The following is a 144,179-nucleotide window of genomic DNA, read 5'->3' on the forward strand; positions in this document are numbered from 1 at the left end:
GAATCCAAAATGGATCGAACAGAGTACGCCGGAACCCCCTCGATGTCTAGAGGAGGCGGAGGAACATCACGCACTTCAGCCTCCTGGAGCGGGCCAGCCACCATCGGCCTTAGGAGAGACACATGGAACGAGGGGTTAATACGGTAATTAGTGGGCAGTTGTAACCTATAACATACCTCGTTCACTCTCCTCAGGACTTTAAACGGCCCCACAAACCACGGACCCAGCTTCCGGCAGAGCAGGCGGAGGGGCAGGTTTCGGGTCGAGAGCCAGACACTGTCCCCTGGTGCGAACACTGGGGCCTCACTGCGGCGACGGTCTGCGCCAATTTTCTGGCGCCTTATGGCACACTGAAGGTGGACGTGGGCTGCCTCCCAGGTTTCCTCAGCATGCCGAAACCAATTGTCAACCGCAGGGGCCTCGGTCTGGCTCTGATGCCAAGGAGCCAGAACCGGCTGATACCCTAATACGCATTGAAAAGGAGTAAGGTTAGTGGAGGAGTGATGTAGCGAGTTCTGAGCCATCTCTGCCCAGGGCACGAACTTCGCCCACTCCCCCGGCCGATCCTGGCAATAAGACCGCAGAAACCTACCCACATCCTGGTTAACTCTCTCCACCTGCCCATTACTCTCGGGGTGAAAACCTGAGGTAAGACTAACCTAGATCCCCAGACGTTCCATGAACGCCTTCCAGACCCTTGATGTGAACTGGGGACCTCGATCAGACACTATATCCTCAGGCACCCCATAGTGCCGGAAAACGTGTGTAAATAGGGCCTCTGCAGTTTGTAAGGCCGTGGGGAGACCGGGCAAAGGGAGGAGACGACAGGACTTTGAAAACCAATCCACAACGACCAGGATCGTGGTGTAACCCTGTGAAGGTGGAAGATCAAATCAAATTTTATTTGTCACATACACATGGTTAGCAGATGTTAATGCGAGTGTAGCAAAATGCTTGTGCTTCTAGTTCCGACAATGCAGTAATAACCAACAAGTAATCTAACTAACAATTCCAAAACTACTGTCTTATACACAGTGTAACGGGATAAAGAATATGTACATAAGGATATATGAATGAGTGATGGTACAGAGCAGCATAGGCAAGATATCAGTAGATGGTATCGAGTACAGTATATACATATGAGATGAGTATGTAAACAAAGTGGCATAGTCGATGATATAGAGTACAGTATATACGTATACATATGAGATGAATAATGTAGGGTAAGTACATTATATAAGGTAGCATTGTTTAAAGTGGCTAGGGATATATTTACATCATTTCCCATCAATTCCCATTATTAAAGTGGCTGGAGTTGAGTCAGTGTCAGTGTGTTGGCAGCAGCCACTCAATGTTAGTGGTGGCTGTTTAACAGTCTGATGGCCTTGAGATAGAAGCTGTTTTTCAGTCTCTCGGTCCCAGCTTTGATGCACCTGTACTGACCTCGCCTTCTGGATGATAGCGGTGTGAACAGGCAGTGGCTCGGGTGGTTGATGTCCTTGATGATGTTTATGGACTTCCTGTAACATCGGGTGGTGTAGGTGTCCTGGAGGGCAAGTAGTTTGACCCGGTGATGCGTTGTGCAGACCTCACTACCCTCTGGAGAGCCTTACGGATGAGGGCGGAGCAGTTGCCGTACCAGGCGATGATACAGCCCGCCAGGATGCTCTCGATTGCGCATCTGTAGAAGTTTGTGAGTGCTTTTGGTGACAAGCCAAATTTCTTCAGCCTCCTGAGGTTGAAGAGGTGCTGCTGCGCCTTCTTCACGATGCTGTCTGTGTGAGTGGACCAATTCAGTTTGTCTGTGATGTGTATGCCGAGGAACTTAAAACTTGCTACCCTCTCCACTACTGTTCCATTGATGTGGATAGGGGGGTGTTCCCTCTGCTGTTTCCTGAAGTCCACAATCATCTCCTTAGTTTTGTTGACGTTGAGTGTGAGGTTATTTTCCTGACACCACACTCCGAGGGCCCTCACTTCCTCCCTGTAGGCCGTCTCGTCGTTGTTGGTAATCAAGCTGACCACTGTTGTGTCGTCCGCAAACTTGATGATTGAGTTGGAGGCATGCGTGGCCACGCAGTCGTGGGTGAACAGGGAGTACAGGAGAGGGCTCAAAACGCACCCTTGTGGGGCCCCAGTGTTGAGGATCAGCGGGGAGGAGATGTTGTTGCCTACCCTCACCACCTGGGGGCGGCCCGTCAGGAAGTCCAGTACCCAGTTGCACAGGGCGGGGTGGAGACCCAGGGTCTCGAGCTTGATGACGAGCTTGGAGGGTACTATGGTGTTGAATGCCGAGCTGTAGTCGATGAACAGCATTCTCACATAGGTATTCCTCTTGTCCAGATGGGGTAGGGCAGTGTGCAGTGTGGTTGAGATTGCATCGTCTGTGGACCTATTTGGGCGGTAAGCAAATTGGAGTGGGTCTAGGGTGTCAGGTAGGGTGGAGGTGTTATGGTCCTTGACTAGTCTCTCAAAGCACTTCATGATGACGGAAGTGAGTGCTACGGGGCGGTAGTCGTTTAGCTCAGTTACCTTAGCTTTCTTGGGAACAGGAACAATGGTGGCCCTCTTGAAGCATGTGGGAACAGCAGACTGGTATAGGGATTGATTGAATATGTCCGTAAACACACCGGCCAGCTGGTCTGCGCATGCTCTGAGGGCGCGGCTGGGGATGCCGTCTGGGCCTGCAGCCTTGCGAGGGTTAACACGTTTAAATGTCTTACTCACCTCGGCTGCAGTGAAGGAGAGACCGCATGTTTCCGTTGCAGGCGTGTCAGTGGCACTGTATTGTCCTCAAAGCGGGCAAAAAAGTTATTTAGTCTGCCTGGGAGCAAGACATCCTGGTCCGTGACTGGGCTGGATTTCTTCCTGTAGTCCGTGATTGACTGTAGACCCTGCCACATGCCTCTTGTGTCTGAGCCGTTGAATTGAGATTCTACTTTGTCTCTGTACTGACGCTTAGCTTGTTTGATAGCCTTGCGGAGGGAATAGCTGCACTGTTTGTATTCGGTCATGTTACCAGACACCTTGCCCTGATTAAAAGCAGTGGTTCGCGGTTTCAGTTTCACGCGAATGCTGCCATCAATCCACGGTTTCTGGTTAGGGAATGTTTTAATCGTTGCTATGAGAACGACATCAATGCACGTTCTAATGAACTCGCACACCGAATCAGCGTATTCGTCAATATTGTTATCTGACGCAATACGAAACATATCCCAGTCCACGTGATGGAAGCAGTCTTGGAGTGTGGAGTCAGCTTGGTCGGACCAGCGTTGGACAGACCTTAGCGTGGGAGCCTCTTGTTTTAGTTTCTGTCTGTAGGCAGGGATCAATAAAATGGAGTCGTGGTCAGCTTTTCCGAATGGGGGGCGGGGCAGGACCTTATATGCGTCGCGGAAGTTAGAGTAACAATGATCCAAGGTTTTTCCACCCCTGGTTGCGCAATCGATATGCTGATAACATTTAGGGAGTCTTGTTTTCAGATTAGCCTTGTTAAAATCCCCAGCTACAATGAATGCAGCCTCCGGATAAATAGTTTCCAGTTTGCAAAGAGTTAAATAAAGTTCGTTCAGAGCCATCGATGTGTCTGCTTGGGGGGGGATATATACGGCTGTGATTATAATCGAAGATAATTCTCTTGGTAGATAATGCGGTCTACATTTGATTGTGAGGAATTCTAAATCAGGTGAACAGAAGGATTTGAGTTCCTGTATGAGTACCTTGTCAGTCAAAAATTCCACTGACAGGTGCGACCACGGCCTTTGAGGACCGGGTAGAGGTTGTAGCTTACCTCTGGGCAGGTGTCTAGGAGCCTTGCACTGGGCACACACCGAGCAGGAAGAAACATAAATCCTCACGTCCTTAGCTAAAGTGGGCCACCAGTACCTCCCTTCAAGATAGCGCATCGTCCGACCTATCCCAGGATGACCAGAGGAGGGTGACGTGAGAGCCCAATAGATCAATTGGTCGAGGACAGCAGACGGAACGTACAGACGACCAGCTAGACACTCAGGGGGAGAGTGCTCTGCACGTGATGCCCGCTCAATGTCCGCGTCCAGCTCCCACACTACAGGCGCCACCAGACATGAAGCTGGGAGTATGGGAGTGGGATCCATGGATCGCTCCTTTGTGTCATACAGCTGAGACAATGCATCTGCCTTAACGTTCTGGGAGCCTGGTCTGTAAGAAAGAGTAAACACAAAACGAGTGAAAAACATGACCCACCTTGCCTGGCGAGGATTCAATCTCTTCGCCTGCCGGATGTACTCCAGATTGCGGTAGTCAGTCCAGATGAGAAAAGGGTGTTTGCCCCCTCAAGCCAATGCCTCCACACCTTCAAGGCTTCTATGACAGCTAACAGCTCTCGGTTCCCCACATCATAGTTTCGCTCCGCCGGGCTGAGCTTCTTCGAAAAGAAAGCACAGGGGCGAAGCTTCAGTGGCGTACCCGAACGCTGAGAGAGCACTGCTCCTATCCCAGCTTCGGATGCGTCCACCTCCACTATGAATGGCAAAGAGGGATCCGGATGAGCCAGCACAGGTACCGAGGTAAACAGAGTCTTCAGGTGCTCAAAAGCCCTATTCGCCTCAGCCGACCACTGCAAGAGCACCGGGCCCCCCTTTAGCAGTGAGGTAATGGGAGCTGCCACCTGACCAAAACCCAGGATAAACCTCCGGTAGTAATTGACAAACCCCAAAAAACGCTGCAACTCCTTTACCGCGGTTGGAGTCGGCCAATTACGCACGGCTGTAATGCGGTCGCTCTCCATCTCCACTCCTGAAGTGGAAATCCGATGCCCTAGGAAGGAGATGGATTGTTGGAAGAACAAGCATTTCTCAGCCTTGACATATAGATCATGCTCCAGCAGGCGACCAAGCACCCTGCGCACCAGTGGCACATGCTCGGCGCGAGTAGCAGAGTATATCAGAATATCATCGATATACACCACTACACCCTGCCCGTGCAGGTCCCTGAAGATCTCATCTACAAATGATTGGAAAACTGATGGAGCGTTCATCAACCCATATGGCATGACAAGGTACTCATAATGACCTGAGGTGGTGCTAAATGCCGTCTTCCACTCATCATCCTTCAGTAGCCAAATCGGCATATTCAGGGGGAATGCGCACGGTGGAGACCTGGTCTGGACTTTCCACCGTAGTAGCACCAACGGAAACCCCTAAACACCTACCTGTGCATTCTTGCGACCACCCCGTGAGAGCCCTCTGTGGCCAAGAAACAGTGGGGTTATGGCAAGCTAACCAGGGTAGGCCTAGCACCACAGAATACGCAGGAGAATCAATAAGGAAAAGACTAATCTTCTCCTTGTGACCCTCCTGCGTTATCATACACAAAGGTGCCGTTACCTCCCTGATAAGCCCTGACCCTAATGGTCGACTATCTAAGGTATGAATAGGGAAAAGCATATCCACAGGAACAATAGGGATCCCTAAACTATGAGCTAGACTTTTATTGATGAAATTCCCAGCCGCACCTGAATCTACTAGCGCCTTATACTGGGAATGCAGTGAAAAATCAGGAACAGAGACAAACATTAGTGCAGCAGAGGGCTCTGGGTGAGAATGGTGCCTACTCACCTGGGGTGATGCCAGAATTCCCTGCCTGCCTTCTCTATTCCCAGAGGAACCAACCCGGCACCCACCAGCAGTGTGCCCTCTGCGATCATGAATGGTGCTCCAGCGAGAACCCCCTCCGGTCTCCCTGCGCACCATCCCTCCCAATTCCATAGGTTCGGGAGAGAGGGTGCGGGAGGATGGAACAACCAGACCCCGATCTAGACGTCCACGAGTAGCCAGCATGTTGTCCAGCTTGATGGACATGTCCACCAGCTGGTCGAAGGTGAGGGTGGTGTCTCTACAGGCCAGCTCCCGACGGACGTCGCGTAGACTACAACGGTAATGGTCGATCAGGGCCCTGTCGCTCCATCCAGCGCCGGCAGCCAAGGTCCTAAACTCCAAAGCAAACTCCTGTGCACTCCTTGTCTCCTGCCTCAGATGATAGAGGAGCTGCTTTGCCTTCAGGTGGATGATCGAATACTATCCGGAATTGGCGGGTGAACTCCTCAAAATGGTCCAACGCCGCATCCTCCCTTCTACAGACAGCGCTGGCCCATTCCAGGGCTTTCCTGGTGAGGCATGAGACGAGGGCGTAACTCTTCTCACGGTCAGATGGTACTGGGGAGGCCGTGGCTAGATATAAGTTCAGCATTAGGAGGAAACCCTGGCAGCCGGCAGTATCTCCGTTGTATCCCGTGGGTAGGGAGAAATGGATCTTCAATTCCGAAGAGGACAAAATGTTCAAGGGAGATTCCGGTTGTGGTGGTGGTGGCGCTGGAGAAACTCCCTGTCTCTCCCAGCGATCCATATTCTGGACAATGCGATCCATGACGGAGCTTATACAGTCAAGCTCCTTCGCGCGTTCCTCCAGCTCCATGAGCATAGTGTCCTCTCCTGCTGACTTCATATTGTATGGTCAGAGATTCTGTCAGGCATATGTGTATAGGTGGCAGGGAAGTCAGGCGCAGGAGAGTCAAACGGAGTGTAAAATGGAGTCTTTTAATAAAGTCCGAGTAACATGCTCCATAACACTAAACAGGAAAAAGAACATAAACAAAATATGGGTACGAAGACCCGTCGCGCAACTATACAACAAACAACACTACACTGACAATAAACAATCTCTGACAAAGACATGAGGGGAAACAGAGGGTTAAATACACAACAGGTAATGAATGGGATTGAAAACAGGTGTGTGGGAAGACAAGACAAAACCAATGGAAAATGAAAAATGGATCAATGATGGTCATATTTTGTTCTATTGCTATTGTACCACTCATAATATAAATTCAACCAAATATGAAAAATAAAACCAGAACTCAACACTGGCTAGCCGCATGTATGGCTGTTCTAGATCTTGCCTTAGCAATTCCAATTCCAAGCGATTCCAAATCCCAATAGGATTAGTCTATACTCCAGTCACTGTTGGTTACCCTTAATCAAGGAACATTTTAATAAATGTCTACTTCATATTCATCATCTCCAACACCACTCCAACATCAACATGTGAAAATAGCGAATTCAAATTTCTCTTCAAGGGTAAGTATAGGTCTATCAAAAACATGGCTTTTCCTGAACCCTCTTTTCAGAGTGACACTGATTATTCTATATTCTACAATTCTTCCATCCACACCACAGTCCTTTATCATATGGGGATTGTTTCCACTTTCCAGCATTACCAGAACTTCCATTCAGCATAACTATATATTTCAGTCCAATATGTGTCACCTGGCCTCCATCTGCCCTGTGATAATAGGCCTGTATTACTAAATATGATTAATAAAAGCTATAACACTAATACAGTGCTAATGAGGAGTGTGTCTTATGGCAACGGCCTGGGTTCTCACACAAAGACTAACGTCATGACTCTATGACCCAGATCAATCAGGAAGAAACAGCCTGGGTTCTCACACAAAGACTAACGTAATGACTCTATGACCCAGATCAATCAGGAAGAAACAGCCTGGGTTCTCACACAAAGACTAACGTCATGACTCTATGACCCAGATCAATCAGGAAGAAACAGCCTGGGTCACATTTGGGAGGAAAAGTTATTATTTCTTAGTCACATCAGGAAGTAGGCGGAAGTGGAACCTCTTCACTCAGTGGTTAAAGATGTCAAAATTTGCCTCAAATTAACCAATGTCATCCTGTTACCATGGCAACTAATGATGTTATTAACACAGAACTTGGGCTTACAGCAGGCTTCCCATGTCTTGTCTCTGTCTTGGCTTGAATGGATCTCTGAAATCTCCAGATGAATAGGAGTGTTTCTGCTCTTGTTCTGCTCATACTGGAAAAGGGAGAAATACACACGGGCTGTTTCAGACACTTAAAAATAAAACATGTTGATAACAGAGTTGCCAAGAGATTATTGAACTGCAGGTAGCAGAGGGGTTGGAGAGCTCCAACACTTGGATGATGGCTGAAGGGGTCCACTAGGAAATTGATTCCCATAATTAAAAAAATCCCTGTTCACTCATAGCTGGGCCTTGCATGATGTTACTGTATTAGCATCAGGAAGCTGCCATAGAGTCAATGTGAACTTGTTAAGGTGTTCGGAGTGTAATGATCCACAGGAGACCATTGCATAATGGACATTACATGAGCCCTGCAATGGATGAGGAATTGCTCAGAACCCCCCCAAGTCTCTCATCATGTTGTGGAGAGCCTTGGAATCAAAGACCTTTCACTAGTAAAACGCATAGCGGGTCGTTGATAGCCCTTAGAGGTTGTGCAAGAAGATGATCGTCGAATGTGGCACTGTATCCCTGCTAGGGGCTGCATTATGTCATACCTTTGACCAAATACATTATGTATGAATGGCCATTATATGTCAAAACATCAACATTGTGAGGGCAGGAAAACAAAAGGCCTTCAACTAGCATTTAAACATGTTGTAAACGTACAGTCCTTTATAGCACTGGTTCTCAATCCTGGTCCTGGGGACCCAAAGGAGTGCACATTTTTATTTTTTGCCCTAGCACTACACACCTTATTCAAATCATCAAAGCCTTATAATGCGTTGATCATTTCAATCAGCTTTCTAGAGTTAGGGCAAAAACTAAAGTGTGCACTCCTTTGGGTTCCCAGCACCAAGTGTGGGAACCAGTCCTTTATGGGGCGATGCTTAGCCTACAACTTGGAAGTGGGGACATTTAAAAATATTTTTTTAAATCAAGTTCTCATTTACAACTGCGACATGACCTTGATGAGCTCTTCTATGCGGTGAAAATTATTATTTGGGTGAAAAATTATTCTTTACAAATGATTAATCTACATTCAGTGTCATTAATTGTAATGTTGTTATGCCAGTCTAAATGCAGATTATAATGTATGAAATACCTTGGGTCATACAGAAGAATACTCATGCCAAACATGATTTGACTTGTTTTTATTAGCATTTTAGGGGCATGAATCTGCTTCCATAGGTCCATAGGTTCAATGTACATGAAATGAGTCAACAAAGGTGTCTCAAACTGTTTTCCTAAACAGAGGACTAAAATGTGTTTGCTTAGAAGTGGCGATTAGTGAAATGGGGAGCAGACCCTTCTAGTTGGGGCAATCTGCCAATGCCCCATCTGTGCCCCAGCCCACTGAGGGCACTAAGGGCACAGTCTCAGGGCACCATGGAGGGGGAATGGCTCACACGCAGGGGCAGGAATGAGTAAACAAAGACAACATAAACATTCAGAGTGCCTGTCCCTAAAGAAACACCTTTTGTTTCTCACAGGGGTGTTGTTTTGAATATTTTACAGACACTCTTATCCAGAGCAACTTAACTTAACAAACATACAATACATTTCTGTACTTTTTTTGTATTGGCCCTCCATAGGAATTGAACCCACAACCTTGACATTGCAAGCACCATGCTTTACCAAATGAGCCACACAGGACTGATGGTGGCTTCTTGTACCAAACCAACCCAGTCTGTGACATATACAGTGCATTCGGAAAGTCTTCAGACCCCTTGACTTTTTCCAAAAAAAAATTCCATGACAGCCTTATTCTAAAATGGGTCAAATAGTTTTTCCCCCCTCATCACCCTACCCCATACCCCATAATGACAAAGCAAAAACAGTTTTTTGCATATTCATGATTGGTGGAGTGCTGCAAAGATCATTGTCCTCCTGCAAGGTTCTCCCATCTCCACAGAGGAACTCTGGAGCTCTGTCAGAGTGATCATTGAGTTCTTCCTGACCAAGGCCCTTCTCCCCCGACTACTCAGTTTGGCAGGGCGGCCAGTCCTAGGAAGAGTCTTGGTGGTTCCAAACTTCTTCCATTTAAGAATGATGGAGGCCACTGTTCTTGGGGACCTTCAATGCTGCAGAATTTCTTTGGTACCCTTCCCCAGATCTGTGCCTCAACATTCCAAATTCCTTCGACCTCGTGGCTTGGTTTTTGCTCTGACATGCACTGTCAACTGTGGGACCTTATATAGACAGGTGTGAACCTTTCCAAATCATGTCCAATCAATTGAATTTACCACAGGTGAAGTCCAATATAGTTGTAGAAACATCTCAAGGATGATCAATGGAAACAGGATGCACCGAGTCTGAATACTTATGTAAATAAGGTATTTCTGTTTTTTAATATTTATACATTTGCACAAAAAAACTGTTTTTGCTTTGTCATTATGGGGTATTGTTGAGGAAAAACTCAAATGTTTATTTACTTACCACAGGAGGTTGGTGGCACATTAATTGGGCAGGATGGGCTCGTGGGAATGACTGGAGTAGAATAAGTGGAATAGTATCAAATATAGCAAACACATGGTTTCCATGTGTTTGATGCCATTCCATTTGCTCCGTTCCATTTCAGCCATACTCCCCTCAGAAGCCTCCACTGTCATTTACTCTGATGTGGTTACCCTGATGAGTCCTTATTTAGAATTCTTTCTCTCAGAGATTTGTCCCAAATAGCACGATGTAGTGGACTACTTTTGACCAGGGCCCATATAGCTCTGGTGTACAGCCGTGGCCAAAAGTTTTGAGAATGACACAAATATTAATTTTCACAAAGTTTGCTGCTTCAGTTTGTATGATGGAAATTTGCATATACTCCAGAATGTTATGAAGAGTGATTAGATGAATTGCAATTAATTGCAAAGTCCCCCTTTGCCATGCAAATGAACTGAATCCAAAAAAACATTTCCACTGCATTTCAGCCCTGCCACAAAAGGACCAGCTGACATCATGTCAGTGATTCTCTTGTTAACACAGGTGTGAGTGTTGACGAGGACAAGGCTGGCGATCACTCTGTCATGCTGATTGGAAGCTTCAAAAGGAGGGTGGTGCTTGGAATCATTGTTCTTCCTCTGTCAACCATGGTTACCTGCAAGGAAACACGTCGTCATTGCTTTGCACAAAAGGGCTACACAGGCAAGGATATTGCTGCCAGTAAGATTGTACCTAAATCAACCATTTATCAGATCATCAAGAACTTCAAGGAGAGCGGTTCAATTGTTGTGAAGAAGTGCCATTTCGGACACAGACGCTGTTGTGACCTGGAGATAATTATAAAGTTTAAAACTAACCGACGTTGCTGTTAAAACAAATTGCTCCGATCAATCAACGTGTTCCATTTCTCTGAGGATAAATCTCAAGACTTTTAAGAGGGACAGGCACAATGAACTGTGTTGCACTGATCCTTATAATGAGAAGAGATTCAAGTATCCCCTGGTTGTGTACTGCAGTAAAGTAAGAAACACCTGTATTATTGGAAATGACCTATATCAATCATTGTATTTCCTATTTCCTTTGAAGACCAGTATCCATAGCCGCGGGAATCCTTTTTTTGCCCGTGCTACAGACGACTATTGCGGTCCGCTAATACAGGACTAGTACAGGCCCATTGCAACATTTTCATATTTGTTTCATTCAGATTTTTCAGGGGGTGTTGCAGCACCCTCAGCACCCCTACTTCTCACAGCTATGCCAGTATCGATGACCAGTAATCATGATTGACTTTTACCATCACTCGTTCATTGGTGCCATCATTCACGGTGTGTAATCGAATCAAATCAAAATATTGGTCACATACACATGGTTAGCAGATGTTAATGTGAGTGTAGCGAAATACTTGTGCATCTAGTTCCGACAATGCAGCAATATCTAACAAGTATTCTCACAAATTCACAACAACTACCTTATACACACAAATGGGTGAATAAGAATATGTACAGTGGGGCAAAAAAGTATTTAGTCAGCCACCAATTGTGCAAGTTCTCCCACTTAAAAAGATGAGAGAGGCCTGTAATTTTCATCATAGATACACTTCAACTATGATAGACAAAATGAGAGAAAAAAATCCAGAAAATCACATTGTAGAATTTTTTAATGAATTTATTTGCAAATTATGGTGGAAAATAAGTATTTGGTCACCTACAAACAAGCAAGATTTCTGGCTCTCACAAACATTTACTTTGACATTTACTTTCTTTGCTTTGGTTCTGTTCAGACCCTTTTCCCCAAATTTACCGTGTGAAGGAATAAATTCCCTGTAAACTGTAAATTCTCTGCCTTTTGTCATCCTTACTCGCACCTACAGTCCAAGTCATCTTTCACTCCACTGGGAGTTGAGTTGTAGCAGGGTGTTGCGTTCCCTCTTCCTAGAGGCGTTCGTAACAGTCGCAAATGGGTCTTCCAAATGGACAATGACCCCAAGCATACTTCCAAAGTTGTGGCAAAATGGCTTAAGGACAGCGAAGTCAAGGTATTGGAGTGGCCATCACAAAGCCCTGACCTCAAGCCTATAGAAAATATGTGGGCAGAACTGAAAAAGTGTGTGCAAGTGTAACCGGTGTAACTAGATCAGGTTGTTTTAATTAAGCAGAACCCACTCTCTGCATCCTGCATCTACATCCAAAAGAAAAGAAAACATTTGTAGAGCACATATGTTCCGCGAATCGTCGCCTCTTTCTACAACAGATGCACAATACAAGGGACTGGGATCATTCGAGGAGCTAGCCATCATTCACACATACCCTAATAACCTAGCTAGCTATTAACCACATGTTGAATTCAGAATTTTGATATCATCCTAAAAGGTACAATTACAAGTGCATCTTAACAATACCATCCACTTATGAGTAACCTTTAAATATACAAAATGATGCATGAACAAAACACTATGTGTATGACTTTGTGCTTAAAATAATGAAACTTTTCTGAAGACGACAGAAAAAGTGTGCCTACCTCTCATAGTGCATCAAAATGATTTGCACGCAGGGCAAAACGTAAGTACACACTCCCCTTCTCCCAGGATGCAGGCATGCATAATAACAAATCAACACGACATATTAATATATGAACCTGGTGAAATTCACACGGTACTTTAACAACTGTTACACGGGCAAGGAGGCCTACAAACCTGACTCAGTTACATCAGCTCTGTCAGGAGGAATGGGCCAAAATTCACCCAATTTATTGTGGGAAGCTTGTGGAAGGCTACCGATACATTTGACCCAAGGTAAACAATTTAAAGGCAATGGTACCAAATACTAATTGAGTGTATGTAAACTTCTGACCCACTGGGAATGTGATGAAAGAAATAAAAGCTTAAATAAATCATTCTCTCTACTAATTATTCTGAAATTTCACGTCCTTAAAATGAAGTGGGTATCCTACCTGACCTAAGACAGGGAACTTTTACTTGGATTAAATGTCAAGAATTGTGAAAAACTGTGTGTGTGTGTGTGTGTGTGTGTGTGTGTGTGTGTGTGTGTGTGTGTGTGTGTGTGTGTGTGTGTGTGTGTGTGTGTGTGTGTGTGTGTGTGTGTGTGTGTGTGTGTGTGTGTGTGTGTGTGTGTGTGTGTGTGTGTGTGTGTGTGTGAATGTAGTGAATGTGGGTGGGTTTTGTGTGGGTTTTTGTGTGTGTGGGTTTTGTGTGGGAGTGTCAATGTAGTGTGTGTTAGTGAGTCTGTAATGAGTGCGTGTAGGGTCAGTGCAGATTGAATGGTACATTTACTATTTAGCAGTCTGGCTATTTAACAGTCTTATGACTTGGGGGTAGAAGCTGTCTCGGAGCCTGTTGGTCGAGAGCCGACGCTTCGGTACCGTTTGCAAAATGGCTTGGGTGGTTGGGTGTCTTTAGCAATTCTTTGGGCCTTCCTCTGACACCGCCTGATATAGAGGTCATGGATGGCAGGGAGCTTGGCTCCAGTGATGTACTGGGCTGTCCGCATCACCCTCTGTAGTGCTTTGCGGTCAAAGGCAGTTCATTTGCCATTCCAAGCGGTGATGCTGCCAGACAAGATGCTTTCGATGGTGCAGCTGTAAAACTTTTTGAGGATCGATGGGCGGCAGGTAGCCTAGCGGTTAAGAGTGTTGGGTCAATAACCGAAAGGTTGCTGGTTTGAATGCCCGAGCCGACTAGCTGATAAATATGTTGTTGTGCCCTTGAGAAAGGCACTTAACCCTAATTGCTCATGTATGTCGATCTGGATAAGAGCGTCTATTAAATGACAAAAAAATATAAATGTCAAATCTTTTCCACCTCCTGAGGGGAAAAGGCCGCTGCAGAGCCCTCTTCGCGACTGTGCGGGTGTGTGGACCAAGTCCTTAGTGATGTAGACGCCAAGGAACTTGAAGCTGTGTATTTGTGACATGTCTGTAGACTTCACACATTGCATTCCATTTGAACATGCACAGACTGGGCAGTCTAGTTATCTACGGTATCCATTTTAGGACATCGTCAACTGAAGATGTCCTAAATGTAATGCCTTCATTTCATAGGAAATGAGGTCACTTGAATGACCAAACACATGAGCATGGTCCAAACCTTTGATGACATGGGCTGGATGATGCTCAATTACCTTTTATTGCAATTGATTGAAGCTTTTTAGAGAGAAAATGTTAGCATGGCACTTATTCCAGCAGATGTGCTTAAACACAGCTGAGGTGCGTTCTTGTCACGCAATGAACATTACAATTGTGTTACACACTAGAGAGAATGATGTCCCATTTGTTTATTTCACAGAAATGAACAGAGCTGAAGGAAAGCTTGCATGAAAAAAAATATATGTTGTTTTTATATTGTCGATAAGTGAAAGGTAGGCCTATACTTATATCATTTGCTTTCACCTATGTTTGAACATGTGACACGAGAACATTATGCAGCAGAACATTGCTCCCGTAGGACCTAGTCAAAGACAGGGTTTGATCTCCATGTGTGATGAATTCTTTACTGTGACAGTGACATAATTAACAGGGTGTAAATGGTTCTTGTTAAACTCACACTGGGCTTATGAAGCAACTGGGACTTGAAATATGTCCCAAATGGCACCCTATTCCCTAAATAGTGCACTACTTTTGACCAGAGCGCTATAGGCCCTGGTCAAAAGTAGTGAACTTTAAAGGGAATAGGGTGACATTTGGGAAGTCGCCTTGATCTTCACACAGAGCCACAGAGGAGCAGAGATGGAGACATGCTTTGCTTGCACTGAGACATTTTGATATGTCCTATGCACATCTTGAGGTTAAGAGGCAGACAGTGAAACAGCAGCAAACTTAACTTATCCCCATAATTAACATAGACGGGACTGCACTTCAAAGACACATGGGCGGCGTCCCAAATGGTACCCTATTTTATACTTTTAAAAGTAGTTCAGTATAAGGAATAGGGTGCCATTTGGGATACAACCATACTAATAGGCATTCCTAACCAGCAACAGGGATTACTACTGCTGTGTATAAGTTAAATCTGTACTCAATAATCAAACAGACAATAAATAATAATTACATTTCTTACTGCTTGTTAGCTGTTTGTTATTCTTCTCCTGCCCATCTCTGACAGGTCCAGATTTCAGACTTCTTAACATAAATGCTGTTCTATGTACATTCAATTATCAGATGAGGACCATTACATTGTTAGTTTCCATAAGAAATATATGAACAATGTAGTTAAGTAAAGAAGCACGTCTCTATATGTGATTGAAAGGAGGTAGGTCTCTCTTTAATCCAATGTCTGTGGATGTGATAGCAAGTTTTTTTTTAATATTTTTAAAAAAAGCAATGAATATCAGGATTTTAATATAGATGATTTGAAATCTGTTCGGACTTCTGAGTCTTTCCAGTTGAATTCATCCTATCAGAGACATCCTCACTGCATCCATCACACAGCTTAACTTTGAGTTAATCACTGTTCTCATGGCTAAAATGAACAACTTTTCTCAGTAGCAACAGTCCTTGTCTAATAACCCATGATATAAGTATACTGCCAATGGAATGTTTGCTAATGATCTCAGTGACCATTGTCCCATTGCCTGCATAAGAGATGCTCAGCGACTTAAATCCTGCCCACGCATTTTTACAAAGAGACATTTTGGAAATGTTAAAAAGCAACAGTTCATGTCTGATCTGGGGATGTGTGACTGGGAGATTGTGTCATCTATATCTGACTCTGATCATTCCATAAATTGTTTTACTTCTCTGTTTAACACTGTTGCAGATAAACATGCGCCGTATAAAAACTAAGAGTAAATAATCAAACCCTTGGTTCACACATGAATTGTCTGAAAAATTACTGTAAAGAAATTCAGCTTGGGCTAAATTTACTGATATTCCATCGGACTTGCAGTCCTTCAGACATTTCAGAAATAGAAAAGCAAAGTCAACATACTTCTTGAACCGTGTATCTGAGAATGATGGGAATCGAGTGATTTTCTAGAAAGTGATCAAATATCTGAAACAAAACTCTGATGGCGTCAAGTCTAGTTTACTGGATATTGCAGAATGTGTACCACAAGGGTCCATCTTGGGACCTGTTCTCTTTACTATTTATATAATTCATATTGGTCTATCTGTTAAAATGTTCATCTGTATGCAGAAGACACTGTTATCTTCTTAAATTGTTATATTTTTTTATTTAACTTGGCAAGTCAGTTAAGAACAAATTCTTATTTACAATGAAGGCCTAGCCTTGCCAAACCCAGATGACGCTGGGTCACTTGTGCGCCGCCCTATGAGACTCCCAATCCTGGCCAGATGTGATGTAGCCTCTATTCAAATCAGGTACTGCAGTGACGCCTCTTGCACTGAGATAAAGTGTCTTGGACCACTGCGCCACTCGGGACACCCTCTATGCCATTTCCCCAACTGTTGACCAGGCTATGTTAGAGATGCAATCTAACCTTGTTGCCTTATAGAAAGCACTTGTTGGTTGAAAATGTGTACTTAATGCAGCCAAGACTAAATATATGTTATTCTCTAATTCTCATAAATGTTTTTTAGATGGACTACATATTTATTCATTGAACAGTTCTCCCATCGATTGGGTTCCCGCCTATAAATATCTGGGCATTTGGATTGATTTGGATAGATCTTGCCTCTCAACTTTCCTGCCAGTTCATGACTATGGTGACTACGGTGACACCATCCAGTATCAAAAAGTTGTCTGGTTCTCATTAAAGTCCTGCAGATCACTTCATTATTCCCTTTTTGTTCACATAGCTCTACTACACAAGCTTCCACCTTACCTTACTTTGCCGTTAAAATGTAAAAACATGACATGCCAAGCCCTTTCACAAGGTTGGTTAACACGGGTCTCCACCGAACTAGATAAATCCGCTTTTAGTTTTAAAATACCTTATTGCCGGAACCAACTACAAAATACATGACAAATTAGATTTTTAATTTTTTCTTATTAAATTGCATATGCAGGACTCCGTTATGAAAGAGACCCTGGTCTCAATGGTGGCCTATCCTGCATCCTGCGCATGCCTTTCCTGCGCACTTGCATCCTGCTGGCCATTTTCTTGCCTTTCCAGTTATCGCACTTCTTCAGTAAATGTTGGTACTCAGACTTAAATACCTTATGGAGGTAGATTTAAAAATACTCTAGTCATAGGCTTTGAAAGTTGTCATATTCAATTGTTGAAATATGAAATATTGGAAGGTGAGAAAAGTGTACAATAGGGGTTAAACAGTAGTCCTATAAATCTACCCTAATAATCCTCACTAATCATGGATCTGTGATGACAATAGCCCAGTCATTGTAAACCATGTGCCAGGCTCCAGGTTTAAACTGCTACATATGCTCTGTGTTCCATTTGGATTCAAATAGGCTACATGTCCCTTGTAATATGTTAGCATAATATGATCCACTATTGAGAGTGGACTACTAAATAAACGTGACAGAGGAAATAACAGTAAACTAACGATGCAATGGAAGGATACAAAATGTAAGGAATCTAACGCTAAAGTCAGTGACAGTTATAAATGTATTTGGTTATAACTGATGGTGTCTACCAATAGTGGCTAATATTTAACACAATACACATTTTTGGGCATATAATTAAAGCGTTCTAGAAAAAATCAACTCGGTAGGTTTGGCGCTATTGTGTCATTTTCACATTTCTACAGAAGCCTATAACTTGGGTCTCCAAATTTCATCCCAAGTTATAAGGCTAGAATTTAATCAACTTCACTGTGAAAAAGGTGATACAATATATTGATATGCTTCAGTTTGTGTTGAAGTAAGAATGTTTATTACAGCAACAGGGGCAGGCAAACAACAGGTCAAGGCAGGCAGGGGTCGATAATCCAGAGTGGTGGGGCAAAGGTACAGGACGGCAGGCAGGCTCAGGGGCAGGCAGAGTGGTCAGGCATTCACCAATATATATATTCACCAATATATAGAGTCCAGACAGGCAAGGGTCAAAACCAGGAGGGCGAGAAAAGAGAGACTGGAGAAAAGCAGGAGCTAAAAAAAAAGCAGGTTGACTTGACATACAAGACAAACTGGTAACAGACAAACAGGGAACACAGGTATAAATACACAGGGGATAATGGGGAAGATGGGCGACACCTGGGGGGGGGGGTGGAGACAATCACAAGGACAGGTAAAACAAATCAGGGCGTGACACAATCCCCTTGTCCAAACGGCTTACTCATTTACTTAGCTCTTATCAATAGCTTTTATCAATTTTCAAATGACAGACCATATTCATTGTGACATCGCGTGTAAGGGTGGTGGAGTTATGAGGGAATAAATTGAAGGTCCGAATACGGTAGATCTGTAGACACCTCCGCCACACCTTCATTTATTTGATCTCCACTCCAACGAATAGCTGGTGAATAGCATGCTATTCTTATGCTTAAGTGCAATGTCAGAATACGCATAGAGAGAAAAGAGCATAAAAATGGAATTACGTTCCATTTACGCTTAACTCAGGTAGGAATTCACCCCAACCTGCATACTAAAATATTTTTTCGCCTGGTTGCCAATGGTAACAGAGTAGCTCAGCATATGTCTCCTACATTGATGACCAGTAATTGTTGCTATTTGTACTAACAGCTTCTTCTCAGTGACTCATCATGAACAAAATAGCTATTTATTTGACATACATAAGTGATTGTCATGCACTTATAACACGTATTCAATCATACTTTTCAACTCAAGAAAACTACCAACAAGACAATCATAGGTGAGCAACAGCTTAATATTTGCATATTTGGACATGTGTGGTAGGGGCACGGCATTTTCCCAGATATAGAAGAAATCTGTGTTTGGAGCATCACAAAAATACATGTTTTAGAGAACTGGTCATCATTTGTTAATTAATAAATGTGACTGTTTATTGCTTCGCTCCTAAAGAACATTGACATGCACTGAGTGTACAAAACATTAGGAACACCTTCCTAATATTGAGTTGCACACCCTTTTGCCCTTAGAACAGTCTAAATTTGTCCGGGCATGGACTCCATAAGGTGTCGAAAGCATTCCACAGAGATGCTGGTCCATGTTGACTCAATGCTTCCCACAGTTGGGTCAAGTTTTCTGGATGTCCTTTGGGTGGAGGACCATTCTTGATAAACACGGGAAACTGTTGAGCGTGAAAAACCCAGCAGCGCTACAGTGCTTGATACACTCAAACCGGTGCGCCCGGCACCTACTACCATACACCGTTCAAAGGCACTTAAATATTTTGTCTTGCCCATTTTCCCTCTGAACTGCACACATATACAGTCCATGTCTCAATTGTCTAAAGGCTTAAAAATCCATCTTTAATCTCTCCTCCCTTCATCTACATTGACACACATGCACAATATTTAAGTGCCTGTGAACGGGGTATGGTAGTAGGTGCCAGGCACACCAGTTTGAGAAGCATCGCTGGTGGAATGCTTTCTACACCTTGTAGAGTGTGGGCCCTGACTAAATGAGGCTGTTCTGAGGGAATATGTTCCTAATGTTTTGTACACTCGGTATACATTGCCCTATAAAGTTCTGGCTATAATACTTCTATTTGAAAAGTGGGATTGTTATTGACTTTTTCTCTCTTTCAAAGCAAAACTCACACACAATCCCTTCTTTGAGGAACATGATAAATGTAACCATGTAGTAATGGAACAATGATCTCATCGACCTAGTGAGACACTAGAGATGATCTCCGGGTGTAACGCCAGACAAGGGGCTGTATAAATATCATGCCTAACTAGAACGTCTTAATTGAAGCCCTCTCTCTTCTTGAATATTTGCATTCTGTTGTAATGTTGACTGAATGCTAAACGACTGAGCCTTACTAAGCATCTACTGTAAAACTGTGAGAAAATTTGACTGCTTAGCCATATAATTCTGTACTTTATTTGTCAACAAGAAGCATCTAGAGACTTTTTATTGTAGAGGAGAAATGTGCAGTCAGCCAGGAGATTGTTACGAGTCCTTTTCATTCATCCCACTGAGAACATGTGCCATAAAATGTCATATTTAAAACCAATTTTGGAGTCTTACTGTAAGCTTTTGGCGCTCCAACAGTGCATGAACAGTTATGTCATCATCATCATATGTGGAGACCGTGAATACATGAGGTATTTAAACTACGATGACGGCATGCCTGTTTATATATAATCACAATGACCCTGAGAGGGACTATTAAAGTAAACACATAAAGGTTAAGAATAGTTTCTCTCAGATTCTCTTTTCCAAGTATACATTATCTAGCATGTGTACCCTGAATACGCTAAAACATCCCCTCGTCCATAAACAGTGTTTAAAGCTTAATTGAGACTTAACTTTGATCTAGACTTGTTCATGGTGTATAATCAATACAACGACACAGTATATCATAATTTACCATCTTGACTTACTCTGCCATTTTACCATGTAATTTAGTATTCTCCCATACTATGATGGTCTAAAGACCAGTTGGATGGCACTGCACGGTGTATTGCTGTGTAAACATATGATTTACTGTATGGGGTAATTGCACAATTGACATACATTTTCACTTGACTTTCTCTGGAAAACAACTATGGCTGCATGTTTTGAATATCACATCTTAAACCCTCATATTTGCTCTCTCTCTCTCTCTCTCTCTCTCTCTCTCTCTCTCTCTCTCTCTCTCTCTCTCTCTCTCTCTCTCTCTTTATGTGATGATGTCATCTGTGTATGGATTCTGTCAGCAATTCCAATTGAACTGAGGTGACACCATGTCATTTGGAGAAAGAGCCAATGCTCCAGAACCAAGTTGAGTTATTCTGTTACTTTGAACTCCAGGTGCTCATCCGCTCTCTGATTCTGCATGAGGACTCCTCTATTGAAATGGGAGCAAACAGAGGAGAAGGAAACCTCGTCATAACAGGTATATGATCATCTCTTTGCTATCAGGAAATGGAGTTGCTGCTCAAGGAACACCTCATGTTGTGCAGACGAGCCCCTCTGCCAGACTCACATCTCCTAGCTGCTGCTGCCTCTTTCCATGAGGTCATTCTTGGCCAGGGAAATTCTGTGAGTTTATAGTTCTGCTAAGTGCCTCCAAAAGCCAGACAGAAGATGAGTTTTTATTCCACTTCACAGTAACGTATAAACAATGGTCTGCACCATGTTGAAAGCTGCTCTCCTTTGACTCTTTATGGTTTGTCCCAAAATGTTAGCTTCTTTGCTAAAAGAAGTTCAAATCGTATGGATACAATATTGTTTTTCACACATGACCAGGTGAAGGAAGATAACGCAATGCTTTTGTTCATTCCTCCGTCCACACACTCGGGCCATGTGATACGAAAGTATTCATCACTTTGAAACGGATTCATCTGCTCGAGCCCTGTGTATGCACCACTAAAGTGCCCAAGTGCCATTAATCAGAGAAGTCCACACTGACAAATGAGGCTTCACATTAAAGTGTTTGATTATATTCTGCAGATGTGAGAGGTATGTGCGCCAACTCAAATGTGAGCCCCAGTTGCAGACCCCACAGTCCACCAGACACTGGACTGCATCCCAAAAGCACCATATTCCCTATATAGTGCACTACTTTCCACCAGAGCCATATGGGCCCTGTTTAAAGGTAATGCACCAGAAAGGAAATAGGGTGCCATTTGGGATGCATACAGTGCACCAGGAATGGTTTGCAAATGTGCAAAAGCCTGCTCTTTCATCTGGCCTGGCGTCTATGAGACAACGTGCTGCGCTCAGCCAGTGCACCTGTGCCAATAGTATCGGCTCTGACCCCAAGAGGTGAGTCACCCCTGGCTTTGAGAGGTGGACTACTTTTTATAGGAAGTAATCTTATGCCTCTATAACATAACATGCATCAAAACACGACAATGATGACACCTTCTTTTCCAATCATGTAGAATTTACAGTGTAATGACAGAACGGCCATCATTCACAACTACTTCAGGGATCAAGGATACTGATACTGTTTAAACTATTTGGATTTGACGTCCAGTCGTCCCTCTGATTAACTTTTTGTTGGGCGGGTTCAAGAAGAGTTCACATGATATTGGTGTTATACTCAGAGAAAATGGCGACTTGAGACTATTTCTGCTGGAAATCTGTTTTTAATTTTACCACCATCAAAGAGCAGCATCTTAATCTCCATGCCTCTCTAGGGAAAATCATGGATTCACTTCAAAGGCTCATTATTGATAAGAGTGGTACGCTGAGGAGCAAGGACATTCCTCCTCCCTCCCTGCTCATCCCTTTTCAATTAAATACCAGAACTGTGCTGATGAAAAACGCCAGATCTGCATATAGACGTAGTGAACTTCCTTAAATCTGTTTTTTAGTTTAAAAAAAATGGTTCCATCTGTTTGAACTGAATCTAATTCAATGTCATTTATTTGGGTAAAAGACATACAACAAAATGTACAATGTAGATCCAGAGGATAGCGCTTAAAATAATTAATGAAAACACTTGGTCCTCAATGGGAAAACAATAACACATAGGACTAATGGATTTGTACACCTCTGTGTATTCTCTCAAATCTGAACTCTTCATTGTCAGCTCTCATCCATGTTGCCTAACCATCAGATATACAGTTGAAGTTGGAAGTTTACATACACCTTAGCCAAATACATTTAAACTCAGTTTTCACAATTCCTGACATTTAATCCTAGTAAAAATTCCCTGTCTTAGGTCAGTTAGGATCACCACTTTATTTTAAGAATGTGAAATGTCAGAATAATAGTACAGAGAATGATTTAATCAGCTTTTATTACTTTCGTCACATTCCAAGTGGGTCAGAAGTTGCATACACTCAATTAGTATTTGGTAGCATTGTCTTTAAATTGTTTAACCTGGGTCAAACAAGATCTCACAATAAGTTGGGTGAATTTTGGCCCATTCCTCCTGACAGAGCTGGTGTAACTCAGGTTTGTAGGCCTCCTTGCCCACACAGGCTTTTTCAGTTCTGCCCTCACATTTTCTATGGGATTGAGGTCAGGGCTTTGTCACTCCAATACCTTGACTTTCTTGTCCTTAAGCCATTTTGCCACAACTTTGGAAGTATGCTTGCGGTCATTGTCCATTTGGAGGACCCATTTGCGACCAAGCTTTAACTTCCCGCCTGATGTCTTGAGATGTTGGTTCAATATATCAACATAATTTTCCTGCCTCGTGATGCCATCTATTTTGTGAAGTGCACCAGTCCCTCCTGCAGCATGATGCTGCCACTGTAACAGTATAGCTTCCATCCCTCTCCTCACCCCTACCTGGGCTCGAACCAGGGACCCTCTGCACACATCAACAACAGTCACCCACGAAGCATCGTTACCCATCGTTCCACAAAAGCAGCGGCCCTTGCAGAGCAAGGGGAACAACTACTTCAAGGTCTCTGAGCGAGTGACGTCACCGACTGAAACGCTATTAGCGTGCACCACCGCTAAATAGCTAGCCATTTCACATTGGTTACACCACCCCCGTGCTTCACTGTTGGGATGGTGTTCTCCGGCTTGCAAGCCCTCCCCCTTTTTCCTTCAAACATAACAATTGTCATTATGGCCAAACAGTTTTATTTTTGTTTCATCAGACCAGTGGACATTTCTCCGAAAAGTACGATCTTTGTCCCCATGTGCAGTTGCAAACCGTAGTCTGTCTTTTTTATGGCAGTTTTGGAACAGTGGCTTCTTTCTTGATTTGATTGTTGTGAATGTGTTAAATCATACCCCTGAAAAACAATCCATTTCCAAATCCTATATTAAGCTGCAGTGAAATAATCATTGACACGAGAGCACATTTTCAGTAGTTTTATTGAAAAATGCCTCTTCTGTTTCAGAAATAAATAAGAAAATAAGGCTGTGGAATTCACAATGTGCAGTTAAAACATGAATACCATATTCATAGTCTTGCACACAAATTCCAACTGCATTCGATATTAATAAAACAACAATGATAACAACTATATTCTGATTAAAAAACATACTAAATATACACCACAGACATGCAACCTTTGGTAAAATCAGCTGTGATTTGATATAAGAAAACTGATAAACATTTAGTCTAAAGATACAAAATGGAAGCCATGTTAAACTGCAGTACTGAAGATGAAAACTTTAGGTAGATGGTGAACAGACGGCCATCTTTCAAGTGAAAAACAGAGCAAAAGTATAAAATAGGAATAAAACATAATTTGATAATCAGACATTTTGAATGAACCGTGATTGGAAAGAGAAGTGTTTTTCATTGGATGCCCAACGCTGTGTGAACAAACATTTGCATTGTCCAACACTGCAATTCGATGAACACTTAATGCAGATATGTTACAAGCAAAAGATACAATAGGAAAAAACAGCAAGCTCACAGATTGTCATGGGAAAAAGTATAGGATTTTGTTTTTGTTTCTGAATTCACATATGATTTAAGGTCCTTCCAAAAATAGATGAGGTATCAAACCTCTTTTTAGTGAAATGTGCATAGCCCTTAATGACACCATATGTGAACAAAACAACAACAAACACAAGAAGAACAAAAAAGAACCTATTTTATGACGCTATCCTTTTGGATTCCTTTCTTGATAGTGACCTCTCTCAACGCTCGTTTTGTGAGTCATCTTCTTCTTCAGGTGTTGGGACTACGTAGGTTTCAGGCTCAGGTGAATATGGCTCTGGTTGGAAATAGTGTTTTATGCCGATTGAACATGAGTGTAATTTGCAGAGTATGTCTCAACATGCACAAACTGTTGTGTTACAGTGTGTTTTATTTTCAGGCTTGGACATGCAGTATACTGGTGAAATGACACAATTGAGTGGGTGTGGCCATATACAGATAGGTTGTGATTTTGAAGGGCACTGATAGAAAGGGTTTGTAAACAATTCAGTGCATTTTCTAAATCTGTGTGATGTTAGCATTTCCATGTTAGTCCAGCTTGAGTGGTTGTGGGTGGGTTCAGTCATTTAACAGAATCATCATTGCCATTTTCTGCAGCTCATTCATTTACAAAATATCAAAAATCAAGTCATTCTAGCACCAGCCTAATCATACATTTTGTGATGTTATTCCTCATAACATAACAGAGGTAACCAGCTGGTAGTGGTAGAATATCCATTAATACTACAGCAAAATAAAGAAATGAGAACCAGATAAATACGTAGAGAGAAACACTACCTCCAGGGGAACATGGTACAATATGAGCCTGAGCAGTCGGTGTGTGTGTAGGCTACAGAAACATCACTTGTGGGGACGTGGTACAATATGAGCATGAGCAGTCGGTGTGTGTGTGTAGGCTACAGAAACATCACCCGTGGGGACGTGGTACAATATGAGCCTGAGCAGTCGGTATGTGTGTGTGTGTGTATGTGTGTGTGTAGGCTACAGAAACATCACCCGTGGGGATTTGGTACAATATGAGCCTGAGCAGTCGGTGTGTGTGTGTAGGCTACAGAAACATCACCTGTGGGGACTTGGTACAATATGAGCCTGAGCAGTCGGTGTGTGTGTGTGTGTGTGTAGGCTACAAAAACATCACCCGTGGGGACGTGGTACAATATGAGCCTGAGCAGTCGGTGTGTGTGTGTAGGCTACAGAAACATCACCCGTGGGGACGTGGTACAATATGAGCCTGAGCAGTCGGTGTGTGTGTGTAGGCTACAGAAACATCACCCGTGGGGACGTGGTACAATATGAGCCTGAGCAGTCGGTGTGTGTGTGTGTGTGTGTGTGTGTGTGTGTGTGTGTGTGTGTGTGTGTGTGTGTGTGTGTGTGTGTGTGTGTGTGTGTGTGTGTGTGTGTGTGTGTGTGTGTGTGTGTGTGTGTGTGTGTGTGTGTGTGTGTGTGTGTGTGTGTGTGTGTGTGTGTGTGTGTGTGTGTGTGTGTGTGTGTGTGTAGGCTACAGAAACATCACCCGTGGGGACGTGGTACAATATGAGCCTGAGCAGTCAGTGTGTGTGTGTGTGTGTGTGTAGGCTACAGAAACATCACCCGTGGGGACGTGGTACAATATGAGCCTGAGCAGTCGGTGTGTGTGTGTGTGTGTAGGCTACAGAAACATCACCCGTGGGGACGTGGTAGAAAAAGAGGCATTCATGTTGGCATTCAGCAAGCAGCAGGTTACAAGGCAAAAGTGTAACTACAGGTGTTAAAACTACATTTTGTGGATGTGATTCAAACATCATTTAGTTTATTTACAGATAACACCTCAAGAGTAACAATATTAATATTGTTGAAGTTGTTGATTCTCTCTGTTACAAAATACAACCTGGTTAGTGTTTTTGTTTGTTTTTGTGTTTGTTTGTTTGTTTGTGTATGGTCCTCCACCCGATAGGTTTCTCTGTTCGTTCTTTGGCTTCAAGATGCAAACAGACCACTACGTTGTTGCCATCACCGATGCTTGTTTGTTCTAGTTGCTCTACAATGTTGTTAGTACCAGTCCACGTTGTTGTTCTTGTCTTTCTCAACATAGTTTGTTAATGTTATCCTTTGGTGGTTATCCTCAAACAGCTCTAGAGCGCGTGAGCAAGTATCTCAGTAAGAGGAATTTTTTCAGGAATTCAAAGTGAAAGCAGCACAGGCGATTTAGAAAGTTTACTATGGTGAACCTGAAATAAGGTCAAACAGGGTGTTAGTCTTCAGTTGGTATGGGAATATTTACTTTCTCTCCTAATGTTAACAAATCAATTATCACAATTTATATATAGTTGTTTCTGGAATATATCCATTTGTCATCAGTCTGTACTGTACTTATATTTTGTAGCAACTATGTAGTAACTATGTAGTAACTATGAAGCAACTATGTAGTAACTATGAAGCAACTATGAAGCAACTATGTAGTAACTATGTAGTAACTATGAAGTAACTATGTAGTAACTATGTAGTAACTATGAAGCAACTATGTAGTAACTATGTAGTAACTATGAAGCAACTATGAAACAACTATGTAGTAACTATGAAGCAACTATGAAGCAACTATGTAGTAACTATGAAGCAACTATGAAGCAACTATGTAGTAACTATGTAGTAACTTCTCATGCTTGTAACTCATGTTTCATGCTGCGGCTTCATGCAATCATTGAGGATGTCATGCCATCTACCTTTCCAGTTTACATACCTCGGTATCCTTGTCCATTGTAAGGAATGCCGACACACTGGGAAGAGTCACAGTAGCCAGGAGTGCCAGGTTGGCCCCTAATACCTGCGAACCCTTGGCGCCCAGGAGGACCGCGGGGCCCGGTGGAGCCTGCGGGGCCTGGAGGGCCGGTCCGTGTCTCGCCTGCTGGGCCTGAAAGAATGAAAATCACAACCAACCAATCAGAACCCATCTGAGTGTCGTCACCCTGTGACATCAGTGGGAACTATAAGAGTAGTAACTGTTCTACCACAACAGCTTGGAACATTCAATTTAAAAAAGGACAAACTGAAGCTGAAGGAAAAACCTGGATTTCTTCGTTGAACCTTTTTCCTTCCTCTGTTTCGTCTAGACGTTTATAAAAGCATAAGCTTGGAATTTTCACCTTAACTCCTTCAGCCTTTCATTCATGCTCCTCCAAGTCCTTTAAACATGTGTTGTGAATGAGGCCACAAGAAGACCTCAGCATGTCCATCTGATTAGCCCATGAACAATCACTCACCATCAGCTAGCTTCCCCAGTAATCTGGGAAATTCCTTTCCCCCCGATTCAAGACCACTTTCCACAAGTCTTGACCTTGTAGACCTTAAGTAAATTGCATGTTTTTTCTCCAAGCTCCTCTTGTTGAAGACCAGGCTTCTGGAAGCCCAGTGCTTTATAGTTAAACGTGCTGTATGGAAGTGGAAGACTGGATGGCTGTATTAGCTACACCTGTATTGTTACTCTACAGCCCCTGGCAGGATGAGCTCATGTTATTGTTGGATATCATGGTAGGCAGTTTGTCTGGAATCTAATGATTCTGCATTAACAGGGTTAAACCAAAGGGAATCCTTGGTTTCAGTACACAAACGGTGACCTCTGTCAGCACACTGGGCCTATCAGTAACAGTGTGTAATGACTGTGGTACTGCTCAAGCCATTTGAACGGATTCTGAAATCAACTCAGGTGACTATCTCCAGACAGTTTGATGTCACACACATAAACCTCTCTCACTCTTTTGGTTTTCACATTTGCAACTGTAACTGCTTCCCCATTGCTTTCACTCTGAACGGGCAGTTTTCGAAACCATGAGGTGTCATAGAGTTCGGATGGGTCCTATCTTCAGGTGCGGTAATTAGGCAGTTTTCGAACCATGAGGTGTCATAGAGTTCAGATGGGTCCCATCTTCAGGTGCGGTAATTAGGCAGTTTTCGAACCATGAGGTGTCATAGAGTTCGGATGGGTCCTATCTTCAGGTGCGGTAATTAATGTTTACCCCAGTGTGAACAGAGAATTTATTTCAACATCTGTGCATACGAGCACCTCACACACAAAGGCAACATAAATCCTCCAGAATGCAGAGCGTTTAACTGGGAAAACACTGGACAGCAGCGTTGATAATTTATTAAGCACAGCTGGCCCAGCACAGCTTCAGGCAACACCTCTGAGCTGATCTGTAGCCTGTAGTTACTGCAAGGCACACTTTAACTGGGAGGAATGGTTCAATTCACAGTGACACACACAGCTTACAATGAGAGATGTGGTGAGAAATGACTCCCATTACTGTAGCTAAAGTAAAGTAATGATTGATTTCCCCAGATTCAAACAAAAGAATATGATGCCATGAAAATCACGTGTAGAGATGAAGTTTGCTGAATGAGCACCCTCATGGAAGGAGATGGGTGTTGCTATTAAGACTCAGATACGATGCTATACAGGACAAAGGAGGAATGGATAGTTGTGGACCTGGAGCGGAAATGTTGTGAAACTAACCAGGTGGTCCTCTTTGTCCTCGCTGTCCGACTCCTGGTGTTCCTTGATCACCTTTCTCTCCTGCCGGGCCTGAGAAACAAACAACCAGAATCACTGACAGCAGACAAAGACAAGGACACACTCAAAGAGAAAAGCCTAATGAAACCATTATGACCACACAGGAAGTTAAATATTAATAAAGCTTGCAGGGGGGAAAATAGATGGACATTTCCCAAGCCACTGAAAACAGTCTGAGACAGGCCTACGGAAAGACACACAGAAATACAGACAGAACTACTGAGACGAATGGAATATGTTGTGAAGATGAGACTTTGGAAAAGTCCCTGAAGGCTTCATTCCATTGCTAAGACAGTAGTAAGACAAAATGTCTCGTCTATGGAAGAATGTCCAGTCTTTGTTCCAACTGTGATATGATTGATTATCTTCTGATTCCACACAGCAAGACACTCTAGTTAGGCCTACTGATATTGAACAGCTCGGTCAGCGGTGGAGGGCTGTGTGTCTGCTGGTTTTGTTTTTTTCCTTTGATATTTCCTTAGTTATTTCCCTTCAATGTGTGTCCACTTAAGACCTAGACAACCAGGTGAGGAGTTCCTAACTACAAGGGAGGAGCAAAAACCAGGAGGCACACAGCCTTCCAGGAATTGAGTTTGACCCTCCTGAGCTAGACCTCTTGACAAAGAAAATGTCAACATATAGACCTATTGACAAACAGCTTTATTAGTCAAGATAGAGGCCTATTGACAAACAGCTTTATTAGTCAAGATAGAGGCCTATTGACAAACAGCTTTATTAGTCAACATAGAGGCCTATTGACAAACAGCTTTATTAGTCAAGATAGAGGCCTATTGACAAACAGCTTTATTAGTCAAGATAGAGGCCTATTGACAAACAGCTTTATTAGTCAAGATAGAGGCCTATTGACAAACAGCTTTATTAGTCAAGATAGAGGCCTATTGACAAACAGCTTTATTAGTCAAGATAGAGGCCTATTGACAAACAGCTTTATTAGTCAAGATAGAGGCCTATTGACAAACAGCTTTATTAGTCAACATATAGACCTATTGACAAACAGCTTTATTAGTCAACATAGAGGCCTATTGACAAACAGCTTTATTAGTCAACATATAGACCTATTGACAAACAGCTTTATTAGTCAACATAGAGGAATTTTTGGGCTCCTGACAGCAATGGGCATGCGGGACAATGTACCTCTCTCTCCTTGCGGGCCAGGTTGTCCAGGACTTCCTGGGAATCCGTTCCTGCCTGTCTGTCCGGGCTCTCCACGGGGACCCTGGTTACCGCTGGGCCCTGGGGATCCGGGGGGACCTGGGTTGTTGCTGCTACGGTAACCGCTGGGAATCTGGTTCAGCATTGAATTGACTCGACTCATTTGTCCTAAAAGTCGACATTGAAAAGGTAACAGACATTTAATGAAATGCAGACTCTGTTAGGATTTGATTTCAGACATTTAATGAAATGCAGACTCTGTTACGACTTTGATTTCACTGTAGTGGCAGAACTCCTTCTGAATGTAGTGCTACAAAAAGTCCCACTCACCGCTAACTATCTGCTCGCACACTTGTCTGGCTATGGATCGCATCATGTTCTGAGGAGCAAAGTCACCCTAGAAGCAAACAAGGAGGAAGGCTTGGTGATGAATATACATGACTTACTGAGATTAACTGAGGTTATAAACTTGAAGATAGACCCTTGGGGATGTTACTCACTCTCTCTCCTCTGTCCCCTTTCATACCATTGGCTCCCTGAATTAACAGAAGAATACAAGGCTTTTACATTTCACTGTATGATGCAATAACTTTTCCTTTCTGTGGTTCGCATAACATGGAGAGCTGGATTATGAAATTTGGTATAATTTGATATATGCTTACCGAAACACCTCTGTCACCAGACTTTCCTGGTTTTCCTGAAGCACCAGGCATTCCAGGAGATCCGGGAGGTCCCTGAACAGTGACAAGCACAAAATCACCAATCTGATACATGTATTACACCATGCACTTTAAGGGAACACAATGGAACGTTAAAAAAAGTATGTACTGTGTGTATGTTTTAAAAATGTTTTTACTGGCAGATAAAATCAATCAATCAGTCAATACAGTAACAAACAAAGGAACCAATCAGATATGGTGACACAAACAAAGGAAACCAATCAGATTACATTCAAGAGACTTATGGTCTGTCTTTACTATAGTTTCAGAGAGTATGAGCTTGACAGTGACATGATATACAGTACATAGATTCCTTTCTTTCTCTGACTGCATTTTGTCTGAACATACCATTGGTCCTGTTGGGCCTCTGGATCCGGCCTGCCCCTCCTTTCCTTGGGGTCCCTGCATTTGCAACACACAGACAATAGAGTTAAACAAGTTATTGAGATGACAGGATCAAGCATATTAAACCCTAGGCCTAGACATTGTGTGATTATTAGACAATGGCCTATAGACTCACCCTAGGTCCAGCAGGTCCAATTGGGCCGATGGTCCCAGCTACCCCAGGTGGACCCTGGGGGAAAAAGACAGAAACATAACCCACTTCAGAGCTGGATATGTTTTCCCCCTCACAGCCCACATTAACACAGGTCACGTTCCTTTGACCAACCAACTCAAACCAGTTTGTTTCACCACCAGTTTTCCGTGTGTCAGACAGTAAATCTCCCTTTTATTTCTCGTTTGCTCAAAAACCCTGCTCACTTTTTTATTGTCAATCCTCTCTCGCCTTTGATGCTTTGGCATTAGATTTACAGGGAACATAATATATTCCAGATCCATTTTATTGGCCATTATAAAACAGGGCTGCGTACTCTGCAAGTCATTAAATGCATATTGCCACAGCATCTGTTCTAGCATGGTCACCTGCAAACACTACCCACAATCACTTTGGGGATGGGTTTACCAAGGCTTTTAACTTGGAATCAATAATTATCTTAGACTGTGTAATTAATTCTCCAGTGTCTTGTGGCATAAACACAGCTGCATTAATTCCGAACAGAGTTTTACTTTATTTGATTTTATATGGGGAGGGTGGGGGCTTGTTTCCTAAATCAGAATGAACTCAGCATAGAAATACTCTGCGTTTTCTAGGAGACATCTTTCAGTCACAAAAGGGGCTTCTCTTTTCTTTTATCTAGAAGTACAAAGATGCCATTTTATGTATGAGTACTGGAGCTTCTATTTATTTGTGGTGCTGTCGGTCTAATGAAGACCATCTCAAAGGATCTCTAAAATGCAGACGTCTGAGGACACATGGAAGTGCATTGTTATTGTGTAAAAAGTCACAAGCTAAACCTGGAAATCATTGAATGTTGTCAATGTTAATTAAATAGAAGAGCCAGCTTCGTTATGTAAGCAGAAGGTCATTTACCATGATGTTCTGTGTAGCTATGCCATCTATCATAGACGGTTGGTACGTTACAAAATATAGGCTCCAGGAAACCGTATTTTTCATTCATACATTTTTTTTATCACCTCATCAGCTTTCTATGCACCATAGTACAACAACTGACACAAGGAGGGAGGCACTGCAGTACAACAACTGACACAAGGAGGGAGGCACTGCAGTACAACAACTGACACAAGGAGGGAGGCACTGCAGTACAACAACTGACACAAGGAGGGAGGCACTGCAGTACAACCACTGACACAGGAGGGAGGCACTGCAGTACAACAACTGACACAGGAGGGAGGCACTGCAGTACAACAACTGACACAAGGAGGGAGGCACTGTAGTACAATAACTGACACAGGAGGGAGGCACTGTAGTACAACCACTGACACAAGGAAGGAGGCACTGCAGTACATCCACTGACACAAGGAGGGAGGCACTGCAGTACAACAACTGACACAGGAGGGAGGCACTGCAGTACAACAACTGACACAGGAGGGAGGCACTGCAGTACAATAATTGACACAGGAGGGAGGCACTGTAGTACAACAACTGACACAGGAGGGAGGCACTGCAGTACAACAACTGACACAAGGAGGGAGGCACTGCAGTACAACAACTGACACAAGGAGGGAGGCACTGCAGTACAACAACTGACACAGGAGGGAGGCACTGCAGTACAACAACTGACACAGGAGGGAGGCACTGCAGTACAACAACTGACACAAGGAGGGAGGCACTGCAGTACAACAACTGACACAGGAGGGAGGCACTGCAGTACAACAACTGACACAAGGAGGGAGGCACTGCAGTACAACAACTGACACAAGGAGGGAGGCACTGCAGTACAACAACTGACACAAGGAAGAAGGCCTAATGTGGAAGGCCTGACTAGAACGACCCTTGTTTAACAGAAATGGTTGATCAGGCTGAATGGTTTTCCACTCACTTAACAGAGAATAAATCCAAATTGGGGAATCTCAACCTGTTGTTAGTTACTGTCTCTTTGTGAGTCCTCTTCATAAGAAATATTGTCTATGGCTTGCCACATGGAGAGAGGCCAGAGTAGTAGCATATCTGTGAATTATCCCTGGTTTCCTGTTCTAAAACACAGCTGGGGCCGTGGGCCAAAGCAGCACTCACTTTCTGTCCAGGTAGCCCAGAATCACCAGCTTCTCCTTTTGGTCCTTGTCGGCCCTGAAACAGTGAAGGGAGAAACCCATTCACACTCAGTGGATCACATAATAAAACAAATCTGTCCAACAATAAAAAACAATTTGCCCTTTTAAAAACAAATAAAGGCCAAATTGTATAGTCAGTCCTGCATAATGTCAATCTGTCTTTGTGCAACCCAAGATAAACACACTGTGATGAGAGTTGTGTGCGAGATGTGTGGAAGTATATTGGTGATGTCCAAACAGGCCATGGGTTAATGAGACATTTCTCTTGAGTCTGGGTGTGTTTCAGAGAAGGAAATCCCAGTGGTGATTTATGCACAGGCTGGTTTAAAGGCCCCAGATATCACGTTTAGCCCCAGACATGGAGGAATGCAGGCTCTACAGGCCCTTGCCACAATTACTCCAGCTTGTAAATTCCTTACATAATAAATGGCCAAAATGATCCCTATTTGGTGTGTGAAGTCATCATGGGATTTACGTTTAACCGTTGTAAACGAGCTGTGTGTGGCAGTGGCTGGGGAGAGGGGAGTGTGTGTAGGCGTGTGGAGTGTTCAACTCACAGCTTCTCCTGGAATAGACAGCCCACTGCGTCCTTGAGGGCCAGGGAGACCCATAGGTCCTGGCAAGCCTGTATCTCCACGCGGTCCAATTGGACCCTATCAGAGAAACAAAGACAAGAGATAAGAATCAATTAGACCTGGAAAGTATGTTAATATTGAGATCTCCAGACTAAAAGTAGTAGTGCAGTCAAATGCTACTGTTGCAATGTGTGGAAGAAGGCACCAGAAACTGTGGAATGCATGCACTGTCAAACAGAGCCTCCCTCAGTTTCGAGAAGACAAACACATTGCCAATAAGTGAATTCAGATGTTTTTCTTCCATATCAAAGCCATGATACTGCAAACAGTTTAAAGGATACTCCAATATTCCACATTCTCCAAACTGTGTCAACGACCTTGACCACTTTATGACTGACGTCAGTTATGACTTTAAAATGTAACCCTGCAGCCCTAAAGAGGGACTCTGAGAGGTGAGGTTAGTGAGGTACTTACAGCCGGACCAGTCTCCCCTCTTTCCCCCCGGGGACCTTTGCTCCCAGGTGCGCCCTGGGGAAGGAAGAGCATTAGTCAAGTTAACACTGTGAGGGATAGGAGTGTCTAGAAGCCCAGAGCGACATCTGTCAGGATGCTGTCAGGATGGATGCTCTCTCCCTGGGAGCTCCGTAGTCATAACATGCAGACTACTGTAGTTTCCTTCTGGTTTGCCCTTTTAAAAACAAATAAAGGCCAAATTGTACAGTCAGTCCTGCATAATGAATATGTTTCAGAGTGAAACTGTACAGTCATAACATTTATAGAAACGTGTCAAAAAATATAATTTTCCATCGGCAGATCAAGGAATTCACTAGAACCCCTTGGCCTGCAGCAGAGAGAGGGAAGGAGTGTGAGTCCGAAAAAGCACCCTATTGGCTACAGAGTGCACCATTATTTTATCAGAGCCAAGGTAATAGGGTGCCGTTTGAGATGCAGCTGTAGAGGATGTCTTACCACTGCCCCCTGTGGTCCCTGGAGTCCTGTGCTCTCTGAGGTGCATGTGCAGGCTTTGGGGAGGGACGGGCACTTGGACTCCTCTCTCTGATAGGGTAAGGAAACAGACAGGCACAGGAGTTGGCCAAAAACACAGACCCAGTTCTCTGTGAGTCTACAGAGATGCTGATTAAGCGGCAGGTAATCCACTCAGCCAGTCTCATGTACGCAGAATTACAGACTTCATGACTATAAGTTTCTCTGGGTCAGAGTCTCTGCTAAATGACTGAATGGTAACGTAAATGTAAAAGAGGCAGGCTCAGGAGGTTACAGGATAATATGGCTTATTTGGAATGATTAGATGGTATTAGTACCAGTAGTACTGTACATGTCAAGACTATACAACAGATGAAGTACATGCTCTCTAGTTGACAGCTAATATTTCACTAGAACAGCTCAATCAGACAGCTGTGTTGCATGCAATGATCCTGTGGCAATGGACATCATGAGCTTCCAGCAAGGCAATTGTTGAAAAGCCCTACCCCCTACCCAATAGCCCTACCCCCTACCCAAAAGCCCTACCCCCTACCCAAAAGCCCTACCCACATGTTTTTACATTCTGGGTGTCCAACCAACAGTGATCGTGGGGCTCTTGAAACAAACGCTGCTTTTACTTGTTGAAACAGAGGCGGGTTCATGGATAACTCTGGTGGGACTAAAGTGAGAAAGTCGAGGTCGAACAGGGGCTTTGAGGCATAGGACCCAGGGTCAAAACACCAGTGCCTGCGGTACAGTACATTAAAAGGATCACGTGAAACGTGTAACAAGAGTTGTTGTTGACAATGTCTTCATAGCTTGGCACTGTTTGTTGTTTAATGTGCGTATTGTTGAAGGCTGTTCATAGTTGTGATGCCTTTACAGTCGATAGTAGTTGCTTCTCCACCTAATGGCGAGGCTCTGGGGAAACCGGGCAGGGTAACTGCAAATCAGTGACATACACTACTTGACAAAAGGCGTTTGAAGCTGCAGCTGGGCTATTTAAACAATTATAGCACGGCCTAATTCATGTGCTTCATAAACATCCAATGGGAGTCTTCCAAGAGTTGGAATAATTTAAGAAGAAAAAACAGGTGGCATAAAATGTTCCTGTTCTATATAGACTGAATGACTTTCCTTTTTCGCTGCCAGAAATGTACTTGGTACTGAGGCACGCTGTCATTCAACGATGTCTTTGACATATTAGATATATTAGATAGGACAACTGCATAGGGGTGGCAGAGTCAAGTTCTAATCATGCAATGCTTCGCTGCTATCACTTTTCCATAGATTAAGTGGAATGTACTGAGCTCGCTGTCTGCACACTAGTTGACCATTGAGAAAATCAGATTTCTTCTTCATGTGTTCAGGATTATGTAAGTATGTCCTTAAGACATGTGGGATGGGTATGCATTTGTTTACTGCAATGTTAAAAGACGAGACAAGCAATAAGCATTAGAAGCATGCGTGTAATATGAACGTGCACAAACACACACGCCTGCACACACACACACACAGATGCTCAACAGGAGAACTAAGGAGATGGGTCGGTGAAAATGTTAACAGACTGCTCAGAGCATGCTTTCCGTCTGTGAAGTTGTACTGCCCGCCTCTCCCCTCCAGGGAGGTCCAGATGTAGGGTGAAGTTATCGCTAGACACTGATCTGTGATGAATTTTGCATTTCCCCAAATAATGGGCTAAGATTAGGATTGGGGCAGAGGAAGCTGATCCTAGATCTGTACCTAGGGAAAGCTTCAGCGGAGGTCCACTGAGGCTGCTCTTACTCACCATAGATGGAAGGTCACAGCATCTGTCTCTGCTCGTCCAGCCCAGGGTGCACACAATATCGAACATCTGGAGCTGGAACTGTGGAACAAGGGAAAAACAGTAAAACAGTGTTAGTTACATGTGTCTTTGATACTTCCTTGTCATCCAAAAAGACCAACTAAGAGCATGCAGTCAGAGAGCCCACAGATAATCAGATAAGGATAACTGAGGCACACTCCACTTGGGGTAAACTATGTTGGAGACAGTACGCTTCAAGACTTCCTCCTGTCATTACAGCACTCAGATACACAGGGGTACTATAACTGACTTGCTTGTAGGCCGCTAGGTCCAGTAGGTCCATATGCCTTGATGTTGTATGACAGTTCACTTACAGTTGCACTTTTCCCCTTGGAACCAATGGACTTGGACATTTTGCCTAGGACTTGATAGCCGTCCGTGGACGTGTTTCCAGCTTCCTTAATCTCCTTGTCCGCCACCTCTTGGCAGTCGAGGTTCAGCTTGACTTTGGTGGGGGAAACAAGGATGTGGAGCTGTATAGAGAAAAGATTGAGAGTTGTTACATTCTTCGTCCAGGACATACTTTCGTCTAGGACCATCTGCTTTCTATCTTGAAACTCTGCAAATCATTGGGTTATCTGGGGTTGACAACAGAGTGCAGAGAGACACAGGGTGTATGTGGATGTGTTATTTCCTCTCCTTGATGTGGTGTTCACTGACAGCCTCCAAAAGAGGTAGACCAGAGAGAAATAAAGCCACACGATTTCAACACATTCTGATAGCTAACACTCAATTCTAAGGATGTAGTGTCCTAAAAGTTTTCTCAGGATAAGATACATGGTTCTGGTTCAAACAGTAATCTGTACTAATGTATTAACTGTTAATTATATATATTAGTCATATAGCATGTAATAACATCAGTAAAATGAACCTGGTGTGGTAAAACACAGTAGGAAATACCAGATCAGATGTTTTCAGCAAAAAATACTTGCTCAATGATTTATAGAGCACCCTCATCCATTAATCTCTCTCATTTACTTGTGGTCATGGGATTAAAGTGTATGTGGTGTACACCAAGGATGAGTCTTTCCACCGCTATGTTTCCCAGAGTCAATGTATGCATTATGTTGCTATTCCTTACTCAGGTCAACCTCACATCTTCTGATGATGTAGTTTTGTGGTGTGCCATAAGAAGTGCTCCCTTTTACTCTCTCCCTCTATTGCCAAGAGGCTAGCTGCTGTTCTGTGTAGTTCATTCACATTCTTACTTAGCAGGCAACATGCTACTGTACCAAGCCATGGAGTCAGTCCCAGAGATTTGGCAACCACATGCGGTTTCATTCATTGTGGTCAATATCGTTGGAAATGTATAGCTATGTTTTGCAGACCACTAGCGGAGGAAGCTTCTCTCTCAGGATTCTTCTTCGAGAGCGAGCAGACAGACAGTGGAGCACGCTCAGCAATTTATGGAAACTGTGAGTCTGTTTTGGACAGAGGGAGGGTAAATAAGGTAAATATATACCCTAAGAAAGCAACTTGGAGAAATTATCAACTTCACTCGAGGAAATTACATCATCAGACGGCTCTCTATACAGTCTCAGACAGTCTCCAGTTCAGTTTAAGCCCAGTTAACACATAACGTTCTGAGAACCATATGTTTCTTAGCTGGTTAGAGAGCGTGGTTATCCTATGGATATTTTACATACAACCTTCCCACAACTTTCCGGGAATGGTGTAGGATAGTTGCTTGACTTTGAAACATTCTCAGCACAGTTAAGGAACTTCACAAAAAAACTTTATTTAGTTAGTATTTCATTACTTTAACAGAGGGTTTCCTACATGTTCAAACATGGTTTCATTTCATTTTAATGTTATTAATGTTCTATGAACGTTCTCCAACTGGTTTGATATTGGGGATGTTCTCAAATAGTTTAAAGAATGTGTTATTCTGTGGTAATTTCTGTGGCAATTTCAGTACGTCATCATTGCGTTTCCTACAGGTTTAATCATGGTTCTATTTAAAGTCAGGTTCTCAAATTATTCTGAGAACATTAAGAAAACGTTCCAACGTTATAAGAATGTTATTTAAAAACAATTAAATAAAATCCACAAGAACATTTGAGTAAAGTTCAGAGAAAGTTCTAAAAACGTCCAGCTCTGAGTTAGACCCAGCTATTCAAACAGAGCAATAATACAAATCTATTTGTGAACAATAAAACATCTCACAGTTTAACCTGCAGAAAAGAGATGCCAAGAAGCTATAATGACCAAAAGGTAAACCCTTGGTCAAGGTTTCCCTGTCTTGGTAAAAACGTGGTGTGCAGCAAGCAGCATTCCCTCTAAGCTCACTGACGTGACGGCCACGTTACAGATGTCAGGGTTTCCCTTGACCTCCGGTCAGTCACTGGGACAGATTACACAGCACCTCCCTATGCCAGAACTTCTACCGTTCAAGTATGATTATGTCCTCTCTCTCTCGGGCCTCATGCTCACCATTGTCTAAAGCATATTAGCCTCTTCATACATACGTCTTGAGGGTTCTCTACCCATTTGGACTATATACTGCACAGATGTAAGAGCTTAATTTGAGCCAATTTACTAGGGCATGAAAATAATTAATTGACATTTTTGTAGGGATGATACAGGGAAAATCAAATCTGAAATTTCTAAGTGGAAATTTCAAACTTCAGAAGCCTTTTGAAACCTAAAATACACTACATGTTTTAAATGTTCTGCATTGCAGGAAGGTTCTCCTGCAACAGGGTGATCAAATTAAGACCCTACATCTGTATGGTTTTCCTTTTGTTCATTGACTCAAGCTTCCATGACATCCATATGCCTTTGTTTGAGTATTGTTTGGTATGATAGGCATAAGACTGTTGTATTTTCCAAACACAAGACAATGGTTTTCGATAATTAATGAAACTTTTGATACGTTCAAGTTGAATGATGAAAAGCAGAGTCGAGCAGTCAGGGTATGTCAACACTAATTTATCATCTTTATGGACATGGATATTTGCATGATTCCTAACAACTATCGATCATGGTCTAAGTAACTGCTTTAGAGTTTGAATCCTGTGGATCTGGTAAACCTACTGTAAACGTACCTAATCTTGGTTGAAAGAGAGGGTTATTGGTGCGAGAACCAAGCCCTCAAACTGTCATCCGAGAAGGGCATCTAGAGAAGGTTTATACAGTAGTAGCAGTGAGTTGTTGTTTTTATACTGGTTGATAGAATGGTATTGTATTTCAACCAAATATACCCACAGAGGGCTCTGAATTCCTTCAGAATCCTCATAGGATTTGTCCTGTTGAGTAGAGCACGTCTGCTAAACCCATTTTAGGGAGTTCTGGATTGTCGCCGGTAACTAAGACCATTCAAACTTTGAGTTAGCTCTTTCCTGACTGATTAGATCGAGGTAAATCAGCCTTGCCATGAAGCAGTGCAACCCGGCTGTTTAGAAGCCCATAGCCTTCCTCAGCATAGAACACTTACATTATTCCTGCCAGAGATGGCTAAAAAAAACAAATCAGGACATCAATCAAATAAGGGAGTGAGAGTCTGGGTTCAAGCTAACCTGTCTAAATCATGTTTGTTTATGCTGCATATGCTGGCAGCAGGGATGGAGAAGTGGATTCTACAAGTCAACAACTCTGTAACTATTGGTCATCTGCCTCTTAAAAAGACATGTGCATTTTGCCACTCTGCGCTTAAACTAATCAATCCCAGCTCATTACTGTCTGTTTGTCTGTCTGCCTGCCTGCCTGCCTGTCTGCCTGTCTGTCTGTCTGTCTGCCTGCCTGTCTGTCTGTCTGTCTGTCTGTCTGTCTGTCTGTCTGTCTGTGACTGTCTGAGTCACTGTCTGTCTGTGTGGTTGAGGTCCCCTCCTGCCTGCCTGCCTGCCTGCCATCTATTAAAGGAGACTTTGCCATTGGTTAAACTTATCAGCAGTGCTAACTCTGGGTCTTCCTTTCCTGTGGTGGTTCTCATGAGAACCAGTTTCATCATATCGCTTGATGGTTTTTACGACTGCACAAAGTTCTTGAAATGTTCAGGATTGACTGACCTCTCTTTGCTTATTTGAGCTGTTCTTGCATAATATGGACTTGATCTTTTCATGTGCCAAATAGGGACTATCTTTGGTTAAACCCTACCAGTGCTAACTCTGTAGCTTCCTTTTGTGAGCATGGTTCTCATGAGAACCAGTTTCATCATATCGGTTGATGGTTTTTACGACTCCAAAGTTCTTGAAATGTTCAGAATGTATGCACACATGACTTATTTGAGCTGTTCTTGCATAATATGGACTTGATCTTTTACCAAATAGGGCTATATTATTATTATTATATTACTTTTACCAAGGCAATTGAGATGCATTCCAGGTGACTACCTCATGAGGCTGGTTGGGAGAGTGCCAAGAGTGTGGTGGGCTGTCATCAGGGCAGGGGGTGACTACTTTGAGGAATCTCGGATTTGGAGTATATTTTGATTTGTTTAGCACTTTTTTGGTTTCTGCAAGGTTCCATATGTGTTGTTTCGTGGTTTTGATGTCTTCGCTATTATTCTACAATGTAGAGGGTGGTAGAAGTGGTGAGGGACCCTGGAATGAGTAGGTGTGTCCAAACTTTTGACTGGTACTGTATTTCTTAAATACATTTTTTCACTTTTAGATTTGTGTGTTTTGCTGTGAATTTTTAGATACTACTGCACTGTTGGAACCAGGCACGCAAGCATTTCGCTACACCCTAAACATGTGTGTGACCAATAAAATACAGCATGTACACTACCAGATACAGCATGTACACAATCGTGCTGGAACACTAGGACAGACACAGCATATAGGCCTACACAACCCTGCTGGAACACTGGGTAAACCCCAGAACAGAGTCACCCCCCCCAACAGCAGCAGCAAGAATTCCCCTGTGTTTAGCTACCAGAGGCAACAGAGGCAATACTAGGCCTGCCTCCAACATCCAGGCAGAGAAACTGCAGCAGTGCCAAAAAGGAAAGAAAAAGAGAGAGAGAAATAGTGAGTGTGAGAAAGAGAAAGAGGCAGACAGAGAAAACCTCCCCCTAGCCTCGCATTCCACTGCCTCTCTGATGTAATTGTTTAATAGCAATAGCAGTGACACAATATTTTCCAGACTCGCGTGCCAGCAGTGACTAGCAGTGCCTTTTAATGGTCTCCCCAAAAAGACTTATAGATTCTAGTGAAAATGTGCAATAGGGTTGTCCACACCACCATTCACTGCAGTACGTCATTTCCACAGCCCCCATGAGCATCCTGCTCTGACCTTATGGTGAAGGACGCATTCCCGCTGTTAGAAAAATTCCAGTAAGTACCAGAGGGGAGTGCTTCCCTAATACACAGACAGTCAGACAGTCTACATGCCTATAGTCTTTAGTGGTCTCTCTTCCTTTAGGCTCCAACTCAGTGACTGAACTTAATGCTAATTCAAGTGATCAAATATGGCAACACCACTGATTTCTCTGCCCCACTAGTTCCTCTTGGAAACCAACAACCAAGGAATTAGAATTTCATTCAGCTCCAACCAATGTGGAGTTGGACCTGGACCAAAAATGATCACTTCAGCTTGAACCAGCCATTTGATTAGCTTTAATGTCCAAAGAAACTGCTACAAGATCAATTGGCACTTTTATCTCTGGATTACTTTTGGATTGATGGATTGATGGATGGATTGCCATCAATAACAACAATCCATGCATCATGTGACATTGGAGTTTTTACAGTTTACAGTCAAAGTCCATCTGCTTGACTAAGCAGACATTGTTTTGCAGCACACATGTCTGTAGCTGTGTCGGAGGTACACCTCCTGTAACATATATCCCTTCTCAGTGTCTGTATATCCTCAGGACATGCCAAGCTTACCGCAAGAACAAAGGTGCCAGCTGTGATTGATGTACCACACCTCCAGTCTTAGTTGCCAGGCCCAGAAAGTTATATAATCCAGCCATTTACTTCACTACACCCAGCATATTCCTCCAATCCCAACAGTCACGCAGATAATCAGTCAGTGTTTACCTTGTGGAAGCTTCCATGGAAGATTCTCTTCACTTGATCATTGTCGAAAGTGACCCTCTGGATCTCCCCCCTCGTATCCTTGTTATAATACGATATAGTTTGGCTAGAAGCTGAAAAGAGAAAAACACAATTAGAGAGAGAAAGAAAGGGGTTATAGACAGGTAGGTCTCCAACGTCACATTAGGACGTGGTGTTATGCAAAGCTCCTAAACTAGAAACAGGACTCCACCATCATCAATGGAAAGTTTATCATAAAGCACAAACAGATATGCTTTGTGATAGCTACAACATAAAACAGCAAGGTTGGGGCTTTATAAAGGCCAGCTGAAGATAGCTAGTACAGGATGCTGGATGTTGGATGAGGCTGTGTGTGGTTACTGAGGGAGACCAATGTAGCCGTGGGCTCTGGAGCCCATTACAATCCATTCACTGATCCCATGAGAGGATATCAGACAGAACCACAGAAAGATATCTACAGCTGCTGGATATCTTCTCCTCACAGAGCACTACTTCATCATTCCTCTATGTAGCATACCAAATGGCACCCTATTCCCTATGTAGTGCACTTCTTCAACCAAGGCCCACTATGTAGGGAATACGGTGCCATTTGGGATGCAGCCCCAGGAACCTCTTGTAACCCTTACTGTAACCCTCCACCCTCAACCCCTTCAAATCCACAACGGCAACCATTCAGCACAAGTCAAAGAGGCTAGAATGCCTTACGATCGATGGTGACCCCGACTTCAGGCTTGTCGTCCTTGGTGGACACCTGCCAGATGTCGAAAGCCTCAGTGGGTGTGTCCGGGAGGAGACGGAACATCATGATGATGGTGTAGGAGTGAGGTAGTCCGTCAGGGTGAATCTCTCTGTTCAAACCCCCACGCAACACCAACAATTAGACTGACCATTCAAAAACTACAAAATCAACTCACCATCAATATACAGTATATATGTGATGGGATGTATAGACATTATGGACAGTATATATACAGAAATATATACAGAAATAGTTCAATAAGATTTCACTAGAATACAGTATAGTATATTCAGTACATATGAAATGGGTAAAACAGTATTACCATATGTTTATGTAGCACTGTGATATGGATGAATTTGTTCCTTTGAGTAAAAAACAGAGGTAAAACTATGTGGAATGTTAAGCTGACCAGGGATATTTGATAGGCCTACTGTGCAGCTGATAAAGTGCTTAGAGATGTATGATGTAGGAGATAGACAGTGGAGTTGGATGTCTCTGAGCTACGTGGGCTGAGTGAAATCAACAGTATGCCAGAACTTCAGATTGAACAATATGCCAGAACTTCAGATCACTGCTTAACACTTAACAGGATGTCGTAAATCTATTGACCTAGTTTAGAGGGGAATGGGGTCTAAACAGTCTGTCTGAACATAGTTGGGCAAGACGTGTCATGTTAGCAGCCTGGGCCATATCCAAGTGCCAAACAGACGTTTATACAGTTTTTACATGATGGGAAGGACCCACAAAAAAGTTCTTAATGGTTGCCTCCCTGCATTGACCTCCATCTCCTCAGTCTTCCTCCACTTGAGCGTAGACAAGCTTTCAGTCTGAGAATATCATTAGAATCTGAACAAACAGATTAGGGTTGCGAAATCACAGCAACTTTCCCCAAATTCCTTGGTTTGACAGTTTTTACAGTGGAGTTGGAAAAAAGGTTTTGATGAAAAAAATAATTGATGTTTTTATTCTGCAGATCAAATGCTTCTCTAGTTGATGCTTTCCTTCAAAGGTCAATCAAGCCATGACAAGGTCAGCCACATCATATGGAATGATTAGGGAACATATTAACAAATCGTGCTCAGCTAAGTATGGTTTTGAGCTAATGTTTTCCAGCATGTTTGCCTGAGGGCATTTTAATGATATGTAATTCACTAGAGATCCACAGCAAGTGCTGGCAATTTTTGTGCTGCAACTCAATTATCCCTTAAATGTATTCGCTCAGAAAAGCAGGGCAGACATACAACCACAAGATGTAGATTTGACCAATCCAAGCCAGAGACGATGGTAGAATTTTTTTTTGTCAACTTTCACAAAATGTCTAGGTTATCCAGAAATTCTGGTTGGATTATTATTCCCTCCTGATTCCGGGAAATTTCAAACCAGGAATACCTGGGTATTTTTGTGGAAAATACCAGAATTTTCTAATCCAAGACAATGGTATATCAGACTCACGTGGTGGGCTGGGTCAGGAAGGAGTTCTTATGGAGTCTGTAGGCTGTGTAGCTGTTGAAGGAACCAGGTTCCATAGACACTCCCTTGATATAGCCATAGGTCTTCTCTGTCAGGTTGAACGCCTCCAGCATCCTGAAGCCTAGAACACAAGGTAAATAAGTCTTATTAAGTTCTAGGAGGTTCTAGGAAGTTCTAGACAGTTCTAGGACATTCTAAGAAATTCTAAGAAGTTCTAGAAATTCCTCATATACAATAATGAGTAAATAATGCATGCTGTTTCTGCAGTTGGTTCTAATTTGGGATGCACATAATTAATCATCTGAGCATATTTACCAGGTGATGTGAATCCATTTAGGTAGATCAGGGGACAAGCTGTGAAGATAATATCAAAGATTAGCAACAGTTGAATTTGTTTCTAGATTTGACTTTCATGGGAGATAAAGTATTTAGCAGTTAGCGATTAATTTAAGTGTTATCCAAAAAAGCTCACATGATGTTGCGGTTTCACAAATGAAGGTCACAAGGTTGTCTTGGATAGTTGCAAAAGCGTCGAAGTCGTCCACAACGAAGATGTGTCTGTCGCTTGGCTTGCTCCCAATGTTCTGCAGCTCAGCATAATCCACATCGGCAACACCAACCACAAACACACTGTAACCTGGAGGAGGAACACGTTCACACTTAACAATAAGGCCCGAGGAGGTGTGGTATATATATGGCCGATATACCACGGCTAAGGGCTGGTCTTAGTTGCGAAGCAACACGGAGTGCCTGGACACAGCCCTTAGCCATGGTATATCGGCCATATACCTCAAAGCCATACCAGTGGTATACGACCTGATATACCATGGCTGTTGGCCAATCAGCATTCAGGGCTTGAACCACCCAGTTCACAAACTCACATAACCAACTATGTGTATTTGTGATTCTAATAAGTTACAGATTGTAGATACTTCAATGACAACATAGACAACACAAACAACACACTCGTTGTGATTGACATTTTGACTGGAAGATTCCTGTTCAACTCAGTAACCCTTACCAGCATGCTGCAGTGCGGCAGCGTTTTTCTTCACCTCATCCTGAGAACGACCGTCTGTGACAGCTACCACAACCTTGGGGACATTCCTCCTCATTCCATTTTCGGACGTAAATACCTTCTCCTTGACATGCTTCAGAGCAACACCTGATCAAGGACAATGAAAGGTCAACGAAAATGACCATTTAATTAGTGTGATATCGGATAACTTTGAATAGACAACCATGTCTACTTAGTGGATGGAGGATCTATAAAAAATAAGCATGTTTGGCTTGCATCCATTGAAATGTTAGCCTGAATGCCAGTCTGTTTGTGCCATGATGCCAACTCCTTGTCACTCCTTATCATGCCAGTGACAGTAATGGATTTGTTAAGAGCAGACACAGATCTGGGACCAGGCTCATGGAACGTTGTTGGTGTCATTGTAACGTTTACAACCTGAGACTAGTTGGTGGGTGTTGGGTTTGGGAAGAGGCTCACCGGTCTTAGTGTTTCCTCCTCTGTACTGAATGAGTTGTAGAGCAGCGAGACCGCTGCCCTTGTCCGAGTAAGAGTTCAGCCTGAACTCGGTCTTTGCTTCGTCGCTGTACTGAACGAACGACACCTGTTTCCAAAGTAAACAGACATGAGCATTACGAGGAGTTGTAGTATGATGCCATAGCGTACCTGGTATTCTATGTAGTATGTTATGCTAAAACTAACAACTATCACCAAGTTGACTAGCAATTAGTCTTAAAAGCATATTGTAACACAATTTATACCTCTATTTACAGCACTACACACCTGCATTCCTGTCGATCCGATGACGTCGAAGGCTCCAATCATGCTGAAGACGAACTGCACCACTTTCCGGAAGCTCTCTTCCCCGATACTCCATGAGCCGTCGATAAGGAACACCACATCTGCCTTGGCACCTTTGCACACTGATGCAGAAGAAAAACAACTCAATGAACTGCACTACATAGATTCCATGGCAGGCCACAGACTCTGAGCTGCCTGGAACACCAGGCATCAGAAAGAGAGTGGGCAACCCTAAAAATAAAAACGCCTGCAGGAATCTCAAAAACAAAACCATCGAGGAAAACAATTACATAATGAAGCTGTACATAGCAATTATTGGTTTAATTGATCATACTTTCCTGAAAAAAAAACGATCAAAACAAGAAACATTTGGTCACCATGAGGGCTGGAAATGAAATGCTCTTTAATGGCTTTCTCGCTTAGTACAAAATAAGTAGTTGGCAAAACAAAAGATAATGTCTGCCTGATGTGGTAGAGCACTTTTTTTATCTCTCGCAATCCCATCCTCCAAGTCTGAGTCCATAAACAGGTTTTACACAATATCTTATCAAACAAACAGCTTCTTTGGACACCTAGGTTATTCATTAGTCAATGGGTGTGTTCCATTGAAAACCCCTGGGGGTCTGTGTGGACCATGTGGCGGCCATTCGTTTAACACTGACATTAACACTCACTCTGATCTAGAGGAAATAAGTCTGCAGGTCTCTGCTTCTGCCAAATAATGAGATGTTGAGTGTTTTGCATATTCTCTAAACCTGCCTTTTTATTACTTTCACCTAATGGCACTAAAAACACACACAAATAAAACCACTCTGATGGCACGAAAAACACACACAAATAAAACCATTCTGATGGCACTAAACACACACACACATAAAACCATGCTGATGGCACTAGAAACACACAAATAAAACTATTCTGATGGCACTAAAAACACACAAATAAAACCATTCTGATGGCACTAGAAACACACAAATAAAACTATTCTGATGGCACTAAAAACACACAAATAAAACCATGCTGATGGCACTAAAAACACACAAATAAAACCATTATGATGGCACTAAAAACACACAAATAAAACCATTCTGATGGCACTAGAAACACACAAATAAAACCATTCTGATGGCACTAGAAACACACAAATAAAACTATTCTGATGGCACTAAAAACACACAAATAAAACCATTCTGATGGCACTAGAAACACACAAATAAAACCATTCTGATGGCACTAGAAACACACAAATAAAACTATTCTGATGGCACTAGAAACACACAAATAAAACTATTCTGATGGCACTAGAAACACACAAATAAAACCATTCTGATGGCACTAAAAACACAAATAAAACCATGCTGATGGCACTAGAAACACACAAATAAAACCATTATGATGGCACTAAAAACACAAATAAAACCATTCTGATAGTTCAGTGTGGTTCAGTGTGGTTCTGTTGGGTTATGATTGGTTCTGTGTGGTTCTGTGTGGTTCTGTGATTTGATTGGTTCTGGTGGATATGGTGCCATTTCTGCTTACCTGCCCATGCAGGGGGGATGGTAGGAGGTGGTGGAGGAGTGGGGGGTTGTGTTGGCGCTTCAGTAGGCTTGACCACTTTGACAAGGAGACAACAATAAGTAAAAATAGACAAGAATGGACAATTGACAAATCAACACTTAAAGTAACATTTTGAAGACTTTAGATACTCACAGGTTCTCTCCTTGGTGCCGACTCCAGGGCCCTCCAAGTTGGGGGTCTGAACGAACACGGTGGCGCTGTAGAGAGCGTCCGGGGAGAGACCCTCGAAGCAGTACTGGCTCTGAGCTGCAGTAATGGTGATCTCCTGCTGACCTTTACTGGAGGCTAGTCAGAGACAGCACAAAGAGAAATATGAGACATGTTGACATGTGTTGAGAAGAGAAACATGTTGACATTTGTTGACTGCCGAGGCTGCTGCCTGAAACGTTACTCCTCATAAAAATCACAGGTCTTCTCTGAGTACGCAAACCAGAGTTAATACCATTCAGCTGGGGTTATTTGACAGTTCTGCGGTTAAACAATAATGTCAAAATACATGTAATATCTGTGTTATCACACTACATGTAATTCAATATGAATTGTTTTGGGGAAAATGCAGACATATTTTGAGAATGTTTTTTGGGGGTCAAATGAACCATGAGACCAAGACAACGGCCTTATAAAGTGGAATTATCCGCTCATTCACCTCTCCGAGGCTGATCCCTTTCTGCTTAAGGCTCCCATAGTCATTGCTTAGTCATTTTTGGTCAGAGACGTTTGCCATGATCCTGGCTCCTCCACCACTGTTTGCATTCCACTTCAGACAAACCATTGCCTCTGTCTATGTCTGATGCATCTTTAAAAGGTTGCAAGCTTCTCAAAACCTGGGGACTGTTTACCTTCGGGGAGTGCTTTCTGCAGCCGCTGCCTTTCTCACACAAGCAAAGCCTACTCTAGTTTGGAAATGTGTCATGGGTAATGACTACCATGTCAATATTTAAGTCCTTGCGATACTGCTTCCTGTTTTTAACAGTTTATACCCCGGTTCTATGTGTGAATATGAAACAGATTGATTCAAAGGCAGACAGTAATTAAAAGGATGTAATATTTTCAGTCAGAGATACAATTAAAATTTGGTGGACATATGCTTTCAGAAAACGCCACATCATGCATTCCAATCGAGGGATAAACACAGGGGAGGGCTAAGGATAAACAGTTGTGTGAATGTCTAGACTCAATCTCAACACGCAGCAGAGTGCCATTTCAATGTTCTGAACACAGAAGAGGGTGTGGCTCTGATCCGTGGAGGGTCTATAGCATCTCTGACTAGTGACTGACTAATATATCATGTGTTGATGTCCCGTCAACATTCTCCTTTGTGGGTTCAGATTTTTTACATAAAAGGAAGCATATACTCAATTGGAATGCAGCAATTTTTCAGGGTAGAAAGTGTCTCATCTATCCTAGCTTAAAGGTGAAATCTGCTATTAATGTTTGGCTGAAACAGGAATTCAGGATTATGGCTTTAAGATTGAGACTTACGGTCCAGAGGGTTGAGCTTAATCCTGTAGGAAGTGGCAGCCCTGTGAGGACTCCACTTAATGCAGAACTTGTCGAAGCCAACGTTGTAGGTCTCGATGTTGGTAACGTTCAGGTAGACTGTGGAGCAGAACACAAGAAGTAGAGCTCAGACTGACTTCAAGACTGAGGCTACAGTGGACCCTGGTCAAAAGTAGTGCACTATGTAAGGAATAGGGTGCTATTTGGGACTAAGCATGTCTTTAGGTTAGCATTGACGTTCAAGCAAGGTGATATTTCTGTTATTCAAACACATACGTGTTGTTCCCTGTCCTTCGAGGGCCCCGCTCATGCCAGCCCCATACTGGGCAAACACTTTGACATCGTAGGTGGTGCCAGGCAGCAGGTTCTGGAGGGTGTATGAGGTCACGTCACCCACAAATACGTCCAAGCTCTTACTCTGATCTTCTTCTGCAGGCAAAACACAACACAAACTCTACTTTACAACAGCAACACTACAACACAAACTCATAAGGTAGAGGAGAGGAGAGGAGAGGAGAGGAGGGGAGGGGAGGGGAGGGGAGGGGAGGGAGAGGAGGAGGGGAGAGGAGAGGAGAGGAGAGGAGAGGAGAGGGAGAGGAGAGGGAGGAGAGGAGAGGGAGAGGAGAGGAGAGGAGAGGAGAGGAGAGGAGAGGAGAGGAGAGGAGAGGAGAGGAGAGGAGAGGAGAGGAGAGGAGAGGAGAGGAGAGGAGAGGAGAGGTCTGATCTAAACCTGAAATCATCTCATTTGAAATGTAAAGGTGTGATTTCATGAAAATGATTCTGCATCATTACTTGTTCATTGTATTTAATACACTTTGGCTTTGTACTAGAAAGTGTGGTTGGTTGATATGGACAATGAAATATAAAACCCTGCTTGACAAAGCATGATATTGAGAAGTCTTGTAACTCAGGGTGTTATGGGTCCCTTCTCATGACTGCACAGGTGTGGCCCAGAGTCTGACGTCATCTCACCCGCAGGAGTGTAGACCAGCTTGTATCCGAGCACTGGAGATGGCGAGGGGTCCCAGGCCACACGGAAGCGGGTGTACCACTCGTCTGAGACGCGCAGGCTCAAGGGCTCCAGCAGGCCGACTATAACAGAGGCACAGCACCAGCAGAGAGAGCAGACACATGTCAACATTCAATCCGTCACGGCAATTACTGCCAACAACAAGTGAGGCCATGACCTCATTTCCAGAATAGCTAGCCCCCAGTGCAGTAAGTCACCACATTACCACGTCATATCCTGGGCTCCAAGTCTACAGCAGCCACTATTGTTTTTCCTCCTCCTCAGTTTATGAAGACTATTGTGAGTAATACATGTGTTTAGACTGGATAGATTTTTTCATAGTCTTGCTGTGGGAGCTGAACTGGGTAGTGGGTAGGTTGGTTTGCGTGGGTGGTGACAACCCATTGGAGCGAGGCCCATCCACAGTGGTGCTTCTTTTAAAGCCAAGACATAAAGTTTCTATTGTTTGTGTAACTTGAGGCAATTGTTCACCACTCGTTGAGCTATCCCAGTTTCCTCTACTGCAAATTCCCAATCTTCCGAACTCTTCAAAATGACTTTTTTGTTGGAATCGGTTGGATATAGTATGGCTCTTGTAAGTATTTTCCAGTTCTCACTCCCAGCTCAGCTCATCAGGCTTGGAAATTCTGTCCAGCTAGCTAGACCGTCAGGTGTACAGTATACTAGACTGAACACTTCCTGAACACTTTCCCTAACTGCGTTACCTGTGCGTCCGGGCCCGATCAGAGATGGCCCTGATCCATCAGCATAGATGGCTTCAACAGTTATGCTGTAGGGAGTGTCAGGAAGCAGGTTCTGCAGGATGGCATTGTTTCTGTTGCCAGGAACAACCGTCTGTGAGGAAAAGTACCACAGAGAACTTAGTCAGTTCATTAAAAAAGGAACATAATTATGGAATTACTTTTGGAAGCTATGCACTAATTCTAAGCTTGCAGCAGAGAGCAAAAAGAAGGCTATGAATGAAAGTTCCCTGTCCTCATGGAACACTGGAGGGTTAGCTCTCCTGACCTTTCTCGTTTAGAAGCATTTGTTGTCACTCAATGGTTGGCTTACTAGGGAATAATTATGCAGTGCTGCTGTGCTGCCCTAAAGTGCTCCTGCTCTGTGTTTAAAGTCATTAATAATCCAACGTAATGTAACGTAATGTTTCCAGTGATAATGTTGATCTAATCGAGCCTTTAATTCGTCTTACTAATCAGCAGTTATTTGCTCGAGTTAACCAAAGACACTGAAGTAAGACTTTGTAGGCCTACAGCGCTTTAGCAGTAGTAACACATTGAACAGTAAGTTCATGCGAGTGTTTGATTTGCAACTCAGCCAAATATAAAAAGAGACATGTTTAGGTCATGAACTCACTCGTCCCTTGAGTAACCCTTAAAGTTCCCTGCTACGTGAAAGTCTGTCGAGAGAGACTCTGTATGTGTACCAAATGGCACCCTATTCCTTACATAGTGCACTACTTCAGACCAGAGCCCTATGGGTGCCATTTAGTATTCAACCTATGAACTCACAAACTCAGTGATGGGGTCTCCTGTGGTGGGGGCATAGGCGATCTTGTATTGCTGCACTGGGCCCTCCGCGTGGTCCCAAACGATGGTCAGAGTGTTGGTGGTGGCATCAAACACCCGCAGGTTCCTAGGTCCAACACGGGGCACTGCAACAGCAACAGCAAAAATACTGGGTTACACTCAAACACATGTACCTAGCAACGGTGCACACCACATGATCCTCAAAATGTTAAACAGCTGCACCACTGAGAGCATCTTGTCTGGCTGCATCACCGCTTGGTATGACAACTGCTTGGCATCTGACCGCAAGGTGCGACAGAGGGTAGTTTGTACGGCCCAGTACATCACTGGGGCCGAGCTCCCTGCCACCCAGGACCTCTATAACCAGGCGGTGTCAGAGGAATGCCCAAAAACTCCAGCCACCCAAGTCATAGACTTTTCTCTCTGCTACCGCACGGCAAGCGGTACCGATGCACCAAGTCTGGAACCAACAGGACCCTGAACAGCTTCTACCCCCAAGCCATAAGACTTCTAAATATTTAGTTAAATAGCTAACCAAATAACTACCCAGACTATCTGCCCTGACCCTTTTTTGACTCAGCACATACACTGTTGCTACTGTTAATAATCTATCCTGTTGCCTAATCACATTATTTCTAGTTACTGTATATGTACATGTCTACCACAATTACCACAATTACCTCGTACCCCTGCATATCGACTAGGTACTGGTACCCTATAGCCAAGTTATCGTTACTCATTGTGTATTTACTGTTACTTTTGTTATTACGTGTTTCTATTTTTCTCCATTGTTGGGAAGGGTCTGTATGTAAGCATTTCACTGTTAGTCCACACCTGTTTACAAAGCATGGGACATATAACATTAGATTTGACCGAGTAACCACCTCTATATATTGCTACGGGTGTGTGTGTGTGTGTGTGTGTGTGTGTGTGTGTGTGTGTGTGTGTGTGTGTGTGTGTGTGTGTGTGTGTGTGTGTGTGTGTGTGTGTGTGTGTGTGTGTGTGTGTGTGTGTGTGTGTGTGTGTGTGTGTGTGTGTGTGTGTGTGTACGTACTTAAATGTAGACTATAGTATAAGCAAGTATGTGTGGAAGCATTAGTAACACTCATTGAGTCGAGAGTATAAATGTAAACAAGAGTCGCATGAGTCAGTAGTATCAATGTAAACAACAAAGTTGGATTCAGGTCTCACATGTTTTGCCGTCTCCCTTCACTGGTGAGCCCTCCCCATCGGCATACAGAGCCAGGACACTGATCGAGTACGGCGTGTCCGGAATGAGCGAGTCCAGGAACGCGTTGTTGATGTTTCCCGGGACCAGGACCTTTGGAGAGGTCATAAGACATAGATCACAATGATGGCTTCCCAGAGAGGAAGATTGTTTTGCATCCCAAATGGAAAACTATTCCCTATTTAGAGCACTATGTTAGTATAGGGCGTCATTTGGGATGCATCCTGGAAGAAGGATTCTTATTCAAATGACCTTTTTCATGCATTACATACTGCTCTGGCACTGCTAACGTACATAATGAGCTCACTGTTAATCCATGCTAGAGTCTTCTTGGAGGGAGCCTAGTGCCAAAGGTTAACATGAAGTACTAACAAAGCCCTGAAGAGGTTTAAAACGCTAAACAAATACATGAAATAGCTAAGAAGTGATTGATAAATAAATGAGTGTTATGAAGCATCCATCGTCTGGTAAATGCAAAGACGTAACCAACACCACGAGACCGGTGCTCTGTCATTGGACAGGCCTCAACGTGTACTGGATCTATCTCACCCCTGTTTCTAACAACAGTGGAGCCCAGTCTCATCATATCACCAGGGTCACCACTGTCACTAAGCAGCACATTATCTATTACCTTGTCTGGGGGACGGCCATTACATCATGCTAAATACCTTCATCTAAAGCTTATCTGAGGATTTAACTGAAAACCTCCTAGTTGAAAGAGTGATGGACAAGACATGCAGGTAGCTGAGGTATATAATAAAGTATATTTCCTGTGAAAAGCACTCATAAGGCTGTCCTCCTTACAAAATGGAGCCTGATTGAGAATAGACAGGAGGTTAGCTGAGCTGGCGAACGCTTTGGTAAAAAAAAATCTGTCTCTTAGCATGAGGCATTTTTAAGGCCTACTGCTGCATCAAAGAACATTCCAATAAAAACAGCCTCATTATCGTCCAACCAAGCCCAAAACATCAAACGTTACAATTTTCATCTATGTCTATCGCAGATGTGCATATGCACATTTTCCAAACTGCTAGTGGTACTTTAAAAGCTGTTTGTAGGCCAATTAGCTCTATCTTTCTCCATTAATCCAAGATATGTGTATCGCATCGGTGCATAAAATCAATGCTGATAGACAGAGAATTAAAAGCCAAAAGGTCTGGATTTCCCCATTAGCCTAATAAGGGAATGCCATCTGTGGAGCTTCTAAACAGACTTCCTAGCAAACTCTTCGAGTGAGTGTTTTCGATATCTTCATTAAATGTAGAGCCCAGCAACCCTACGCTACACTTTTATTACTTAACTGGACTTTACCTTTCCCTCTAAGTGGTCTGAGCAGGGAGAGTAAGCGGTTGAGTGAACGTGCCTCCCCTCTTAATATAATGACAGGCTCTGGTTAACAGTGGAGCGAGATCGTTTGTAAGTCCCAAATGACACCGTATTCCCTATATAGTGCACTGCTTTTCACCAGAGTCCTATGGGCCCTGATCAAAAGTAGGGCACTATATAGGGCATATGCTGCTATTTGGGATGCATGTAGAGAACTTACTGTCTCAGCGGGTCTGTCTCCAGACAGAGGTGCGTAGACGATGCGGTACTGCTGCACCTGGCCAGAAGCGGGCTCCCAGCGCACATTCAGGCTGGTGGTAGTGGGGTTGTAGATCTGGATGTTCTTAGGAGGGGTTCGTGGAACTGGGGGTCAAAAAGGGTCAGAGAAAGTCAAGAGAGGGGAGGGCAATTATATACACAACCTCAAAAACACAAAACAACAACTCTGATTTTACTCTACAAACAACAACTCTGATTTTACTTTACAATGCCTTACTTAGAAGAGTACTAACTAAGTGAAGATACCACAAGAAAATGTGAGAATGAATAGACTGCTATGTTTCAAACAGGATGTATCTCAGTAAAAAAGGGGGGACTCAAATGCTGAGGGAAGTAGTCTCTAGTAACCAAGTGATTTTAGAGTGTCTATGTGAAGAGAATGCACGGAGAAGTTGCACGGTTTGGGATTATGCAAAAGCCTCAACAACCTCAACCTTTAAACTAAAACAGATGTGCATATTCCTCTGGCATTCAGCACGTTAGCCCATTAAAGATTAGATGCAGTACGTAGACTCAGACCCAGCCACCTTATTCATAAGTAAAAACATTCCAAATAGAACCTGTTTATCCAACAGTGAGGTTCATTCTATATGAAACACATGCATATGGTGTGTTTAGGAAGACTAGTCTGTCAAACATACAGTCTCTTCCCATTTGTACGGACATCAGAGCGCATCAAATATGAGTCAACGATCATAAATCTGTCTCTCTCTCAAGACTGACAAGGACTTAGCGAGTGTAAAAATAATGCACAACCAACGGAGTCTCTGGAAGCCCCTGTAGAATCATTATGCACCATATGTTCTGTAATACTGATGTGTTCTGCTGGAATCACAGCTTTCCAATGCACTTCACTGGGATGGATTTCTGCTGACTGCACATGGCAAACCATTTGAGCAGAAACAACATCGATGCACACAGCAGGGTATAAAAAAAACAGACACAGGCAGGGCAACCTATTATTATTATTATTGTTATTATTAGTAGTATTATTATTAGTGTTATTATTGTTATTGTTAATATTCTTGTTATTATTAGAGTTGTTATTATTATTGTTATTATTATTGTTATGGTGAGATAAACTACACCTTTTTTCCATTAAAACTTTATGGGGGAAGGGGGTTGTGCAAATGCTATCTGGTTCAGAGATTTCAATACAACATGTTCTATTTCCACTCAGTTTTGTTAAATGTTGACCTCACCAAAAATGTTTCCCTATGAGGGTATCTATTATTCTGAGACCTATCTACCGGTATCTTGATATCTGAGTTCAAACTTTGGAAAAACCAAACAGGCTCCAAATTTGAAATGCCACTGGATCAAACCAACTGAAAAGAGCACATCTTTATCCCAATGAAAACAAAATGGATGATTGGAATTTCGGCAGTTGATAACTTACGCGTCTTTCCAGTCTCTGACTGGCGCAGGCCCTCTCCCTCGGGGTAGACAGGGACCACGGTGACAGTGTACAGCGTGTCTGAGAGAAGGTTCCTCAGGATGGTGTTGGTGGTGCCACCAGACACTTGCTCCTGTTCACAGAGAGGTGTTTGAGTTGCATTATCAGTGTTTATACCATCGATTGGTTGAATCCTATAGCAACCATATTAGGAAGTGGTCAGATTTTAGGTATATAAATTCCTAATATGGATGCCGTAGTCGACTCAAATCTGATTGGTCAAGAGATACCCTGTGCAGCATCAGAAGTTAAGGCATGGATAGTTGGTGGTCTTACCATGTCCTCGGCTCCGCCAGAGGCAGGGACGTAGAAGAGGCGGTACTGACGCACGTTGCCTTCCGCTGGCTCCCAGCGCACCTTGAGGGAGCTAGTAGAGGGGTCGGTGACCTGCAGGTTCTTCACCCCACCAAACGCCTCTGACAAGACACAAAACAACAAGTTTAGCATCAAATCACTTCATCTATTTTGTAACTATTTTTTTCTTCTTCACTGGACTCATTGTCCCTGTATGGTCTGTTTTTTTTCAGTCATGACGTACTTGTCTTTCCATTTTCAGAATTTCTCTTCCCTTCAATATCGCCGTACATAGGCACCAATGTCACCTTGTACTCTGTGTCTGGCACAAGGTTCCTCAGAACGGTGTTGGTTGACATCCCAGAAACCGTAGTCTGAGAAAAAGAGTCATCAGATTAGCAAAAATGTTGAGTAAAACCACCCTAATAAAGAGGTAGCTTATTCAAGTATTCAACATACATGTTTATAGTGTTCAAAGTGATCAGTTTAGTGAGTCTTCAAATATCGCTTCTATACCGTATGAGACAAAGTTTTGTTTTTGTACCTTCAGTTCAGGTCCTCCTGCTAGCGGGGCGTAGATGACAGTGTACTGGCGCACGTCCCCCTCAGCTGGCTCCCAGCGTACCCTCAGGGAGTTGGTTGTGGGGTCAGTCACCTGCAGGTTCTTCACTCCACCCAGAGGCTCTGAGGAAGAAGAAGACGCACATCAACATCATTCCAAGTAAATGTCAACGCTAATGTCCGTAAGCCGTTACTGAGTAAAGTTTAGTCTGATATGGAATCATGCAACTGTAATACGGGATTTGGAAGCTTGTAGCTGTCAAAAAGCTGTCATTTCAAAATTAAACATTTTGACAGGTATATGCTTCCATTGTGTTAGAGTATGAGGTTCATGAGCTAAAGTAAGTACTGAAATGCTTCACTCACTTGTCTTTCCCATCTCAGACTGCAGTATGCCCTCCACGTCTGGGTAGACTGGGACAACAGACACATTGTATTGGGTATCAGACTCCAGGTTACGCAGGATAAGGTTGGTGGTGCCCCCTGAGACTTGTTCCTGTTCAGGGCAAAGTGAAGATCAATGTTAGCACTGTATGACAATTACCCAAGTTGATTATAATGTAAACATGACTGGGTTGACAGTAAAAGGGAAGGAGAGATGAATAGGATACATACCATTTGCTCCCTCCCATCTGGCTGGGCCACGTAGAAGACCTTGTAGTTGCGCACGTTACCGACAGCTGGGTCCCAGCGAACAGACAGACTGTTGATGGTGGGGTCGATGACCTTCATGTTCTTCACTCCACCCAAAGGATCTGAGGCAGAGGATACAATGTTACAGCATCACACTTACTGTACTGTACGAGCTGCCAATATCTGAACAAGTAGCAGACACATTTTGTTTTTAAGAAGAAAAAATATGTTTTTATCGTCATATACACCGGATAGGTACAATGACATTTGTTACTTTACAGGGTCAGCCATAGTAGTAAGGCCCCCATGCGCTAATTATGGATAAGTGCCTTGCTCAAGGGCACATTGACCGATTTTTCACCTTGTCGGCTCAGGTATTCGAACAAGCAACCCTTTGGTTACTCTAACCACTAGGCTACCTGCCACCCTTATTATTTAATTTCACCCTGTCATTTCAACCCACTTGTCTTTCCATTCTGAGACCTAGAGAGACCCTCCATCTCATGGTAGACAGGCACCACTGTCACAGTGTATTCCGTATCTGGATTGAGTTCCTTCAGAACAGTGGTGGTCGTTGTTCCAGACACCTGGTCCTGTTCAAGAAAGAAGAAGATAGAATATCAGTCAGAATCAGAAAGCCATGTTGACTAGCTTCAGGGGAATACACCAGCAGTAAGCCATGTTGACTAGCTTCAGGGGAATACACCAGCAGTAAGCCATGTTGGCTAGCTTCAGGGGAATACACCAGCAGTAAGCCATGTTGACTAGCTTCAGGGGAATACACCAGCAGTAAGCCATGTTGGCTAGCTTCAGGGGAATACACCAGCAGTAAGCCATGTTGGCTTCAGGGGAATACACCAGCAGAAAGCCATGTTGACTAGCTTCAGGGGAATACACCAGCAGAAACCATGTTGACTAGCTTCAGGGGAATACACCAGCAGAAACCATGTTGACTAGCTTCAGGGAAATACACCAGCAGGAACCATGTTGACTAGCTTCAGGGGAATACACCAGCAGAAACCATGTTGACTAGCTTCAGGGAAATACACCAGCAGAAAGCCATGTTGACTAGCTTCAGGGAAATACACAAGCAGAAACCATGTTGACTAGCTTCAGGGGAATACACCAGCAGAAACCATGTTGACTAGCTTCAGGGAAATACACCAGCAGGAACCATGTTGACTAGCTTCAGGGGAATACACCAGCAGAAACCATGTTGACTAGCTTCAGGGAAATACACCAGCAGAAAGTCTTGTTGACTAGCTTCAGGGAAATACACCGGCAGAAAGCCATGTTGACTAGCTTCGGGGAAATACACCAGCAGAAACCATGTTGACTAGCTTCAGGGGAATACACCAGCAGAAACCATGTTGACTAGCTTCAGGGGAATACACCAGCAGAAAGTCTTGTTGACTAGCTTCAGGGAAATACACCAGCAGAAAGCCATGTTGACTAGCTTCAGGGAAATACACCAGCAGAAACCATGTTGACTAGCTTCAGGGGAATACACCAGCAGAAACCATGTTGACTAGCTTCAGGGAAATACACCAGCAGAAACCATGTTGACTAGCTTCAGGGAAATACACCAGCAGAAACCATGTTGACTAGCTTCAGGGGAATACACCAGCAGAAAGTCTTGTTGAATAGCTTCAGGGAAATACACCAGCAGAAAGCCATGTTGACTAGCTTCAGGGGAATACACCAGCAGAAAGTCTTGTCGACTAGCTTCAGGGGAATACACCAGCAGAAACCATGTTGACTAGCTTCAGGGGAATACACCAGCAGAAACCATGTTGACTAGCTTCAGGGAAATACACGAGTCGAGGCTTGTGTCACTTTAAATCAAAGGATGGCCTCATTGTAATGGATTTCACCCTCCACAAGACTCCACTGGAGTAGACCATTCTCAGAGAATTCGGAGGGGTGCTATGTTGGTGAGACTACCAGGACGTACCACGTCCTGCTCTCCGCCTGCAGTTGGGATGTAGACAATGATGTACTCGCGCACGTTCCCCTCAGCTGCATCCCAGCGCACTTTCAGGGTGCTGGTGGTGGGTTCAATGACCTGCAGGTTCTTCACGAAGCCCAGGGGCTCTGAGCACCAAGAGAAAACAGAGTAGCTTAGCCATCACTTTGATTTGAAAACCATGATATAGATTGTATGTCTGCAGATGAGCTAATATATTCATCTCTTTCACTGTACAATTTTCCAACTGTCCCGATATCTTTCCCAACTGCCCCGTTATCTGGTTTTAATGTCCATTCTAGAATGCACTTCCATACAAGAAGGCCCTTCTGATTGGCTAGAAGGGCATTTTAGATTGGACATTAAAACCAGATAACGTGACAGTTGGGAAAGATATCCGGACAGTTGGGAAAGATAACGGGACAGTTGGAAAAGATATCGGGACACCATGTAATCATGACGCAATACGCATCTACATATGCAGACTGTGCTTGCTACAAAGTTACAGAAAGATATTGTATTCAACAATGCTGTGGTATAAGTCGTCGTTACTCACTTGTTGTTCCATCTTTGGCCTGGGTCTGCCCATCCCCCTCGGGGTACACTGGCAGAACAGTGACTGTGTACTGTGTGTTAGGTGAGAGGCTCTTCAGAATTGTGGTGGTTGTGCTCTCTGAGACTTGCTCCTACAAAGTAGAGCGAGATGGTGTCTCACCAAAAGAAGTTCCAACAGACATACAGGAACACCATGTCTGCCTCCCAAAAGACACCCTATTCCTCACATAGAGCACTACTTCTGACCTAAGCTGGTTAAAAGTAGTGCACTATATAAGGAATAGGGTGCCATTTTGGATGCAGGTGGTATTTCATACACCAGATCCACAAGATAAGGCCAATGTACCACTGTTGTTCTATGGTCTGTAAAACTACATGAACTACAGCTTCTACTGGTCCATTTCATCTCCCTTCAGTGGAGTTTATTTTGATGGGAGGTTTGATTGAGAGTGAGAGCAATGGCATACACCACACGGAACAGGCCAATTCTACACAGATAAACCAAACAGTGCCTTAGAGGATTTTGTTCCACATAAGTGGCCAAACCAAAAAGTCAATTGTATTATAATTGTGATCACAGAGCTGTTTCACAGACTGTTAGCTCCCACCTGGCCTGAAGTCCATCGCCACTAGGCTACAACGTCACGGCGGCATGACCACTTTGCTGCAGCCTCTCATCATGCTTAGCACAGCAGGCTAACTGCCAAAGCTAAGTCCTTCACGTTAACTCCTCAACGCTAACTTCTCATGTTGGGCTGACGAAATCCCCACTCCACAAAGTATGGCGGTGAAATGAAACAGGATTCTTTCTTCCCACAGGATTGGAAGCCTTTGTGTTAGGCTGGCATAAATGTGACATCACGTGTAGAGTAATAGGCCTATGGAGAGCGGTTAACAGTACAGTAGAGTACTCACAATGATCTCAAGGCCACCTGCGACGGGAGTGTAGATGACTTTATAGCCCTGCACATTACCGTCGGCTGCGTCCCAGCTGGCGGTGAGGGTAGTGTGGGTAGGGTTGGTGACCTGCAGATTGGTCACTCCACCCAAAGGCACTGGGGGAAAAAATTCAACAACTTTAAGTGTGGTACTACGATTATGTGATTATTGGGGTAATCAAGTTAACCATTATTTTATGTTTCTCAGTTTATATTTCCAATGTTCCCAAATCACTTTTCGAGATTGCATTTGCTACCACTTCATTTTACATTGCTACTCACGCGTCTTTCCATTCTCAGCCTGGCGTTTCCCCTCTCTGGCAGGGTAGATAGGTAACACTGATATTGTGTAAGGTGTGTCAGGCTTGAGGTTCCTCAGAACGATGGTGGTGGTGCTTCCAGGTACTTGCTCCTGTTTACAAACAGGTGGAAAGTGATTTGAATTAGATGACTGATTGCAGATTAAATGCTTTATGGAAGTGTATTAGCTTAAGGCTATTTATGAGGTGATAAGGTGAAAGAGACCCACCACTTCCTCTGGTGTTCCTCCAGCCACAGGGACGAAGAAGATCTTGTACTGACGCACGGCTCCGTCCGCTGGGTCCCAGTCCACCTTCAGAGAGGTCATGGTGGGTTCAGTCACCTTCAGGTTCTTCACTCCACCCAACGGTCCTGGTGAGGAAATCAACAAAATATAGAAAACCTGTTCTATTTCCAATGTAACTCTATTATCTTACTGATAATCATATTACATTGAAAACTCACTGTTTATAGAAGGTTATTGCTACCCAAACATTTTTTTAAATGGTCGGACAAAGAAAATGATTTGTGGCAGCAATGATCTTCCACACTTCCATACTGTACAGACTAAGTTATCTTAAAAGGAAAATACAAAAAGTGAATACAAATATGCATTATACAGCAGGTACTGATGACAATGTATGAAATTTTGGGGATTTATGCTTGGTCTGGGATCTGAGGTGTACTGCAAACATGGAAGTGGGTATTGGAATGATTGCTTGGATGTCAGCCAGTCTTACTCGTCTTTCCGTTCTCAGACTGCCTCCTGCCCTCTGTCTCTGCGAAGACAGGCACCAGTGAGACAGTGTAGAGAGTGTCTGGCAGGAGGCCTCTCAAGACAGTGCTGGTGGCAGTGGCAGCCACAGTTTCCTAAAGATTACACAAACACAACCATTAACCTCTGCCCACTCGAATTAACTTTATGGCACGCAATGTGGAAACCACACTTTCTACACTGTCAGCTCAGCAGAATCCTACCATGGCTTCAGCAGCTCCACCGGCAGCAGGTACATAGAAGACTTTGTACTCCTTGACTTTCCCTTCGAATGGCTCCCAGCGCACGTTCAGGGTGGTCATGGTGGGGTTGATCACCTGCAGGTTCTTCACTCCACCAAGAGGCCCTGAGGTACAAGACACATCAACATCATTCCAAGTAAATGGCATCAATATCCTCAAGCCGTTACAGAGTGGTATTGATTCAATATGAATGCATATAGCTTTTTTACAAATTGACTTTGGACAGCTATACCAAAGAAGACTTAAACATGGGGCTGTCACTTTTCACTGAATGAACTTGGTATCGCATGGAATTGACGCTCCTCTGAAATGATCAATTTCTCCGCCCCTCATCTCAATGTCAGACTTTCTTACTTGTCTTTCCATTCTCAGACATTTTCTTGCCGTCTCCCACGCCGTAGACAGGCACCACTGAAACGGTGTAGATGGTGTCGGGTGTGAGGCCCTTCAGGACTGTGTTGGTCCCAGCCACAGTCTCCTTACATTACACATACATAATACAATTATTAATGCCTGCCCACACCCAACTTAACAATAACTAATGATACAAATCACAAAATATGACAAGCAACTATATTCAGTCAAACAGGAGTGTATAAGGATTATGAGTGCATAGGTACTCATACCCTTGAAAGTAACTACACTTTCTACAGTGTCAATTACCAGTCCTACCATGCTCTCAGCTCCACCGGCAGCAGGTACATAGATGACTTTGTACTCTTTGACTTTCCCCTCGGCCGCCTCCCATTTCACGTTCAATGTGACCATGGTGGGGTTGGTCACCTGCAGGTTCTTCACTCCACCAAGAGACTCTGGATACACCAACCAGGGATTCAATAATATAACTTCATACTGATTGATAGTACTTATTAAAGTAATATCTTAAAGTGCTTAATAAATGACTATATTATCTTATGTTAACTTCTCTTATCTTATGGAGTTTGTATGAAGTTCAAATACAGCAATAAAGAGTTATCCTCTCCATTGATGAAACTAATGTCTTTTAAGAAGGCCATTACTCAGTCCCTGAAACTTTATACTGATTGAACTTAGCATTGCAAGGAGTCTGTATGAAGTTTAAATACAGACTTAATGGAGAGGTATCCTCTGCATTGATGGTTATTTATGGATTTATGGATTTATTTCATAAATCAGCTTCTAAGAAGGCCATTATCAGTCCCTGAAAAGATCACTTAATAAGTGATCTTTAGAAGATCTTTAAAGATCTTTAGACTTAGATTGCAGACAGTCTTACTTGTCTTTCCATTTTCAGACTGTTTCTGTCCATCTCCCACTTCGTAGACCGGCACAAGTGAGACAGTGTAGAGGGTGTCTGGAAGGAGGCCTTCCAGAACAGTGGTGGTGGTAGTGGCAGCTACCGTCTCCTTTACATTGCACAAAGACATCACACCTATAAACGTCTGCCTACTACCAACTCTGTTTGACTGAAGATAGTTGTTTGTCATATTTTGTGATTCATAAAACAAACAACTTCAAACAATACATGAATATGCTATTTCTCATTTAATTTTGAGATGTGAACTGTTGGAATATTTTTTTACACAGTCAGCCAACAGAAAGCTGAGACACTTCCTGCCAGTCCTACCATGCTCTCAGCTCCACCGGCAGCAGGTACATAGATGACTTTGTATTCTTTCACTTTTCCGTCGGCCGCCTGCCATTTCACGTTCAGGGTGGTCATGGTGGGGTTGGTCACCTGCAGGTTCTTCACTCCACCCAGAGGCTCTGGATTAAACCATAACGTGCTTTAATATGGTGTTTAAAACATTTGACTTTATATTGAGTGAACTGAAATCAAAATACTTCACAACAGAGTTATCTGCTTCATTGAATGTGCTCTAAAATGATACATCTATTAATAATATAATAATAATATATAATAATATAATATATATATAATATAATAATAATAATATAATAATATATGCCATTTACAACAGAGTTATCTGCTTCATTGAATGTGCTCTAAAATGATACATCTATTAACACTTCTTATGGCTGGGGGCAGTATTGAGTAGCTTGGATGAATAAGGTGCCCAGAGTTAACTGCCTGCTACTCAGTCCCAGTTGCTAATATATGCATATTATTAGTATATTTGGATAGAAAACACTCTGAAGTTTCTAAAACTGTTTAAATGATGTCTGTGAGTATAACATAACTCATATGACGTTTTTGTCTTTTGAGCTTCTAGTCGTGAAATCTATGCAGCCTACTCAATCACTTTTTATAGCTACTGTTTATAGGCCTCCTGGGCCATATACAGCGTTCCTCATTGAGTTCCCTGAATTCCTATCGGACCTTGTAGTCATAGCAGATAATATTCTAATTTTTGGTGACTTTAATATTAACATGGAAAAGTCCACAGACCCACTCCAAAAGGCTTTTGGAGCCATCATCGACTCAGTGGGTTTTGTCCAACATGTCTCTGGACCTACTCACTGTCACAGTCATACTCTGGACCTAGTTTTGTCCTATGGAATAAATGTTGTGGATCTTAATGTTTTTCCTCATAATCCTGGACTATCGGACCACCATTTTATTATGTTTGCAATTGCAACAAATAATCTGCTCAGACCCCAACCAAGGAGCATCAAAAGTCATGCTATAAATTCACAGAGAACACAAAGACTCCTTGATGCCCTTCCAGACTCCCTCTGTCAAGGATGTCAGAGCACAAAAACCAGTTAACCACCTAACTGAGGAACTCAATTTAATCTTGAGCAATACCCTAGATGCAGTTGCACCCCTAAAAACGAAAAACATTTATCACAAGAAACTAGCTCCCTGGTATACAGAAAATACCCGAGCTCTGAAGCAAGCTTCCAGAAAATTGGAACAGAAATGGCGCCACACCAAACTGGAAGTCTTCCGACTAGCTTGGAAGGACAGTATCGTGCAGTATCGAAGAGCCCTCACTGCTACTCGATCATTCTATTTTTCCAACTTAATTGAGGAAAATAAGAACAATCCAAAATGTATTTTTGATACTGTCGCAAAGCTAACTAAAAAGCAGCATTCCCCAAGAGAGGATGGCTTTCACTTCAGCAGTAATAAATTCATGAACTTCTTTGAGGAAAAGATCATGATCATTAGAAAGCAGATTACGGACTCCTCTTTAAATCTGCGTATTCCTTCAAAGCTCAGTTGTCCTGAGTCTGCACAACTCTGCCAGGAACTAGGATCAAGAGAGACACTCAAGTGTTTTAGTACTATATCTCTTGACACAATTATGAAAATAATCATGGCCCCTAAACCTTCAAGCTGCATACTGGACCCTATTCCAACTAAACTAGTGAAAGAGCTGCTTCCTGTGCTTGGCCCTCCTATGTTGAACATAATAAATGTCTCTCTATCCACCGGATGTTTACCAAACTCACTAAAAGTGGCAGTAATAAAGCCTCTCTTGAAAAAGCCAAAATATCGAATCTTCCATTCCTCTCTGCCTGGCCGGTTCCCCTCATTCCACTGGGATTCTCTGCCACTAACCCTATTACAGGGGCTGAGCACTGGCTTACTGGTGCTCTTTCATGCCGTCCCTTGGAGGGGTTCGTCACCTGAGTGGGTTGAGTCACTGATGTGATCTTCCTGTCTGGGTTGGCGCCCCCCCTTGGGTTGTGCCGTGATGGAGATCTTTGTGGGCTATACTCGGCCTTGTCTCAGGATGGTAAGTTGGTGGTTGAAGATATCCCTTTAGTGGTGTGGGGGCTGTGCTTTGGCAAAGTTCGAGGGGTTATATCCTTCCTGTTTGGCCCTGTCCGGGGGTATCATCGTGAGACTGCGTGAATCAGGCATTCGTGGTCGAATTGCTGCAAAGAAACCACTACTAAAGGACACCAATAAGAAGAAGAGACTTGATTGGGCCAAGAAACACAAGCAATGGGCCTGGTTGGCCCTGTCCGGGGTATAGTCAGATGGGGCCACAGTGTCTTCTGACCCGTCCTGCCTCAGCCTCCAGTATTTATGCTGCAATAGTTTATGTCGGGGAGGTAGGGTCAGTTTGTTATATCTGGAGTACTTCTCCTGTCTTATCCGGTGTCCTGTGTGAATTTAAGTATGCTCTAATTCTCTCTTTCCTTCTCTCTCTCGGAGGACCTGAGCCCTAGGACCATGCCCCAGGACTACCTGGCATGATGACTCCTTGCTGTCCCCAGTCCACCTGGCCGTGCTGCTGCTCCAGTTTCAACTGTTCTGCCTGCGGCTAAGGAATCCTGACCTGTTCACCGGACGTGCTACATGTCCGGACCTATTATTTGACCATGTTGGTAATTTATGAACATTTGAACATCTTGGCCATGTTTTGTTATAATCTCCACCCGGCACTGCCAGAAGGGGACTGGCCACCCCTCATAGCCTGGTTCCTCTCTAGGTTTCTTCCTAGGTTTTGGCCTTTCCTAGCCAACGTGCTTCAACACCTGCATTGCTTGCTGTTTGGGGTTTTAGGCTGGGTTTCTGTACAGCACTTTGAGATATCAGATGATGTACGAAGGGCTATATAAATACATTTGATTTGATTTGATATGGCAGCTATTTGGACATAAATGATGGACATTATCGAACAAATCAAACATTTACTGTGGAAATGGGATTCCTGGGAGTACATTCTGATGAAGATTATCAAAGGTAAGTGAATATTAATAATGTTATTTCTGACTTCTGTTGACTGCACAATATGGCGGATATCTTTTTGGCTTGTTTGGTCTCTGAGCGCCGTACTCAGATTATTGCATGGTTTGCTTTTTCTGTAAAGCTTTTTTGAAATCTGACACAGTGGTTGCATTAAGGAGAAGTGTATCTAAAGTTCCATGCATAACACTTGTATTTTCATCAACATTTGAGAATTTCTGTAAATTGATGTGGCTCTCTGCAAAATCACCGGATGTTTTTGGAACTACTGAACATAACGCGCCAATGTATACTGAGATTTTTTAAATATAAATATGAACTTTATCGAACAAAACATACATGTATTGTGTAACATGAAGTCCTATGAGTGTCATCTGATGAAGATCATCAAAGGTTAGTGATTAATTATATCTCTATTTCTGATTTTTGTGACTCCTCTCTTTGGCTGGAAAAATGGCTGTGTTTTACTGTGACTTGGCTCTGACCTAACATAATCGTTTGTGGTGCTTTCGCTGTAAAGCCTATTTGAAATCGGACACTGTGGTGGGATTAACAAGAAGGGTGAAATACTTCTATGTTTGAGGAAGTCTAACTATGGGATTTCTGTTGTTTTGAATTTGGCGCCCTGCACTTTCACTGGCTGTTGTCATATCGATCCCGTTAGCGGGATCTCAGCCCTAAGAAGTTGTTTAAGAGAATGTTGTAGGTGGTTTCTGGCCTTTTACAGGTCTGGTGGTTCCAGGTCCACTTACTGGTCTTTCCTTGACCTGAGATGTCTTTGGCCTCTCCGCTGGGGTAGATAGCTGCCACGGTAACAGAGTAGGCAGTGTCAGGCATCAGCTTCTGGAGGATTACACTGTTCTTCTTTCCTCCCACCTGGGTCTGTTTGGGGGACAACAACAAAGTCAGAGGCTTTTCTTTGTCTGTGGGAGGAGAAGTGAAGTGAGAACATCTCACATCGATGTTAAAACAGTAATTTATTAGAACAGGTTGACAGATGGATGGCAAGCTAAACTCTTTTAATGGTTAGGGCTGTCCTCTTGCCGAAGACGTGGATGTCGATTAAGGCAGCCCTCCTTACCTCTCTGATTCAGAGGGGTTGGGTTAAATGCGGAAGACACATTTCAGTTGAATTCCTTGAGTTGTACAACTGACTAGGTATCCCCCTTCCCCTTTCCTCGGCTCAGAGACAAAAAGACCTGAAGTTCATTAGCTCACCACTGGGCACAAACTGGTGAAATCAACATTTTTCAATGTAATTTGTGACTTTATTGTATAGTGGAATCTATATGGAAAATACATTGCATTTGACAAGAGTAATCAAACTGTTGTTTTGAGGGTGAAATTTCAACCACAGGATTATGCCATCTTGGTAACCAATTTTCAACATTGACAAACCTTGTATAAAATATGTTGAATTTGTCACTTTAAAACAACGTCTGATCTTCAACGTATAAGAAAAAAACAATAGACTGAGCAGCACCTCCTACTGGAGAATGTATCTATCTACAGCTACACTTCAGACTCCCATCTAGGGTTTTAACCAAGCCCAGCCCTGCTTAGCTATGATATTTGTCACAGACTGTTTCCAATGTGCTATCTTGAGAATGACCATTGACAATTCTCAACATAATAGATTCACTGTTGCTATCAAAGTAATTTCCAAAGGGTTGATCTAACAGAGCAAATTAAATGTAATCATACTTTATCAATCCTCTATCATCAATTATGCAATTTAAGCCTACATTATATAGCATTTGGACAGTCATCAACAGCTATTGTGTAAATTCAACCATGGATTCAACTACAAATGTACAATACTGTACATGCAGGACTAGGGTTTAAATCTTTGGTAAATTTAGTTTTAAAAAACTTGTTGGATTCATGTCTCCATCTAAGAAAATATAATCTAAATTATTAAAGAATTACTAAATTAAGTCAAACTTTATTTAAAGTGCATTTAAGGTTTGATTTGATTGAGTCCTACTAATTCAGTTCTACTTCAAAATGGTTGCTCAAATAAAATGGAGATGTAATCAATGGCATCTAAACAATTAACTCCATTTAAAATGCAAAGCATGAACACATTATTAACATGATAACTTTGACGGTCCTAATAATTTGTTTTATCTAACATTGTATTCCCATTGGAATTTGGTTATGCTTTTAGATGGTTGAAAGCATAGTGACAAAACATTGAGTATTCAACAAACTATTGACTGTCTTTTTGAGTAGGTGAAAAGAGGTTGTAATCTCATTGATTAACATATCAACCAAATATTACCCAATTGGGGTGGTTGGGGCCAAGCAGAGTTCTTCTACACTGTCATAGGGAAGCCATCCAAACATGACCAATGTAAACTCCAAAGCTCTTACGTCAATTTGGACTTTTACGAGGCTGTGGAGTATGAACACGGTTTCTCCCCGAGCCCAGGGAACTCTCTAACTCTCTCTTTCCCCTCCTTTCCCCTCTTTCCCCGCCTTTCCCCTCCTTTCAGTCTAGCAGAAACAAAAGTGGGGTTCCCCAAGGATGAATTATTTACCCGTTTGTGTGAACAGAGCAGCTCATTCAAACACCTTATAAGAAAGAACAATTGCCTTTCTTTCACTACTGTGTTCACAAACTAGTAGTGTATAAAGGGAAGATTCATTGATCTTGAGGGACACTGGACATCATGGAAGAACAATTTCGTAATACTACAAGCCAATATTTTAAATGTATCCTGTCATTTAATGGGAACTACAGATGTAGGATCTTAATTTGAGCACTTTTTTGATGCTGAGAATTTTCGTGCACCGCAGGAAATGCAGATGAGCTTTGTGATTTCCAGAAATTCACAGAAAACTCGCACACACGGTTATATTAACAGTATTGCACTTTTCATTTAACCACATTTTTTAGCTAATAGCCTAACCACCGTACAAGCAACATTATGGACTAAAAGGTGAAATAAGATTTAGAATAATCTTGCAGCGACAATACTGGTCAAATTAAGATCCTACAACTGTACAGTAAGCAACATCTACCAATGGCATGAAATGTTATCGTATGGGGCCACAGTGTCTCCTGACCCCTCCTGTCTCAGCCTCCAGTATTTATGCTGCAGTAGTTTATGTGTCGGGGGCTAGGTTCAGTTTGTTATATTTGGAGTACTTCTCCTGTCCTATTCGGTGTCCTGTGTGAATTTAAGTGTGCTCTCTCTAATTCTCTCTCTCGGAGGACCTGAGCCCTAGGACCATGCCTCAGGACTACCTGACATGATGACTCCTTGCTGTCCCTAGTCCACCTGGCCGTGCTGCTGCTCCAGTTTCAACTGTTCTGCCTTATTATTATTGGACCATGCTGGTCATAAGTGCGTGAATTAGACAATTTTCCTGTCCTGCTAAGCATAAAAAATGTAACAAGTACTTTTGGGTATGTATGGAGTAAAAAGTACATTCTTTTCTTTAGGAATGCAGTTAAGTAAAAGTTTTCAAAAATATAAATTGTAAAGTAAAGTACATACACCCCAAAAAATGACTTAAGTAGCACTTTAAAGTATTTTTACTTAAGTACTTTATACCACTGAAGACAGGCATTTGAGGGTTCCAAGTGTGAATGTCATGCCTGGCTTATATGGCTTATGTTAAATCAACACGTCTGCAGACCACAACATCCGAACAGCAGTATGTCTCCATACTGTTTTAAGTGGACAGCGATACTATAATATAATTCCAATGATGTGCTATGATGGGATTAGATAGCCATGTAACAGCTCTGTCCGATGGTGTCATGTTGAAATCATAGTTTAGAGAACTGATACAATGTTTGGGGTACCCTGTCATAACTTCTCAGACACTTAAAACATTTCAAACTAACCACATTATTTTCATATAAGCGCATCGTCAACCGAAAAACCAAAAAAAGGTATTTCCTAACATTTTCCGTAGCAGGTCACAATTAAGTTATCAGTTAAGAATGTGGTCTTGGCTGCTAGATACAGACCTCATTTAAGTACACAAACAGACTGGATAGGAGGACCATGTCATAATTCTAACGTCAAACTAACAATGTGGAGAAAGACAAAATAGCGGGGAGGACACCAATTGTGGATCCCAAGAGGAAAGGGATTTCATGTTACAATAAACCAATTTAGAAATGCTTAAGTATTTCTATGAGAACGGAATTAGCCATTTGACTTTAAAGGTTCAATGCAGACATTTTTATTTCAATATCAAATCCTTTCTGGGTAACAATTAAGTACCTTACTGTGATTGTTTTCAATTAAAATGGTAAGACATTTACAAAAATATCTTCTTAGCAAAAAGCAATTTCTCAAGCTAGAATTTTGCTAGGATTGTCTGGGAGGAGTCTGAGTGGGGAGGGAAAACTAAAAACTAGCTGTTATTGGCAGAGACTATTAATTCATTTACCACCTGGTGATTTCACCAGACAGGCCAAAACTCCATCCCACCACAACAGGCTGGCATATCATGCAGACCTTTCAAACTGCTCTTACACTAAAAGGCCATTATATCAAAAAACACAGGAAAATCACGTTTTTTACTGCACTGGGAAGTACTTATGGTTTCATCATTGGGGTTAAACTAGCTCCGGCACGTTGGAGAAAACCTCACACAGATACTGACGCATCACACTGATAACAACTAACGTCACCACTCAGTTACAGACTAGAGAGCAAGAACCACTTAAGTGAACTGAGAGATGTCATACCAAGAGGGCATAGGATTTAGAAGTTAGTTCTGGGTAGACACTACTTATCAGTTACTCACAATACACTCATAGTGATTGCAAAACAGTCTGGGAATTGTTAACAGATTACTGCTTTCAAGAAACTGCTGGAGGGTGTGTGTCGTACTTACCGAGAGAGCTTTGCCTCCAGCCACAGGTTGGAAAGAGATCTTGTAGTTCTGAACGGGGCCTGGGGCGTGGTCCCACTTCACTGTCAGAGTGACCGTGGTCGCATTGAACACCTGCAGGTTCTGGGGCGGTCCAGTGGGAGCTAGGAGCACATTACAATCAATACACTGACCCAAGACAGTGGTGGTTTATATAAAATAGCTGCAGGGAACATTAGGCAGCCTTTACCAATCCACAATCACATGGTGGTCAGGAAGCTGGATGAAACGATGATGATGAGGATAGGGGGTGAGGTGATGAGAACACATGATTTGGTGATGAAGTACATGTAAACGACATGATGGAGAGTGAAGCAGCCAGTAAGGTTTCTATACTATATGACACATGCATTTCCAATGATGGGGACATTGATGGGGAATGACATTGTGACATGATGATGATTGACATTAACGACACGAGGAATGACAATGTTATGACATGAAAAACGACATTCATTTAATGACACGAGGAATGATATTATGACAAATGGTTGACAATTAGGTGTCTGTTGTGGAACGTCCAGCCGCTGCCGGGTCAGTAGTCACACTTTTGCATTTGCAGCTCTTTCAAGGCACAGCAATGCACATGCAGATGTATTTTATCAAAGTGTGTTTTCCATCAACAACAATTTCATTATCATTCGCATTACCATTATAATCATAATCATGAGAACATTTCAATGATAATGTCCTTCTCCGTTTCAAATAACATACCAGCTGTAGTCATCTTTAACACTGGAAAAAGAGAACGTCATGAGAACAACAGGGAAAGAACAAGGTTATTTCAATACGCTGTGGTCCACATCTGTGGTCTAAATGTAAAACATGAATGTAACTGATAGGAGAATGAGAGAGGAGAAGAACAGAAGGGTGAACCTACATGTGCGCTGGCTGCCAATCAGGTCCTCGCTCTCTGACTCGTCTGGGTAGATGGCCGTGACGGTGACATCATACAGGGTGTCCGGGTCCAGGTTCTCCAGATAATGGGACGTTTCATCACTGTTCAGGATAGCCTGGAGAGATGGATGAGAGAGAGGGGGAACAGGTAGAGGGGGACAGCAAGAGAGAGAGTTGTGGGCAGAACGAGATGGAGAAAGAGGGAGACGAAGAGAGAGGAAGACAGAAAGGGAGAGGGAGACAGAGAGAGGGAGAGATAGAGAGAGGGAGACAAAGAGAGGGAAGAGATTGAGAGAGAGATAGAGAGAAATATAGAGATAGAGTGAAAGAGAGAGAGAGCGAGGGAGAGAGGGGGAGAGAGAGAGGGTGAGAGAGGGAGAGAGAGACAGAGAGAGAGGGAAAAAAATAAACAGAGACAGAAGGAGAGATAGAGAGACAGAGAGAGAGAGAGAGGGAGAGAGGGGGAGAGAGGGTGAGAGAGGGAGAGATAGAGAGGGAGAGAGAGACAGAGAGAGAGGGAGACAGAGAGCGAGGGAGAGAGGGGAGAGAGAGAGGGTGAAAGAGGGAGAGATAGAGAGAGGGAGAGAGAGACAGAGAGGGAGACAAAGAGAGGGGGAGAGAGGGAGGGTGAGAGAGGGAGAGATAGAGACAGAGAGAGAGGGGGAGATAGAGACAGAGAGAGAGAGGGGAGAGGGAGAGATAGAGACAGAGAGAGAGGGAGACAGAGAGAGAGGGCGAGAGAGAGGGTGACAGAGGGAGAGATAGAGACAGGGAGAGAAAGAGAGCATAAACAGTCCCAGTCTACTCCATAGCAGTAAATAGACCAGAATCATCAAACACCATCGGCTGGAGTAGATCAACATACATATTGGAAGTTGTTCTCTCCCTTCTTGGTCCAGCCGATTCGGTAGAGGGCCACGTCAGGGGCCCCGTGTTCCCATGTGGCCCTGAACGAGGTCTGGGTCACCTCGGACAACTTCAGGTTCTGCGGGGCAGGAACAACATCTGTACACATGGACGGAGATGTGAGAGAGGGAGATTATTATGATTATTATGAGGAAGTCCTGAGAGATGAGGCAAGGCCATTTCGTTCGTCAGAGGGGCTGCGAACCATGTGAGGAACATTTTAGCTGTGAGTCCATATTGTAGATAAATGGCCAACAAACGGATTTTGTGTGTGTGTGTGTGTGTGTGTGTGTGTGTGTGTGTGTGTGTGTGTGTGTGTGTGTGTGTGTGTGTGTGTGTGTGTGTGTGTGTGTGTGTGTGTGTGTGTGTGTGTGTGTGTGTGTGTGTCTGTGTGTATGGAAAACAACATTTCTTCAAATCATCTGGGATTAATGATGAACAAGGCCCCATGCAGTGAGCGATAGCAGACTCGCACACAAACACACAAAGTTTCTAGGTCCATATATAATTAACTAGACTCTCACACACACACACACACACACACACACACACACACACACACACACACACACACACACACACACACACACACACACACACACACACACACACACACACACACACACACACACACACACACACACACACACACACACACACACACACACACACACACACACACACACACACACACATACAGTCTCTGGGAACAGTGACTTGATGTTTGGGCTTCATCTAGAAAGACGAATGACTGAGGAACAGGCAAAATCCAAGGAAGGCCTGCAGACTCAACCATCACCACTAAGATACACTCATATATCTAGTCTACAGTTCATCAGCCAAATGATAAATCACACAAACGGTTGTTTACCTGTAATGGCTTGTCCAAGCATTGGGTTTCCAACACCTGCGTCGTAAACTGGGGTGACAGCAACATCGTACTCAGATTGAGAGATGAGGTTGGCAAGAGGCAGGGATGTTATAACTCCATTGACTTCAACCTGGCAGAAAAGAGATAAACGGATAACGATTTTAGGAACAACAAACAATTAACAATATTATTTTTGCTGAAGAACTGGCATGAACTAGCACTACTACATACACTATGATTTGTGGTATTACTATTGAATTTACAGCTAAATCTTGACAACTGTAGTATTTTGAACATTAAAACGTTGGGAGTTGTTTTCTCTCCAAGTTTCCTTTTTATTTCTAAATGTCATCAGAGCATTTGAGAAAAGCCATATGAATAATATGCCGTGTCCTTAAAAAAAGTATTGAGGCTATATTTGTAATTCCAGAGGATATTTGATGGTAGGAAAAACTCTTGAAGTCAAAAAGCTCCCATCAGAAATGCTGAGAAATGTCTTACCTCAGTTTCCACTTCCAACTTCAAGAAAAAAAATCAAGAAAAGGTTTCCATAACAGAGATAGTTCTCCAATATCAACGCAGAGGAATAGACCTTAGAACATAAGTCCACAGAGAGAGGCTCCTTTGGAGACAGCAGTCTGCAGATGCTGCATGAGAGGATCTGGGTAGGGATCAGTGGAGGCTGCTGAGGGGAGGACGCTCATAATAATGTCTGGAACAGAGGGAATAGAGTGGCATCAAACACATGGTAACCATGTGTTTGATGTATTTGATACCATTCCACTAATTCCGCTCCAGCCAATAACATGAGCCCATCCTCCCCAATTAAGGTGCCACCAACCTCCTGTGGTGGAGATGTATTCAGTACTCCTGTGGTGGAGATGTATTCAGTACTCCTGTGATGGAGATGTATCCAGTACTCCTGTGGTAAAGATGTATCCAGTACTCCTGTGGTGGAGATGTATCCAGTACTCCTGTGGTGGAGATGTATTCAGTACTCCTGTGGTGGAGATGTATTCAGTACTCCTGTGGTAGAGATGTATTCAGTACTCCTGTGGTGGAGATGTATTCAGTACTCCTGTGGTGGAGATGTATCCAGTACTCCTGTGGTAAAGATGTATCCAGTACTCCTGTGGTGGAGATGTATCCAGTACTCCTGTGGTGGAGATGTATTCAGTACTCCTGTGGTGGAGATGTATTCAGTACTCCTGTGGTAGAGATGTATTCAGTACTCCTGTGGTGGAGATGTATCCAGTACTCCTGTGGTGGAGATGTATTCAGTACTCCTGTGGTGGAGATGTATTCAGTACTCCTGTGGTGGAGATGTATTCAGTACTCCTGTGGTGGAGATGTATTCAGTACTCCTGTGGTGGAGATGTATTCAGTACTCCTGTGGTGGAGATGTATTCAGTACTCCTGTGGTGGAGATGTATTCAGTACTCCTGTGGTAGAGATGTATTCAGTACTCCTGTGGTGGAGATGTATTCAGTACTCCTGTGGTGGAGATGTATTCAGTACTCCTGTGGTAGAGATGTATTCAGTACTCCTGTGGTAGAGATGTATCCAGTATCCAGTATCTTTGAAGTGCTGGGGTACTGGGATGCTGATATGCTGGGATGCTGGGGCGCTGAAGTGCTGGGATGCTGGGGCGCTGAAGTACTGGGGTGCTGGGGTGCTGAGGTACTGGGGTTCTGAGGTACTTGGGTGCTGGGGTTCTGAGGTACTGGGGTGCTGAGGTACTGGGGTGCTGAGGTACTGGGGTGCTGAGGTACTGGGATGCTGAGGTACTGGGGTGCTGGGATGCTGAGGTACTGGGGTGCTTAGGTACTGGGGGGCTGAGGTACTGGAGTGCTGGGATGCTGAGGTACTGGTGTGCTGAGGTACTGGGGTGCTGAGGTACTGGGATACTGGGGTGCTGGGATGCTGAGGTACTGGGGTGCTAAGGTACTGGGATACTGGGGTGCTGGGATGCTGAGGTACTGGGATACTGGGGTGCTGGGGTACTGGGGTGCTGAGGTACTGGGGTGCTGGGATGCGGAGGTAATGTGGTGCTAGGGTGCTGAGTTACTGGGATACTGGGGTGCTGAGGTACTGGGGTGCTGGGATGCTGAGGTACTGGGGTGCTGAGTTACTGGGATACTGGGGTGCTGAGGTACTGGGGTGCTTAGGTACTGGGGTGCTTAGGTACTGGGGTGCTGAGGTACTGGGGTGCTGAGGTACTGGGGTGCTGAGGTACTAGGATACTGGGGTGCTGGGATGCTGGGGTGCTGGGATGCTGAGGTACTGGTGTGCTGAGGTACTGGGGTGCTGAGGTACTGGGATACTGGGGTGCTGGGATGCTGAGGTACTGGGGTGCTAAGGTACTGGGATACTGGGGTGCTGGGATGCTGAGGTACTGGGATACTGGGGTGCTGGGGTACTGGGGTGCTGAGGTACTGGGGTGCTGGGATGCTGAGGTAATGTGGTGCTGGGGTGCTGAGTTACTGGGATACTGGGGTGCTGAGGTACTGGGGTGCTGGGATGCTGAGGTACTGGGGTGCTGAGTTACTGGGATACTGGGGTGCTGAGGTACTGGGGTGCTGAGGTACTAGGATACTGGGGTGCTGGGATGCTGGGGTGCTGGGATGCTGAGGTACTGGGGTGCTAAGGTACTGGGATACTGGGGTGCTGGGGTGCTGAGGTACTGGGATACTGGGGTGCTGAGGTACTGGGATGCTGAGGTACTGGGATACTGGGGTGCTGAGGTACTGAGATACTGGGGTGCTGAGTTACTGGGGTGCTGGGATGCTGGGTTACTGGGATACTGGGGTGCTGAGCTACTGGGGTGCTGGGGTGCCAGTATACTTCTTTCAGCATGTCGTCCTGGCAAAGCCTGCCCACGGAGTCAAGATCGCAGTCTACTTAATGTGCAGCTAATATAACACCCTGTGACATCAATGACTTGTGACTTTCCCTTAATAAACTCTGTCCCCTATTCAGGGGACTTTGAGCGGTTCTGGACCATTTCCAACCAACATTTTTGTGTACAGGGCACTCAGTGAACGGCGCAACATCAATTGTTGTGCACTTTGTGACAGCGCTGGTTGTCCCGCTTCGCATGCCGTTCTCCGCTCTCATCTGATATGCAGTATGTGAGCATAGGCAGCGAAAAGTCACATTTTCTGGCCTATCCAGACAAAGGATCCAAATCTCCTGGTGATGAATCTTGCAGCTTCACTTACAATAATGCATATGAAACATATGAAAGTGAGTATCTCACTTTGATGTTCTCAGATAGATTTAGTGCTCTCAACATGAAAAAAGTATGAATCATTTCATAGAATTTAAACAAGACCACTTTTTCTTGGTCACAGTTCTTAACTGACTTGCCTAGTTAAATAAAGGTAAAATAAAAATAATAAAAAAATATTTAGAAAGCATTTCAATTATTTCAAAACCTAATCCCCACTTTTGTTGAAAAGGAAATATATATTTTTTATCATATTTGTACTGTGTACGTGAGTTTGTGTCCTCAAAAGTGACTACACCTCAAAAATGTATAACTATTTTTACTAGAAAGGTGAGATTTTAATATTTCTGGCGGTGTAAGCATTACTAGGTATTGTTTATGGCCCTCTCATGATAAATAATTACTTTTGGGTATATCTATTTAGGCGGAAATCTACATTATAGCCCATATGGCTCTGGTCAAAAGTAGTGCACTCTGGAGGGAACAGGGTGCCATTTGGGACACACACAGAAGAAACAGAGTTCTTCACTAACACTTTCCCAATGACGTCAGTTTGGTGTTAGATAGTGTCACCTCTTTGAGCTCTCCGTCCTCTGGCTTGTAGGTGATGATGTACTTGAGGACTTTCCCCGGGGAGGCGTCCCATCTGAGCTTCATGGTGCTATGGGTGACAGCAGTGATATGCAGCTTACCCGATAGTGGCAAGGGTACTGGGGAAGAAGAATGACAGAGAAAGGGAAAGAGAGGGAGAAAGGAGAGTGTGAGAGGGGGGCAGGGGAATGACAGTGAGTGGGTCTTATAACCATTGGTATTGTGAGGGAAAAGAGTTTTAGAGAGGGCGAGAAAAAGGGAGAGAAAGAGAGAGAGAATGAGAGAGTGACAGAGAGTGAGATAAAGAGAGAGCGAGAGACAGAGACAGAAAGGGGGTGGGAATGTAGAGACATCCTCAACCACAGTTACCACCTAACTACTAGTGTAGACATCCTCAACCACAGTTACCACCTAACTACTAGTGTAGAGACATCCTCAACCACAGTTACCACCTAACTACTAGTGTAGAGACATCCTCAACCACAGTTACCACCTAACTACTAGTGTAGACATCCTCAACCACAGTTACCACCTAACTACTAGTGTAGAGACATCCTCAACCACAGTTACCACCTAACTACTAGTGTAGAGACATCCTCAACCACAACTACTAGTTACCACCTAACTACTAGTGTAGAGACATCCTCAACCACAGTTACCACCTAACTACTAGTGTAGACATCCTCAACCACAGTTACCACCTAACTACTAGTGTAGAGACATCCTCAACCACAGTTACCACCTAACTACTAGTGTAGACATCCTCAACCACAGTTACCACCTAACTACTAGTGTAGACATCCTCAACCACAGTTACCACCTAACTACTAGTGTAGACATCCTCAACCACAGTTACCACCTAACTACTAGTGTAGACATCCTCAACCACAGTTACCACCTAACTACTAGTGTAGACATCCTCAACCACAGTTACCACCTAAATACTAGTGTAGAGACATCCTCAACCACAGTTACCACCTAACTACTAGTGTAGACATCCTCAACCACAGTTACCACCTAACTACTAGTGTAGACATCCTCAACCACAGTTACCACCTAACTAACTACTAGTGTAGACATACTCAACCACAGTTACCACCTAACTACTAGTGTAGACATCCTCAACCACAGTTACCACCTAACTACTAGTGTAGACATCCTCAACCACAGTTACCACCTAACTACTAGTGTAGACATCCTCAACCACAGTTACCACCTAACTACTAGTGTAGACATCCTCAACCACAGTTACCACCTAACTACTAGTGTAGAGACATCCTCAACCACAGTTACCACCTAACTACTAGTGTAGAGACATCCTCAACCACAGTTACCACCTAACTACTAGTGTAGAGACATCCTCAACCACAGTTACCACCTAACTACTAGTGTAGACATCCTCAACCACAGTTACCACCTAACTACTAGTGTAGACATCCTCAACCACAGTTACCACCTAACTACTAGTGTAGAGACATCCTCAACCACAGTTACCACCTAACTACTAGTGTAGACATACTCAACCACAGTTACCACCTAACTACTAGTGTAGAGACATCCTCAACCACAGTTACCACCTAACTACTAGTCTACGGACCTCCACAACACAACCCAGCCACCCAGATCCCATCCAGCCTCTGTGTTTATGACAGAAGCATGATGATCCTACTCACAGTGCTAGTTTAAAATGACAAATAAAGGAAACCACAAGTGAACTAACACTACTGTTGTGGTGTCTAAGTTGCGGCCTACAAAACAATAACAATGCTTTATGACAGTTATATCTTATAACGTCCACCATAAAAATCTAAGCCCTGTGTACTTAACCATCATGTGGAATTATGTCAGTTTTCTTAAGACACTCTTAATGAAGCCAAGAAGGAGAGGATGATGGTTATTCTCCCCATAAGGAACCTAAACTTCTGCATTTTCCAATGGGAAACCCTATGGGAACTTGTTGTTGTTTAACACTTTACTGCCACCAATCAGACCCAATATATCCCTGGTTGTGTAAATGACCTTGTTTAATAGGCCTACAAGAGCAATATAAACAAGTTCCATCCGTGTCTAACACATTTAAAACAGCTTAATGAGCATGGATTGGCAGGGGATGTTGTTTATTTCAGCATTGTGTACCGTAATGAAACAGATGCGCTCCCACAAGAGTGGAAGTCATCCGAGCTGCTATCTCCACATTAAAGTTTCCTTTTAACCATCTCTGTCCCCCTGAGAGCAACCGAACAGCATCGTTGTGAAACTCATCTCAATACACTTCCTGTCTATCACTGTAGCTCTTCTTACATAATTCGCCATCCAAATAAGGATATTGGATTGGCTGAACCTGGACACCTTTATAGGAGGTGACTTCAAGGTTTACTCTGGGTAATTGGGATGAGGTTGTGTGAGGAAACCGACGAAGAGGAAGACAAACAGAAAGGAGAAGAGGAGAGGAGGCGAGGGAGCAGAACAGCTGCAGCGCTTACAGGTGGTTTCAGTGCCCTTCAGTGGCTCTGCGCTGGTCTCTTCTCCAGTCACGGAGAAAACGTTGACCACGTACTCGGTCAGAGGTGTCAGCTTGGTCAGGACCACAGTGGTGACCGTCCCATCGACAATTATCTAAAGAGAGAGAAAAGGGCATGGTCGTTACACAGGAAACCCCAAGCTCAAAATGAAAGTATTTTAAACAGGAGGTAGACCAGAAGATAGACGGTGACCTCAAGTCACCCCTCTGTACTGCTGTCTGCCAAGGCGTTTCAAATTCCTCATGGGATAATATTGTAATTACAGCACGTCCAAATTAAATGTTACTGATACGGCACACGTTTAGGAAACTCAAAACAAAGCTGACATCTTCTAGAACACGTACTCTCGCTTCTATGTTTCAGAGGGATATCAAAAAAGAAAGGCATATCAGCAAATTGAAAGTGAAATCTGATTTATTTGTGTGAATAAGTGTTTAGGGTTCCAATGCAAGCAATAAAGATGAAGGAGAATGGTTGGAAGTCCAGGATTCTCATTCCAGCAGGAGGAGTTATGCAACAAGTCTAAACTAACTGGGTCTGGTCTAAGTTTAAAAATATATATATATTAACCTTTATTTAACTAGGCAAGTCAGTTAAGAACAAATCCTTATTTACAATGACGGCCTACTCCGGCCAAAACCGGACAACACTGGGCCAAGGTTGGGGCCTGGTGGAAAGTCTTTGGTCTTGCTTTCAGACAGGGCTCACTAGAACCACCCAAACCCTTGACCAGGGCCAATGAAAACACAATGCAATAGACCCAGTCCTGTATTTATGAGGACATAAGTGACAGAAGGTTACAGTAAGTGTAACTGAAAGCAGGTCTGCCTCAGCCACTGTAGTCCACTTCTCAATGCTGAGAAGAGCGCCAGATAACTTGAGCTTAATCTGATTGAATCAGATCCACAAGAAATGGATCGAAGATGGGAACTAGGGGGATTTAAGCAACATTTTTACACTGGATACACTTGATAACTGTGAAATCTCCAGCGAGGCTGCATATAGGGCAGTTCCTACACCTGAAACTCCTGGATAAACAGGCTAAAATTAGACCGCTGCCATAGTAACCAGATCACCTCATGACAAGATGAACCATGGAGGTCTGAGAAAGGAATTCAGACCTAAAGGAATCATTTATCCAAACCAGGTGTGACGATGAATAGCTGATGCTCTTATAATGCTATGACCTTGAAGAGGTGAGGTGATTGAGTTGAAGGGAGTTACAGTACTATAGGCTATAGGATACCTGTTCAGTGATTCCTCCCGCCACGGACATGTATTCGATGCGATACTTTTCCACTGGACCTTCGGGCCCTGTCCAGGTGGCACGGAACGAGTGGTGGGTCACCTCAGAAGTCACTAGGTTAGTAGGCGGCTCCAAGCCTCCTCCTGGTCGAAGAGCAGAGGGAATGTGAGCAGACACGTCAAATATTTCACACACTCAATTCTCCAACCACAAATATGTCCCTTTCACCTCAGCCTCACCGACACAGGGCTGTTAGGGCAGTTTATATAGCAAGTTGACATTTATTGTCATGAATCTTGCCTTGGAGGCAGAACTGAGCAATTTCCGGTAGCTGGGCCAGCTGCAAAATCAAAATTGTCTATATCGTAAAAATGTATGAAAACAAACATTTGCTTTTTGGTCTTAATTTAAGTTTAGGGTTAAGGTTAGGTTCAAAATCAGATTTTATGACAAGATATATTACAATAAATGCGAACCTGCATTTCTATATTTCACCATTTTGAAAAAATACTTTTTTGTGAGAAAGTTTCCATCCCCATGGAGTAAATCACTATTTTGTCTCCTCATAAATTTGATTGAAGGACAAGAGCGTGTCCAAAAAACAAAAGTTTCCATCAACTGGTTGGACCTTGTCTAACTTAAGTCAATAAACTAAATTTATCAAATGTGTTCGGCAAACTAGTGACAGTTTCGAGGCAATATCCACACGTGTTGGCATTTGTTCTGTCTTTTCATTGGCTCATCTCATAAATCATGCTGTTCTTATTGCTATTCTCCACCTGCTATGCTAATCCATGTATTCAACTGATGGGAGATATCAGTACAGCTTTTTCTGGCTTAGAGGTTAAAAGGCTTTTTAATGCATTTTCCTTGCCATCTGATGCTGTCTTAGATTAGAAATACCACTAAACCCCTAAATGCTGTACCAAGTGCAATACCCAGCGTACAAAGAACTAGCTTACTGTGATTTGAAAGAGAGAGAGAGAGAGAGAGAGAGAGAGAGAGAGAGAGAGAGAGAGAGAGAGAGAGAGAGAGAGAGAGAGAGAGAGATAGATAAGGCTTACCTGGACCCTTCACACTGTTACAGAGGTTGATGGTGAGTTCATCTACTATATCCAGCAGAAAGGAGAAGTCATTCACATTGTACATGTGAATCTCATCTGGGTCTGAGGCAATGGACCTCAACTCATTCTCATCAGCGTTCTTCACACCTAGAAACCACATAACACCACAATATTTACTTATGTTGGGATCATGACAAAATAGACTCAACTGTCCTCTGTTTATGATACAATCACAACACAAAAATCTGTTTATTATAAAATGTCTATTTTCATTGTCCCCCACAATGAAATTGGTGAGAGGACTGTGGATCTGTCTCTGTCCATTAGTAAGTGCATGCATGTGCACGTTCATCACACGCAATACCTCAGACACCACTAGCCCAATTTTGACAAAACATGGGTGAATGATGCGTCTTGCCATAGTGATCTGGCATTTACAAAAGTATACTGATTGGCCAGATGGTGGCGCTATAACAGGCGATCGAAAATGCTAACTCTGAAAGGTAACGCCCCTCACCCCATTTGACCTGTCATGAAATTCCATACATAGGTCCCTCTCCCCTAAGGTCCGCCATGATGGAATTGCAGGCATTTTGTGAAAAACACTTCAAACGCTCCTCCTCTAGCACCATATGACCGATCTGCACGAAACTGTGATGAAATTTGGCACACATACTCAGGGATATGTTTCCCCACACAATATCTCAGACACCACTGGCTCAATTTATTTTTAACTTACATTTTTTAAAATCCTTTATTTAACTAGGCAAGTCAGTTAAGAATAAATTCTTACTTTCAATGACGGCCTAGGAACAGTGGGTTAATTGCCTTGTTCAGGGGCAGAGCGCCAGATTTTTACCTTGTCAGCTCAGGGATTTGATCTAGCAACCTTTCGGTAACTAGTCCAACGCTCTAACCACTAGGCTACCTGCTTCGGTGAATGGGTGAATGATGAATGATGCAGCTTACCATAGAGATCCGGAATTTACAAAATTACACTGATTGGCCCAAGGGGGGCACTATAGTAATCAACTTAGTCACACAAAATATCTCAGACACCACTGGCCCGATTTTAATTAAATATGGGTGAATTATGCGACTTGCAAAATTACACTGATTGGCCGAAAGGGGGCGCTGCATCATTCTTGGCGGATGACAAGTTTACTGTTGCCTTGTTTGACATGGTCGCAAACTTTGATGGTTAACTGAAACATGCAATGTTGTTCGGTTATACACTAGGAGGGTCACTCACCGATGGCGTAGAGCTCGATGTTTTCGTCCCTCAGCACCTGGGAGTTGGTGATAATCTCATCCTGCGACTTGCCGTCAGTGATGAGCACACCGATCTTGCGTGCGTCTTTACGCAGTCCCACGTTGGGCTTGAAGTTGTTCTGGAGGATGTAGTTCAAGGCCATACCTACAGAGACATTAGAGAGAACGTTTCATGTTACGTTAAGTTGACTTCAGTTCAAGATGCACTCCAGGATCTTAAGCACAACAAATCCACAAAATATAGTCCGAATTGGATTCGTAACATATCATACGAATCGCGAAAACAAAAAGGACGTAACACGTCATACGCAATGGATGACGTAGTACTACTGGTTGAAATTAGACACAAGTTTGAGAGTGCATCTTTAAGTTAAAAAGATGACAGTTTGCAGTTGGCCCTTTATTTCATGATATGTCACCTGTCATGGTGTTTCCCCCTTTGTAGGGCAGGTCAGCCACAGCTTTGAGCAGCCCGTCACGGGTTGGGTGGGCATTCAGATGCCACTCAGTCTTGGGGTCTCCACTGTACTGAACCATACCTGGAGAGAACAAATACAACCACAGTATGACACCAGCGTGATTGAGCAGAATCCAATATGCATTTCCATTTCCAGTACCAAGTCCAGACCAAACTTAAAGAGAATGGGCTGGGTGATGAACCTATGCCACATTACACATCACCAATGGGATTTGATCAAAAGAAAGATTACCGATCATGACTCTCTCAGGGCTGATGTCAAATACACCAACAATACGAGCGATGAAGGCTCGGATGGTTTTGAAGTTGAGACGGCCAATACTCCACGAGCCATCGACCAGCAGGATGATGTCAGCCTTGGCCTGGCTCTTACACTTGGCCTCTGTAAGGAGTGGAGGAGAGGGCCGTGAGAGGGCGTCCTGATACCATGGACACCCCTCGGATGTGTACAGTCCATTTAGTGTGATAAATGAGAGGATGTGTGTCAGAAGGGGCGAGAAGAGTGCCAAAGAACAACAGAATAATGTAAACACTTTCAGACAGACATGCACAAACAAAATATGCACACCAAACACAGAGATGAACAACAAGCAGAAAGACATCACCAAAATCCCAATAACACACTAACATTGAACGTTTTTATCTACAATAAACATGTTTTGCTACAAGTCGTTTTGCAGCAGTATGTTTCTCTTCTCTTGAAGAGGGGATGAACTCTTGTTTTCCCCTTGGGTCTTGTTATTTTGTCTTCTTCTGGCCTTTTTCTTCTTCTGTTTTCAATCCTGTTGTACATCCTCCAGGCCTTTTTATGGCCTGCAGCCTTCTTGATGTACTGTATGTGGGGCAGTCATTGGGTTTGTCCCCTGCCCTGAACAACTAGACCGACCCTGCTGACAGATGATATACGACAGACTCCTCTTTCCCAGAGTTACTGCAAATTCCTGCTGTGCTCGCTATTTGCTACACCAGACACCTGTGGGGGTGAAAGGGGGTTGATGCTTGCTCATCCTGCAGCCGAGCAAAAAGACCCAGATGCACGGAGTCGTTTGGACACCGAGCTATGCAATCTGCCACGGTGTCTGTGAATTGAAAAAAGGTTAGAAGAGAAAACAATTATTTACCCACTTTTCTTTATTGAAACATGGAAAAATAGATGCTTAACGACGTTTGGGGGATCGCCCCTTGTAAAATGTATATCTGATTATATAATGGACCAGTGTGTTTGAGTAATAACACTGGTATACAAGCACTTTTCTGGAGGCTTAATGTACACTACTGGTCAAATGTTTCAGAACACCTACTCATTCAAGGGTTTTTCTTTATTTCTACTATTTTCTACATTTAGAATAATAGTGAAGACATCAAAACTATAAAATAACACATATGTAATCATGTAGTAAACAGAAAAGTGTTAAATAAATCTAAATATATGTAATATTTGAGATACTTCAAATAGAAACCCTTTGCCTTGATGACAGCTTTGCACACTCTTGGCATTCTCTCAACCAGCTTCATGAGGTAGTCACCTGGAATGAATTTCAATTAACAGGAGTGCCTTTTAAAAAGCTAATTTGTGGAATTTCTGAATGTGTTTGAGCCATCAGTTGTGATGTGACAAGGTAGGTGGATATAGAGAAGATAGCCCTATTTGGTAAAAGACCAAGTCCATATTATGTCAAGAACAGCTCAAATAACCAAGAAAGAGTCTATCATTACTTGAAGACATGAAGGTCAGTCAATACGGAACATATCAAGAACTTTGAACGTTTCTTCAAGTGAAGTCGCAAAAACAATCAAGCGCAATGATGAAACTAGCTCGCATGATGACCCCCAGAGTTACCTCTGCTGCAGAGGAAAAGTTCATTAGAGTTACCAGCGTCAGAAATTGCAGCCCAAATTAATGCTTCACAGAGTTCAAGTAATAGACACATCTTAACATCAATTGTTCAGAGGAGACTGCGTGAATCAGGCATTCGTGGTCGAATTGCTGCAAAGAAACCACTACTAAAGGACACCAATAAGAAGAAGAGACTTGATTGGGCCAAGAAACACAAGCAATGGGCCTGGTTGGCCCTGTCCGGGGTATAGTCAGATGGGGCCACAGTGTCTTCTGACCCGTCCTGTCTCAGCCTCTAGTAATTATGCTGCAATAGTTTATGTGTAGGGGGGCTAGGATCAGTTTGTGATATCTGGAGTACTTCTCCTGTCTTATCCGGTGGTCCTGTGTGAATTTAAGTATGCTCCTTTTAATTCTCTCTCTCTTTCTTTTTCTCTTTCTCTTCTGTCGGACGATCTGAGCCCTAGGACCATGCCTCAGGATAACCTGGCCTGATGATTCCTTGCTGTCCCCTGTCCAACTGGTCGTGCTGCTGCTCCAGTTTCGACTGTTTGACCAGCGGCTATAGAACCCTGCACTGTTCACCGAACATGCTACCTTGTCCCGGACCTGCTGTTTTCGACTCTCTCTACCGCTCCTACTGTCTCTAACTCTGAATGCTCGGCTATGAAAAGCCAACTGACATTTACTCCTGAGGTCGTGACCTGTTTCACCCTCTACAACCACTGTGACTATTATTTGACCCTGCCGGTCATCTTTGAACATTTGAACATCTTGGCCATGTTGTGTTATAATCTCCACCCAGCACAGCCACAAGAGGACTGGCCACCCCTAGGTTCCTGTCTTTATAGGGAGTTTTTCCTAGCCACCGTGCTTCTACATCTGCATTGCTTGCTGATTGGGGTTTTAGGCTGGGTTTCTGTAAAGCACTTTGTGACATCAGTTGATGTAAAAAGGGCTTTATGAATACATTTGATTGAATGGACATTAGACCGGTGGAAGTTTGTCCTTTGCTCTGGAGGCCAAATTAGAGATTTTTGGTTCCAACCGCTGTGTCATTGTGAGACGCGTGTGGGTGAACGGATGATCTCCACATGTTTATTTCCCAGTGTAAAGCATGGAGGATGAGGTGTAATAGTGTGGGGGTTCTTTGCTGGTGACACTGTCTGTGATTTATTTACAATTCAAGGCACACTTAACCAGCATGGCTACCACAGCATTCTGCAGCGATACACCATCCCATCTGGTTTGCGCTTAGTGGGAATATGACCCAACACACTTCCAGGCTGTGTAGGGGCTATTTTACCAAGAAGGACAGAGATGGAGTGCTGCATCAGATGACCTGGCTTCCACAATCCCCCGACCTCAACCAAATTGAGATGGTTTGGGATGAGTCAGACCGCAGAGTGAAGGAAAAGCAGTCAACAAGTACTCAGTATATGTTGGAACTCCTTCAAGACTGTTGGAAAATTATTCCAGTTGAAGCTGGTTGAGAGAATGCCTAGAGTGTGCAACGCTGTCATCAAGGCAAAGGGTGGATATTTGAAGAATCTCAAATATAAAATCCACGTTTAGAATTTTTCTGGTTACTATATGTGCTATTTCTTAATGTTGATATCTTCACTATTATTTTACAATGTAGAAAATCATTTTTAAAAATAAAGAAAAACCCTTGAATGAGAAGGTGTTCTAAGACTTTGGACCGGTTGTGTAAGTCTCAGAGACATTCATCAACAAAACCACATGTCATCAACTGAGACCGTGTACACTGTCTGAGAGGCATCTGATAAAAAACAGATGACACTGACTTTGTTGTTTAGAATGCATCACAGGATACAGTGTCACATTAAGCAAATACATAAAGCAAATAGATTCATCTATCTATGGTGACTGGCTAGTATGTGGTCATTTAAAGGAGTGATTCATTCTGTAGTCTGTTTATAATGTCATCCAGTGGTGTAAAGTACTTAAGTAAAAATATTTAAGTGGTTTTTGGGGGGGTATCTGTACTTCACTATTTATATGTTCTACGACTTTCACTTTTACTTCACTACATTCCTAAAGAAAATAATGTACTTTTTACTCCATCCATTTTCCCTGACACATTCCATTTTCAATGCTTAGCAGGACAGGAAAATGTTCCAATTCACACACTTATCAAGAGAACATCCCTGGACAACATCCCTACTGCCTCTGATCTGGCAGACTCACTAAACACAAATGCTTTGTTTGAGTGTTGGAGTGTTTCCCCCCCCCCCCCCCCCCCCCCCCCCCCCATCTATCAGCAAATTGTTAAAAAATTGAAAAAATAGTTCGGCCTGGTTTGCTTAATATAAGGAATATACTTATATTTTATTTTTGTATATTTTAGCAATTACATTTACTTTTGATAATAAAATATATTTAAAACCAAATACTTTTAGACTTTTAATCAAGTAGTATTTTACTGGACCACTTTTACTAGAGTAATTTTCTATTAATGTATCTTTACTTTTACTCAAGTATGACAATTGGATACTTTTTCCACCACTGGTTTCATCCTAGTTCTAATTGGCTCTACCACATACAGTCACTATGGATACATATATACAGTACCACGAGGGCTATTCCACCCTCTGAGCCAGGGAGAAAATAATAATAATTCCACCCTATAACCACACTAGCTCGGTCATTATTAAATTCTAGGGCCAAACTACTGCAGTAGTTTTAGTGTCAGCGGTGAACGCCCATGGTGTGTGCGTGTGCGTCCAAGGTCTGGTCTGGGTGCATGGTGGACTGGAACATCCCTTGCTCTGCTCCGACTGGTGCGGTGGGCAGTCTGTTACAGTGTGTCAAGTGTGTCTGCTCCCCATTACTGACACTAATTTCTGCCCAGGGTCACCAGCTTTCTCTCTGGGGTCTTATATGAGAAACATAACATTTTCCTAGCCGCATGCAGTTTTGTTCCACGGCAGCCCGGTTGGCACTGCGTAATCTCCTGGTTGTAAAAACATCTCTAATTGCAAGCAGAGAAACTTTTTTCCATTATACTAACTTTTTATGCGATGTAAAAATGGGAAATATTAACTTTTGCATGTCAAGAAGTATTAGGGATGAAACAATATGGCTGCTGGGCCAAATGGGCACGGTGTTGAGAAATTTCAGCAACGTAATAGGTTTGGCATGCTGAACGTTTGTGGGTGGGGGGGGGTGTAACCTGACTAGTCCTTCACTGGCACTGGAGCAAGAAAAAGGAGGTCAAAACAGCCGTAGTTAATCATGAAAATATCAATGTCCCACTTATCAATACACCCCATCACAGTCTTAACATGATATGAGGCAGAAAAGCCCATTAAAGCCAAACAGCTATAAATGATTAGTACTCATTATAATCAATGGATGTATAATGTGGTGTGTTATTCTAATGGTTGTGATGTTGATTAGTTTAGACAAACACATAATTCACTAGTGGGATAATTAGTACCATGTCTCTCACAGTGGGAAGACCCCTCCTCTGCTCTAATGGGGGTGGGAGCAGAGGTAGGGGCTGGGGCTGGGACGCTGTGTCTGTGGTTTGGTCCGTGTGTCTATCGGAGTGGCTGTTCAATCTGTGGCTGTTCTATTGCTGCATCCCAATGGCCCCCTATTCCCTAATCCCTATATAGCCCTCTTCTCTGGTCAAATGTAGTGCACTATGTGGGGAGAAGGGTGTCATTTGGGACGCATCCTAAGTCTGTACATATGTGTATTATAGTCGGTTAAATTATGGTATTGTAAGGTTTTACCGTTCCAAGATTCCAATGGCAAATCGGGGGCGTCGGAGAGGGTAGTCTTCTCCTCTCCAGCCAGTGCTGCAGAGTGGCCTCCATCAAACATTCCAAGCACAGTCACAGAGTACTTTGTTCCGGCCCTGATGAGATGGAGAGGTGAGATTTAAAGTTACTTTTATCCTCACAATGTCCTATGTAACCGTCTAAGAATGGCTGATCAATGTCACAACACCAACAACTTTCTGTCTGAAGATAGAACTTCCTGTGTCTCACCTGAGCTCCTCAAGCACCACAGTGTTGTCATAGGGCCCAACCAGCAGCTCTCCCAGGTCGATATCATTGCCACTGGGGTGGAAGGTGACCTTGTAGCCACGAACATCTCCTGGAGCTGGGTCCCAGGAGACTCTGAAACTGTTCTTGCCGGGCTCTGAGGTCTGTAGGTTTCTGGGAGCTTTGTAAGGTGACACTACAAGAGGACAGACAAATAGGAAAATCAGTTCAAATTCATGGAAGAAAAGTAATAACGTAATAACTTCAACTTTGGCAACACTAGTCTTTTTTTCATTGAGATCAGCCAACACACATTCCAGTCAGTTTCTTATTAGTCCATATTACAAGTCCTAGTCTACGTCCAAAATTGCACCTTATTTCCTTTATAGTACACTACTATTTACCAGGCCCATAGGGCTCTGGTCAAAAGTAGTGCACTATACAGGGAGTTCCAGTGTCTTAGAACCCAATGGTATGCCATGTGTTAGTGGTAAGCTCTCTGTATTAACCAAGTGTCTGAGGTTTTGTTAGTGAAAAGACACCTTCTCCACCTACAATACTCCCATAGTGTGTCCTACTGTGTCTCATATCATGGGGTTGAATTATGCACCAACGTACGTGTCGTTCCTACTCCTTGCCTTGCTTTTCCTTCTCCCCGCTTGTAAATGGGGTGCACCTTGATGCCATAGGTGGTCATGGGCGTCAGGCGCTTCAGCACGGTGGAGGTGGAGGTGCCGGGAACCCTAGCGACCATCTCTTTGCCCCCAGCGGTGGGCGTGTAGGTCACTCGGTAGTTGATGACTTTACCCGGCGCGGCCATCCACTTTACCTTCATGCTTCGTTCAGTCTCGTCGGACACAGTAAGTGCCTCAGCAGCAGCAGACACTAAGGACAGAGAGGAGGGCAATATTTCATAAAACATCTACCCTTCGATACGTCACAGGGATGCTGAGAAAAACGATCTAAAAGAGAGTTAGGCTCTTATCCCCAAATCTGGTAATCTTAACTTTCCCTTTTCCCTTTCTGAATAGAGCTAAGCTCCATGTACTATACTGTCAAAAGGTCTGATTGTTCCACTATTTCTGCAAGCAGACTAGTCAAACCAAAGTCAATCCTTCCAAACACTTAATGATCCCAGGAAAGAATGTCAGACTGATATTGGCCTCCAACTTCCCAATGTGTTGCTTGACCTGAATGGACCTGTGACACTGTTACTGGAGATCCATTGGTTCCGCTGTGCGAACGTAGCGAGGTAAGCACAGATTTGAAAGAGGCGAGGCCTCCTGAGGATCTCTCAAGAATGTATTCTGTTCAAAATGTGCTTGACTTGGCCTGCCAGAGTCAATAAACGAAATGGCTTTCCATATCTACATGTCTATTCAAACCATCACACTGGTTCCTCAAGAGTTCGAAGAAATTTCCATCAATATGATTTCCCATGTGTGCATGAGTAGGATAGGGGGATGTGTGGTCGATTTGAGCCTGTCTTAAATTCTGCTCCCATGCACCCTAACAGGCAGCATACAGGACATATTAAGCCATGCGCTGCACACATGCATTATACAAATTTAAAACATTCCCTCCACAAAAGTGACGTTATCTTAGATTTTAGAACACATAATGCATCATAACTGTCACCACCCCCAGTTTTCCACTGCAGACCACAGCTTAAAAGGGAGTCTTAGAAATGGCCCTTTTCCACAATACCCGACACCAAGATAAAAGGGTTTCAGAGAGTGACGATGATGAGCACTTGGATGGGATTTTATCATTTTTTAGAAGTTTTTTCCTTTGGCACTGGTATACCATAGTGCCATTGCATGAAAATTGATGTGATGGCCCGAAGAGAGTTTCAAACTGTTCTACAGATCTACAAAACCATTCAAGTACACCTCCAAACCTCAGCAACTAACAACACCACTTCAGTGATATTGTTAATCCCTAGCAGTGATGAGACGTTGTTTGCATCCCAAATAACACCCTATTCCCTACTTAGTGCACTACTTTCAACCAGATACATGTGGGTCTTAGTCAAAAGTAGTGCATTTAATGGGGAATAGGGTTCCATTTGGGACACACCCATTGTGTCCATCTCTGAAATCTAACACATAGGTTTCCTTGCCAGACTAAGTCAGTGGCACAGATCAAGAAGAAAGGAAGCAGGAAGTTGAGCCAGCACTTTCCCAAGGATTCTGAGGGGTTGGGCGAGCAGAGTTGGAGAGAGAACTGATCGGTCTTCGGCATAAAATGACGAGGCAGATGCTGGCTAACCAAGGATTACATTACGAACAGAGGATGACGTGTAATAAACAGTAGTACCATCAGTGGTCTCCTGTCCAGTCAGCGGGCTTCCATCTCCTCTGCCATAGGAGGCCAGGACAGACACCTGGTAGAGGGTCTCAGGGGTAAGGCCCTCCAGCACGGTGTTTGTGACGTCTCCAGGGATCATCTTCTCCCCTGACTCATCACTGTACATGGACTTCCAGCGGATGCTGTACATCTTCACGTTCCCAAGGGCAGCCGTCCAAGACGCAGCGAAGCTGGTGTCCGTCACGTCGCTGGTGACAAGGTCCCTGGGGGAGCCCAGTTCTGAAACAAACATGGAAGAAAACAGATTTGATTTCAGGGTAAGAATTTGGGAGAGGATACAGGATACAGTGATTGGTTGCTGATTTTCAGTCAACGTGCCAACACACTATTTGGATCAACACTGCTCAGTAAAGGAAAAGAAGGCGTTCAACACTAAATCCTCTTGTGTAAACAAGTAAAAAGGGTGCTTAGAACCAAAAATCGTATGCACTTCTGCAAACAACATACGTAGTTATCAGTGCTTCTGACAGATCCCCACACCCCTGCCGTAGCTCAGAAGACATTTGTCTGACAGCATCTGGACTGATTGGATTATTCCAAATATAAACTATTGAAACTGTGTCCAGAGGACAGCATAGTTTGTATAATTTTTTGTTGCATTGTTTGTATATAGTTATATTCGAAATTTGTGTGACTTCTCTTGTCTATCAGTGTATCAGTGTTTTGTTACTTGTCATGTTTTGTGTTTTTTGCAGACCCCAAGAAGAATAGCTGCTGCTTCGGCAAAAGCTAATGGGATCCAAATAAACAAATAGTTGAACAGTTAGTCATAGTTAAAAAGACTAGAGAGCAGGAGAGCAGCACAGATACACACAACTACCCAGACAGAGAGAGAGACCACACAGTAATCTACCCAGACAGAGAGACCACACAGTAATCTACCCAAACAGAGAGACCACACAGTAATCTGTGGTGCAACTAATTCATTCGGTTCACAGATAGATTCATGTACCTGCAGGTTGGGTTGGAAAATTCTGGGAACTTTCAATAAATTCCCTGATTTTCCCGAAATCCCAGTTGGAGGATTCCTGGAATCAAAAGGAAAGAAGCAGGAAATCCAGAACAGGATTTCTGGAGAACCAGGGAATTTATTGAAAGTTCCTGGAATTTTGCTGCCCTACCTGCAGTAATGGATCCCTTTTGAACCCTGATGTCCTTCATTTCAGAGGGCTAAACTAGGATTACCAACATGTCTCTCACCGTGAGATATGAGCCCAGCTGACATATAGGAGACTCCCAATAAACTAAAGCTCCACCACAGTACACATCTGCTTCACATACTGAATGGAGGGAGGGAGGGAGGGAGGGAGGGAGGGAGGGAGGGAGGGAGGGGGAGGGAGGGAGGGAGGGAGGGAGGGAGGGAGGGGGGGAGGGAGGGAGGGAGGGAGGGAGGGAGGGAGGGAGGGAGGGAGGGAGGGAGGGAGGGAGGGCACTGACAGGAGCTATGGGTCTATGGGAGAGAACGGTCATCTTGTGTGATCTCACCACTTTTCCCAACTGCATTGTTGGGTTTGGAGCTTGCCAGAAAGGCATTCCTTGTGCACGTGACATTAAAAATGTGAAACTTGATAATGCAGACAAGGGAAGCCTTTTTGCCATAACATATAGATTTGATTAACAAAACAAGACCAAATGTAATTTTCCATGCATATGTTACGGCAATAAGACACACGGATCTTGTGCTGCTCAGAGCCAGTAGACTATAGGAGATAGAGATGACAGTTTCAGTAGAGGGTTTGGGAACGACGGTGAAGATCTCCATTGTATCTGTTACATTGGACACGTATGTTTGCGACGCAAAAAGAACACGACCAATGGACACACCCTCAGCCTTGTTGGTCATGAATTGAACAGAGGTAAAACAACGCATAATGAGGGGGTTGTAAACAAAATGAGTGGTTAAGATCTGTCTGTCTGTTTATGATAATAATACAAAATGTGATCCAACTAAACAAGAAAACTGAGAGAGTAGCATTTAGACATTACAACACTTCACTTTCTGCCAATGGGCATATTGATATTGTAATGGATAGTCCACTGCACAGTCAACTGATTATAGTGGAGCACAGCCAGTATAACTACTGATTATAGTGGACCACAGCCAGTATAACTACTGATTATAGTGGACCACAGCCAGTATAACTACTGATTATAGTGGACCACAGCCAGTATAACTACTGATTATAGTGGACCACAGCCAGTATAACTACTGATTATAGTGGACCACAGCCAGTATAACTACTGATTATAGTGGACCACAGCCAGTATAACTACTGATTATAGTGGACCACAGCCAGTATAACTACTGATTATAGTGGACCACAGCCAGTATAACTACTGATTATAGTGGACCACAGCCAGTATTACTACTGATTATAGTGGAGCACAGCCAGTATTACTCCTGATTAACCACAGCCAGTATAACTACTGATTATAGTGGACCACAGACAGTATTACTACTGATTATAGTGGACCACAGCCAGTATAACTACTGATTATAGTGGACCACAGCCAGTATTACTACTGATTATAGTGGACCACAGCCAGTATAACTACTGATTATAGTGGACCACAGTCAGTATAACTACTGATTATAGTGGAGCACAGCCAGTATTACTCCTGATTAACCACAGCCAGTATAACAACTGATTATAGTGGACCACAGCCAGTATAACTACTGATTATAGTGGACCACAGACAGTATTACTACTGATTATAGTGGACCACAGCCAGTATTACTACTGATTATAGTGGACCACAGCCAGTATAACAACTGATTATAGTGGACCACAGCCAGTATAACAACTGATTATAGTGGACTACAGCCATTATAACTACTGATTATAGTGGACCACAGCCAGTATTACTACTGATTATAGTGGAGCACAGCCAGTATTACTCCTGATTAACCACAGCCAGTATAACTACTGATTATAGTGGACCACAGCCAGTATTACTACTGATTATAGTGGAGCACAGCCAGTATTACTCCTGATTAACCACAGCCAGTATAACTACTGATTATAGTGGACCACAGCCAGTATAACTACTGATTATAGTAGACCACAGCCAGTATTACTACTGGTTATAGTGGACCATAGCCAGTATAACTACTGATTATAGTGGACCACAGACAGTATAACTACTGATTATAGTGGAGCACAGCCAGTATGACTCCTGATTTACCACAGCCAGTATTACTACTGATTATAATGGACCACAGCCAGTATAACTACTGATTATAGTGGATCACAGCCAGTATAACTACTGATTATAGTGGACCACAGCCAGTATTACTACTGATTATAGTGGACCACAGCCAGTATTACTACTGATTATAGTGGACCACAGCCAGTATTACTACTGATTATAGTGGACCACAGCCAGTATTACTACTGATTATAGTGGGCCACAGCCAGTATTACTACTGATTATAGTGGACAACAGCCAGTATAACTACTGATTATAGTGGACTACAGCCAGTATAACTACTGATTATAGTGGACCACAGCCAGTATAACTACTGATTAAAGTGGACCACAGCCAGTATAACTACTGATTATAGTGGACCACAGCCAGTATAACTACTGATTATAGTGGACCACAGCCAGTATTACTACTGATTATAGTGGACCACAGCCAGTATTACTACTGATTATAGTGGACCACAGCCAGTACTCTCCCAAGGTACAAGATTACATGTCATGCAATCATCAAACCCTCTGTTTGGTTTCTAGTAGTTTGGGTCTGAGACAGACTCTAGAGTAATTCTAGGAGCACAATTACTGTTGGCTATTTCCTGTCACCACAAGTACGTGAGGCAGATTCTGACTCACATCCATATGCCTTCTGTTATTCAGTCTTTCCACCGAAACCAAACAAGCTAACCGAAAAATGCAAACGTCTGGTTCCCCATCAAATCAACATGTGAACATGTATCCTCTTTCATATTGAAACATAAACATATACTTCAGGGGGAAATAAAATACTTATTTTTTTCTAACTCAAAGTCATAAGGAGAGAGAGCTTAACTTTAAGCAAGTGTTACATTTTATCGATCAACAAGTAAGCTGTGTCTGATGTCAGGAACAGTCTTTCCAACTGTCACGCCAGAAATAATCTATCAAACCTGATATTGCTCTGAAGCAACCCATTCCAGTCCTGGATCAATTCAAATTTCCTTCATTTTACTGCACAAGTGCTGCCTCGGTCCACATGGGCAGGTTCTTCGTCTCCACCACAGAGATTCAACAGCCTCTATTAGCTGGGACCCCTCCACGGTCATTTTTTATCTGTGAACAAGCTAATTTTTGTAAGTTTTTGTCTATATCCCAGGCCAGACAGCTCTCGCATGGAATCTGTTGTTCGGCAGCCCGACCTGAAACACACTCAACCCCATTTTTCCATCGCCCATCATGAAGAGAAACTGAACAAAACCACAGTAAATTCAACACCCCTACTCGAAGCGTCTCCCTTTCTCTCCCAAGCACTCTCCATTTCTCTCTCACACTCGCTCTCTTCCTTTCTTTTAAACACTACTCTAAATCCTTCCATTTCTCTACAAAGAATATACACTACATTGGCTTGGAATATTTTCTGAATAAACAACTATGTGATTTTATGGCTGCCTGCATAAGCCACTCAAATGAATCAATTATTGAAACGTAACAAACTATACACACTATTGTTCTGTCTATTTGATCTTCCCCTCCCTGTTGCCTCACAACATCTGGCGGGATTGATTTTGTTCATGCATTTTACATTTCAAATAGCCTTGAAATTTCAAGCACATTGCAATGTCCTACGCTCAAGACAAAACTCTAGCCTAGGGATAAAATCTGCCGTGCGTTCACATCCAGCACTAATACTATTAAGCCAAAAGAGCCTAAAGTTCTGTACCGCAGTCAGAATAAACTGTAGCTTTATATTTGAAGTTGGGATCATGTTCTTTAGACCCTGGTCCATTGGAAGGGAGAGTGTAGGTGCTGAAAAGCCATGCAGTCTGCCCACTGCAGGTTTGTTTTAATGACATCATAATGACATCCCTAAGGGTCAGACAACAGCAGCTTGAAACCTTTATAAACATTGACAAATGCCAGATACAAATGTGGGATCTTAATTTGAGCCGGTTTGCTAAAGCAGGAAAATAATCCTGCAGCAACAGGACATTTGAATTATAATGTGGATTATACAGTATTTCATGGACATTTTTGTAGGAGTTTCAACATGGAAATTACACACTTCAGAAGCATTTTCAAACCTCAAATACACTACAAGTTTTACATTTCCTGCACTGCAGGAAAGTTCTCTGCCAACAGAGTGATCAAATTAAGATCCCACATCCGTAGGAGAGGGGCAAAAGGGGGAACCATTCATCCCAACGAGAGGGGGGATTCTCAGGGGCTATATCCTGAGGGAGGACAGTTACACAACTACTACTAACTACAGAACCTGAGTCACAGTAAGAATAAACCACCTCTTGACTTGGCCTGTAACCTTTATGATCATCGTTGATTCAATTCCCATGATGCATCCTTTTGGTTATTTTTTATTCCTAGCACAGTCTTGGCTCCACATCATCACCCCTCCCTGATGGAAGTGGCTGGTAAGTGCTCAGTATGGAGGCGGCCAGAATACACGCAGCTTTGAAGGTTTTTCACAGGTAACACTTTCCATATGCCTTCTCTGTCTTTCACATTCATCATCTCAGCACTTTTCATTTGTTTTGTTACAATTATTCTGTCCTCCTGCCACATCAACAGACTGAATTAGAGGGAAATGCACAGTATGCTCACTCAATTGATTTCCTTGGTGTGAGAATAGAAGGAACGTGAAGTCCAGGTCATCTAGACTGTCATCGTTTCTGCAACAGAGACTTGAGGTGAGCTGTGCTGGAGTGAGTTCCTCGCCATACTGGAGGCTCCACAGAAACGGCCAGCAGCATATGCAGGCCTAGGGCACATCACACCATACTGAATACAGTGCACTACCTTTGACCAGTGCACCATTGGCCCATGGTCAAAAGTAGCGCACTATATAGGGAATAGGGAACCATTTGGAATGCAAGCTGCGGGTCCAGGACGTGTTAAGGACCTGACAAATAATTTAAAGATACATTTTACATGTACATTATTTAGCAAATGCTCTTATCCAGAGCGACTTACAGTAGTGAGCGCATACATTTTCATTCGTACTGGTCCCACGTAGGACTTAAACCCACAACCCACAACCCTGGTATTGTAAGTGCCATGCTCTACCAACTGAGCCACACGTGGTTGAAACTCTAGCCTCCCAGAAAAGCCCACCACAAAGTGGTCAGTGTGTCTTGGCTTGGTGGAGTGAAAGCTGAGAGTCCTGGATGCTATATCAGCAAACTCAGAGATCCTGCTACTCCATGTCCATCAGGGGAGAAGTCAGCCGGCCGGCAGGGGCTCGGGCCTCCCCAATCAGCCTAACCTCCAAGACAGGCTGAGATGCATTCTGGGACCAGGAGCCATTCCCAATCGCAGCGCAAAGTCAAGGACCAGTCAAATATGTACCATTGTCCAAATCCTGGGGAAGGAATGCTGGCTAAAGTCAAGCTCCTGTCATTTTTTAATGAATGTAAAAGGGATGGATTCAGTGGAAAAAGGCGAAAGGCTGAGATTTTCACAGTACAAGACTCCTCTTTTGTTCCTGCCTGTACTGTATGCGTGACTGTTTCAAAAACTGTCTAATAGAGCCTAGTGGTTCTGCTTCATGGCAGCTCTGATGCCACTTCAAAGTCCATTTCATTGAAAGTGGGCCACAGTAAAGAACTAGGTCTGCACAACTCCTTGCACTCAGAAGTGCAACAGAAGGACACAATTATTGTGGACAAGAATATTAAATTACAGGCAAGCCCTCAGAAACAAGGTACAGGGCGAGAGGAGAGAGGAGAGAGAAGAATGACTTCATACCCCCCACACCCCCTACCAGTCCTGTGTGATCAAAGCCCCACGGAAGCAGCTTTGACTAGCTGACTAGCACTGGCCCTAACACAGTTCAGCTTGGTGACCTCTCACCCTATAGCTGGTGATTTCATCAGGTGATGCAGTAGCTGTGGTATTGTGGCAGCACTCTGGAGAAAACAGCTTGACCCCAAGACAAAGCACAATCACACAACATGATTACCAGCCTCCAGAGGGATGGAGTTGAGCTGAATGCTACTAAAAAGGCTATAGGAGTACCAGATATCTGACTCATCGCTCTCTCCTCTCTCTCTCTGTCTCTGGTTGTTTATTATTGCTGTCATTCTAAAGAGACAGCTTTTTGAAGAATCTCTCTGAGAACTGACAGAAGAGCAACTCATAACTTTGAAAATGCCATGTTTTTATTCAAAGCACCATTCAATGATTCAGGTATAGACCCAGGTTTTGTCATAGTACAGATACAAGCACTAAAGGATCTGAGTTTTAGGCCTACTGTGCTGTTGACACTTAGGACTGGTTCCCCAGACCCAGATTAAGCCTATCCTCCTGGTGCATCATGGTCAATGGAGAAAATCCATAACAAATGATTTTAGAAACCAGCCAATACAGTCCAAGAACAATGTACCTATTTTGGGAAGTCTCTGTTCTGCTTACCTTCAAGTGTGGTTCCTTTCCCCTTCAGCGGGTCTCCTAGGCCAGAGGAGTAGCGTGCGCTGACGGCCAGGTCGTACTCAGTGCCAGGCTGCAGGTTCTTCAGGAGGACGTTGGTGTTCTCTCCCTTCACTGACACCTCCTTCCTCTCGCCACCCGCCGATGGATGGAAATTGATACGGTACTGGAGAACGCGGCCCGGTGCCGCCGCCCACGACAGCTTCATGGTGGACATAGTCTCGTCGAATACCCGCAGGTCCCGTGGAGATCCCTGCCCTAAAAGAGAAGAGGCGGGGAAAGACACGCTGTCAATGAGGAGTCAATCAAGGTTGAAGTTGTTGGGCACAGTGTAGGTTCTGGCATATGACCAATTAACTCGGGTGTCTGTTATTACACTAGACAGATTGGAAAGACCACAAGTCTTCAAGTAATATAAAGGTTTTTGGAAAGGTACACGGTGAATAGCACAACAAGGGCATCATTGAAAAGAGGATTGAGGACAAAACATAAACCCATCTCGGAGTCAGCTGGGTGCTGGATGAGAAAGAGCCACAGGCTGGGATACGTTCTCCCCTTTAAACAAACAGCTGCTTCATTTAAAGGAGCTGGAACTGCTTTGAGTGCTGATAATCACTGAGAAGAATGGGGTTGCCGTGGTGAATAGGAGTAATTTTTGGTTCATTTTTCCGTCAGCCTCCTTTGCTCCTTTGGCTCCGGCGCTGTAAACTCCTGCATTTCTGATCAACATTTCACCACAAACACACACTCACATAGACCTCTGGTATGTATCAAAAAATATCCCCCTTAGAGGCTAACCCCTTTGTGATGTCTTCCATTGATTTCCCGCCAAAATATAATGACACAGTAAGATTTGGTAGAATATTAGCTCAGTAGATCATAAAGTAGAAAGAATTATCACTGGTTTGATGCAATAGGCATGTTCACACACCTTGACGATAAGTGTAACCGAGTTTGATTCGTAGCGTCACTCGCCAGCTTGAAATGTCTTAAATAGCTAGCGTAATTGTCTAAGAAGTTGTCAAGTGGGCGGTCATGTTTGTTAGCAATCACGCTAATGCTAGTTAGCAGCTTTCTTCAAACTAAACCCAGATACATAAAAATGGTATCCACAAATTCATATGACTCTGAGGAAGTAGATAAAGGGCCTCATTGCCAAAAACTATCCCTTTAAGCAAGCACAGTGTGACTGTTTCATAAGCAGATGCCTAGTCACCTTCTTTGGTGGTGCCATCGATCTGCATCTCTCCGCCAGTGCCTAACTGGTACTCTGCAGCCACCGTCACACGGTACGTCGTTAAGGGGTTGAGCTCCGGCAGCACGATGGTGGTCTCTTGGCCGACAGTGACTGTCTCTAGTCTCGCGCTGTCGCCCCTTACTGGTACATAGGTCAGACGGTACCGTACCACCGCTCCTGGTGCCGGCGCCCACGACACCAGGAAACTGTCTGTTGTTTCCTCGGACACTCTCAGGTTACTCACTGTTCCTTGTTCTATGATAAAGATATTGGGGTAAGAGGTCATACAAATATTAAAACAGAAGTTATGGCATTTGCTTCAAATTATTTCTCTGTTGGTATCTGTTGGTCTGATGGTACTGACCATCTAGTGTGGTCTCAAATCCATTCAGAGGGAAGCTGTCTCCTTGGGCGTACTGGGCAAAGACGTTGACCTCGTAGAGGGTGACGGGCGTGAGGTGAGGCAGCAAAGCGGTGAGGGTGTCCCCGGGCACAGACATGGACACAAAGTCCCCGTTGGTGTCAGCAGCCGGTCTGAACTGGATCAGGTAGGACAGGACGTTGAAGACATCGGTCTCCCAGGTAGCTCTGAAGCTCCTGGTGGCCACCTCAGAGAACGTTAATGACCTTGGTGGCAGTAAGCCTTCAGGAGATAGAAGAAGACTAAACATTAGGTCACAACACTCAGCATGCATCCCAAATGGCACCTTCATTCCTGTAATGACCTGTATAGAGAATAATAGAGTGCCATTTGAGACGGAACCTGAAAAACACAATAACATGATCTATATTCCATTAGTGAAAATCCCTGTATTGTTTTCTATGTTTACGGTACTCCATGTTGTCATAATAGATTCGTATATAAAGATTATATAAAGATTATGTCACAGGTAATCAAACCTTGTGTGAGTTGCACAATATACTGGCAGAGCTGAATGCTTTTTGGCAATGTAATGCAGAGTGACTAGTATTTGGCATTATATTTCCACACGGGAGTCCTCTTACTAACCCTGAGAGAGCAAGAGGTTGTGTGTAACACATTGGTAAACAGAAGATGACATCTTTGGAAAAGGGTATTGTGACAAAACAGAAGTAATTGCAAGCATATGCTGTATACTCATAGTATTTTGTCTTCTATTTCTCAGGTCAAGGACCATCAAGGCCAAGGTAGAGTGGAGTTATCTTCAAGAGTTATTCCCTCCAAAATGTCCAAAAAGGAGCAGTTGATCAAAATTTGATTGACTAAAAAATTGTAAAAAAGGTGAACAATTATGCCATAATTAATCAAATGAGCCAAGTATATGGTATTTCAAAACATGTTATTTGTTCAAAATCAAGAAATAATCAAAAACCTGAAAACTGACCAATGTTTAGGATGTAAGTTATACATTGGAAAACTTCTCTGCCTACTGCCATATGGAGCTGTGTGATACTGTGCAAAGTGTAAGCTTTACATTGATCCGTTTATATACAGTGTATCCCACTCTGGTGTAAATAGCTTGGCATATGAATCATATGAAACAAGATACATTGCCTACTGTAATTCAAAGAATGCTAGCACTTACTTTAGTATTGCAAAAATACTTTCTCTAAGCACTTCCATAAACATCTTAGACTTAGTAAGACTGGGTGCTGGGCCATTATCTACTGTGAGAATCTATGGCATTCATAAATATCCCCAATATTTATTGTTTGCAAGATGTTCTCTTTGGCTAAGGAATTTAACTTACTTACTGTGTAAAACCATTAGCTTGTAGGGCTGGGAATTACCAGGGACGTCACAATACTATATTATCAACATTTTTGTAATTACTTTTTAATTGTATTCATTTAACCTTTATTTAACTAGGCAGGTCAGTTAAGAACAAATTCTTATTTACAATGACAAATTCTTATTTACGACGATACCTTGGTGCCGATACGATATGTATTGCAATTTTCACTATTCTCATGATTCTATATGTATTGCGATCCAATACTGTGATTTTTTTGCGATACAATGTTCCAAACATATTGTTCACCATATGTCTGCTGCAGAGAGACAAGAGAGAGGATGAAAAAACAAGTTCTGATCAGTCATGGAAATAAGTGCTAAAAACAAATGAGCTCCCTATTTAAAAAGAAGATGGAGAACAAGCTATGAAGGAAAAATACTGGAGTTTTGGTGCAGGTACAGCCAACTAGCGCAAAATAAATATTGCGATATTGTCAAAACAATACGATACAATATATTGTCAAAAATAGTATCCCGATATATAACTATATAATTTTTTTATCTCATCACTATTAGCTTGACTTGAGTACACTTGGCCTGGGTTTACTGACTAACAACAGTGGCTCCATTATGCTGATATAGACAGGGTACTACTCACTTCTCTTCTTGATGTTGAGGAGCTCCTGCTCGATCCTCAGGCAGATGGACTGGGTGAGCTCCTTGGAGATCCTCTGGAAAGCATCAAAGTCTTCCACTGTGTACACATGGGTCTCCACGGGCTCGTTAGCAATGGCTTCCAGCTCAGATCTCACGGCATCCTTCACGCCCACGGCAAAGATCTCCACGTCCGCTTTCTTTAGCTTGGTGGCAGGGTCCTTGAAGGAGTCGGATGACTTCCCATCAGTGATGAGGATGGTGACGCGGGGCACGTTCGGCCGTGATCCTCGGTTGGCCAGGAAGACCTTCTCCCTGACGTAAGTCATGGCCCGGCCGGTGTTGGTGGAGCCGCCACGGTAGGGGAAAGTCCGGACGGCCTTGACCACAGCGCTCAGATCGCGGTGGGTGTTCAGGTAGAACTCAGTGTGAGCGTCCCTGCTGTACTGAACCAAGCTGATCTGAATCTTGTCTGGTCCGATGTCAAAGGAGTTCACCAGCACCTCCAGGAAAGATCTGACTTTAGCGAAGTTGGACAGTCCGATACTGTATGAGCCGTCGACCAGAATGACAACGTCGGCTTGCACGTCCACTCCAAGAGAACATTCTAGAAGAGGACACAAAAACATTTGTCATGCCATGACAAAATCAGACACTGAATGACTATAACATTCATATTCCTTACTAAAAGACCAAAGGATGTATTGTTGTAGGGTATACTCACCAAGGGACACCTTGACTGGCTCAGTCTTCTCCATGGCCATGATGGGCTCGCTGGGCGTGAGGCCCTTGAGGGCGAACAGGCTGATCTGGTACTCTGTGTCTGGAGACAGGCCCGTAACTGTTGCTGAGGTCTGGCCGGGGCTTACGTACAGCTCCTGGCGCTTGCTGCCGGCCATCATGGGGATCAGCTGGATCTTGTAACCCGACACATCTCCAAAGGAAGCGTCCCATGTCACCCTCATAGACTTGGAGGCCACCTCCACAACTTGGAGGTTTGATGCTGGTTCAATAACTGTAAATAAACAACCCCCAAAAAATGAATCAAGACAGAAGTAACTTTTTTTTTTAAACCTTTATTTTACTAGTCCAACGCTCTAACCACTAGGCTACCCTGCCACCCTAGGCTAACCTTCCTCCCATCCTCTCACCACCTGGAAATGTTTTGATCATCCATCTCTAAGCATTTCTAAGTTATCCATGCCAAAACCACTTCCAACATTCAAGTCTTAAAACAGCATTTTACCTTCCTCTCCACTGACGAGTGAGTTGAGTTGATCGTCCACCCCCGAGCACACATTGGTAATGAGCTCTTTCTGCACATCCTTGATAAGGTCAAAGTTCAAGACTTTATATACGTGTGTCCTGTAGGGGGTCGAAGCCATTTGTTTCAGCTCCTCATCATCTGCTCCTTTGATCCCTAAATTGGAAAAAGAACCAAAAAAGGGGTGTAAAATGTATACGGCCTCATAAAACTGAGGAAAATGTTCCATATCACCATTATAATTCTGATCTCCTGCCCGTTTCAGAAGGTTTACTCACTCACAGATAGGAGTCAACACCTATAAAGCCCAAATAAAGTCACCCCTATGAAGTCAATGACGGCACATGAAAATGATCCAGAATGTAGGAATTATTGTTTTATAGTTTCTTAGGTTTGAGTGCTATAAATGCTGAGTAAAACAAGTGATCTAAAGATATATGAAATGAAGCAGGAGGTCTCTCCTTCTTTTCCATATTTAAGAAGAACCAGCTGGATTCACTATGGAACATAGAACCATGTCATGACTTTAGCTGGAAAGAATGACAACGTGGGCAACATGTGGAAACCCCATCTGATACCATTCTAGCTGGTAGGTTTCTTAGTTTTCTTCCTTTCCTTTGTGATATGAATACTTCAACTTACTCTCATGACTATAGAATACATATAGACAGGATTATTAGTATTTATAAACTGGATGGTCGAGCCCTGAATGCTGATTGGCTGACAGCTGTGTTATATCAGACCCTATATACCATCGGTATGACAAAGCATGTATCTATACTGCTCTAATTATGTTGGTAACCAGTTTGTAATAGCAATAAGGCACCTAAGGGGTTTGTAGTATATGGCCAATATACCACGGCTAAGGGCTATATCCAGGCACTCCGTGTTGCGTCGTTCATAAGAACAGCCCTTAGCCATGGTATATTGGTCATATACCACACCTCCTCTGGCCTTATTTCTTAAATGTAACACATCAACAGGGTTAGATGATTGAAAGGTAGCCTGTAGTCACATACCCAACGTGAAGATCTCCACCCCCATGTTCTTGAGTTTCTTGGCGATCGCCTCCACAGGGTCTTGAGACTTCCCATCTGTGATAATCATGGCCACCTTGGGAAAGCCTTTCCTGGCACCATTTGCCTCAGTGAATGTGTTTTTCAGCAGATAGTCCATGGCCTCGCCTGTAACACAATGGCATGACAGCCCTTTCAGTTATTACATTGTTCATTTGATTCACTCTACCAACTGCAAAGAGTTATTCATAAAGAACTACAGCTTTGTGAGTTAGTATTATGCAAGAGGTAATGATATGATTATGCATTGTATAAGAGAGTGTAACCAGGTACTGATGGGACGGGTTAGGTACCTGTCATGGTGTTGCCACCCATGTAAGGTAGTGTGTTGATGGCTCTGAGAAGTTCGCCCCGTTTCATGTGCTGGTTGAGGTTAAACTCTGTCCTGGTATCAGTATGGTACTGGACCACACCTACCCTGGTCTTGTCCTCCCCAATCTCAAAGGCTCCCGCCATGGCAGAGATGAAGCTACGGATGTATTTAAAGTCTCTTCCAACGTTCCATGAACCATCAACCAGGAACACCAGATCTGTGATAGCACTGTAAGAACACTCTGAGAAAGAAGGAGTGGTAGAGGAGAGGAGCGAGGGAAAGGAACATTTTTAAAAATGGAAGAGGTAAACAATTTGACCTGAAGACACATTTTTTTTCCCAGAAGCCATATCATTGAGCAAAGAAAACAGAGTAAAGTGTGCTGTTGGTCAAGTATACACTGAGTATACAAAACATTAAGAACACCTGCTCTTTCCATGACATAGACTGACCAGGTGAATCCAGGTGAAAGCTATGATCCCTTATTGATGTCACCTGTTAAATCCACTTCAATCAGTGTAGATGAAGGGGAGGAGACAGGTTAAATAAGGATTTTGAAGCCTTGGGACAATTGAGACATGTATTGTGTATGTGTGCCATTCAGAGGTTGAATGGGCAAGACACAAAATGTAAGTGCCTTTGAACTGGGAATGGTAGTAAGTGCAAGGTGCACCGGTTTGAGTGTGTCAAGAACTGCAACACCGCCGGGTTTTTCACGCTCAACGGTTTCCCGTGTGTATCAAGAATGGTCCACAACCCAAAGGACAATGAGCCAATTTGACACAACTGTGGGAAGCATTGCAGTCAACATGGGCCAGCATCCCTGTGGAACGCTTCATAACCTTGTAGTCCATGCCCTGATGAATTGAGGCAGTTCTGTGGTCAAAGGGGTAACAACTCAATAATAGGACTGTTCCAGCGAACAGTAAAAGTAGCCTCCGGGGGAAAACTGCAGTCCAGCATTTTTTCCCCTTTGCAAAATGCATATCGTTATTGTACAATGAAAATGACCCTCTTAAAACTTGTATACTACACAGGAACTATGGAATATCAATTCATATATGTCAGATATGACACTAAGGTGATGAAGAGTGAATGCAATGAAAAATGTTTGTTATTGCCATCTTTTTTTGACAGGATACCATTGTCACTACCAAAATAGTCACTGTATTCATCAGGCTATTCATTTGACTTTTGTCTGACACGCTGGAGGACATACACCACCGGCACTAGACCAGAAGACGGTGTTAGCGATAGTGGCATCAACAGATCAAGTGCAGTCGGCAATAATCAGATTGATGTACTTAACTACTGCAAGCTAAGGTGGTACTTTGAGATAGAAGCCATCATAGTGGATAGTCTATTCCCTGTGTAGTGTACTACATTTGACCAGAGCCACAACGTGTGCTCCTTTGGGAATACTACATAAGATACAGTGACTGAATAGCTTTGGTTACCCTGGAGGATATTTTCCAGCTCTGTCTTTCTGGATAGGAATAAAGTCAGAGAGAGGGGTTTTCCCAAGCAGCAGTAAGCATGCATCATCTGTAGGGAGGCCACATTGCTCTTGTAAACAGCTGTATCTGTAATGGTTTCCACTTCTCTCAGCCTGGCTGTCTCAGGACCGGGCAGGCTACAGTACTCTTCAGCACCAACACCAGAGGCCCTGCACCCCCTGAAACAGCTGTTAGCTCCACACCCCTGACCACCACATTGAACATGTGCAAACTCCCTCACTTGGCATGACTGACAGCCTGGCTCTATGACAGGCAGCTTACCAACTTAGTTACCAATATTTTTCTAGATGTATATAGAATAACATGTCGAAACACCCTCCAATGACTGTTGACCACACATCAATGGAAAGAGCCCAGGCACAGTAAGATGAATAAAAAAGATTGTAGCCTATGAATAAACTGGAAAATGTTAACTGTTTAGTGTCAGAAAAAGCCAAGCAGGCAATGGACTTACTGACAGAGTCTGTGACCTGTGGTTTCCTGGGACCTCCTTGCGCTGTGCCACTTGATTGGACTGAAATACAAGATTAAATAGAGTAAAACTTGAGTCAAACAAACTACTGAAAGAATCAGCTAGTAGCATGAAACATTTTTTAAGTAAACATATTGTCGAATTTATACATAAAGATAGACATTGTGAAAGATTTAATGTGGGTGTCTCTAATAACCTCTAATCCACTTGCGGTCACAACGAGCAGGCAAGCAGCCGGCTCCCAAATTATAATGGACTGATGCAATTAGTTGCGGCAATTCTCTCTGTAATCCCTAAAGACCCTGGCTGGGCTGCTTAGGACTGTAGAATCAGAGGGCCGGTGCCAAAGAGGCTTCCCCGTGAAGCAGTCCATATTACATTACAGCATACTCTAATCACTGTTAGACTTGGGAGGTGGGGTTGCCTGTTAGGACCTATGAATTGTCATTCCTCTCTCTATACAGTCTGAATCATTCATCATTAGACTAAATAAGAAGCTGGGTCTGTATCCTAAATGGCACCCTATTCCCCATTGGCCTTGGTCAAAAGTAGTACACTACATAGGGAATAGGGTGCCATTTTGGACACAACCTGGGTATTGGTAAGTGACTCACTTCATTCACCAGTAGTCTTCATAAGATAATACATGTACCAGATGTGATGGTAAGTGACTCACTTGTGAGCTGTCCTGAGGTGGGCAAACTTTCCTCTGAGCCAGAGTATGAGATGATTGTTACTACATAGTCCATGTCTGGAGTAAGGTCTGTAATGGATGTCTTAGTGGTTGTGGCAGGGAGGGTTAAATCTTTTGTTGGTTTGTCTATGGAAATAACAAAGTACCAAGTTAGGAATAAAGCGTTATAGATAATTAATATAGCAACATATACCTTAGAAATCTTAGGCTTGGTGTGCAGTAAATGTTTAATTGCGGTGGATCCCACAATGAATTGGTCAGAACAGTAATTTCAGATATTTTGTTGTGTCAATGGCATTGATTGCTTGTTGTAAAGTACAGAGATAATGTTGCAGTGAAGGTAGAGATTGAGAGAGATTGCCTGCAGCAATACAGACCACACACCTGTGTCTGAGGCCACCTGTATCCTGAATCCTTCTATCCGTGTTAACGGCGCTTTCCATGTCATTTGCACTGTGTTCTCATTTAAAATCTTAAATCTCAAGTCTGAAGGTGGTTCAACTGCGAAAATAAAAAGTAGCCAATGTTAATTCCAGCATTTGCTAAATAAGTGTATTTATGATAAAACACAAGATGTAGGTAACTCATATCCCAACGATTAACACTTCAAGGTTGAAGTTATACTGTTCATTGTTGGGGCAAACAGCAAGAGATGACAATAACGACAACAAACATAACATTTGAGACTCGAGCAGCCATTTTCGAGAAAAATGACATTCGTTTGAGCTGTCCGGCCGTGTTTGTCCAAACACAGTCGACAACTCAAGCACGTGTAGTGGCAAGACGACAAACGGTGGCAAAAAAAATATCCAAGAGCACAATAAAAAAATGACATTGACAAACTAACATCTTACATGCTGATAAGGTCAACCCAACTCATGCCTAAACTGAGTCGACCGACAAAAACATACACCTTCCATAAAACTTGGTTGTGTAAAGGCCTACATGCAGCCATACATAGCCTTCAGTACATTGTTTATTTTTGATTGACCCATGTGTATGACTCCTATCCACTGCAAACCTCTTAAAAGAGTACACAATGAGCTTTATGACGCTTTGTACATATTTCCAAACCCGTCTAGCACTAAGTAGTGACAATCCACAATGGAAAAAAAGATTTACAAAGAAACAAATCAAATAGACAAGCCAAACAAACCATAAATGTGATTGGTCACAGTGAATGGACTGTCTGAAGATCATGCACATGTACATGAAAAGTTGTTTGTAACAACTTATGGAACCGGACAAAAGTTTCCATGTACAAGACGGACCAGAGAACATATTTGAGAAATATTTTTTAATGATATTCGTCTGTTGGGGGGGATGGGTTAAGTTAATGCTCTTTTGTCATAATCGCCTAAGAGTGTTATGAAGAGTAAAGTCTTAAGTAGCCTATATTGTAATAACAGAATGTCTAAAGAGATCTAAAATCACAAGTAAAGTAAATAAGACCACTGTATGTGTAGTGGCTAATGGTGATGAATGATGAAATCTGCTTGTTGATGAACTTTAACAAAATGGTGTATCAGTGCATAGTGGTGCATATCAGGGTTAGAATAGGATTGTAGTCTATATAAGGGTATTTTAAAAAGGGAAGCCTGTGGGGATCAGGAATATCATTCTAAAATATTATTGAAAAGCCATGACTCGGGACAAATTGAATGCAAATTTGCATAGCAAATGACCTGAGTGAAGCTTGTCCAGTACAGGATATCAAAAATGAGAACCACCAACCTGGCAGATCAACTCAAGGGCCATGGTCTGCTCCTTCTGTTTCCAAATGGGCCCATCATAATCATATAGTACTACCCACATTGTCCCCCTTAAGAAGCTCTTAATTAAAACACTTATGAACACAAACTCACACACAAATACTACAAGCAATTGCACGCAAGTCCTGCAGGCTCTTATTTTGTCTTATCTTGATTATTGTCCAGTCATGTGGTCGAGTGCTGCAAGGAAAGACCTAGTTAAGCTGCAGCTGGCACAGAACAGAGCGGCACGTCGTGCTCTTTATTTTAATCAGAGGGCTAATATTAGTACGATGCATGCCAGTCTCTTGAGGCTAAGAGTTTAGGAAAGACTGACTACATCACTTCTTCTTTTTATAAGAAATATCATTGTGTTGAAAATTCCAAATAGTTTGCATAGTCAACATACACACAGCTCTGATACACTTACCCCACCAGACATACAACCACCAGGGGTCTTTTCACAGTCCCCAAATCCAAAACAAATTCAAGAAAGCATACAGTATTATATAGAGACATTATTGCATGGAACTCCCTTCCGTCTCATATTGTTCAAATTAACAGCAAACTTGGTTTAAAATAACTGATAAAGCAACACCTCATGGCACAATGCCTTTCCCCTATTTGACCTAGATAGTTTGTGTGCATGTATTGATATGTACAGTAGGCTACGTGTGCAGTTATTTTATTGATGTAGTTCTGTCCTTGAGCTGTTCTTGTCTATTAATGCTTTGTATTATGTCATGTTTCATGTTTTGTGTGAACCCCAGGAAGAGTAGCTGCTGCTTTCTTCAACAGCTAATGGGAATCCTAATAAAACACCAAAAAAATACAAAATACCCACACACAACACACACACATCATCTCAATGATGAGTGAAAAGTTCATGTTCACACTTTATTTGGCTTGTCCAAATAGTCCATCAACAAACTATCTGTTGATGAGCAACTGCTTGCCAAATTTAAGATTAGGGTTGGGGTTATATTATGGGTTAGGGTAAAGATTAAGATTAGGTTTAGGATAAGGTTTAAAGTAAGGATTAAGGTTAGGGTTAGGTTTAGGATACGGGTTAAGGTAATGATTAAGGTTAGGGTTAGGTTTAGGTTTAGGATAAGGTTTAAGGTAAGGATTAAGGTTAGGGTTAGTTTTAGGATAAGGGTTAAGGTTAAGGTAAGGATTAAGGTTAGAGTTAGGTTTAGAATAAGGGTTAGGGTAAGGATTAAGGTTAGGTTTAGAATAAGGGTTAAGGTAAGGATTACGGTTAGGGTTAGGTTTAGGGGAAGGATTATGGTTAGGGTTAGGTTTAGGATAAGGATTAAGGTTAGGGTTAGGTTTAGGATAAGGGTTACGGTAAGGATTAAGGTTAGGGTTAGGGTTAGAATAAGGGTTAAGGTAAGGATTAAGGTTAGGGTTAGGGTTAGAATAAGGTTAAGGGTAAGGATTACGGTTAGGTTTAGAATAAGGGTTAGGGTAAGGGTAAGGATTAAGGTTAGGGCTAGAGCTGGGGTTAATAGATCGTTGAAATGTTACTGATAATCTGTAGAGCATCTACAGATGGATGGACTATCCAAATAAAGTGTTACCAAAATCATCTCAATGACAAAATAAAAGTGTTTAGTGTTGTTGCTGTTATGACTCTTTCTCTTCATTTCTGTTTTTTCCAAGTAGGTCAAGATTTTGGAAAATACCAAAAAAAGAAGGCTTCTCTTAAAAAATATGATATTCTAACAGACTATTTTACATTTTATAGTCTGATTGACCCCTGTAATCTGTCATTTATATCACTGGTCTTGGGAGCTTCAGAATAATGTTCTTTCTCAGTCTAACAGTTCCTGGAAAATAATGTTAGAGACACTTATATTTTGTGTTTCCGTTTCATCAGAGAAAAAAAGATCACGAGAAGGACAATTGGCTTCAAGCCCCGTTTTTCTCCGAATGAAAGTGGAGACATACAGTCGAGTTCTCGGTTAATTTGGAGAAAAAAATTACATCGTAGTTATAGTTTATCTATACATCCCTTACGGGCATTTCTTTTTTACCTGGTTCCTCTATTATGACCTAGTTCCTCTATCATGACCTAGTTCCTTAATCATTAACTAGTTCCTTTATCATTACCTAGTTCCTTTATCATTACCTAGCTACTTGATCTTTGCCTATTACCTTGATCATGACCTAGTTCCTTGATCATTGCCTAGTTCCTTGATCATTACCTAGATCCTTGATCATGACCTAGTTCCTTGATCATTGCCTAGTTCCTTGATCATTACCTAGATCCTTGATCATTACCTAGTTCATTGATCATTACCTAGTTCCTTTATCGTTACCTAGTTTCTTTATCATTGCCTAGTTTCTTTTTCATTGCCTAGTTCCTTGATCCTGACCTAGTTTCTTGATCATGACCTAGTTCCTTAATCATTACCTAGTTCCTTTATCATTACCTATTTCCTTGATCATGACCTAGTTCCTTTATCATTACCTAGTTCCTTTATCATTACCTATATTCTTGATCATGACCTAGTTCCTTTATCATTACCTAGTTCCCTGATCATTACCTAGTTCCTTTATCATTACCTAGCTCCTTGATCATTGCCTAGTTCCTTGATCATTGCCTAGTTCCTTGATCAGTACCTAGATCCTTGATCATGACCTAGTTCCTTGATCATTGCCTAGTTCCTTGATAATTACCTAGATCCTTGATCATTACCTAGTTCATTGATCATTACCTAGTTCCTTGATCATTACCTAGTTCCTTTATCATTACCTAGTTTCTTTATCGTTGCCTAGTTTCTTTTTCATTGCCTAGTTCCTTGATCCTGACCTAGTTTCTTGATCATGACCTAGTTCCTTAATCATTACCTAATTCCTTAATCATTACCTAGTTCCTTTATCATTACCTAGTTCCTTTATCATTACCTAGTTCCTTGATCATGACCTAGTTCCTTTATCATTACCTAGCTCCTATATCATTACCTAGATTCTTGATCATGACCTAGTTCCTTGATCCTGACCTAGTTCCTTGATCATTACCTAGTTCCTTTATTATTACCTAGCTCCTTTATCATTACCTAGTTCCTTGATCATTGCCTAGTTCCTTGATCATGACCTAGTTCCTTGATCATTGCCTAGTTCATTGATCATTGCCTAGTTCCTTGATCTCATTACCTAGTTCCTTGATCATTACCTAGTTCCTTGATCATTACCTAGTTTGTTGATCATTGCCTAGTTCCTTGATCATTACCTAGTTCCTTGATCATTACCTATTTCGTTGATCATTGCCTAGTTCCTTGATCATTACCTAGTTCGTTGATCATTACCTAGTTCCTTGATCTCATTACCTAGTTCCTTTATCATTACCTAGTTTCGTTATCATTGCCTAGTTTCTTTTTCATTGCATAGTTCCTTGATCATGACCTAGTTCCTTTATCATTACCTAGCTCCTTGATCATTGCCTAGTTCCTTGATCATGACCTAGTTCCTTGATCATTGCCTAGTTCCTTGATCATTATCTAGATCCTTGATCATTACCTAGTTCATTGATCATTGCCTAGTTCCTTGATCATTACCTAGTTCATTGATCATTACCTAGTTCCTTGATCTCATTACATAGTTCCTTGATCATTGCCTAGTTTCTTTATCATTACCTAGTTCATTGATCATTGGCTAGTTCCTTGATCTCATTACCTAGTTCCTTGATCATTACCTAGTTCCTTGATCATTACCTAGTTCCTTGATCATTGCCTAGTTCCTTGATCATCACCTAGTTCCTTGATCATTACCTAGTTCGTTGATCATTGCCTAGTTCCTTGATCATTACCTAGTTCCTTGATCATTACCTAGTTCATTGATCATTGCCTAGTTCGTTGATCATTGCCTAGTTCCTTGATCATTACCTAGTTCCTTGATCATTACCTAGTTCATTGATCATTACCTAGTTCCTTGATCATTACCTAGTTCCTTGATCATCACCTAGTTCCTTGATCTTTACCTAGTTTGTTGATCTCATTACCTAGTTCCTTTATCATTACCTAGTTCCTTTATCATTACCTAGTTCCTTTATCATTACCTAGTTCCTTTATTATTACCTAGTTCCTTTATCATTACCTAGTTCCTTTGTCATTACCTAGTTCCTTTATCATTACCTAGTTCCTTTATCATTACCTAGTTCCTTTATTATTACCTAGTTCCTTTATCATTAACTAGTTCATTGATCATTACCTAGTTCCTTGATCATCACCTAGTTCCTTGATCATTACCTAGTTCGTTGATCATTGCCTAGTTCGTTGATCATTACCTAGTTCCTTGATCATCACCTAGTTCCTTGATCATTACCTAGTTCCTTGATCATTGCCTAGTTCCTTGATCATTACCTAGTTCGTTGATCATTACCTAGTTTGTTGATCTCATTACCTAGTTCCTTTATCATTACCTAGTTCCTTTATCATTACCTAGTTCCTTTATCATTACCTAGTTCCTTTATCATTACCTAGTTCCTTTATTATTACCTAGTTCCTTTATCATTACCTAGTTCCTTTGTCATTACCTAGTTCCTTTATCATTACATTGTTCCCTTTAGGCTACTTCATTTTTGTACAGCTGAAATTCTTCCCGTCCCCAGAGAACTGCTGTATGCATACTAGATAAACTAAGAGAGAAATAAAAAATATCAAGCAAGTGCCCCTCCTAGCGTAAGAAGGACTTCACTGCAACTATCCATGCTTAGAGTTAGCCTTTCACTAACTTCCAGACCACTATGTTGGGTCCTGTTCCACTTTGAACTTTTAGATTTAAAAAAATCTATTTGAAACGCACTTTTTGATTGAAAAATATAATGTTGCATAATGTCCCAATGAATAGACAGACAAAATTGGATAAAAAGACAATTGAAATAGCCAAACTATACAAACACAACAAAAAGACAAGAATCCATAGGTCTATAAATGAATATATAGGTATACCGATGAATCCATAGGCCTACAGATGAATCCATAGGCCTACCGATGAATAATGTAGACATTTTCTTTCAGCAAACATTTATTAACAAAATTAAATTAAATGTGGTGAAAGTATTGCAATTTCACCATGAAGAGCTAAAGATCCGACACCATTAGATACAGTCGGAGGGAGAGAAATTGGGGGGTAAAGAGAGAGAGAGAGAGCGAGAGAGACGGGGAGGATGCACATTTTCATTCAGTTGTGTTTAATTAACTGTAGAAAAAATGGAGGTGAGGAGGGGGGAAAATGGCAGGTGAGGGATAACTTTACCTTGGGCCTCGACGGAGGATAGTAGCACTGCAAGGAAGGCAGCCGCTGCCAGAGACAGCCTTATCTTCATTTTGACTCTCTTTCTCTCTCTGGTTCAGCAGAACATGAATGAGGCTACAAAAAGAACGTGCAATTACGCACGCATCTCAGCAATGCTCCAACATTCCATATTCCATATAACATTCCAAACATTTAAATGCCATATAATCCCAAATAAACTATAGATGTGTGATATAGCAAGTGCATTCAAAGACAATGGAAAGACAATTGAACATCTAAACTACATTGTCTTATCATATGGGTCAAATTTAAACAGGGATTAAAAACAACGTAAGAAAACTCATCAACTTTTAATCGAAAATGGTCTCTTCTACACTTTTCTGTGGGATAAACGCGCTTCCTATTGTAGCCTATCTGATTAAAAAAAAGGCGGTCCCCGTTCAGTCAAGGCTTGCCTTGATGGAGATGGGAGTAGGCTAGAGCATGACTCAAAAGCTATAAACTATCCAACATGTACAAACTATATGAAAACCCAACCCGTGTCTCCAAGCACAAAAAAACAATATCGTGCAATATCGAACACAGTATAGACCACCAGTCCTAAGTGATAAATGTTTCCTTTCTTCTAAAATTACATTCTAATTTACTTCACACATTATGAATTAACCTGCATGTTTAAACCGCGAAGAATATTCCAACGCCAACCTATATGCCCAATGCACGCACATGAGTCCAAGACACACGGCATTTATGTTGTTGGGGGATAATTACGGGAAATAATTCATCTCAAAGACACCTTAACATAAAGACACCTTGACGAAAATGATCAATATGCAAATAATAAATAGAAAAATTCAGAGCACAATATTGGGATTGCCTACTTCCCTGGTCTCCAGATGAGCATAACTAATCTCCCTTTACCTCTCAGATAACCTAAACAGTAGTCCAATCCATAATTCCATATTCAATTCATTCAATACTGACCTGTGGAAATGAAGTTGTGCTGTCGCTCGTTTGATTTCAGAATACAAAACAGTAAAGCCTCTTTGGATATGCCCCTTCTGGTAATGATCGATATAAGTTTTACGGGAGGAGAATCAATATTCTAAGCACAGACGAAAACTCAGTTCTCCTCTTGCGGAGGTCACAGATCAGAAGCCTTTTTCCAAGTGGGAAGACTCTCTACAATCTGCTACTTAATAGGGGGCTGTTCCCAACTCTCCCTTTACTATCGTAAGCTCTTACGACACTCAGCAAGCGTGGAACCCTGCCACAGATTGATAAATGCAGCCTCTCAGAGTGTGGGGATATACTTTTGGAAATTTAGCATAGTTTTCTGCATTCCTTTTCAATGATGCTTCTCTAAAGGTTTTATCCTCAAGTTCATAGCATCTACGTTTGGAAACCAGGAGATGTGTTGTTATTGGCAACCGTTGAGCCGTTTTTTTAGACAATGGAAAAATCTTCAACAGTCCATTAATTCAGTGACCACTTAAGAATCAGTAGGCTTAACTACGTCACTTTAATTTAATGGGATTTATGTCAGTAGATAAATATTTATAAATATATTGTTATGTTATTGAACCATTTAATAAGTCCACTCATTCCACTCAGAAAATGTCAAGACATGCTTAACACTGTCCAATCATAATTATACAGATGAAGCATGAGTAAAGGGTGATGCTTTCTATATAGTCTCGTTATTGTTGTCATTTTCTTGTGTTACTTTTTTATTTTGTTTCGTTTTTTCACTTTAGTTTATTTAGAAAATATTTTCTTCAATCTATTTCTTGAACTGCATTGTTGGTTAAGGGCTAAGGGCTAAGGGTTTGTAAGTACGCATTTCATGGTTAACCTGTTGAATTCCCGCACATGTGACTAATACAATTGTATTTGATCTATCAAATACGTAGGCAATAGATTATAGCCCTACAGATCATTTGAAAGCAGAAAAACTTTGAAATTGAACGTTTTATTGATAAACGTGATAATAAAATTAAAACATTTTTTTAAACACTTTTTCAGATGACAGAATTCAGTTTCCCGACCATCGGCCTGTTATGCGAGACCCAATCAATTCCCTCGAAGACATAGCCCTCTAGTGGCTCAAGAGGCAAAACGCATCGCTGGTTCCTTGAGCATTTGGTTCTACTTTAATAAAGTATTCAGATAAAAGTCGGTTAAAAAAAACGTTACTAACATTTTCACAAATGTCTGGTGGCACTTTTTATAATCTATACACATTGTAAGATGTGCACGCATAGCGTATCAAATCACTACCAAAAATTGCATCTCATGACATTTTCCCATGATCTAGTAGTTATTTCTGTGTAGAGTTCAAGGGACATTCCAAAATAGGAACGTCGTATTCTAATTGTAGATATAGTCGTAATTTCTTTACAAAGTATCATTTGATGACAACATTATGACTGCCCTTGGCTTAATGTGTCCTCATTGGTTTCTAATAATAAGGTACTAATCTTACAGACTGGCTTTAAAGGAGAAAGACAGTGAAAAATTGAGGAATTGTGGTCACATATATTAGATAAATTACATGATATTACTACTTAAGTAAATACCAGTGTTTTCCCCATTGTAATGTTAAAATAAACCATTGGAATTGGAGCAAGATACGATAGACAAGGTGGGATCTTTTTTGATTTTGTTTTGTTTGGTTAATTATGCGAATAATGTCGGTGGAAAGTTTTATCCGCCAATATTGATATAATAATCAAAGTAAACATTGGGAGTCCCGCCATAACATGTGAGGTCCGCTACCACTCGTCGAGAAAGCATGCAGTTTATTAGGCTACAGATTAAATCAATTGTGATGACGCTCGCAGGGTGGTGATAATCTTATTCTGGTGACATGATAATCGATAATTGCCTGCAGTTTGACAAATGAAAATGATCTTGCTTTTTTGTCCACAATAATAATCTCATCATGCAGTCGATATGTAAGCGGTGTGAATTGGCTAGCTAGTTAGCGGAGTGCGCGCTAACAGTGTTTCAATCGGTGACGTCACTCGCTCTGAGATCTTGAAGAAGGTAATGGTGCTTCGTGCCAGCTGGCTGGCTGACGATACTACACTTTTTCTGAAAGATGCTAACCAAATTCCCTTATCGATCAATGTGATACAATCCTTTTCCAAAGCGTCTGGTCTATATCTTAACATTAATATATGTGAACTCATGGCTGTCAAAGATTGTGTGACACCTTCATATTATGGTATTCCAGTAAATAAGAACTTACATATTTAGGCATACCCATTACAAGGGATCAGAAGTCTAGAGGCTTGCTAAGTTTTAACCCATTTATTTAAAAAAAAAACAGAAGAAGCTAAATCAATGGCTACAGAGGGACTTATCTTTAAAAGGTAGAGTCCTAATAACCCAGGCTGAAGGTATCTCTAGACTAACATATGGCACTCTATCTTTATATCTTGACAGTAAAATAAGCAAGGAGATAGACCAGATGCTTCTCAACTTTCTGTGGAGAAACTGTACCCATTACCCTTTGTTTTTTGAATATTGGTTCTGAAATAATATCCTATTGGTGAGCCAACTGGTAAATGCAGAGGGTCTTTTACTCTGTTATAAGGAATTCTTATCACTTTACAAGGTCCCTGTAACACCTAAAGATTTTGCAATTGTTTTAGATGCCGTTCCCTCAGGGGTTGCTTTATTATTCAGGAACGTGTAAAGACCTGACCCTCAGAGCCTACCTTCTGTTGACCCATCAGTAGGAAAACCTTGTTTCAACAGGATGTTGTATCTATACCTTATGTCATGCCTTATTAGAATGGATTTATTGATAATATCTGTTGGAAAAAAGTTTGGATGTTGCCACACACATACCTACTTGTTAACAAAATTAAGGAAGTTTCCTTTAAAATTATTCATAAATATTATCCTGCCAACCACTATATGAAGAAGTTTAAGGAAAACATCAACTCAAATTGCTCCTTTTCTAATGACCACCCAGAAACAGTGTTGCATCTTTTTTGGCATTGTATTCATGTAAGGAAACTGTGGCAAGACATCAGTAGATTTATAATTGAATACATTTATGAAGATCTTACACTATTGTGGAGAGATATACTGCTTAGATTCTTTACCTACGATTGAAATAAGCTGAAACATTTTTATGTAATTAATTTCCTTATTCTTTTGGGTCAAATTTCATATTCACAAATGTAAATTTACAACAACAAAAAAACACATTTTCTTAACTTACAAAAACAAATTGAACTATATTTTAAGACAATTAAATACTCTACTAACAAAAAAGTTTAGAATAATAAGTGTCTGTATGTCCTTGTGTAATGTGATTCCCCCTAGCCCAATTGTCCTTTGTATATTATTTATATATACTTGTGTTCCCCCATGTACTTCCTGTATTGATTTGTTAAGAAAAATAAGAAGAAGAAAAGGGTAATGGTGCTTCGTGGGAGACAGTTGTGTTTTTATGCGGATTTTAGAATATTCACATGAAAATCTGTCGCCATTTGGAAGGAGACCTACTGTCACGACTTCCGCCGAGGTTGGCTCTCCTGCCCGTTCAGGCTGTGCTCGGCGGTCGTCGTCACCGTCCTATTAGCCACTACCGATCCCTTTTTCGGTTATCTGTTGGTTTTGTCTAATTGTTTTCACCTGTGTGTTAGTTAATTAGTATCTGTATATAATGTAGGTTGTCCCGCCCTTGTTTTGTGCGGGATTGTTTGTTTTTGTCATTTTGTTTCGGCTGTCAGTGTTTTTGTGTTTAATTTCTCCGGTTTGTCTGTTATTTCCTGTTTTGGATATTTTTCACCCTGTTTGTATTTTGGGTTGTCCGTGTGTTTGTTGTTCACCGGCGAATATACCTCTATTCATTATTTGCTCTCTGCGCCTGATTCCACCCACCTTGACTAGTCGTGACAGAATCCCGCACCTCCCATGGAATCAGCAGGAGCAGCAGCGTCTCCTCTCCCATCGATGGAAGAGAGGGTCCTACATCATACCAGCGTGATTCAACGGATTGGTTCTGCTATGGACCAAATGATGGAGAGAATGGATCGATGGGAGAGGAGTGGCCTCTCCACCTCATCTCTAGCAACCCCTTCTCCAGCACCTCCTGTTTCTGCGACCTTATCTGGCTCTGGGGCTCTTCGGCTGACACTCCCACGGGAGTTTGACGGATCGGCGGCTGGGTGCCAGGGTTTCCTCCTTCAACTGGAATTATACCTGGCTACCGTGCGTCCTGCTCCCTCTGGAGAGGAGAGCGTGCTCGCCCTCGTCTCCTGCTTGACTGGGCAAGCCCTCGAGTGGGTCAACGCAGTGTGGAATGGTCCGGACTTGGCTAAGGATAATTACCCAGAGTTCACCCGCCGATTCCGAGCTGTTTTTGACCATCCACCCGAGGGTCGGGCGGCGGGTGAACGGCTGTTTCACCTGCGTCAGGAGACGAGGAGCGTACAGGATTTTGCCCTAGAGTTTAGGACGTTGGCAGCAGGAGCAGGATGGAACAACAGGACCTTGATTGATCATTTTAGATGTAGTCTCAGGGAGGACGTCCGCAGGGAGCTGGCATGTCGGGACACCACATATTCACTGGATGGACTTATCGATCTGGCTATCCGTCTCGACAACATGCTGGCTGCTCGCGGGCGTTCGGATCAGGTCCTGTCGTTTCCAATCCCCAGCCCCCCTGATCCTATCCCTATGTAATTAGGAGGTACAGCTTCGAGGGGGACCGGAGGAGTGTCCTCCTGCACCAGTTGTGGTCGACGAGGGCACACGTCCGACCGGTGCTGGAGGAACTCTTCTAGGAGTCGGGAGGACAGGCAGAACACTGCTCGATCACCCCAGGTGAGTAAGCACCAAACTCATTCAGAGCTTCCTGTCAGTCATGTGTTTGTATTGATTTCTTTCCCTGGGTTTTCCCCCTCTCTACAGCATAAAGCGCTAGTCGATTCAGGCGCAGCTGGGAATTTTATGGATCGTGGGCTTGCATTAAGGCTAGGGATTCCCCTGGTGTCGTTAAATCAACCTTTCCCCGTGCACTCCTTAGATAGCCGACCATTAGGGTCAGGAGTAATTAGGGAGGCTACGGTGCCGCTGGACATGGTAACGCAGGGTGATCATAAGGAGCAGATTAGCCTGTTCCTTATAGATTCACCTGCGTTTCCAGTGGTGTTGGGGGTTCCCTGGTTAGCTCAACACAGCCCAGTGATTTTCTGGCGACAGGGGGCTCTTAAGGGGTGGTCAGAGGAGAGTTCAGGTAGGTGTATAGGAGTTGCCGTTGGTGCGACTACGGTGGAGAGTCCAGACCAAGTTTCCACCGTGCGCATTCCCTCTGAATATGCCGATTTGGCTATCCCCTTCAGTAAAGGGAGGGCGACCAAATTACCACCTCATCGTCGAGAGGACTGCGCGATAAACCTTCTGGAAAACGCTGCACTTCCTAGGAGTCACGTTTATCCATTGTCCCAGGAGGAGACAGTTGCGATGGAAACATATGTTTCCGAATCGCTGGGACAGGGGTACATTCAGCCCTCCATATCACCCGTCTCCTCAAGCTTCTTTTTTGTGAAGAAGAAGGATGGAGGTCTGCGTCCATGTATTGATTATAGAGGTCTAAATTCCATTACAGTGGGGTTTAGTTACCCACTACCTCTCATCGCTACGGCAATGGAATCATTTCACGGGGCGCAATTCTTCACAAAACTGGACCTGAGGAGCGCGTATAATCTGGTACGTATCCGGGGAGGAGATGAGTGGAAAACCGCATTTAGTACTACTTCTGGTCATTATGAGTACCGCGTCATGCCATACGGTTTGAAGAATGCTCCAGCCGTTTTCCAATCCTTCGTAGATGAGATTCTCCGAGACCTGCTCGGTTAGGGAGTGGTAGTGTACATTGATGACATCTTGATCTATTCTGCCACACGCGCGGAGCATGTGTCTCTGGTGCGTAAGGTACTTGGGCGACTACTGGAGCATGACCTGTATTGCAAGGCGGAGAAATGTGAGTTTTTCAAACAGTCCGTTTCCTTCCTAGGGTATCGTATTTCCACCTCCGGGGTGGTAATGGAGGATGATCGCATTACAGCCGTGCGTAATTGGTCGACTCCGACCACGGTGAAAGAAGTGCAGCGGTTTTTAGGGTTTGCCAATTACTACCGGAGGTTTATCCGGGGTTTTGGCCAGGTGGCTGCTCCCATCACCTCACTGCTGAAGGGAGGACCGCTGCGCTTGCGCTGGTCAGCAGAGGCGGGCAGGGCTTTCAGTCGTCTGAAGGAGCTGTTCACCAATGCGCCCGTGTTGGCGCATCCGGATCCCTCTTTAGCGTTCATAGTGGAGGTGGATGCGTCCGAGGCTGGGGTTGGAGCCGTGCTGTCCCAACGCTCGGGCGTGCCATCCAAACTCCGCCCCTGTGCTTTCTTTTCGAGCAAACTCAGCCCAGCGGGGCGAAACTATGATGTGGGGGACCGGGAGTTGTTAGCTGTAGTCAAGGCTATGCAGGTGTGGAGACATTGGCTTGAGGGGGCTAAATACCCTTTTCTCATCTGGACTGACCATCGTAATCTCGAGTACATCCGGGAAGCTGAGAGACTAAATCCACGTCAGGCTAGATGGGCCATGTTTTTTACTAGGTTCCAGTTTACCCTCACATATCGGCCAGGCTCCCAAAACACCAAATCTGATGCACTGTCTCGCCTCTATGATACAGAGGAACGGTCAGTAGAGCCAACTCCCATCATTCCACCGTCATGTCTTGTGGCACCGGTGGTATGGGAGGTAAATGCTGAGATAGAGAGGGCCTCACGGTCAGAGCCAGCTCCTCCTAACTGTCCAGTAGGGACCAAGTACGTGCCGAGGGTGGTCCGGGACAAGCTGATTAGGTGGGCTCATACTCTTCCCCCCTCGGGTCATCCTGGTATCAAGAGGACAGTGCAGAGTCTGAGAGGGTAATACTGGTGGCCCACACTGGCTAAAGACGTGAGATTTTATGTCTCCTCCTGCTCAGTGTGTGCTCAGAGCAAGGCTCCTTGGCACCTACCTAGAGGGAAATTACAACCCCTCCCCGTTCCACAATGGCCGTGGACACATTTATCGGTGGATTTTCTTACCGACCTTCCCCCGCCCCAGGGAAGTACTATGATCCTGGTCGTTGTGGATCGGTTTTCTAAGTCCTGTCGTCTTATTCCGTTGCCCGGTCTTCCTACGGCCCTGCAGACTGCTGAGGCTTTGTTTACCCATGTCTTCTGGCACTATGGGGTGCCTGAGGACATCGTCTCTGATCGGGGTCCCCAATTCACGTCCAGAGTGTGGAGGGCGTTTATGGAGAGACTGGGGGTCTCGGTTAGCTTAACCTCAGGTTTTCACCCCGAGAGTAATGGGCAGGTGGAGTGCGTTAACCAGGATGTGGGCAGGTTTCTGCGGTCCTACTGTCGGGACCGGCCTGGTGAGTGGGCAAGGTATGTATGCTGATGCCATGGTATGCTCCATGGCATCAGAGTCAGACCGAGGCTCCTGCGGTGGAGGAATGGGTACAGCGCTCCAAGGACACCTGGAAAGCCGTTCAGGACTCATTACGGTTAGCGGGAGAACGGCAGAAGAGGCACGCTGACCAGCACCGCAGTGAGACCCCTGTGTTTGCATCGGGGGACAGGGTCTGGCTCTCGACCCGAAACCTGTCCCTCCGTCTGCCCTGTCGGAAGCTGGGGCCGCAGTGTGTGGGGCCGTTCAAAGTCCTGAGGAGAATAAACGAGGTGTGTTATAGGTTACAACTTCCTAGGTATTACCGTATTAACCCCTCGTTTCATGTGTCTCTCCTCAGGCCGGTGGTGGCTGGTCCCCTGCAAGAAGGTGAGGTGTCTGAGGTCCCTCCGCCCCCTCTGGACATCGATGGGCCCCCGGCGTATACAGTTCGAGGCATTCTGGATTCTAGATGCCGGGTGGGGGGCCTACAGTACCTCGTGGACTGGGAGGGGTACGGCCCGGAGGAGAGATGCTTGGTTCCGGTGAGGGACATTTTGGACCCTTCTCTCCTGATAGAATTCCACCGCCTCCACCCGGATTGCCCAGCACCTCGTCCTCCGGGTCGTCCTCGAGGACGGTGGCGGCGCGCTGCGGGAGCCGCGCGTCAGGGGGGGTACTGTCACGACTTCCGCCGAGGTTGGCTCTCCTGCCCGTTCAGGCTGTGCTCGGCGGTCGTCGTCACCGTCCTATTAGCCACTACCGATCCCTTTTTCGGTTATCTGTTGGTTTTGTCTAATTGTTTTCACCTGTGTGTTAGTTAATTAGTATCTGTATATAATGTAGGTTGTCCAGCCCTTGTTTTGTGCGGGATTGTTTGTTTTTGTCATTTCGTTTCGGCTGTCGGTGTTTTTGTGTTTTATTTCTCCGGTTTGTCTGTTATTTCCTGTTTTGGATATTTTTCACCCTGTTTGTATTTTGGGTTGTCCATGTTTGTTGTTCACCGGAGAATATACCTCTATCCATTATTTGCTCTCTGCGCCTGATTCCACACACCTTGACTAGTCGTGACACCTACCTACTGATAATAATTCCCATCATGAGAATGGTATTAGTAGCAAACTAGATTAGCTATGTTTCCATCAACTTGTTCAGGGAGGTTTTGTCAACATTTAGAAAGTTTGCATGGAAAATAGATTAAACAATTGCCTGCTAGGGTACATTTCCATTTATTTTCCTAGGCAAGTCAGTTAAGAACAAATTCCTATTTTCAATGACGGCCTGGGAACAGTGGTTGACTGCCTTGTTCAGGGGCAGAACGACAGATTTTTACCTTGTCAGCTTGGGGATTCAAACTTGCAACCTTTCAGTTAGTAGCCCAACACTCTAACCACTAAGCTACCCTGACTTAACTATCTTGTGTCGATAAAAACAGCTGGACGTAATGATGTCACACTCAGTAATGACATCACTGCCCATCCCTTCCTTCAGGTTTTGCTCAAATCCTACACCTCAACCCGAGCATTCCGTTCTGCCACCTCTAGTCTCTTGGCCCTCCCACCCCTACGGGAGGGCAGCTATGGCACAGACCAGTCTAAGCTGTTCTCTGTCCTGTCATGGAGAAGCTAGGACAGCAGAGTCCCTGCCCATCTTCCAAAAGCACCTGAAACGCTACCTCTTCAAAGATAATTTTTACATAATCCCATCCTCACCTCGACCCCTCCCCCCTTTCTAGCTCTGACTTTGCTGTAACTACACTCTAGACCCAAACTGCTGCAGACCTATATCTATCCTACCCTGCCTTTCTAAGGTCTTCAAAAGCCAAGTTAACAAACAGATTACCGACCATTTCGAATCCCACGCACCTTCTCCGCTATGCAATCTGGTTTCAGAGCTGGTCATGGGTGCACCTCAGCCACGTTCAAGGTCCTAAACGATATCTTAACCGCCATAGATAAGAAACAATACTATGCAGCCCTATTCTTTGACCTGGCCAAGGCTTTCGACTCTGTCAATCACCACATCCTCATCGGCAGACTCGATAGCCTTGGTGTCTCAAATGATTGCCTCGCCTGGTTCACCAACTACTTCTCTGATAGAGTTCAGTGTGTCAAATCAGAGGGCCTGTTGTCCGGGCCTCTGGCAGTCTCTATGGGGGTGCCACTGGGTTCAATTCTTGGGCCGACTCACTTCTCTGTATACATCAATGACGTCACTCTTGCTGCTGGTGAGTCTCTGATTCACCTCTTCACAGACGACACCATTCTATATACTTCTGGCCCTTCTTTGGACACTATGTTAACAAACCCTCCAGACGAGCTTCAATGCCATACAACTCTCCTTCGGTGGCCTCCAACTGCTCTTAAATAAAAGTAAAACTATTTTGCACGCCCAATTTTTCAGTTTTTGATTTGTTAAAAAAGTTTGAAATATCCAATAAATGTCGTTCCACTTCATGATTGTGTCCCACTTGTTGTTGATTCTTCACAATGAAATGTGGCAAAAGGTCGCAAAGTTCAAGGGGGCCGAATACTTTCACAAGACACTGTACCTCTTCCCCTACTGTATTTATTTATTTTGCTCCTTTGCACCCCATTATTCTACTTTGCAAATTCTTCCACTACAAATCTACCATTCCAGTGTTTTACTTGCTATATTGTATTTACTTCGCCACCATGGCCTTATTTTGCCTTTACCTCCCTTATCTCACTTCATTTGCTCACATTGTATATAGACTTATTTTTCTATTGTATTATTGCCTGTATGTTTGTTTTACTCCATGTGTAACTCTATGTTGTTGTGTGTCGAACTGCTTTGCTTTATCTTGGCCAGGTCGCAATTGTAAATGAGAACTTGTTCTCAACTTGCCTACCTGGTTAAATAAAGGTGAAATAAATCCCACCGCACCTGTTCATATTGAGGAAAAGTGTAGCCTACTTACTATGCCTGTGATATGTGGATGTCTCACTTAGCTATCTGAAGTCGCTCTGGATAGGAGCTCTGCTAAATTACTCAAATGTAAAAACACTTTTTTTTTCTCACAAAAACCGTGTTGAAAAAACAAGTGTTTCTATTACTCTTTCAGGCTAATTCCGCATTGGAGCCTGTAGTCTACCCTCCCACCTATCTGTTTCCTGTCTCAGGTAGCCTGGGAAATCCAGCATGGATGGAATGCAATAATTGACTAACATTTGCCATATTCTAATAATTCTCATGTGCCTATGTATCACCAAGGTCTGTGCCATGGTGACACTTGCACTCCTGTAGATCTGAAATAATTTGATGGTGAAACTAGCTAGCCAACTAGAAAGCAATGCAAAGCAATTCAGCCATTATTGAAATTCAGGACAATCCTTGTCTTGCAAAGATAAACATTTTTGTTGATAAGAATATATTTTTTCAAGCACTGGGCCTAGGCATTTAGAATAAAATGTGAAGTTGAGTTTTATAGTCATGTAATGACACGTACACTGCATACTTCAAAATTAATGTGGCAATTATCATTTAATCAGTTTCCATCATTGGTCACAACAAAAAAAGTTGAGACAAAAAAAAGTCACCAATTTTCCTGACATTTCCACCACACATTTTTTTTGCATCGATTTTGTCAAATAAACTTGGGTCAATGGGCTCTACTTCACAAAGCCGCACACGGCCAACATTCGTTAGGGTGTCTACTGTACTTAAAATACAGTTACACACATACAAAAATAAGGACTAATGACACTTTGTTATGAGAGGCATATTTAATCATCCTCAGCTCCAATAAATAAATACTGATCCCATGAACTTGAAAAAGAAACCATTATGACAGGACAAATCAACCCCCTGAGGACATGGAGACAACATTTTACAACTAACAGTGTGTGTTGTAGAACATGTGAGCCCAGGAGCTGCAGTCACTCCTTCTTGGGGAAACCTGCACAAACCAGTTCATATATGACATATGCAGATCCTGCAATGAAAAGTAAGAGGTTAATAATTAAATAGTCTTATTTCAAAAGGCACTGAGCAACTTAAAGTGATATTGTACAACCAGAATGGTGTCTGGAGTTTTTGGGGCTACTGGAGTAGCCTATTCCATTCTCATCTATCAAATACATAGGCTATAGATTATAACCTAACAGATAATTTTGAAAAACAACTTTTTCAAATGAACGTTATTGATTATTGACGTGTATTGAAATTAAAACAGAGATGTCACAACTTTTACAGACGAGAGAATGCATAATGTGAGACCCAAGCAATTCCCTCGAAGACAGTGCCCTCTAGGGGCTCAAAAGGCAAAATGCACATGCGGAAAGCACTGCAGCGATGCTTTCTGGTGCATTGCTTCAGAAAAAGCTAGGTAATTTAAAAAAACGAAGATTTCATAAAAAAATGAAACTTTTAATCTGCTATATAACACTGTAAGATGTGCACGCATATCGTATCAAATCACCAACAAAAAAGTAAACAATAGATCAAATTGCATCTCATGACATTTTCCCATGATCTAGTCCGATTTCTGTAGGCTAGAGCTCAAGGACATTCCAAAATAGGAACGTCATTCTAATCGTAGATTTCTCATTTCTTTACAAAGTATCATTTGATGACAATATTAACACACTGACCTTGGCCTAATGTGCCCTTGGTTTGGAACTATAAGGTATTAATCTTGCAGACAAGTTTTAAAAACGGAGCCACACTGCAGAAGTGGGAAATCAATTGTATTACTACTTAAAACAAATAGCAAAGTGTTTTTCCACTGCAATTTTAAAATAAACCATTGAAGTTGGACCTTAAATGGTACACGTGTTTATAAGATCTGTAAGTACAGTGCATTCAGAAAGTATTCAGACCCCTTGACTTTTTCCACATATTGTTACGTTACAGCCTTATTCAAAAAATGTATTCCATTTTTTCCCTCATCTAACACAATACCCCATAATGAAAAAGAGAAAACAGGTTTAGAGAGGTTTGCAAATGTATTAAACATTTTAAAAACTGATATACCTTGTACACTAAGTATTCAGACCCTTTGCTATGAGACTCTAAATTGAGCTCAGGTGCATTGATCACCCTTGAAATGTTTCCACAACTTGGCGTCTACCTGTGGTAAATTCAATTGATTGGACATGATTTGGAATGGCACACGCCTGTCTATATAAGGTCCCACAGTTGACAGCGTAAATAAAGTACAGTGCCTTGCGAAAGTATTCAGCCCCCTTGAACTTTGCGACCTTTTGCCACATTTCAGGCTTCAAACATAAAGATATAAAACTGTATTTTTTGTGAAGAATCAACAACAAGTTGGACACAATCATGAAGTGGAACGACATTTATTGGATTTTTCAAACTTTTTTAACAAATCAAAAACTGAAAACTTGGGCGTGCAAAATTATTCAGCCCCCTTAAGTTAATACTTTGTAGCGCCACCTTTTGCTGCGATTACAGCTGTAAGTCGCTTGGGGTATGTCTCTATCAGTTTTGCACATTGAGAGACTGAAATTGTTTCCCATTCCTCTTTGCAAAACAGCTCGAGCTCAGTGAGGTTGGATGGAGAGCATTTGTGAACAGCAGTTTTCAGTTCTTTCCACAGATTCTCGATTGGATTCAGGTCTGGACTTTGACTTGGACATTCTAACACCTGGATATGTTTATTTTTGAACCATTCCATTGTAGATTTTGCTTTATGTTTTGGATCATTGTCTTGTTGGAAGACAAATCTCCGTCCCAGTCTCAGGTCTTTTGCAGACTCCATCAGGTTTTCTTCCAGAATGGTCCTGTATTTGGATCCATCCATCTTCCCATCAATTTTAACCATCTTCCCTGTCCCTGCTTAAGAAAAGCAGGCCCAAACCATGATGCTGCCACCACCATGTTTGACAGTGGGGATGGTGTGTTCAGGGTGATGAGCTGTGTTGCTTTTACGCCAAACATAACGTTTTGCATTGTTGCCAAAAAGTTCAATTTTGGTTTCATCTGACCAGAGCACCTTCTTCCACATGTTTGGTGTGTCTCCCAGGTGGCTTGTGGCAAACTTTAAACGACACTTTTTATGGATATCTTAAAGAAATGGCTTTCTTCTTGCCACTCTTCCATAAAGGCCAGATTTGTGCAATATACGACTGATTGTTGTCCTATGGACAGAGTCTCCCACCTCAGCTGTATATCTCTGCAGTTCATCCAGAGTGATCATGGGCTTCTTGGCTGCATCTCTGATCAGTCTTCTCCTTGTATGAGCTGAAAGTTTAGAAGGACGGCCAGTTCTTGGTAGATTTGCAGTGGTCTGATACTCCTTCCTTCCATTTCAATATTATCGCTTGCACAGTGCTCCTTGGGATGTTTAAAGCTTGGGAAATCTTTTTGTATCCAAATCCGGCTTTAAACTTTTTCACAACAGTATCTCGGACCTGCCTGGTGTGTTCCTTGTTCTTCATGATGCTCTCTGCGCTTTTAACGGACCTCTGAGACTATCAACAGTGCAGATGCATTTATACGGAGACTTGATTACACACAGGTGGATTGTATTTATCATCATTAGTCATTTAGGTCAACATTGGATCATTCAAAGATCCTCACTGAATTTCTGGAGAGAGTTTGCTGTACTGAAAGTAAAGGGGCTGAATAGTTTTGCATGCCCAATGTTTCAGTTTTTGATTTGTTAAAAAAGTTTGAAATATCCAATAAATGTCGTTCCACTTCATGATTGTGTCCCACTTGTTGATTCTTCACAAAAATATACAGTTTTATATCTTTATGTTTGAAGCCTGAAATGTGGCAAAAGGTCGCAAAGTTCAAGGGGGCCGAATACTTCCGCAAGGCACTGTATGTCAGTTTAATACGTTTTCGGAGTAAAATATTTTCATTATTGGACAAAGAAAAACACAAACAACACCAGGAAATCAGCTAATAATGTTCTGGCCCCCTGACAACCCGCTCAAGAAAAAAACGGGGGGAAAAAAAAACTTGACATTGGCTAAATCTAGTTGATGAGCCCTGGTCTATACACTGGTTGTATCAACATTGTTCTATGTCATTTCAATACGTAAAACAATTAACATTGTTTATTCAGTTTAGTTTAAAGGATACACCATAACGAATGTCATCCATCCCATCATCTCTGACCACAAAACACCTGCCGTCATTTTCTGTTCGATTTCAGACGATTTTACATTTTGAATCACCACCTTTCGTCGCCACACAACAGGTGATCTACTTCACACAGCCAATGTTCATTATGGTTTGTCCTGTACTTAATATAAATTTAAACACATACAAAAAGGACGAATGACACTTCATTATGAGGCATATTTAATCATCCTCGGTTACAATAAATATTGATCCCATGAAACAGAAACCATTATGACAGGACAAATCAACCCTCTGAGGACATGGAGACAACATTTTACATCTAACAGGATGTATTGTAGAACATGTGAGCCCAGGAGCTGCAGTCACTCTTTCTTCTTGGAGAAACCTGCACAAACCAGCTCATATATGACATGCGCAGATCCTGCAATGAAACGTAAGACATTATTACTAATTAAATAAAGTGTTATTACAAAACGGTACTGAGCAATTTAATGTGGTAATGTACAACCAGACTAAACCAAGATCTTATGTCTACATGGATTAGTTTGCCATGGAGTCCATCTGTACTCACCCAGAATAGTGAGTGCCATTGTTGTTCTGTATTAGGATAGCATCGCTGACACCCCCTTTCAAATTAATTGGAATCCCATTGTCCTCCTGGTGAAGAAAAATATACTGTATTAAATTAATGTAATGCACAGCAACATACAGTACAAGCATCCTGCATCCTTTAAGCTCACTAAAGCTGTGGTGTACTCTTTCAGAGCATTTCCAATGAGGATTCACCCCAGTGATATAACCGAAAGGCTCAGACAATGTTTCCATCTACACCAGGCCGGCACCCTATGTCTCACTGAGCCATAACTCTGGCGGACCTGCTCTGACTCGGAGCCAAGGCAAGGCCCTAGGTACTTTTCAGCTTGCATTTACGTAGCAATGCCTAACTGTGAACTTTAACACCATCTCACAAAGCAGAGGTTGTTGATTCTGCTCATCACAAGTGTCACACTCCTGCTAAACACAATAATACTAGAGCTTACATTAACATAAAACACTGGCAGCCCACCAGTGTGGGGGTAAGTCCAGGGAAAAGCATCATGTGGACAGTGACTTACTTGAATTGATCTTTTCATCTCCTAGTAGAGCAAAAGGATTCACAGTGCATCTGCAGAGAACTCTATCTGGTTGGTTGAGTGGTCATTAATGCCCACAATTTTTTTTTTACCTTTATTTAACCAGGCAAGTCAGTTAAGAACATATTCTTATTTTCAATGACGGCCTGGGAACAGTGGGTTAACTGCCTGTTCAGGGGCAGAACGACAGATTTGTACCTTGTCAGCTCGGGGGTTTGAACTCGCAACCTTCCGGTTACTAGCCCAACGCTCTAACCACTAGGCTACGCTGCCGACCATTCTAACCACAGAATGCAACAAGTACATTCCAGCAATCCAGCCATTACACTTTTAATAATTTACAGCAAGATATACACAAAGTTTTAGAAAGCAACAGAGTTTGCACAATCACTTATTGAAAAGCAGCCAATGATGAGGCAGTGGCATCACTCTCCCCTGATCAGTTGCCAGTGGTAATTAGAGTCAGACATGGGTTTCTCATCAGTCTCACAACATTGTCACTATTTAATGCACTACTCTAGACAAGGGCCCATAGGTCTCTGGTCAAAAGTAGTGCACTATGTATGGAATAGGGTGTCATTTGGGACACATTATTTGACTGTTTTCAGTTTACACCCAGCATGCAAAGCATTAACATCAACCCAATGAGCTTCTGTCAATCAGATATCCGTCAACTATATGTAACTCAGGCTTCATTGGAGGGGAGCTACAAGTGGACAGGTGGACATGTCACCAGTCATCAAAACATAAATATCACTTTGTCATTAAACTAAAAATCAAAGAGTAGATTTGAACGTCATATTTTAAGGACATTGCCTATTAAAGCTGTCAGCCATAGAAACCCTGTCAATTACCTGGAAATGATTCTGCTTCTGTATGACCTTGTTCTCCAACTACCTGCGTGAGCTGTTGCTCAGCGCCCGCCACGAAACATGCTGGAGCGCCTGTCAAATTACGAAAAAGAAGCATATATTTCAAACCCATCGGCACTGTAGTTTTACAGATATATTTTAAGATCAGCGCTGGCTTGAAATATGCCGCTGTCTACCTGTGTATTTTAACCAAGTTCATTTGCCATAAACACACGTAAATAAATAAAACGTTTAGTAGATAACGTTAGCAAGCTTGCTACCTGTAAGTTAAATGGCTAGCTAGTAGTACATTACATTTAAGTCATTTAGCAGACGCTCTTATCCAGAGCGACTTAGTAGCCACTACCTGTCATCCCATAACCGCTAAAGGCTAGTGACGCTACTCGTCACTAAGCCTTGAAAAGAGTCAAACTGATTCCGTTGAATACAGATATTAACTGCAATCAAAACATGACTAAATCTATATCTTACTTGAATGTGTCCGTACATCTTTTCCCCACGTCAGTCGTCGTACAAGGACACAGTAACACCACGTTTCCGCTAGTTTCTTTGGAGGATTTACTGACGCGTCAGGAAAGGGGGCATACTGCCACATACTGGGCAGGAGTGTGAACTTGGAGAATAACCAAGCAAACACCAGCTACTGTATTCTGGGCTATAAAAGTACTGCCAAAAGTGGCTCAAGATTCAAACATTATATTAGTATACATTCACTTTTTCAATTTTGAAACATTTTTCCAACCATTTTCAAATAAAATTCTGGTTAACAACATGAGTTGTCCAGATATTATTTTATTTGTCAAGCAACAGGCGTATAATCTCCAGGTAACAGGTAACTCGTGCAAAACATATTTCACCAATTTGCAACAATCTTAGTAAGAAAATAAATAAGGATGTTTTTCCATAGAATAAAATGAATGCTAGACTTGTCCAAGGTATGTCTGTGTTCTTGCCTACTTATTTGTAATGCTAAACATGTTTTACATAATGAATTTGCAAGAATGCAGAAAGACTGGCGCCCAGGCTACATGGAGCTTTGGTCCCTGAAAACCTTAAAATTTACTATTTTCATTTGTGTTATGTTACTTAAACTTGACTCTGCATATTTTAGGCAGCTGAACATAATTACTATTTATACACTGAGAAAATAAGTTCTAAAGTACATTGAAAACATTGCAAGCCTTCCATAACGCTTGACCTGAAAATCTGTGCACATCCTTGTGCAATCTATAGAGACCTATCTGTAGCGTAAACAGACCAGAAATATGTTCCTCAAACTACTGTAATGTATGTAACAAGAACATACTTGTATGAATAAACAGCCTTGACTCAAAGCAATTCAACATTTAGCCTAATGGACTGTTCCAATTCGCTTGACCATCTTCAAACATTATTTTAAATCATTTATTCATATAGAACTAATAAACATCTATGACAGACACACACATATTTCTGAATTAAAACGGTACTATCTGCACATTGATGTAGCGTCATTACATTTCAACTTACTGTCAATACAACATCTTGACAGAAAAACCTACGTTAACTGCATAGCTTTCTGACCATGAAAAATAAATATGAGTGAACTCTCCCCTGACGTCTTTGCACTTTTGACAAGCAGGCCATTCTTACACACAGTACACAAGCCAGACAAGAGACCACCAGTGCTTGTAATTAGCCACTGGTTACACCCATGCCTCTGCTAGCCAGCATGCAACATACATACAAGATGTCTTTAGTTAGGGATGTCAGCGGTGTTGTTGCGGCTGCCATATTTGTGGTGGATGATGAGGAGGACTACTCCCAGGAAGAAGCAGACAGAGCCCACAGTGATGTAAGCGATGCCCAGGAAAGGGTTCTTGCCCCCCATCCAGGAGATGGTGCTCAGGATCACACGTTTCCGGCCTTCAAAGCTACGAACAGGATAGTCTAGGATCAACTCATTAAGGAAGACTCAACAAATGCTCAACTTCAGACCCATTTAACATGTAAGTTACAAAATAACTCTAGCAAGAAGGATCTTAAAAGTGAGTGGCTCCTGATCCGTGATTGGATCATTTATTTCTGAGGCTCAGACAGAAAAGATAGTCATGGATCAGGAGCCACTGCCATCATAAAAACGTATCATACAATAACAACGTGGACTGGTATTATATCATTTGTAGTCTATATTAGTAGAAACAACCAAGAAAGCCAGTATTCATCATCCCCCAGCTGGTGAAAACTATTGTTATTAGCAAGTGAAGGAATGGCCCCCTACTGAACACAGCCCAACATTGACCTGGTCTGTCTGACCTATTATGACAATAACTGATTTGAATATTCCTATTACATCAGAACATAAGCTATCATTCCACAAACCCAAACTTCCTGTAAAGCTGTATCATTTGAACAGCTGTCAGTGAAAGGATACTGTAGGTGACTTCCAGGGTGTAGTTGCCACGGGGAAGTGTCGGCGTCATGTTGTTCTTCTTTTGGATAATACGGTACAGCTTACGGAAAGTGGGGAGGGCAGCTGTACGCATCCACACAATGAAGTCCTCATTGATGAAGCCGTTATTCTCAGCATCTGTGTCTAGTTCATAGACAGGCTTGCGCCAGTTGATCGGCTTGGTTGTACCTGGGTGAGGAAATGATAGTGATTCCTAGTAAAAAAAATGAGACTCATCTTCAATAGTAACAATTCTGCTGAGTGCTTGCTCACCTTGAAAAGCACTTGTGAGGTTGGGGTTGCCTCCAGGATTCCTGAACTTCACATGCTTATCTGTCCACCAAGCGATCCCCTTCTTCATCAGAGGAATTTGGATTCTTGTGCCATTAGGGTCAATGTAATACAGATCCAAAGTGTCTGAGGAAAGAGATCATGAATAAACAGATCTGCTATTATTGCAACTCTAGTAATGCTGGTCTAAGAAGGACATAACGGTCTTACCATTAAACATGCTGTTGGCGATTGCACCACAGGGAGCAATTGGCATTTTTTCATTGCGAGCATAGGGCTCACACTCTTTACTGGGGTTCTGTGGACATTGCAAGCAGACATGTAACGTTAGATCATTGCACAGAACATCTTGCCAATTTGATGGAAATGTCAGATAACTAAAGATGTAAAATTGTTGATGATCAGTCAAAAGTCATTGCAGAGATTCAGGAATGCAGTGTGAAAACAGGTACCCTGTTTTAAAGGCATAATATGTACCATTAGAGAGGTGGTGTCACCATTCAGTTGACTGTCATCCCTGGACTTGACATAGCGCCGGTGATTTTGGTAGAAGTTGGACAGGCCATAATACATGAATACGTTGCTCTGTTGAGACAAAATTCTATTCAGTTGGTAGGAATAGTAACCGGAAAAGGTTGGTAACCGCTGACATAGTGTATAGGTTGCTATTTGAGAGGCAGACATCATGCTTCATACTTACTTCAAAGGGCTGTTCCAGAGAGAAGGGCAGTGCACAGGTGCATGGTCTTGTGCTGTTCCAACTAAAGCTCTGGGAGCAGTTGAAGCATGGGCTGGACATGTCAGTCCCAGTATAATCAATCTGTAATGACATGTGTACATCAAAACAGCATTTCCAAATGGCTGGAAATCTGCTGCCTAACATTATTTCAAATGTATTTATGTATTTAACAGGCAAGGCAGTTAAGAAACATTCTTATTTACAATGATGGCCTACTAATCCACAAATGGTGCACCTGTGACCTGACATCAAATACAGTACATTAACAAGTAGATTGCGAGCCTACAGTTACGCTTGTTTACAGTGAGATGCACTGGGGTCTGAACACAATCATGGTTAGATTAAGACACCGTGGCCAATCAGCTCCTTTGTTATTCAACGTGACATGCCAATTCATAATGGCTGATATGGCTACTGCTAGCTAACATGAAGACAAAAGGGGAAGTTTTTCAGTCTTCGATGTATCAGTTTGAATGTAGTTACAATTTGGAATACAGTGGCAAATTCCATCCCTGCATTGAGGTACATTGCGTCTTAATAGAATATGACTGTGTTCTGACGCAAGTGCAGCGAAAAGAGATCAAGCGTAAAGCGGTATGGTCAGAATCTGTTGGCTATAAATACATAAGCCATGGTCTAATTAAGCAATAAGGCACGAGTGGGTGTGGTATTTGGCAAATATAACTAACGCTAAGGGCTGTTCTTACACGCAATGCGGAGTGCCTGGATACAGCCCATAGCCGTGGTACTGTAAGCACAACCCGAGTTGCCTTATTGCTATTATAAACTGCTTACAAATGTAACTAAACTAGTAAAAATAAATGTCATGCCCGTGCTATATGGTCTCATAAACCACGGCATACAGCCAATCAGCATTCAGTTTCTAATTTGTAGGACTTGTTTGTGTTTAGGCTATATTTTCTGTTGATACCGATCATGATGAGAAACAACATTGGTGGGTGTGCATATACAAGCAAATAGTGATTGAGGCACATGGAAGTGTGTAAAACAATCGCTTTTTTTGGTGGCGGGATCAGGCTTCCCATACACCTGTCCCATCCTCCTCCCTAGCACTAAAGGTGCCTCCTCCCTAGTGATACTGGTGCCCCCTTTCTCTTGGACTTACTGAGTACAGTAGACAGCTCGCTAAGCATCCCGTATTAGCACGGGCCTTACCTCGAACTCCTTGATGTTGTTGGACGTGACGTAGAGACCGATACCAATGGGGATGAAGATAAGCCCGATAACGAAGAAAGCTGGAAGAACTGTGCCAGCTGTCAGGATGGGTTGCCAAGCAGGTAATCGTTGTTGTTTAAAAGCTGTGTTATCGGGCTTTTTATTCTGGATGGTCCCACCACCAGGTACGGTGACGTGACCGTCTTCCTTCGCGTTGTAGCTCGACGCCATCATGGCTTCACTCAGAACGGTTCTGTTCTAAAATAAAACAACCAGTAGCAGCTATTATAGCGAGACTCCCTGAAGCTGAAGAAGCTAACAATTTAGCTGAGACAAGTATGATAATGCTCTGATACATAAGGTATAATTGTGGTCGCGTTCTATAGGTTATTTCGCAAGATAACTCATTTTAATGAAATATAGCTACCCCAGCGTTACGAACAGCCAAGTCAGGAAGTTTTTTTGGTTTTCTTTTGACCTACGTCATGACGTCATCAAATATGATGAACGTTTCACCCGAGACAAAACCTAATTTTCATATATAATATCCTTTTAATTCAAATTATTTTTTAATGTAATAAAATATGTTTTTGTTTTTCCCAATAAATTGATGTTGAACATTCTCGTGACCTGAATTGACCAAAACCATGTTCTTGATTTGTCTACTTGGAGATCAAATGATGAATCTTCATTTAATGGCAAACATCTGTTTGAATATTCAGATATATTGAAGCAAATAAATAACCAGCTGATATAGCATACATGGGTCATCCTTGGACAACTGTGCCTGATTACCTGGATTGATATCATAAATTACCTTTTCAGGGCACATTATCTAGACTGTGTGCATGCTATAAAATGCACACAATGCTCTGTATGTTGTCCATAAAGTTCACCAAATAGCCATGGTCAACTGATGGTGTCTTGTAGCATGTTTTTATCTGCTTTATAGTAATGCATAGCCTATTAATCCAATCTAGTCTCTTAATAATACAAATCATTTGGTGGGTGCTTATATTTGAGAAAAGATTGGAAAGCAGCTGCGGTCATCCCCCTCTTAAAGGGGGGGACACTCTTGACCCAAACTGCTACAGACCTATATCTATCCTACCATGCCTTTCTAAGGTCTTCGAAAGCCAAGTCAACAAACAGATTACCAACCATATCGAATCTCACCATACCTTCTCTGCTATGCAATCTGGTTTCAGAGCTGGTCATGGGTGCACCTCAGCCACGCTCAAGGTCCTAAACGATATCTTAACCGCAATCGATAAGAAACATTACTGTGCAGCCGTATTCATTGATGTGGCCAAGGCTTTCGACTCAGTCAATCACCACATCCTCTTTGGCAGACCCGACAGCCTTGGTTTCTCAAATGATTGCCTCGCCTGGTTCACCAACTACTTCTCTGATAGAGTTCAGTGTGTCAAATTGGAGGGTCTGCTGTCTGGACCTCTGGCAGTCTCTATGGGGGTGCCACTGGGTTCAATTCTTGGACCGACTCTCTTCTCTGTATACATCAATGAGGTCGCTCTTCCTGCTAGTGAGTCTCTGATCCACCTCTACGCAGACGACACCATTCTGTATACTTCTGGCCCTTCTGTCATGTTTGTCATTTATTGTCATGTCTTGTCCCTGTGCTCCCCATGCTATTCGTTTCCCTCTGCTGGTCTTGTTTGGTTCTATCCCTCTCTCTCCCCCTCCCTCTCTCACTCTCTCGCTCTCTCTTCTCTCTGTCGTTCCGTTCCTGCTCCCAGCTGTTCCTATTCCCCTAATCATCATTTAGTCTTCCCACACCTGTTCCCGATCCTTTCCCCTGATTAGAGTCCCTATTTATTCCTTTGTGATCCGTTCCTGTTCCGTCGGTTCCTTGTATTGTATTCACCATGCCGTGATTGCGTTTCGCCCTGTCCTGTCGTGTTTTTGCCGTGATTGTGTATCACCCTGTCCTGTCGTGTTTTGTGCCTTCATCAGATGCTGCGTGTGAGCAGGTGTCTCAGTCGACTACGGCCTGCGCCTACCCGGCGACCTGCAGTCTGTGGCCGCTTCTCCAGTTGTTTCCCCTCTACAAGTCTAGAGGAATTCTGTTATTCCGTTTTGGACTTTAATAAACTCTGTTTCTGTTAAGTCGCTTTTGGGTCCTCTTTTACCTGCATGACAGAAGGAACCGACCAAGGAATGGACCCAGCGACTTCAGACGCTCGTTACACTGCCGTCGAGATCCAAGGAGCCATGCTCGGCAGACACGAGCAGGAATTGTCTGCTGCTCGCCATGCCGTGGAGAACCTGGCCGCTCAGGTTTCCGACCTCTCTGGACAGTTCCAGAGTCTACGTCTCGTGCCACCTGTTACTCCCTGGCCTGCCGAGCCTCCAGAACCCAGGGTTAATAACCCACCTTGCTACTCCGGGCAGCCCACTGAGTGCCGCTCCTTTCTCACGCAGTGTGAGATTGTGTTCTCTCTCCAACCCCACACATACTCTAGAGAGAGAGCTCGGGTTGCTTACGTCATTTCACTCCTTACTGGCCGGGCTCGAGAATGGGGCACAGCTATCTGGGAGGCAAGGGCTGATTGCTCTAACAGATTCCAGAACTTTAAAGAGGAGATGATTCGGGTTTTTGACCGTTCAGTTTTTGGTGGGGAGGCTTCTAGGGCCCTGGCTTCCTTATGCCAAGGTGAACGGTCCATAACGGATTATTCCATTGAGTTTCGCACTCTTGCTGCCTCTAGTGAGTGGAACGAGCCGGCGCTGCTCGCTCGTTTTCTGGAGGGACTCCACGCAGTGGTTAAGGATGAGATTCTCTCCCGGGAGGTTCCTTCAGATGTGGACTCTTTGATTGCTCTCGCCATCCGCATAGAACGACGGGTAGATCTTCGTCACCGGGCTCGTGGAAGAGAGCTCGCATCAACGGTGTTTCCCTGCTCCGCATCGCAACCATCTCCCTCCTCTGGCTTTGAGACTGAGCCCATGCAGCTGGGAGGGATTCGCATCTCGAATAAGGAGAGGGAACGGAGGATCACCAACCGCCTGTGCCTCTATTGCGGAGTTGCTGGACATTTTGTTAATTCATGTCCAGTAAGAGGCCAGAGCCCATCAGTAAGCGGAGGGCTACTGGTGAGCGCTACTACTCAGGTCCCTTCATCTAGATCTTGTACTACTATGTCGGTCCATCTACGCTGGACCGGTTCGGGTGCTACATGCAGTGCTTTGATTGACTCTGGGGCTGAGGGTTGTTTCATGGACGAAGCATGGGCTCGGAAACATAACATTCCTTTCAGACCGTTAGACAGGCCTACGCCCATGTTTGCCTTAGATGGTAGTCATCTTCCCAGTATCAAATTTGAGACACTACCTTTAACTCTCACAGTATCTGGTAACCACAGTGAGACTATTTCTTTTTGATTTTCCGTTCACCGTTTACACCTGTTGTTTTGGGTCACCCCTGGCTTGTATGTCATAATCCTTCTATTAATTGGTCTAGTAATTCTATCCTATCCTGGAACGTTTCTTGTCATGTGAAGTGTTTAATGTCTGCCATCCCTCCCATTTCTTCTGTCCCTACTTCTCAGGAGGAACCTGGCGATTTGACAGGAGTGCCGGAGGAATATCATGATCTGCGCACGGTCTTCAGTCGGTCCCGAGCCAACTCCCTTCCTCCTCACCGGTCGTATGATTGTAGTATTGATCTCCTTCCGGGGACCACTCCTCCTCGAGGTAGACTATACTCTCTGTCGGCTCCCGAACGTAAGGCTCTCGAGGATTATTTGTCTGTGTCTCTTGACGCCGGTACCATAGTGCCTTCTTCTTCTCCGGCCGGGGCGGGGTTCTTTTTGTTAAAAAGAAGGACGGTACTCTGCGCCCCTGCGTGGATTATCGAGGGCTGAATGACATAACGGTTAAGAATCGTTATCCGCTTCCCCTTATGTCATCAGCCTTCGAGATTCTGCAGGGAGCCAGGTGCTTTACTAAGTTGGACCTTCGTAACGCTTACCATCTCGTGCGCATCAGAGAGGGGGGACGAGTGGAAAACGGCGTTTAACACTCCGTTAGGGCATTTTGAGTACCGGGTTCTGCCGTTCGGTCTCGCCAATGCGCCAGCTGTTTTTCAGGCATTAGTTAATGATGTTCTGAGAGACATGCTGAACATTTTTGTTTTTGTCTATCTTGACGATATCCTGATTTTTTCTCCGTCACTCGAGATTCATGTTCAGCACGTTCGACGTGTTCTACAGCGCCTTTTAGAGAATTGTCTCTACGTAAAGGCTG

The 144,179-nt window shown here is 43.0% G+C and overlaps 2 protein-coding genes and 1 pseudogene across 8 annotated transcripts; all 3 read right to left on the reverse strand.

The window, feature by feature from the left end:
- Positions 1-24,026: 24,026 nt before the first annotated feature.
- On the reverse strand, positions 24,027-118,915 carry LOC123990631 (collagen alpha-1(XII) chain-like). 6 transcript variants are annotated; one of them, XM_046291274.1, is made up of 80 exons: positions 118,719-118,915; positions 117,735-117,848; positions 111,106-111,222; positions 110,704-110,847; positions 110,010-110,069; positions 108,019-108,279; positions 107,669-107,833; positions 106,632-106,805; positions 106,110-106,400; positions 105,390-105,992; positions 103,382-103,660; positions 102,997-103,272; positions 101,766-102,038; positions 94,111-94,380; positions 92,410-92,676; positions 91,795-91,987; positions 91,537-91,661; positions 86,168-86,317; positions 85,877-85,996; positions 85,438-85,602; positions 84,186-84,332; positions 83,122-83,264; positions 81,837-81,969; positions 79,336-79,472; positions 75,534-75,663; positions 74,622-74,761; positions 73,740-73,872; positions 73,574-73,594; positions 72,824-72,963; positions 68,713-68,842; positions 64,922-65,061; positions 64,571-64,700; positions 63,988-64,127; positions 63,670-63,793; positions 63,277-63,419; positions 63,039-63,168; positions 62,528-62,670; positions 62,281-62,410; positions 61,976-62,115; positions 61,062-61,191; positions 60,494-60,633; positions 59,003-59,132; positions 58,522-58,661; positions 58,273-58,402; positions 57,890-58,029; positions 57,590-57,719; positions 57,328-57,467; positions 56,995-57,124; positions 55,537-55,679; positions 53,954-54,083; positions 52,745-52,887; positions 51,938-52,067; positions 51,176-51,295; positions 50,480-50,632; positions 50,186-50,302; positions 48,836-48,988; positions 48,665-48,739; positions 47,108-47,247; positions 46,805-46,928; positions 46,328-46,471; positions 45,779-45,943; positions 45,622-45,660; positions 45,289-45,427; positions 43,803-43,945; positions 43,080-43,189; positions 37,410-37,568; positions 37,039-37,116; positions 35,235-35,321; positions 34,740-34,793; positions 34,248-34,343; positions 33,653-33,706; positions 31,577-31,630; positions 31,405-31,458; positions 31,000-31,071; positions 30,838-30,873; positions 30,668-30,734; positions 30,320-30,505; positions 29,108-29,176; positions 27,338-27,508; positions 24,027-24,898 (listed from the first exon to the last, which is right to left on the reverse strand). In XM_046291274.1, exons 2-80 carry the CDS (start codon positions 117,802-117,804, stop codon positions 24,822-24,824), a joined length of 11,169 nt encoding a protein of 3,722 aa, XP_046147230.1. In that variant the 5' UTR covers positions 117,805-117,848; positions 118,719-118,915; the 3' UTR covers positions 24,027-24,821. The 6 variants fall into 6 exon arrangements, with proteins under 6 accessions (XP_046147230.1, XP_046147231.1, XP_046147233.1 ...); XM_046291276.1 differs by lacking the exon at positions 24,027-24,898 and adding an exon at positions 26,717-26,828; XM_046291275.1 differs by lacking the exon at positions 73,574-73,594.
- Positions 118,916-132,995: 14,080 nt separating this feature from the next.
- On the reverse strand, positions 132,996-135,765 carry LOC123991584 (annotated as a pseudogene).
- Positions 135,766-136,050: 285 nt separating this feature from the next.
- Positions 136,051-140,402, reverse strand: LOC123991585 (cell cycle control protein 50A-like). Of its 2 annotated transcripts, XM_046293213.1 has the most exons (8): positions 140,341-140,402; positions 139,914-140,171; positions 138,699-138,818; positions 138,476-138,583; positions 138,209-138,296; positions 137,981-138,124; positions 137,690-137,896; positions 136,051-137,205 (listed from the first exon to the last, which is right to left on the reverse strand). In XM_046293213.1, the coding sequence occupies exons 2-8, from the start codon at positions 140,145-140,147 to the stop codon at positions 137,012-137,014; spliced, it is 1,095 nt and encodes a 364-aa protein (XP_046149169.1). In that variant the 5' UTR covers positions 140,148-140,171; positions 140,341-140,402; the 3' UTR covers positions 136,051-137,011. The 2 variants fall into 2 exon arrangements, with proteins under 2 accessions (XP_046149169.1, XP_046149168.1); XM_046293212.1 differs by having other exon boundaries at positions 139,914-140,390.
- Positions 140,403-144,179: the final 3,777 nt, after the last annotated feature.

The sequence above is a fragment of the Oncorhynchus gorbuscha genome, linkage group LG12, assembly GCF_021184085.1.
Source record: "Oncorhynchus gorbuscha isolate QuinsamMale2020 ecotype Even-year linkage group LG12, OgorEven_v1.0, whole genome shotgun sequence".
Classification (NCBI taxonomy): Eukaryota; Metazoa; Chordata; class Actinopteri; order Salmoniformes; family Salmonidae; genus Oncorhynchus; species Oncorhynchus gorbuscha.

Coding starts and splice junctions, on each gene's coding strand:
- LOC123991585 (XM_046293213.1), bottom strand. CDS start 140,147: ATGATGGCGTCGAGCTACAACGCGAAGGAAGACGGTCACGTCACCGTA. Junction 137,897..137,980: donor CCTCACAAGTGCTTTTCAAG/GTGAGCAAGCAC, acceptor TTCCTCACCCAG/GTACAACCAAGCCGATCAAC. Junction 137,206..137,689: donor CACCCTGGAAGTCACCTACA/GTATCCTTTCAC, acceptor AGTTGATCCTAG/ACTATCCTGTTCGTAGCTTT.
- LOC123990631 (XM_046291274.1), bottom strand. CDS start 117,804: ATGAAGATAAGGCTGTCTCTGGCAGCGGCTGCCTTCCTTGCAGTGCTA. Junction 86,318..91,536: donor GCCATTGGAATCTTGGAACG/GTAAAACCTTAC, acceptor CACTCCTTACAG/AGGCCAAGTGTAAGAGCCAG. Junction 29,177..30,319: donor TGGCCCGCAAGGAGAGAGAG/GTACATTGTCCC, acceptor TTTGTTTCTCAG/GCCCGGCAGGAGAGAAAGGT.